The sequence below is a fragment of the Myodes glareolus genome, chromosome 22 (assembly GCF_982192425.1).
Source record: "Myodes glareolus chromosome 22, mMyoGla1.1, whole genome shotgun sequence".
NCBI classification, from domain to species: domain Eukaryota; kingdom Metazoa; phylum Chordata; class Mammalia; order Rodentia; family Cricetidae; genus Myodes; species Myodes glareolus.
In genome coordinates, this window is record NC_142047.1 from 48979913 (window position 1) to 49122342 (window position 142430).

Sequence of the window (142430 nt, forward strand, 5' to 3'; positions counted from 1 at the left end):
GAGTTCAAGGACAACTTGGATCCCCTGGGCTGGAGTTACAGGAAATTGTGAGCTGCCCAACGTGGGCGCTGGGAACCAAACTTGGGTCCTCTGCAAGAATGTGGGGAGGGTTAAAAGCTACTGAAATAGAGCGAGCTGATACACATCTGTAACTTTACCATTTCAGTGATGGCCAAATGCAAATTAGGAGTTCAAGACTGTCCTACACGAAAACATCTTGGAGAAAGAAACTTTCACGCCCAGGGCCCAGTGACTTCTTCCACAACTGCTCAGTCTGAATTTGGACAAGCACACACACACACACACACACACACACACACACACACACACATCACACAAAGCAGACAGCCCAACTCGTTTTTCTTGAAAAACACATTTATTTCTGTAAACTGTTGGAATGCCAGAGATGGTCCTCACAGCCCAGTCCAGTGCAGTCTTCTTCCCCAAAATTAAAAGAGCGAGGATAAGGAAAAGGGCCGTCCTCACGTGCTCACGAGGGGCCACGCCCGCCTCAGCTTTTCTTTAAAAGCAAACAAAGCCATCTTTTCAAATGTGTGGTGCAGACTAAGATTGCAACCGCCCCCGCCTTCCAGGTGCTGCCTCCCTGCTTGCAGGGGACGGGTCCACCCTGGTCACCCTGGGGGACCCTGAGGTTGACCCTAAATTCCCACCACTGCTGGACTCAGACCTCTCATATTCAGAAGGACTTTGCCCAAAGGTAGTTTAGACCACACAGCAGAGCCACCGCCAGGCAAGATTTAAGGCAAATTATCACTTCGGACTCAGTCCGCGTCAGACCTAAACCTGCCACTTCCAAGCAGCATCTACCAGATTTACATAGAGTTTAGGCCACTCTGAACAGGGTGGGGGTGCGGCCTGGAGCCATGTCTAGGGTTTCTGAGGAGCGCGTGTGAGCTCATGAAGGCTGTACGGTATGCACAGCTCCTGGCATGGTGGCCGGCAGAGGGCTAGCAGGAAACAGCCAAGGCAAGCTGGGATGGTACCCAGGCCAGGCCCCAGCAACTGGAGGCCAGGGTGGCTCAGCCCAGGCAGGCCACAGTGAGGGAAAGGGAAATGCCCGGCTAAGGGCCACTGACAGAGGCACCTGGGATCTGATGGTGTGCATGACCCTGGCACCAAGATGACTTTTCTTTAAAGCAAAAAGGGGGCAGGTACCGAATGTTGCTTGGTGAGCTTGAGAGGGTCACAGAGGGGCGGGGGGGGGGAACAAGAATGGAGGAGTGGGGTTTGCACACACTGGTGGCGCCGGCGCCTCTCATGGCTCCTCCTCCCTGGTGGGCTGGTGACTCTGAGGTGGCAGTCTCCACCAAGGTGGAGCAGGCAGATGGCTCTGAGGTGTGGGGCTGTGGCTACTCTGTCTGAGCATCGTAATTGGCCCCTCCAGCCTTCTTCAGCTCGCTCCTGATGAAGTCTTCCTCCAGCTCCTTCCGATCACTGATCACAAACTCCTTTGCAAAATTCTGCAAGGACAAAGAAGAGCTCAGAGTTTCTGGGAGGGAGGAGGGGGGCAGGTCCAGGGTTGCCCAGGCAACGCAGCAGGAAGCCCTGGCACCCCAGACACTCGCAGAGGAGTGTAGTAAAATCATGCCAACAGAGCCTGTGTCAGAAGCCCGATCGGATGGACAGGGATGCCATGTCCTCCGGGCCATGGCTGAACCCAAGCATGAAGCCTGGACTGTCTCATCCTGGCTGTGTTACCGTGGACAGGTCCCTCTCAATGGTCATCTACCTTCTTCAGCTGTAAAAACCCACCAGGGAGGTTGTGAGGTTGGAAAAGCAGGTCAGAAAAGGGAGGGGAAAGAGGAGCTAGACATGGTGGCACATACCTGCCATCCCAGCATGCAGGAGGCTAAGGGCAGGGGAACTACCATGATTCTAGGACCAACTTGAGCTACATAGTGAGACCCTATCTCTAAAACAAACAAACAAAAAAAGTCACAGGCAGGAGGAAACAGAAAAAAGGGGGGCTCTGACTTGTGGCTACTGCTCGCCAGCATGTGTTACTACTGCACCCGGGGTTGGGAAAAGCCAGGCTAACAGGCTCTCACACACCTGCTCAACCATTACCAGACCTGAGGGCACCAGGGGTATTCCAGCCTTTCCAACCACATTCAGTAGTGGGCAGGGCACGATTGGCATTCATTCTACAAACATGCAAGGCTATCGTTAAGAAACACACTGCCTCTGTCACTGCTTCGGGTGCAGGCTTTGCCCCATAGCCCAAGGGCCTGGCCCAGGAGGGAGCAAGTGAAGCAGGTGGTATCTTATCAGATAACACTGAGCCGTGAGGGTTACGTTACTTTATATGCAGATTATACACTATAATAAATCAAGAAAATCTCAAAGGGAGACAAAGAAAGCTTCCAGAAACACAGGTCCAAAGGTCGGGAAATTATCCACAGAAAGGAGTTGAAGGTGGCTCTGCAACCCTGTAAAATCAGCACTGGGGAGCAGCAGGCAGGAAGCAGGAGGCAGGAGGCATGGGAGTTCATGGCCAGACTCAGCTACACAGGAGTTCAAGGCCAACAAAAGTCTGTGCGGTAAGAGGAACATGCACATGTGGGTGTGTGCGTACACACACACACACACACACACACACACACACACAGAGACACACTGCACATCAGCACACATGCATGTACCTCAACACTACACATCATACCCCGACATTAGAACCAGCCCTGGGGGAGGAATCTAGGGCTTAGTCTCCTTAGGCACCGCTCTACCACTGAGCAACAACATCCCCAGGCCTGTGGACCATGATCAGGACTTCCGCCAGCATATACACACACAGTGCTGTGGTACTGAGACCAAGCCGCGGAATCAAATCTGAAACCCCCAACTATGACGCTGGGACTGGACACCTGAAGATCTACCTGAGAGAAATGAAATCACCTTGGCTCCTATGCGCACGCCCCATCTCACAGCAGCGTGATTCACCGACAGCCAAGCACCCCAGACAGCTAAACAGATGAGATGAGGCGGTACACAGAGCTCGGGCGTCCCACATGGTGAAACATTAATTAGTCAGCAACGAAAAGGAATGAAGTTCAGATGCCTGCTGCAACATGGATGAGCCCTTAACCACGAGCAGAAGCAGGCAGATGCGAAAGGCCACCCACTGTCTGGTTCCCCTGACAGGAAATGTCCAAAAAAGGCAAATCCACAGAGAAAGCAGATCAGAGGTGACCAGGGGTGGGAGAAGAACAGGAAATGACAGATACCACCTAAAATTGGACGTGGTAAAATCGGCAGAGCTCTTGGAGAGGACTGTAAACCAGGATGGGCCGGAAGCCAGCTCTCTCTATGCGTGAAGTACGGCTCTGCCCCAAATCCCCTCAAGAGCAACACTTAAGATCCCCGAAACAATCAAGATGTTTCCAGTTTCCATTTCATAGGCAAGACAGAGTTTGAAGACCCACCCAAGGTCCCAGAGCTGGGACTACCGCCTTGGACTGGGAGTGTGGCTCAGGAGGACAGCGCTTACCTCAGCAGGCACGAGGTCCTGGGTTCAATTCCCAGCACCTCTCGGTCCCCCGTACTACTATACAGATATAAAGAAAAGATGGCAAAAAAAAATCTTTGGAACTTGGGAGGAGTGGTTAAAATGCTTAATTTTACATTAAATGGCTTCCACATCAATAAAAGCAAAATAAGCAAAATTGCCATAGCACCAGGAAGATCAGCCTCTCAACTTTCTAGGTACCACGAGCAAGGCCACCAAGACATGGAGGGATATGGGGGAGGGGTTAGTATCAGTCAAGAGGAACTAGTATTAGTCAAGAGGGACAGCCTCACACACTCTCTGAATCCACTCTGATACAGCGGCCTTTTACATGGTTAAGATAAGACCCCTGTGCAGAGCCGAGACAGCTTTGTCCAGCCCCTTCCCACCAGCCCCACTGGCCAGCACTGCTAAGTAAAAGCATGTGATCCAGACGATGGAAGGCAGTGGGCCTCGGTCAGACAGAATTGAGAACTGACTTGTGTCTTAACTCCCAGCTCAACCCAACGGCACAGGGGAGGGGCAAGAGTGTCCCAGCAAGGAAGCCAACAGTCTTAGAAGCCTGCAGAGGAAGTTCAAAGTCCCCTGCTTGTTGACTGCCATATATGGCAATCTAAAGAAAAGAACCTGAAGTCTGTGTCAGGAACAGGCGGCGATAAGGGTTAAGAAATCTAAAGGGAAGTGTTAGAGGCTGGGTGCAGCTCCAGTTAAAACCACAAGAGTGTGAGCCGCAGCGTGACAATCAGGCAGCGTGGTGCTCACACCTATAATCCCAGATACCTTTAATCCCAGAACTCTGGAGACTGCCGTGACCTTGAAGCCAGTTTGGGTTCAGTAGCAAAACCTCAACAAAACAAAACAGGGGCTGGGGATGTGGCTCAGTGGGCAGAACGCTTGCCCGGCATGTAAAGAGCCCTGGGTTCAATCCCCAGCACTGCACAAACCAGGCATGATGGTACAGGTTTATAATCCCAGGTAGCAGCAAGAGGATCAGAAGTTCAAGACTGGGTGGGGAGATGGCTCAGCAGGTAAAGGCACTTGCGGCCTAGCCTGATGATCTGAGATCCCCATAGTGGAAAGAGAGACTAACCCCTGTGCATTGTGTCCTGGCTCCATATGCCACTGTGGTGTGCACAAGTCTACACACAAAGGTAATAGATGTGAAAAAAAATTAGGGCCAACCTCAGCTACATATGGAGTTCAAGACCTGCCCAGGCTACCTGACTGTCTGAAAAAGGAGATCAGACCAGCGAACCATACATAGCGATAAATGTGACTGGGCAAAATGACCTAAGTGCTCCCATATACCCCCATGTATATATAACACTCACATGCACACATATACACTGTCTCAAACTATAAAAAAATAAAGGCAGCCTCAAACTTTGAGGTGTGCTTAAAACCAGTCATGAAGCGAATGCTTCCAAGTTCACAAAGTTTACAGGGCAGCCAATGCTCCACCCACACGATGCCTTGCTGCATCAGTCACACAGAACATTCTCTCCTCTCTGTTGCCACAGAAGACAGGAAGGAGACTTGACTGAAGGTGTGTTGTACTGTGGCTGCCTGCAGAGCCCTGAGCCGGGACCTCCAGGGACGGTAATTGTGGAAAAGCAGTATGGGGCATGGGGCATGTGCTCAGCACCCTGTCAGGTCATTCCACGCCCACTGTTTTGGGGAAACTCCAGAGCTAGAGAGCAAAATGAAGAGTTCTACCTCTTAATTGAGTGGTTTTCTCTTCTAGTGACCAAGGCAGGCATTTAACATTTCTGAGGTCACTGAAGCTCAAGCGATGCCTAAGGTACCAAGGCAGACCATGGATTTGCTCTGATGCCTTGGGTTGATGGTCTCATCCACAGTCAGCCAGGCTGCGGCCTCATGGTGAGCCTGGCTGGAGGCTGGCTCTGCCCCCCTCACCCCACAAGAGCCCAGGAGGTGGATCTGCACCCATACTGCCCAGTGAAGCCAGAGATGTCTGCAGATGCTAGAGGAGACGCTTCCTCTGGGGCTCCCATCTCCCCAGCAGCAGACTGGAAGATGACAAAGGGCCTGAGAAGTCACTCACTTACCCCTCCATCCACAGTGAGGACAGCGGAGGCTTCACAGCCTTTAGCTCACCCCATGTCCACTCAACTGCCACGCCCCTCCCCACACCGGGGTCCTCCAGGAACCTTCCAGGTCTCAACACCTGCTATGATTCAACCCTTCCCTGTACATCCTCCTAAATGAAGTTTCCCTGTTTGCAGCCAAGCCCATTTATGGGGTCCTGTCACCCACGGACAGCTCTGATAAAAGCTGAGGGTACCTCTTCCCCACTATTCCAGGGGCAGTTCCTTTCTATCTGAGAAAGCGGGAGAAGCAGGCATATGTGATGGAAACCATGGTAGGCCAATAGGTCATTGCCCCCACAAAAGGCTTGGCACACATGGCACATTCTTCCCATTAAGGGTGTGAATTCTGCACAATGTCCCCAAATGTATGACTTGGGTACTGGGCTGGTTAGTTTTACATCAATTTGATACAAGCTAGAGTTATCTGAAAGGGGGGACTTGCAATTGAGAAAATGGCTCCGTAAGATCAGACTGTAGGCAAGACAGGAGAACATGTTCTTAGTGATTGATGCGGGAAGGCTCGGCCCATTGTGTGATACCAGTCCCTGGGTTCTATAAGAAAGCAGGTGGAGGAAGTCAAGAGGAACAAGTCAATAAGCAGCACCCCTACATGGCCTCCTAAGACAGGCTCTTGCCCTGCTTGGGTTCCTGCCCTGACTTCCTTCAGTGATGAACTCTGATATGGAATCCTATGGTCATGGTGTTTCATCACACAGGCACTAACCTCAAAACTTACTTGAAATGACCCCCTGCACTCTGTCTTCACTTCTACTAAGCAGTCAGCTTCAGATCTAAGAGGGCCAAGAGCACCACCAGGGAGTCCCCAGTGGCATAGGGGAGTCGCCTTCCTGGTATGTTTGTAAAAAGGACAGGAACCAAGCGACATCACTGGGTAGATGAAGCCTGATCTGGGAGCAACGCCAGGACCAGAAAGAGCAAAGAGTTGCTCACCTTCATCACTGGGTGCTAGCCACCAAGAAGTCACCTGTGCCAAAAGGTTACCTGCCACCACGCTCGACCCCTATATACACACGCAAGCCACCTAAGAGCCACAAGAAGAGAAGGTGGCAGAACCCGGGCCTGTGCTTATTGAGAAGTGTTTTGATGGTACACATGTGGCCTTATGTAAAGGTCACACGGCAAGTGACGTTGCAGCAGCCCTGAGATGCTGCCAGTTTACCCACAAGTAGCATTCACAGCCCCTGGCACAGCTTGGCCATCAGGTGTGTCACAGGTCAGCAGCAGCAGTGACCAGCACGCTGCAGCTGTTGGTGACTGAAAAGAATACCATCTGGTCTGCAAGCAGAGTGGCCCCACAGGTCGGTCTCCCATCACAGAGTCCTGCAGCTGACCTGCTCCGGGGCAGCAGGGCCTGGCAGGGGTGTGAGGGAACAAATGTCCCTCCCTTAAACCTGGTGGTGGCTTCATGGGTGCTCACAGGGGAAGCTTGCAATGTTCAAAAGTCACCCAGCTGTAGCTGTCCTGTGGTTCAAGACAAAGTGAGAGGATGGAACCAAAGGAACAAAACCCACTAAACCCTGCCAAGGCCAACCACCCCCATTTCTGATAGAGGACCGGAGAGGGGAAGTGACTCATTTCAGGTTACAAAGTAAAGAGCCCCATGTTAAGTCTGCCCTTCCTCCTCGCCCCTCCTCCAGGCTGTTCTACACTGTCTGTCTCCACCCCCACACCTCCATACCAGAAGCCCCAAGGCTGCCCAAGTTACCCGGAAGAGTCAAAAGCACAAAGTGCCAATCTGAGTAATGTCACCTGAGGCACCTGGTGCTGTGTCCAGGATTTGCGCATCCCTCCCAGGTCTCACCCAGTGGGACTCTTCAAAGGAAGAGGCTCGGGGCTGGAGAGATGGCTCAGTGGGTAAGAGCACTGGCAGTTCTTCCAGAGGACCTGGGTTCAATTCCCAGCACCCACATGACAGCTTACGACTGCCTGTTAACTCTACCTCCAGGGTATCTGAGACCCTTGCAAAGACATACATACACACACACACACACACACACACACCTCTGTTTGCAAGGTTAAATTAAGTATGCTAAATTAAGTATGTATGCAAGTGTTCTATCCTTGGTTTTAAATTGTCTGCCCACCTCCTTTTCACCCCTAGGCTGACCTTGAACTTGCTGGTAGCCAAGAATGACCCTGAACTTCAGACTTTCCACCTCTCTGGTTTATGTGGTGCTGAGGACCCAGTGAGCTATATCCCCAGTCCCCGACTCTTTTTTGAAGGGCTTCCAACTGCCTGGCTTAAACCCAGCTTTCTTGCTAAAGCAGGCTGGAAACAGGATTTAGTTTAAGCTGCTCCATGTTCTGCAGCAGCCTGGCCCTCCCGAGCCTCAGTTCCTCCTCCACAAACAGGAAGAGAAACAATGCCACATGCTGAGGCCGTAATGAGGGTCTTGGAGTCTGCACTGAGCCTGCATGTTTGCTGGGTGCGCCCAGCACTGGACAAGTGCTGACTGGCCCTCAGCTGACTTGTGAGCGATGTAGCTTTCCCTTCAGCCTCAAGGCTTCAGGGGAGCTTAGGGTTTAGTGGCTGGGCCCTTTCCTTGTTCTCCAGAGTTTATTTTCAATGAAGGGCAGCCCTGGGTAAACATGGAAGGTGCTGGTTATGTCCACCAAGTGGCAATCCCCAAAGCTGGGCTGGGGAGAGCTGCAGAGAAGTTGCAAGCCTGCTAGGGAAGAGAGGTGGCTTCCACTATACCAAAGGCCAAGCAGAACAATGAATACCACTCACTGCTCCCTGAAACCTATGCTGGCTTAATACTCACTATGGCCATCACTTGCCCATACCCTGGAAGGCCAAATTCCAGTGCTGTGTCTCTCTCTAACAGAAGAGGAGCAGGGGCTCCAGGAGGCCCCAAAAGCAGTATTCAGTAGCTCTGACCCTGTTCTCCATTCTGTGAAAGAGGAGAGGAAGAAAAAAAGGATCTCCCAGCCATATTCACCAGCCATCCAAGGGTCTGCCTAAGTCCCTAGAGCATGAAGATAAAGACAGTGACAATGTCCCACCATGGACACCAGAATTCATGGGGAACCAACATAGCATCTCAGCACTGTTGTAGGTTAAGGCTCTGTGATTGCTTTGGGACCATTTGGAACCCATAAAAAATCTCCCCGCTATACAGGGCGGGAGAGTCTCTGCCACACGCAGCAGGGCATGAACAAGTCACCTGCTGGCAACAATCAAGTGCCTTTCACCAACTGGAATTCCCTAAGAATTCTAAGCCAAAGACCTCTGAGTGCTGAATAAAGGCAATTAGTCCCCAGCAGCCCTTCTTGCTAGGAAAAAGACAACCTCGCAGGGAGCTGAGCAGAAAGAAATCGAAGCTCACAGTGCACTCCACTGTCAGCTCTCCCGCCCCCTCTGGGCCCTCCTACACCTATTCAGATGTCTGAAAGACCAAGTCCTTAAAACCTGACCAGCAAGGTATAATTTACTCAAAAAGAGCAGGTTCTTAAAGCAGGCATGACTCATCGGAGAAGGATGAAGGCAACAGATGGATCAGAAGGTCAAGTTTCTGACAGCTTTGGATACAAAGATCCCCCTCCTGCTCAGGGAGAGAACCAAGAGCACACCACAGGTGGGCACGTCTCGATCTCTAGCAAGACAGAATGTGAGCAGACAGATGTCCCCAGATCCTGCTGTGCGCTGGTGTGGACCAAACCAACTCAGGGCAGTTGATCCCATACTGGGAAAAGGTTGTGAAATATTCTTATAACTGGGCAGAGATGTGTTCCATTTGTTTATGCTGCATTTGTTTAATTATATAAAGCTATGCTGTATCTGTTTCACCTTGCCTGCCTAAGGAACCTGATTGGTCTAATAAAAAACTGAATGGCCAATAGCTAGGCAGGAGAAAGGATGGGGGGGGGACACTCTAGGCTCAAGAAGAAGGAAGAAGGAGAGAATGACAAACACACTGCAGGCAGCTGTTGGCCAGCCAGCCAGAAACAGCAGAAAAGTAAGAAAAGGTAAAAAGCCCTGAGGCAAAAAATAGACAAAAAGAAAATGGTTAATTTAAGTTAAAAGAGTTAGTCAGACATCTTGAAATTTGCAGACAAATGAATGGAGCTAGAAAACATCATTTTGAGTGAGGTAACCCAGACCCAGAAAGATAATTATCACATGTACTTACTCATAAGTGGTTTTTAAACATGAAGGAAAGGAAACCAGCCTACAAATCTCAATCCCAGAGAACCTAGACAACAATGAGGACTCTAAGAGAGACATGCATGGATCTAACCTACATGGGAAGTAGAAAAAGACAAGATCTCCTGAGTAAATTGGGAGCATGGGGGCCTTGGGAGAGGGTTGAAGGGGAGGGGAGAGGCAGGGAGGGGAGAAGAGAAAAATGTAGAGCTCAGTAAAAGTCAATTTTTTTAAAAAAAAAGGAATTAGAAAAGAGTTAAGCTAGGCTGATCATTGAAACTAGTAAGAAGTCTCTGTGTCATGATTTGGGGAGCTGGCTGGTGACCCCAAAGAAAAAGCCTGGAACCAGGCGGTGATGGCACACGCCTTTAATCCCAGCAGTTGGGAGACAGAGACAGGCAGATCTCTGTGAGTTTGAGGCCAACCTGGCCTACAGAGTGAGTTCCAGGACAGGATCCAAAGCTACACAGAGAAACCCTGTCTGGACAAACCAAAAGGAAAGAATGAGAAAGAAAGAAAGAAAAAGCCTGGTACAGGAAAACATCCCCCTTCATAGCCATCTCTCTTAGCATGTGAAAAACTGCCTCTGTCTCCCAGATGTTCACCAAAGCCCTGACCTCATCTGGTCTGACCTCTGACCCCATCTACTTCAGGAAAGGGAAAGGGGTAGCAAACATACTCCATTCTCTGCTACCATGTCTGTGGCAGACATCACAAATCAATCGTGGCACCTTTTCCGTCAACATTCAACTTCAGAACCCTTCTTCATCCAGAGCCCAAGCAGTCCCTACCTATTGGTCAGCTAATGGGGTAGAGGTCAAATCCAGGCTGGGTCTTCATCTTCTGACTAATCAAAACTGCCCATGGCTGAGGAACCAGCTATGCAGCAAAACACTCACCTAACATGTGTGAGACCCTGGGTCTCCAGAACCACAAAGAGAGAAAGAGAAAGCATACAATTTCTTGTTCCCAGCCACATGCATGCTTGGGAATTTCATCCAAAGAATCAGTAAACAGAATTGTTTTAAAATGACAACACTTAGCCTCAAAGATGTTCGCTGTCAGCAAATACCAGATGTGTTCATAATTCAACAGAAAATGAATACATAAGTAAACAGGGCTCGCTTAATTGGCAGAATGCTTGCCTGGCATGCGCAGACCCCTGGGTTCCATCTCAGCACCGTATAAACAGGGTGCAGCAGCACACACCTATAACCTCGCCACTTAGGGAGGTAGAGGCAGGAATTCCAGGGGTCCAAGGACATCTCAACTGCATAGTGAGTTCAAGACAAGTCTCAGCACTATATACCAGCACTCCCCATAGACTGACATCCCATTGCTCAGAAGAGGAAACAGGGAAACAGGGAGGCGAGAGGCCAGAAACATGATCTTCGGGAGCTTCTGGCCAAGGCTGGCTGAGGTCCACAAGAGAAAGAAGGCACATGACTAACATTAGACTCATGTCTGGGGTGGGCACTCACGGAGCAGGGCCTGGCTACTGAGCCTAGGGGCCACACAGGCACAACCGTGTGTGGTGCAGGCCTGTTGTAAAAGGGACTTTGTAGAGACAACCAGAAGACAGAAAATGGAGAGGCACCGAGAAGGGGACAGGCAAAGCCTGCAGGACACACACCCAGGGAGCTTGGCCTTGGAACACTATGAGCAGGCCTCCCACCTTCAGGGAGCTGGCAAGCAGGAGTTCCATGGTTCTGCGGTGGGCATGACTGCTAGGCAGCTGGCAAGGGTCACACACAGCCATGCTGACCATGGGCTAGGAGTAGGTCTAGAGTCTAGTGAGGGGCAGCAAGCCACGGCTGGCACAGCACAGTCTTTTGGTTGAAGCAGCTTCGTGTACATGCTGGACCTTGAGCAAAGCCAGTCCAGGCTCCCCACTGTTTCAGATGATGCCTCACCTTCAACATGGTTTCCCTTTGGTAAGTTAAGTAAGATGGCTCGGCAGGTAAAGAAGCCTGCTGCCAAACCTGTAACCTGAATTTGATCCCAATCCCCAAAACCTACATGGTAAAAGGAAAGAGATCCCATGACAGTGCCCCCTGACCTACACACACACACACACACACACACACACACACACACACACACACATCATGCACATATATAGAATATTTTTAAACTCAATAAATTAATACAAAGAAACAAAAGAGCGCACGAGAGCGTTTTGCAAGGCAGTCCTGATCCACTCTCTGATGCCAGGCCTCTCTGATGCCAGGCAGCCTGGCCTGGCACCGGGAAGTCTCCCCTGCCGGCCACCACATTGTCCCCACAAGCCTGCCGAGGCACCAGAACAATAGGCAGACAACAGTGCGGCAGGGCGATCTCAGCCAGTGAGCTGTCTGTCCGCTCAGCACATTCCCCAACTCAGGGCAGTCAACTCAGCCCAGCTTCCTGCAGTCTCTGCTGCCCTGCCGCTGGTGGAGAAGGGGACTTCTGTCTAGTTTTCCCAGGACCTTTCAGTGACCTTTCTGACTTCCAGTCCCAAGCGGGCCCCAGTCTCCAATCCTCCTGCCTCCACACTAGGGTGCCTAGGTTACAGGCATGCACCTCCATCTGGCCAGGAATCCTAGCTCCTCATCTGAGTGACACCAGCATACCTCAACTCCCATCATGCCTCTGGACTGGATGGAACCTCAGGGTAGCTCAAACCATAAAGCCCTAGTCCCACCCACAGATGGCAGTCAGGGTTCTCTGAAAGGACCCGACTATCACAGAGGTAGCGGGCATCTCTCTTCTGGGGTCCAGACCTTGAAGGGTCACCGAAGCCTGGATGTTCCTTCCGCTGGGCAGAGGATGGCCAAATCCAGAGAGAAAGAGAACAAACTGGAAAGCTCCCTGAGCCTGGATCCAGCCACGAGAGAAGCCAGGTCCCCAAGTCACCCCCACTTACAGCTCTACTTTGCCACTGTAACCATTCAGGGTTCGCAGAAACCCGGGGCTGGGACTGCAGCTCGGCCCCGGCTGGAACCTCTGCACCACGAAACAAGCATGCAATAAACAACTAAATGAACAACAGTCTAGTCATGTGTGGTGGCTCAATGTCACACTCAAACCCAGAGGCAGGAGTCTGAGGGCACACTGGGGTACAGAATGAGGCCCTATCTCAACAAAATTAAATTAAAATGAGATAATAATGGGGCCAGCAGATAGCTCAGTGGGTAAAGGTGCTTGAGGTGAATCCGATGAATTTGATCTCTGGAGGTCAAGAAAAGACAGAGAGAACGCACTCTGTAGTGCTGTGCACATACACTCGGTGTTGCACGTGCGCGTGTAAACAGAAGGAAAGCCAGAAGGAGAGAACGGACTCTGTAGTGCTGTCCACATACATTCAGTGTTACATATATATGTGTGTGTAAACAGAAGGAAAGCCAGAAGGAGAGAATGGACTCTGTAGTGCTGTCCACATACACTTGGTGTTCCACATGGGGCACACACACACACAAACGCAACAGAATTAATTAAAAACCCACTTTAAATGCAATAAAGCTGACCCTCATGCTTATAAGTCCTGGAATCCCTCCTAGGGTTCTACAGAGGCCATCCAGCAGGGGCTGAAAGCTGCTCAGACAGTAAGATGCTCACATAATGACCTCAGTTTAATCCTTAGGACTCATAGGGAAAGGAAAAAGCTGGGTATGGTCAGGCTCCACCTTGACTCCAGCACTCAGGAGGCAGAGACAGGGGAATCTTTGACTTCCAGGTCAGACTAGTCTTAGAGTAAGTTCCAGGACAGCCAGAGCTATATAGCAGAGAGAGCCTGTGTGCTGGCTAGATTTATGACACTTTTCACAAGCGATAGTCATCACAGAGGAGGAAGCCTCAATTGAGATTATGTCTCCATAAAATCTAGCTGTATGAAAATCTGTAGGACATTTTCTTAATTGGTCATTGATAGGGGATGCCCAGCCCATTGTAGGTGGCACCATCCCTGGGCTGGTAGTCCTGGATTCTATAAGAAAGCAGGCTGAGCAAGCCACAGGAGCAAGTTGGTAAGCAGCAGCCCTCCACGGCCTCTGCATCAGCTCCTGCTTCTAGGTTCCTGTACTGTCTGAGTTCCTGTCCTGACTTCCACCAGTGATAACAGTGATGTAGAAATGTAAGCCAAATAAATAAAGCTTTTTCTCTCAACGTGCTTCCCGTCATGGTGTTTCATCACAGCAATAGCAATCCTAAGACTCCCTGTCTCAAAAAAATACTTTTTAAAGGCAGCCAGTGTGTCAGTCAGGGAGCCAACGGAAGCCAAGGGAAAGTACCACATCTTTAGTTTGTTTTTGTTTCATTTTATGTGTACGGATATATTGCTTACATGGATGTCTGTGCATCACACACATGCAGTGCCCATGGAGGCCAGAAGAGGGTCAGATCCCCCGGGGCTCCAGGGGCAGAGGGTTTGTGAGCTCCCACATGAGTGCCAGGAACCAAACAGGCTCTCTGGAAATGCAGCCAACGCTCTTCGTCACTAGCCATCTCTTCAGTCCCATTGTCTGTCTGTCTGTCTGTCTGTCTGTCTGTCTGTCTTTCTTTCTTTCTTCCTTTCTTTCTTTCTTTCTTCCTTTTTTCCTTCCTTCCTTCCTTCCTTCCTTCCTTCCTTCCTTCCTTCCTTCCTTCCTTCCTTGAGACAGGGTTTCTCTGTGTAACAGCTCTGGCTGTCCTGGAACTCGCTCTATAGACCAGGCTGGCCTCAAACTCAGAGATCTGACTTCCTCTGCCTCCCAAGTGCTGGGATTAAAGGTGTGAGCCACCATCGCCCTGCTCCATCATTTTTCTTTGCACATGTCACTTGGTCATGAGCAACAGTCAGCCTGAAGGATTGAAGGGCTGGCTACATCTACTCTGGTCACTGAAACAGTAGTTCGGATAAACTAAAAGAAGGAAGGCCTCTGGCCTCTAGGTTTTGGGAAATCCTTCTGCATGCTCATCTTGCTTCACCAATACAAATTCAGATTTCCCTTTCTTCTGGTGGCTCCTTACCCAAACCCACAAACAACCTCACCATGTATGGTGTGCTGTGGACACAGCTACTGTCATGTTTTAGTTACCAAACTGTGACAACGTGCCCCACTGTCAATCATCAGGTGAACGTGCACCAAGCAAGCACGAGTAGTGTCCCCGTTACAGATGCTGTCCTGGGAAGGAGGATCCCATCTGCTCCCCTAGGTCCCCATGGCCACTGCCGGGGAGCCATCCATGCTGGGACAGGCAGTAGTCTCCATTCTGGTCATTTTGTCAGCTCCCTTCTCTGTGGACTGCCGGCTGTGAAGAGCTGGATGTTCAGCCGCCATGTTATTAGGTATGGCAGTCAAGGTGGCAGAGTCCACCCCATAGCCCCCCCATCCCAACTGGAAGGTGACCCTTGGGGACATGCAGCAGACCACATTACCTGGACCACCTCCTTCACCAGTGTCTTGTCAGTCCCTGTCTTGGCTCGCTGCAGCCCACTCACGTCCTCCCCTATCCACGTGATGAGGGCAAACTTGGACCTCTTGCTCATGGCATCGCCAGTGGTAAAGCGCACAAAGGCAAACAGCCGGACGTCATCTGTAGCCAAAACAAAGAGAACGTGGTACTCAGTAAGGACTTCCTGACACCGTCTCCCTGAGGAGAGGCCACAGGTGTGCCCAGTAAGAAGGCGGAAACAACTGTGTGCCCACAGACCTCGGCAGCATCCTCTCCGATGCCTGCTTCACAGAGGAGAAGTGGAGGCATAGCCTGGCCACGTGGCAGTTGATGGTGAGACACGGAGCTGGAGGAATGCTGGGATTTGTGCTCAGGCCTCCCTGGCTATCACCTCTACGACCTTCATGGGCCAAGACTCAAACCATGAATGTTATTTTGAGATAGACAGCCACCACTTCAGGCTGGGAATGTGGCTCGGTGGGTAGAGGGCTCGCCTAGTGCACCCGAGGCTCTGGGTTCAATCCCCCGGCACCTCCTAAACCTCTATGCCTGCAGCCCCAGCATTTGGGAGGTAGAGGCAGGAGGCTCAGAATTCAAGGTCAGCTTGGCCTACAGGAGGTACTGTCACAGAAAACCAAAGTTGCCAAATCACCTGTAAGGTTCTACCCAGAATGGGAACACCACTCTGGAGAGACAAGAGCCAATGCAAGCAAGGGCCTATGACGGGACAGTGAACTCCATGACATCGTCCAACTGGAAAGTCAGGTGATTTAGGCTGCTTACGCCATGCTTGTTCGTTTTCAAGGAAACTTCTTGGGCGGTTGCTGCACTGAGCTACGTTAGAGTTCTATGGTTACTCTGCAGTCTCTCCCAAAACCCATGCCAAGCACAACCTCACCAAGTTCCATCTTCCATTATCCGCTCCCCACACTTCATATGAGAGGCAGTGGTAGTGTACACCTTTAACCCCAGCACTCAGGAGGCAGCGGCAGGTGGATCTCTGTGAGTTTGAGCCCAGTCTCATCTACAGAGCAAGTTCTGGGACAGCAAGGGCTGCTTCACAAAAACCATCTCAAAAAACCAAGGGGGAAAACAAAAGAAAAGAAAAGAAAAGAAAAGAAAAGAAAAGAAAAGAAAAGAAAAGAAAAGAAAAGAAAAAGGGAGAAAAGGAGATGTAGGAGTGGATAAGTCACTGTGGTGCGGGTGTGCCATGATTTACAGGGTGTATACAATACCCCCGGCCTCCACCACTAAAGACCAGAGCATTCTCAGCACACTCTCAGCTGTCCCCCAGGGACAGAACCACCTGTCCACTTGCAGGGGCGCAGGGAGGCAATCCATGAAGGCAATATTCAATTCAATGTACAGAGGTCAGAGGACAGAGGTCAGAGGTCAGAGGACAATTTTGCACAGTCTGTTCTCTTCGTTCACCATGTTGGTCCCAGGGGTTGAACTCAGCCTGCCAGGCCTGGCGGCAAGCACCCACTTGAGCTATCTCGCCAGCCCAAGCAGTTTGTACTTGCATGACACTAATGGAGGGATAGTCTACATTTTTTATTTTTTCTTCAAAATCTAAATGTCTGACAGTTGGAAACTTACAAAAATGTCACTGGGAAAACAGTGCGCCCAAGCATGCGCATACACATCATTTTAAAGGACACAACTGTGCAGCCATTGCTGTAGCCTAATTTCAGAACGTTCTCATCAACCAAAAAGGACACTCAGACCCAGGAACAACTGCTCCCATGTTCACATGGGCCCCAGCAACCACTAAACCTGTCTGTCTCTGTATTTGCTGAGATCACTGATCTAGACAGTCACATGAGTGATATCATATCACACGTGGGGGACCAAGTTCTCTCACAAATAAAACACTGTGTTCTCCGGGTTCACCTGTGTGCTATGCACCTGTGTGTGTGTGTAAACATGTGCATGCGTGTGCATGGTGGTCAGAGTACAACCCCAGGTGCTGTGCTTCAGGTGCTGTCTGTCTGTCTGTCTACTTTGTTTTTTGAGACAGGGTCTCCCACTGGCCTGAAACTGAGCAAGTGTGCTAGGCTGGCCAGCCAGTGAACTCCAAGGATACACCTGTCTCTGCCTCCCCAGTGCTGGGATTACAAGTGCATAGCACCATGCTGGCTTGATGCGGGCTCTGGGAAAGGAACACAGAGCCTCAAGCCCTTCACTGAGCGAGCTAGCTCCGAAACACCCTTTATTTCTATGTCTCCCTCCGGATCCAAAACATTCCATGGTATGATTATCTACCCATCATCTGATGGACATCAGAGCTGCTTCCAAAATGGCAGCTCCACACTCTGCCCATCGTCTGGGGAGAGGGGACATTCGCACTATAGACCTAGGTGGCCCACCAGACAGAAGCTTCCATCTGAAGCTCCTGTCCTGGTGCAGGGCTGCCAGGGTGCTCCTGTGTGGCCTGGGGTTAACTTTGAACTCTTGAAGATGAAGGCTGCTAGGTTATAGGGGCATAGGCCTTGCGGCTGATGCAAAGGGGACATGAGCAGCTGAGTGCATTTCCCAGCATGAGACAAGCGGGGGTATGGACAGTGTTGTAGGCACTGTGTCCCAGTAACCAGCACTGAGAAGTTTGACTGAATTTCACCCTTGGCCTATAGGGGAGGCAGGCACCCATCCCAGTCACCTCCCTACCAGCCTTCACACAAAAGACCACCAGTGTCCGTTTCCACAGCAACGGCTTCCCAGTTCTACAGTGCCCGTGTGGACTCTGGGGCCCAGCGAATGTGGGTCGCTGCCAAAGGCTCTGTGTGGGGCAGTGGCTGGAGCCCCTGACCTCACTCTCCATTCATCCAAGCGCAGAGCCTTCCAGGGGCGTCAGCTCTCCCTGCCTGCCTCTTCTCATGTCACTCTCCTGTAGTGTGGGTCAGATTTCCCGCACCACAAGGGACTTTCACAAGGTGGCCCTCTCAAGTCTGTCTCTCACCCATTTCAGATACTCCAGTCACCCCCAGCCACCACAGTTCTTTTTTATTTATTTTTTTCTTTTTTGATTTTTGAGACAGAGCATCTCTGTGTAGCTTTGGAGCCTGTCCTGGCACTCGCTCTGTAGACCAAGCTGGCCTTGAACTCACGGAGATCCACCTGCCTCTGCCTCCCAAGTGCTGGGATTAAAGGCATGCACCACCACCATCTGGCTCTTTTTAAATTTTTATTTAATTGTATTTCTTATTATGAGTGTATGTAAGTAATGTGGGGTATGCATATAGAGGTCAGAGTCAGTTCACTCTCCTGCCACCTTTATGAAGTTCTGGGGATTGAACTCGGGTTGTCAGAATTTGTGTGGCAATCACCCATTGAGCCATCCTGCCTACTCCTTGATTTTCTTTGAAATTCCCTAGCAAACATCCAGTAAATCTTGTGTCCTAAGGACTAGCCTATGAACAGAAAGTAAGTCACACCCGTCCCCCAAAGGCACTGGGAACCTTCCAGAACCCCACACTGACTTCATTTAAACAACCACGGGGGAGGGAGGCAGCCACACATGGAGTGACTGGCTGAGTGCTTATCCAGCCGCAGTTTGCTCAGGAAGACTGCTGACAGGCACATTTTCGGAAATCCAAGTGACACTGCACTTACAAGTGCTGGACACTAGAGACCTGGCCAGACAGGATGTCAGCTGAGGCCGGACAGAAGGCCTGTGGGTCCCAACAGCATTTTTACCACTTCTTCAAAGCCCTGGACCGTCCCTGTCACTCTGACAGCTTGGGAGAGCAGGCGGCCCTTTGGGGAAGTCCACGTCCACTCCTTTCTCCAAACATGAGGGCTCAGAAGCTGTCAGAGCCCACACCCACTTCTCAAACAGAAGCACGGACAGCAGGCGGCTGAAAAGCAGGGGGAACTCCTCCATGTACGCACATGCGTGTACACACACACGATAAGATGGTAAACTAGCCAGAAGGCTGGCGCCCGGGCCTGCTGGCATCCCCTCAGTGATACTCTGTTCCCGGTGAGACTTGGTTGGTGAGGAACTAGAACTTGCTTCCCTGCTGTAGTCTAGAACCGTGGTTCTCAATCACGGTACAGTCCCGGCCTTTTGACACACAGAACCCCAAAGGATGTGTGCTTGGACAAACTGGGAACTCTGGGGGATGGCTCAGGAGTTGAGCTTGAACAAGCCCCTGGGGTGACTCTGATGGGCCAAAACTTGAGAGCCACTATGGAAAGAATAAGGCAAGGTGGGCATGGAGGGCTCCAGTATAGGGATGGCACACTGCAGCTGGTAGGAACAAGAGATGGGACGAGCGAACTCCAGGGTGGTAAAGCAGAAGTACTCAGAGCCCCACCCCTTCTCCTGCCCCACATCCCCCTCATTTTAAGGAAGTGATCAGGCCAAGTCTTCTGCAGGGCCTAGTCCCCCTTTTTCACACGACCCTCTGCAGGATCAGAGACATAACCATCAAAGGTGACAGGACTGTCCCTGAGACTCACCCTGCCCTTAAAGCTATAGCAGGAAAAGGGGCCACTGACCAGTGTCATAGGCAATCTAGACTGGCCTCAGAATACCTCACTGCTCACCTACTGTGTCAAGAAGCCTTCATCCTGATGACCAGGGCATGTATTACAAATCCACTTTAATCCCATCTCACGAGGGACATTGCTGAGAGCAAGATGAGACCAGGCCCATGCTGGAGGGTTGGCACAAGTTCTGTACCCTCCCCAAGTTCTGTACCCTCCCCAGGTATGCCAGGCCCAGGGTGACTGCACAGGACACTCCATCTCCAATTCAGGAACTGTGATACCCTCCTCATATCCAGAGAGCTTCCCTCAGGAAAGCCACAGGGTTAACTAGACCCTGCCCAGAGAACCTTGGCCTGCATCTCCTCACAGGCTGATCTCTAGGAAAGCTGTGCAACAGCCAGTACAGGCTCCTGCTTGCAAGGCTACTAAGCAGCCCAGAACAATAGTAGGGAGCCAGTGGACATGCTCAGTGCACTGTCTATCTGACCCAGGGCACTGCCTGACCCTGGGCACTGCCTGACCCAGGGTACTCACTTCCTGACCCAGGGTACTCACTTCCTGACCCAGGGCACTGCCTGACCCTGGGCACTGCCTGCCTGACCCAGGACACTGCCTGACCCTAGGCACTGACTGACCCAGGACACCATCTGACCCAGGTCACTGACTGATCCTGGGCACTCACTCCCTGACCCAGGGCACCGCCTGACCCAGGGCACCGCCTGACCCTGGGCACTGCCTGACCCAGGGCACTCACTTCCTGACCCAGAACACTGCCTGACCCAGGGCACTGTCTGACCCAGGGCACTAGCTGACCCAGGGCACTGTCTGACCCAGGGCACTGGCTGAACGAGGGCACTGTCTGACCCAGGGCACTGTCTGACCCAGGGCACTGGCTGAGTGGTGCTCCGTCGGGTTACTGCTGCCTCTGCCTGCTTTCTTCTCATGTCCCTTCTCTTCATGATAGCCTCTACCACCATTCTCCTGCCAATGTGTCCTCTCCCCACCTACGCTCCCTCCACAAATCTACCTTCTCCCCACCTGTGCCTGCCCTTCCAGGCTCCCTTCTAGTCTAGGAAGAGGGAAGGATTCAGGCAATGAGGCAAGCAAGGACGGAGTCCCTAGCAGGAGTAAAGAAGAGAGCCAGCTGGGGTTCAGGCAGGGGCTGCTGGGCAGGGACGGCACTAGGGATGTAGGAGGAACAGTGACAACAAAGGACGAAGGGACCATAAAGGGGGGATGGGAAAACGGATCACAGAGGGAAGTCAGAATTTCTGCAAGCTACAAAGACAGGTTGTGTCAACGATATCTCCGAGAGAACATAGCATACGTTGACCGCTGACCAGTGACCGTGCATACTGATCTCCCCTCCCACCAAATTCAAAGTCTCAGTGGACTCTTAGGTTGACTAATCCCATCCTCTCTCCCTCCACCTCTCACGGGAGTCCCCCCAAACTGACCAAGGCCCAGCCTTCTTGCAAAAGTCTCCTGCTATTCCCCAAAGCCTGGCCTAAAGCTTCAGGACCAAGGAGCTGCCATATACCACTCTATACCATTCAACGAGCTTTAAGGGACTCCCCTCATCATGTATGACACACACTACGTGTAGAACAAACAGAAGTATGAATGAGCGAAAATAAAGCTGCACACGGGAGGGGTTCTGAAAATGCCCTATCCTTTGATCAAGAGCCTTACTCTTCAGCCAGGGCTTCCCTGAAACTCATTATGTAGCCCAAACTAGCTGCAAACTTGCAGCAATGCTCCTGCCTCAGCCTCCCAAGTGCTGTCATTGTAGAAGTGACCCACCAAACCCGGCATCTTTTAAACATGAGAGCCATCTGTCCAGTTCTCATGTCCCTGTGCCAGGGAGGCAAAGGCAGTGCATAAATGAACCATGGGTCAACAGAAAGGAGAGAAAAAGAGAATGGCTTTTGCTATCTCTGCCCTGAGGCTGAACTTCAGAGCAAGAAGGAGAAAGCAGAAGGATGCAGCCCAGAGACCCAGCAGCTCACACAACTGGTGACCTTCCTCACAGCCTGAGAAGTTGTGCAAACAAAGCACAGAAAGGGGAAACCGCCCCCACACTAAAGAGCTGAGCAGTCATCTTCAGAAGGGGAGGAGCCTGCAGGCTGGAGAGAAGGCTGCAGACTGGAGGGGAGGAAACTGCAGTCGGGATGGGGGGGTATAGGCTGGTGGGAGAGCAGCAGTTGGGGTAGGGAAGTGAGGGGACTGTAGGCTGGAGAAGAGGAGGCTGCAGCTGGGGTGGAGGACTGAGGGAGATACAGGGTAGAGGGGAGGAGACTGCAGTTGGGGTGGGGAATGGAAGGTGCAGGGTGGAGGGGAAGAGGATGCAGCCCAGGTGAAAGGTGGGGGTAGAGTGCAGGCTGGAGGGGAGGAGGCAGCAGTTGTGGGGGATGGTGGGGGGGGGGTGAAGGGTGGAGGGGAGGAGACTGCAGGCAGATGGTGAGTGCTGCAACCCCAGGAAGCTGGGAGGAAGCGGAAAGAACTTTGACATCCTGCCAAAGCCCAGAGGCAGGCGCTGGACATTGGAATTGCATCCTGGCTCCTGTAGGGCCACGCAGAGGGCACAGCTCCAAAGGGGATGAGGATCTCTTTCCATCACAGGGGAAGGAGGCTGGCATAGCCCACATTCATATGACAGAAGCTGTACTACTGAAGGCACACCTCTCCTCCTCCTCTCAGCCCTCACCATACTCTGTGAGTACAGTGTAGGATAAATACATATTGTATATATACTTTACATATACTATATATACATATAGTATATATATATATATACTCTATCCTATACATATAGTATATATATATATACTCTATCCCTAGCACCAGAACATGAATGAAGGAAGGAAGAAATGGGTGGATGGGTGAGTGGATGGGTGGGTGGATGGATGGATGATGGATGGTCAGACAGATGGATGAGGCCAAAAGGTGGGAATCACAGGCTGACCTGAAATTGCTAGGTAACACATGGCCTCTCTGTTCATGAGCACACAGCAGCCCCTGGTTATCCAGGACAAAACAAATGCACTAGCACCCTCTGGTCCCAAACACACACACACAGAGAGAGAGAGAGAGAGAGAGAGACAGACAGACAGACAGACAGACACAGACAGACACAGACATATTTTTAAAGACAGGAACTCATACCACCTCAACCTCATTTGTAGCAAGAATGACCTTGAACTTCTGATCCTCCTGCCTCTACCTCCTGAATCCCAGGAGTAAGACATAAACCTAGTTTATATTGTGCTGGGAGTGAAACCCAAGGCTTTCTGCATACTTGGCAATTATTTTACCAACAGAGCTATATCCCTGGCTTCTCGGGAGGCTGAGGCAGGAAGATTGCAAGTTCAAAACTCATCTGGTCAACTTAATGAGATTTATTTGAAAATGAAAAGCAAAAACATGGCTTGGATATGGCTCAATAGGAGTCCAAATGGCCCCAGGGAACAAGCTGACCCAGAGATTAAACTGCAGATGGTCCCAGGCTTTCCCAGCACAAAGCACAGGTGTTGGCTCTCAACAGTCTTCTTCATCCTCCTTAAAAGAAGATCAAGCGCTGAGTGCACCTAAGCAAGGCACCCTAGGGCCGGTGTGACTGCTGAAGCACCAGCAGCCACTGCAAGCACTGGTTTGTATTCTTGGATTTGCTCTTTGTGGCTTTGCTAAGCAGTCACTGGACAAGCATGCAGCCAACCTGTGATTCGGAGACTACTGAATAAGACACAATCCCTACTCTCAAAAAATCGTCAAACTAAGAGTGCCACCCAGACAGCGGTTACTTGGTTGTTACTGGAACATCAAAGGAAGAAGGAAATTGGCTCTTTCTGGGGGCTGTGATCAAGGATGGCCTCATGGATGGGGTCATACTTAAAAGCTAAACTGGTCCAGAGAAGGTGTCCTGTAGCCCAGGCTGGTCTTGGAACTGTATAGTCAAGGATGACCTTGAACTCCTGATTGTCCTGCCTCTACCTCCCAAGCAACTGAATGACTGGATTACGACAGGCACCACTATATCCGGTTTGTGCAGCAGTGAGAACTGAACCCAGTGTCTCCTGTACCCTAGGCAAGCACTTTACCAGTAGAGCCGGAGCCTGGAAGGCTGCGTCATGTTCTTCTTAGTCCCAGGACCCAGCTGGTGTCTGGCACATGGCACACTCTCAGGAAGAGCCTTGAACAGTCACTTCTGTGGTCTCAAGAGCTTTCCGTTCTTATTGTCAACTGTTTAGTGCCGTGGGAGGTGCCATTCCCCACGGGTACTGTCAGTGTGACTTCTATCCCCAGGGAACAAGCAGGAGATGCAGAGAGATCTCAGGGGCCACCTAGCAGCTGCCAGCACTTGCACACTGGCCTGAAACCAAAGGGCATGGAGTGGTTGAAGCATCCATGCACAACTGCTGGCCTGAGTGAGGCTGTGAGGTGGGGGACATGCCCCCTTCGTCCATCACTGAGCAAGATCACACAGGAGGGCGTAGCCGCTCTAGCCAAGGGGATGTGAAGTCCCCTCTCAGTCTCCAGGCAGTAACACTGTCCTCGATGGACTCAGGTGACAGAAACAAGCCCTTGGACTGTTCTGACACATAGCAAGTTTTGCAAGGGGCCAGACAGCTCAGCATAAAGGTTCACACCTGTTATTACGATATTCTAATGGCTAAAGCAGGAGGATTGTGGCCCTAAGGCTAGCCTGTGCCACGTGGAGAGACTGGAGAGACCATGCTAAAAAATGGGAGGGAAGAAAGGAGCCAGTGAGATGGTAATGAAGATAAGAACACCAATGGTAACCATGGCAACCACAGGGTGCAACAGAGACTGTGGAGCTACAGGAAAGGCTGGGTGCTGGAGGATGCACCTAAAGCCACAGAGCCAGTCCCAGGGAATACAGGTCTCTGGACAGGCAGAACCCGCCCTGGGGACCAACGACAAGTAGGGCCACAGGGTGTGCAGCTGGAGGACCCCAGTTTCCCATTATGGCTTGGGCTGCTCCAGCTGGATCCGACCGCTCTCCATCACAGCCTCACTTTATCACTATCCTCTACCATCTTGGCGGGGGGGGGGGCTCCCCTCTTTCTTTGCAATTTAAACTTTATTTGATTTTATTTTTTAAAATTTCTTATCCATCAGAACCAGTGGCGGTGACCTCATATGGCAAAGGGAACACTACCAATGTAATTTGGTGGAGGATTGGATGAGGGATGACCCTGGAGTACTGGCTTGGCTAAATGCTATCACTAGGTCCTAAATGGAGAAAAGGGAGGTAGCAGGGTCAGGACCAGGAGCTGGCATGAGAAAGAAAAGGAGAGAGCCAAGGGCCCAGGAAGGTCACCATTAGCGACTGTTCTTACTAATACTATCGACTTGCTCATTATTGGCAAGGACGAGCAGAAATAATAGAAGACAAAAATCAAACAACAGTGAGTGCAAGAGAGATCGATGGGAGATCAGCAAAACTGGAAACACTATCAGAGCCTAGAAGTGGTGTGAGACCATGAGTCCCAGGCCAGCCAGAGCTGCCCAGACCCTGCCTCCATAGAAATAAACAATAAACAAGCCAGGTCCGCTAGGGCAGGCTGTCAACTCAGTTATCAGGAAGGCTGAAATGGGAGAAGTCTAACTTCAAAACCATCCTGGGTAACTTGACAAGACTCTATTTCAGAATGAAAAGAGGAAGAAACGGTCTGGGGCTGCAGCTCCGTGGTAGCACTTCCCTGCACGCACGAGCCCCTAGGTTCAACCCTCAGGACTGCCCCCCCACACCAGATCTATTGCAAGTTAATTCCGAAACGCAGCGATGATATAAATATTAAAAGGCAATATAAAATCCCACTCTCGGAAACAGGCCTCTGGGGACTGACGCTCTGGGGCCGCCAGCCGACTCTGAAAGTAAGTAGGAGAGGCACTCTGGGACACAGGGTTGCAGGAAGATGCCTGGCACTGGGCCAAAGCAGTCACGTGGTCAGGGACGCTGACAGGGGCCATTTGCTCTGCACTGGTTACTAGGCTATCACTTCAGAAAGGGACAGTGGGACCTCCTGTGCAGGCTCAGCCCCCAGACATGGCTGGGGACAACCTAGGCAATGGGGGCTGTGGTGCTGCCCCCACACTCCTGTGTGCTCCCAACACAACACATCAGACAGACCAGGCTCTGGTCCTAGGCTCAGATCCCAGCAGAGATAGGAAAGTGTATGTGGGCGTGGCCTTCGATATTGCCTCCTGCTCCAAGGAGTGCTGGCCTCCAGAACACTGGGCTACTCTGCTTATGGCCTGTCCACAAAACTGCTGACTGCTTGACTCCACAAAGATGCAGCCTCGGGCCATGCAGCCCTAAAGTTTGAAGACACCTCTCAGCCAATGAAGCGGGGGGGGGGGGGGGGTGTTAAAACAGTAGGAGTGTGCTCCAGCTTCCTAGCGGATCCTCAAGGGTCCCCGCAGAGTGCCATTTGGGGTACCTACACCTTCACCAGCTGACTTTACTGCTTCTCCTCCCTTCTGCCTCACCCAACCCACACCCTCATTCTTGCTTCCTGAGGGTCTCTATTCCTCCAACCCCGCCCTGGCCTGCACTCAGCTAATTTAAAACTGCCCAGGAGAAAACCAAGCAGGCTGGTTGGACAGAAAGTGGCTGAGGCTACAGGTTTAGACTGGCCTGAGCTGAGGCTAGCTCTTTTGAGGGACACACTGGGCACAGAGAAGCTAGATGACTTGCCAAGGTCACACAGCTCATGTGGAATAGAGATTGGAGGTCAGGCAGTATGGGGTTTCCTTCTTGAAGTGGAAACGGAAGGCTGGAGAGCCAGCTGTTACAGGAGAAGCCATGACTCAGGACACTCAAGGGAACAACACACTCATGAGGGGGGCGGGTGGGGGTAGTTCAGGCCATGGCTACCATGAACACCACCAAGATGAACCTCACTAAAACATGAAGTCTCTTCAGGACCTTGTCATGTCATGGGATAGTGCTCTCTCGCTCTCTCTCTCTCTCTCTCTCTCTCTCTCTCTCTCTCATTCACACACACACACACACACACACACACACACACACACACACACACGAGTGTATGCTATCTATATATGTGGTCAGTACCATTAGGACAAGGGTAACATTTACCCTGGGTCTTAACTAATGCATAGGAGCTTCCCTGGCAAGCAGAAAGAAGGATGACAGGGGAGGCAGGAAGACTGCCCACAAGGTCTAAGGAAGAGTGGGGTGGGACTGCGGTGGGCACTGCTTCAGCATGCCAACCGACCTTCGCTGGCCACCCCACATGGTGAAGGAAATGGGCAGGCTCTTTGCAGCAAAACGGAGGTAACGCTGCCTACAGGTTGTTTTGAGTCCCTTTTAGACAGGAGACATTTAGGAAAAGACCCCAAGTGTGCCAGGATCTAGGCACCAGTGAAGTCAGTGGTGTGTGTGATAGCTATCTTGCCGGTCCTGAAGTGCCTTCCAGGTCATTCTCAGTACAGGGGCCTTCCGGACAAAAGCCACAAGAGTGTCATGGGGGGGGGGGGGGTGCAGCACCAAAGTGAACTCAGAAAGTCACCCATGGCTGGAGGAGCAGGTCATGGGATCAAGGACAGGGCTCAAGTCAGTTTAAAGGCCTTATTCAGTAAAAGGAAGACTAGGCCACCAAGATGGGAGGAGCCCTGAGGGCTTTCAGACTGACTGGCAGGAAGGAGAAGGGACAGAAGGAAGAAAGGGTAGTGAAGACGCCCCAACCAGCTGGGCAGAGGGAGGGGGCAGGGTGGAGGGAGAGGGCAGGGCAGAGGGAAGGGGACAGAGTGGAGGGAGAGGGCAGGGCAGGAGGGGAACAGAGTGGAGGGAGGGGACAGGGCAGAGGGAAGGGGACAGAGTGGAGGGAGAGGCAGGGCAGGAGGGGGACAGAGTGGAGGGAGGGGACAGGGCAGAGGGAGGGGGACAGAGTGGAGGGAGGGGGCAGGGCAGATTAAGGGGCAGGGCGGAGAGAGGGAGCAGGGCTCTTTTCTGAAGACTAAGGTCTCTGGTGAGACCAGAAGAGGTAAGTAAATTGGGGTGGGGGAGACAAAGAGGCTGGGCATGGCAGCAGTTTGTGCCTTTAATCCCAGCAGACAAAAGCAGGTGGATTGCTATGACTTTGGGCTAGCCTGGTCTACATAACAAGTTCCAGGCCATCCAGGACTCCACAGTGAGAAAGTCATAAAATAAAATAAAATAAAATAAAATAAAATAAAATAAAATAAAATAAAATAAAATAGCAAGCAAGAAAATACAGCTGCGAAGGGGAGGCTGGGAGGTGTTTATAGAACCCAGGAAACCAGAAGGAAGGCTGCCGAGGTTGTACCAGCTCCTGAACGTGGAGATTAAAGGAGCTGCTCTCAAGAGAGGGGGCGTCAACTACTCATGACAAAGAAGACAGGGAGCTGCCAGCCTACACCAGCAAACATGGTCACAAACCCAAAGACATGAACAAACTTCACCAAGCCGTAAAGCCAAAGGGCTGACACAAAGCTCATGTACTCAGCAGCAGAATGTGGGGGGGCACCAGTGGAGACTGAACTGAACAGTATCCAAGCTACTCGCCACCCTTGAAGGTAACTGTCTACCAGAGTGGTGGCTTATATCTTAATCATGGTACTAAGGGGGATGATTTTAAGACTACCAGGCCAGCCTAAGCTATACAGTGAATTTGAGGCCAACCTTGGCTACAGTTTTAAGATCCTCTCTCAGAAGGAAAGAAAAAGAATTCAAATGGCTCAGGGCAGTGAACAGTCTGTAGAAATAGCTTCAAGCATGGCTGGATCAAGGGTGTAAGCAATGCCAACTTGTCTCCAACCCTGACCTTTGCCTGAGCTGTCCACGGGTTCTCTGTCAGAGGCAAATGGGTCCTGTGAGCTCCAAGCCTTCTTTATTCTTTCAAGGTTTAATCCCAGAGAAAGATTAAAGGACTCTTTCCCAAGAGCCCTGTCCAAAGTCCCAGTCCCAGTAGCAGGCCTGATCAGCTTGAGGAATCACGTGAGACCTCAATCTTGAGCTAATCAGTGTGGTGGGGATGGCTTGCTCTGATTGGCCAAGTTTAGGTCATGTGTCATCTGAGAGCTACTTTCCCTCCAACCCTCCCTGCTAAAGGACAAGACGCAGGACAGTGTCCTCAAAGAGGCTTCAGGTTATTCTGGGGGCTGACCAGAGGACCAAGGGAGTCTCGCCTGCCCTGGCATTAACCCAGCACCTCTGCCAATCCAGCTTCATTGTTGACACTCTACCTTCTCCAGGCACCATCCTCTAAGTCCAGTTTACTTCAACCTGCCTGGGCCAGGCACCTCCCAAGACTGCTATGTTAGAGCTTTAAATGTACTGAGCTTCTATTTTCTGCAGGCAGTGCTTCTGTATCCGGTCACTTAATCATCCACAGTCACTGTCATCTCATAGACGTAGAAACAGAGACTCTGGGAGACCCTGCCCAAGGTAGCCAGCCAGCACAGCCAGGCTTCGCCCAAGGTCACACAGCACAGCCAGGTTTCAGCTATCGGAAGACTGGATCCTTCAGCTGTGCTGTTCTCCACGGGCTCTAAAACCTACACCAGAACGCTGGATGCGTTCCCAGAAGCCTGGGTTCTTTCCAAAAGAAAACCAGCTTGCAGTGAAGCCTTTGGGTCTATCAGGAGGACTGGCTAGACAATGTTGCAATTGACAGAGAGAATATTATGCAGCCGTTTTAAAGGGGCCACAGGAAAAAGAGGTAAAAAAAGAAACAGAAACAAAAACCAGAAGGTAGTAAAAGATGGAGGAGGTAGCTCAGCCCCTGCAGGGATGATGGGTGGCCCAACAGCCACAGGCTGGTCCTGCTTTGAATCAGAAAATACATATAGAGAAATATTTCAAGAATATAGACAAAAACTAGGCCCCTGGTCACGTGGTCAGTCCTCTTGGGAGACCATGAAACATCTGCTGGGCGTAAGAATTTCTATGCTGTGACATGTTCCCTGGCTTCCCTAAGGAGACTCCAGAGTAGCCACCAGAGCATAGAATGAATGACTATGAAGACTGAGGACCACACAATGAAAGGGGACACATTCCTGACTGGTCTGCACCTCGTCTTTGCACTGAGTTTCTGAATACCCTATTCAGGTATTCAGAATCTTAGGTGGTGCAGTTTGGGGGGGGGGGTGTTCCTTGGTTGATAAAGGGTCTGGGCCTCCTGCACATGCATGAGAACCTGAGTCTGGATTCCCAGCACTCATACAAAAGCTGGGTGTGGTAGCCTTGGGGTGCACTGGTCATATACTGAACTTGGCGAGCTCCAGATTCAGGATAAAACCCCGTCTTAAAAAACAAGGAGAGGGGCTGGAGAGATGGCTCAGAGGTTAAGAGCATTGCCTGGTCTTCCAAAGGTCCTGAGTTCAATTCCCAGCAACCACATGGTGGCTCACAACTACCTGTTATAAAGTCTGGTGCCAACTTCTGGTCTGCAGGGACACATGCAAAATAAATAAAAGTCTTTTTTAAAAAGGAGGTAAAGTAGCAAAATGGCTCAGCAGATGACAGAGCCTATTCTCAAGCCTGACCGCCTGAGTTTGATCCCTGGAACCTAGGTGGCAGAAGGAGAAAACTGACTTCCACAAACTGTCCACTGACCCCCACATGTGCACCCTGGCACGTGCATACATGGAAGTGCACACACATACACAAATCTTAAAATAGAGTGACCAAGGAAACATTGACACTGACCTCTGGTCTGGGCACCCACATGTTCACATGTACCCACACATACGTGTGCATACATACAAAAACTCTTGAGCTGTCTATACGATACAAAACCGAAATGTGACTCTAGACAGCTGGAGTCTCTGCCCTGTCACCCATGCCAGACCTATGGGTCCCCTTCTACAGTTGTCATATGGGTGGTATACATCCTCTCTGGTTGGCAAGTGGTCCCTCCACCTCTGTGAGCGGAGCTGCAATGCTGCCTGACTCTATGTGGCTCTGGGGTCCCAGAAGCCCCTAACACAGTTCAACCTTTTCCCCATCTTCCCCTCCTCCCCTTTCTGCCACTTTCAGCAGGTACCCTGCTTCTGCATGACCTCTGTCCCCGAACAAAGCACCAATCCTATTCACTGGCATTTGAAGAACTTATTACGCCCTCAGCATACACTCCTGCTGATTCCACTGTGGCAGAAGGGTCACCAGATGGGCAGATTGCCTGATTCAGGAACATGAATCTGAATCCAGAACAGCCTGAACCCCTCAGCACCATGGCAACCACTTCTCCCCATAGACTGAGCAGCTTCTGCAAACAGACCCAGGCTAAGGCTAGTGCCACAGGAGGCCATCATAGGCAAGATATAGGTGGGCCTACTGTGTGCTGGGCTAGGCACCCACTGAGTCTCAGGACAAAAATTACAGGGGTGAAAGTAACTTTGCAAACTAATATTTATATAGTCATTCTGTTATTATTATGTAGTTATTAAGAAGAACAATTCCATAAGAAAGGCAGGATTGTACTCTGCGCACCTCTGAGGTGCTTGGAAACAAGAAAAAAGCCTTTCTTCTGGGGCCTGCCAGGACAGCTGATGGGGACTTAAGGCTCCCCCTACGTCACAGTTAAATAAACACGATCTTCTAATCTGCAAACCATTCCACACACAAGGAACAGGACCCGAAACCACTTCCTTAAGGCCAAGAGCAATGGGATTCAGAGTCCAGTCCCAGCTCTGCTCTTTCTAGCTGTGTGGTGGCAGGTAAGTCACTTAACCTCTCTGGGTCTTCCTTGGAAGGAAGCCATCAACCCACCGGAAGCACGGCTGACACACAGGTCAGGTATGGTGGAAGGTAAGAAAACAAACAGGAATGCGGAGGGTGAGGTCCCTGGCTCAGGAGGACTCAGCAGGAGAGGGACAGAGAGCAAACGTGGCAAGCAGAACCATCTGTCCACTGTCCACCAGATGGCTGGGAGGAGAAACAGACTGCAGCTGCGGCAGACCAGCCTCCGATCCCACAGCCCATTCACAAGGACCGACAAGCAGCCAGCAGAGCATTTTTAGCTCACCCGCCAGACGTTTGCCATCCCACCCCTGTGAGCACAGGGAGACCCGAGCAGAAAGCCACAGCCCACCAGAGGAAGGAAGTGTCCCCCCAAGCAGCATCCAGGCCGGATGTCCAACAGCCGGGAGCATCAGTTAGGAATCCATCAGCAGGATGCTTGGCCTTCCTCTGTCACCTTCTCCAGCCTGGAGGAGAAAATAGTCAGAGAGGCAGGATGGCTGCGGATGGGCTCTGGGTGAGGAGGGAAGTGGGCGCGGAGCACCTGGCCCCAGAGACTATGAGGCCAATCCGGCTGACGGTTGCACCAACTCTGGGGAAAGTTGAGCCTGCACTTGCCCCGCTGTGGAGGCACTTACTGCAGTCAGAACAGCGGAGATCCTGCTCTGGAGCCAGAAGCCTGTGCACAGCGCTGAGTTGCACTTTCCGCCGGTGATGTTTTCTTCAGTGAATTATTTACAAAAGCAATGAACCCAGGGTCTAGCAGCAACTCCCAGGAGACATTTTAGCCGGCAGAACACTTACACATGAACACACAACCGCACACAGATCTAAGTACCACCCAACACAAAGTAAATGCCCTTTGAGATGAACCGAGGACAAAAGATGACTCAATTAAGAAAGTTATGCAGCCGGGAATGGTGAAGCAAGCCTACAATCCCAGCCCTTAGAAAGCAGAGGCAGGAGGATCAGGAGTTCCAGGCCAGGCTCAGCTACCCTAGCGAGTTTGAGGCCAGAAAGTAATTAAAGAGCCAGGTGGGCCCACAGTGGTGAGCCTGTTCTACCTTGACTGGAGGTCAGAGAGTTTGAGCTTGGTTTTGCTCTCTCAAAGTTGTTGACAATAGATAATTAGTACTTTGAGGGTTGAAGTGGATCCGCTCCACCTGGACCAAGGGTCAGAGAATTCAAATCTATTCCTTGTGTCATGCTATGAAGTCTGTTGCCTCCCTCCTCCCATTTTGGCATGAAGTATCTAATAAGCGTGTGGAAGACTGAACAAGGCGAATTCAGTATTCGCTGAATGTCCCTCCCGATGCTGTTCTGTGTTTCTGTGTGTTTCTGTCTCCCATTTCTCCTATTCCTTTTGCTTAATAATTCTAATCGTCACACGCCTATCCTGGAACATACAAGTTTTCTCGAAGCTGGCTTTCAACACAAACCAGGAAGTAGAAGTAGGAAGATATCAAGTTCAAGGCCCGCCTGGACTATTGAGTGGGAACTTGTCTCAAAATAAAATACTTTAATTTTTAAGACTGAGATGTGCCTCAGTGGCAGAGTGCATGTGTGCCCGCCCTGCAAGTTCTATACCCAGTGCTAAAAAATGAAAATAAAAAAAAGAAGAATATAGAAAAAAAAGAAAGCTGTTAAAGAAAGAAGTCATGTGACCTTGGCTTGGTTTTTGTTTGTATGCCGCCAATGACTCTGACAAGCACTGTACTGAACACTTAACACACTTGGGATCATTCAATCCCACAGCAGCACTCAGAGATGACAGATGAGGAACAATGGCCCCCACAGGGACTTGTCCCAACCCACCCAGCTGGGAAGCAGCCCCAGTGGGATTCAAACCCACAGCCATTGGCCAGGAGTCCACACCCTAGCTTCCAGGTGGCCTGCCTTTGTCTGAAGTTAGTTCCCAAGCTAGAGACAACAGGGGTCACAAGGACCCAGGGTCTCCTATTCAAAAGCTCTTTTTTTTTTTTTTTACTGGGGGGGGGAGGCAGGAGTGCACAGCCCAGGATGGCCTCCAACTCTCCATCCTCCTGCCTCTGCAGAACACCAAACTGCACGGCACACCAGCTCCTTAAAAGATCACATTATCAGCTGTGTCCTGAAGGTCTGTTTCTGCAAGGGACTGTGGCCACTTAGGCCATGTGTTCTTTCAGGGCCACACACCACTCTGGGGGAAGTTTGGAACACACACGAACCTTAAGTTTCCCATGTGATGATGCTTTTAGTAAGTCACACACCTGCATGAATCCTTCACACCAAACCAGGGGGCACTTCAGCTCTCAGGTCTTCCCCCATTCCCCACCCCAGTCAGTGGCCATTCACTCCCTATGAAACCGGCCACTCGGACCTCCCAAGTCAGCTTCACTTTCTCCAGACCTCACAGAGCAACATCAGGCATCCGCCTTTAGCATGTGGCTCTGGACTCTTCAAATTAAAGGCTTGTATGGAAGCAGATACGGACAAAGATGGAAGGAGAAAGGAGGGTGGGGCCCTGGGTTCTGCCTTCAGCTTGCAGCCCCCAGGGGCTTCGTTGTTATTGTTCACTGGCCAATCAGAGAGGGTTAGTGGATAGGGCTGGACACTGGAGTTGGAACTGGCCGAGCTGACCTGGAAACCCAGTGAACCACAGGGGGCGGAAGAAGCCATCTGATCTGACACTGCCAGGGGAGGAATTTGCACTGGTCACTTCGGCCTCTGCTGATGGACAAAGGGGGTAGAGGGTGAGGGACACACACTGGACTTTAGGAAGCTCAGATCAGAGCCTGGCATGGCTGTGCATGCCTACAATCCCGGAACTAGATGCTTGTGGCAGGAGAATAGCCAGTTGGAGGTCACCCTGGATACATAATAAGACCCTGTCTCAAATTGGAAAAAAAAAGAAAATGGCAGAAACACCAAACCAAACCGAGAGTCGGAGGAACAGACCAAATATGTTGCTGCTTGGATGTCCAACCACCTTGGTGCCCAGGGTGCCCACCGTCTCCCAAAAGGTCTCAGGTCCCTACCTGTGCACTGCTGGATGAAGTGCTGGTAATCCGTTCCCTGATCGCCTGGGACAATGGTGGCGCCATCGTATCTGAAAGTCACCCTTTGGGTTGGAAGAAGAAAAGAAACAGAGGTGAGGCAGCGGCGGGCGGCACGAAGCAAGTCACTACCGGCATCCCCGGGCCCGCAGCGTTGCTCACCAGATGACTTCCGAGCCGTCGTCCCGCACTAGATTGTACGCCGCGCGACACGCCTCCTTGTCGATCTTCGTGGCCATGGCCGCCGCGAGGACACTGCTGGAGCCAGTGAGCGCGCCCCTGACAGGCTGCGAGGTTCGAGCGAGCGCAGAGAGCGAGCTGGGTGGGGGGAAACAAGGGCGGCAACTCGGTCCTGGAAATTCGGATACCGAGAGAGGCGCCCGCGGCTAATGCGGAGCCAGATCGCGCGCCCGGACTCTAGTCCCAGGAAGGCCACGCCCCTCAGTCACTATTGGTCACGAGGGCCGGGGGCGGGGTGTCTCGCACATCCAGAGGCCAATCTCAGCCTGGGTGGATTGCGCAACTCCGCGGAAGATTGGAGGAGGGGCTCTTCCTCTTAGTTCCCCCCCCCTTCCTTCTCTTCCTTCCCCAGCCCCTCTCTTCTTCCACCACCTTCTGGGTTCTCCAATCTCGTTCTCTTCCTTACCTCTCTTCTCCCATCATCTCCTTCCCTCACTCCGTTGTCCTCCTTCTCTTCTCTCTCCCTCTTCCTTGTTCTCCCCTCCTCTCATCGATCCCTTTTATCCCACCCCAGTCCCTTCTCCCTCCTCCCAGGGCCTCTTTCCTCCTCCACCACCCTTTCTACCCTTCTTCCTCTTCCTCTCCATCTTCTCTTAAATCTTATTCTCTTCTCCTTCGCCTCTACCAGTGAGCTGGACTGCAGAGCTCCCCACGCCCCCTCACCTCCAAGAGGATAAGTTAACTCAGCAAGTCTGATGAGCCAGGTTGGCAAGACCGGCCACAACCCCGGTGTTTGTTCTGTGGGTTTGGGATGAGAGGAACTGGAAAGAAGGAAACCTTTCATTTGGAAAGGGGCAGGCTGGGAATCACTGTTGACTTTGTAGCCTAGCTGTCTGCAGTCACGTTAGGCTCTTAAGCAAAAGCTGACTGGGGTGGGAAGGATCCTTAATTCCCTCATTGGGTATCACTCCTCATCCACTGTCTGTCCTACAGGCAGGTGAAAGGCGGGTCCTGGAGGCCCAGCTCTGGAATTACACCCAGTGCCATTCAGGAGTCCTGAAACTCCTCCAAGAATACTGCTCTCGTCCCATGGTAAGAATAACATGGCCAGCCTCCCTGGGCACCTTCAGCTTTCATTGAAATGGTGTGTGTAAGCAAAGGCAGACATCAAAAGAGGTCAATGTTGGTTTGCAATTAACTAAACAGAGTCCTAGACAGAAACTGAAAAGGTCCAGAACAATATACAGCAGATAGGAGAACCCTTGAGACTGAGGGTGTGGCCCAGTGGTCCAGGATCTGTGAGGCCCCAGGTTCTCTGGGCACAGTAGCTCACCCCAGTCATCTCAGAAGTCAGGAGGTTGGGGAAAGGTTGTACATGGACACCCAGCCTGGGCTACACACTGAGTTCCAAGCCTGCCTGGGCTACACAATCATCTCCAGGCAGATTTTATACTGAAGTTACAATTCATCTATACCCAGCAAACAGCCCTCATCTATTCAGAGATCTGGGGAATATGGCATTTAAATGCTTAATTATTAAAAAAACTTTTATAACAAAAAGAGACAGGTAAGAGACAAAAAGGTCTCAGGTTGACAGAGGTGGTTCGTTCTCTTTCTGAGGACTGTAGTTTCTTTCCCAGCACCCTTGTCTGTAATTACAGCTCCAGGAGAATCTGATGCCCTCTTCTGACATCTGTAGGCTTCTTCACATGCATGTGCACACACACACACACAAAATGAAAATAGAGAAGTCCAAAAAAAGGGGAAGGGAGGGAGGGGGATTAGAATCTTTGACAAGGAAAACAAAAAGAAACTAATGGCCTGTCAATCAGTGGTGGGTTAATAATTGTGGGTGGGCAGCTCAGGAGCTGCAGACCAGAGGGAGCAGATGCTGCCGTGAATGAAAAGTAAAAACAGGAGGTGCAACTGGTGACCTGAGTTTGATCCCTGGGACCCGCCTGAAGAAAGGAGAAAACCAAGTCTCTCAAATCACACCACAAGCACACTATGGCATGTGTGTACACATGCATGTGCCCACATATATACATATATACAGAGAGAAAGAGAAGATAAAATTCCTAACTGATGGAGCTCACAGTGGTCCTTGGCAAAGGGAAGGGAAGATGGCCCTTAGAAAGGATGGGTGTTGTCCACAGCAGGCATCAGTGTCAAAACATGAATAAAAGAAACCCCGCAGGGGCCAGAAGAAAACATGAGGTGCTTCTTTCTTGCCTGGAATAGGAAAGGTCTTTCTAACCAAAGCTTAAAACTCAAAACACTCACACTCACACACACACACACACACACACACACACACACACACACCACATACACTTTCACATACACACATACATGCATACACATATACATACATACATACATACATACATTTGAATAAATAAAAAGTATAGAGACACGCACCGGTTGTCCTAGTACTTAGGAGGTGAATGCAAGAGAATCAGTTCAGGTTGGTCCTTAGATACCAGCCAATTGAAGTCCAGTCTGGGCTACATGAGATTGTCTCAATACAAACTACATACACTACAGAGTGAGTTCCAGCACAGCCAGAGCTGTTACACAGAGACACCCTGTCTCGCAAACAAAATGAAACAACAATAAGAAAAGCCCTGCATACATACATACACACATATGGAGGGGGCTGCTAAGGAAAAATATTACTACACCCTACAAAATGAAAAAAAAATAGCATGAAAGCTAATGCAACCACTCAGTTCCAGTGACTGCTGGCTCTCTCCTCTCTCTCTCTCTCTCTCTCTCTCTCTCTCTCTCTCTCTCTCTCTCTCTGTGTGTGTGTGTGTGTGTGTGTGTGTAGCAGAGGCTATCAGATGCCTTCCACCTTGTGTTTTCAGTCAGGCTCCCTAGCTGGCATGGAGCTCGCCCACTAGGCTAGTCTGGCTGGCCATTCAACCCCAAGGGTCCATTGTCTCCACCTCCCTGCCTCCCCAGCACTGGGATTACAAACTCAGCCACCATGTGGCTTTATATTTTTTGTATGTGAGTTCAGGGGGTCAAATCAGGTCCTCATGCTGCCACAGGAAGTACTTCACTGATTAAGATAGTTCCCCTTCTGTTCTTTGTGTGCGTGTGTTTGAGATAGGGTCTCATGTAGCCCGTGCTGGCCTCTAATTCACCATATAGCCGAGGGTAACTCTGAATTCCTGATACTCCTACCTCCCTGTCTCAAATGCAGGGATTACAGGTGTGGGCCCCCGGGTCAGATGAGCCTATAGACATGAAAAATTCCGGAAGAGGAAATCAGATCCCCTAGAGCTGTAGTTACAGGAAGTTGTGAGCTGCCTGACCTGGGTGCTGGGACTGAACTTGAGTCCTTTTGAAAGCAACAAGCGCTCTTAACCATTGAGCCATCCCTCCATGCCCTGTTTTTCGTTTGTTTGTTTGGTTGATTAGTTGGTTGGTTGGTTTGGTTTGGTTTTTCAAAATAGTATTTCTCTGTGTAGTCCTGGCTGTCCTGGTACTCACTCTGTAGACCAAAGATCCATCTCCCTCTGCCTCCCAAATACTGAGTACTGGAACTAAAGGTTTGTGCCATTATGTCCAGCCTACATTTGTTTTTAAATCATGTGAATATATTATTTACTTATATGAAATTACTACCGAGGAGCTTGATGGTGCATGGTGGAGCATGGTGGGACATAGTGACATGGCAGTGCATGGTGACATATGGTGGCACACAGTCTTTAATCCCAACATGGAAGAGAGTTGTAGACCAGCCAGGACTGCATAGTGAGTTCCAGGCTAACCAGGCCTACATAGTAAAACCCTGCCTCAAAAACAAAAGAAAGGAAGTATTAATTATTACCCCCCCCCAAAAAAAAAGTGAACTTAACCTTGCATCTTCTGGCTCTACATTCCGAGCACCACGCTGACAATGGGAATGGGGAAACCGGAATTAATTCCCTAGGGCCCTCAACAGTTCTTTCTGCTCCTTGCTGAGAGCGCCCTCTACTGGACTGCACATGTGACAGGGTTGCTTTGCCATGGACCTTGATTCTGTCAATCTACTCAGCTGTGCTGTGAATACTGACCTCAACTGGGCTCCGTAGAATATCACAATACAGAAAGTAACCTGGCTGGGTGTGGTGGCCTGCACCTGTAACCACAGGAACCCAGAGGAAGAGACAAGAGAAGTGACATAAGTTTCAGGTCACCTGAATCTACAGTTCCAGGACAGCCAACAGCTACAGAGTAAGATCTTGTGGCAAACTCAAAATAAAACAAAACAAAAAAATGGGCCACTGATATGGCTCAGTAAATAAAGGAGCTTGCTACCAAATCTGACAACCTGAGTTCGAACCTGGGATGTACATGGAGGACAGAACACAGGGGCACACTTTACCCCCAAGTGAGCACAGCTACCACCCCACCATGGCTTTCACCAGCCATGAAAGAAGGTCCTCTGTAACACCCCGCCAGTCACTGTCACCAAAGCTTCTGCCTCTCAGCACCCATTGATCACTCTGACATCGTCTTTCTTTCATCTTATATTTTGTCTGTCCACCCCTAGAAGAATGCCAGGTCTACAAGCAGGGATTTGTCTATCTAGAACACCATGGGTGCCTGCCTGTAAGAGCCACAGGAATCCCAGACAGACATAGACATCCTGTCCCACTGACGCACACACACCTCCAATTTCAAAGGCCTTAGCAGCACCCGTTACTGTCCCAAGAGATAGACAGTGGCCACAGCCTGGAGACACTGGTTTCTGGGAGCTCCTTCACAGCCTCCTTCCAGGCCCATGCCCACCCAGATAAGCAATATATATGATAATGTATGAAATGCCATTGCAGTTCTATTTATGCTAGGCCTCTACAGCATTCTATAACACTAACAGTAATGACATCATAATTCTATATGTTAATTATCTAACATTAACAAATATGATGTCCTGTGACCCTGCATGGAGTGCCAGACATCGTGTTAAGTTCTGTGGGTCTGTTTTCCATCAGCTGACTGGCTTCTTACGTAATTTTTCTTAGAGAATATAATAGGTGTGTACAGTGTGTTTTGATCATATCTACCCTTTCACGTCTTGATTTTTGGAGGCGGGTCTCCTGGAGCCCAGGCTGGCCTCATCTCCTGGTCCTGCTGCCTCCACTCCCAGGTGCTAGGATTACAAGTGTGCTCCACCATGCTCGGCTGCGCACAGCTCCTTCTCTGTTAATTCTCTGTCCCTGTGTCAGCCTAGATGAGACTTGAAGCCATCCTCTAGGGCTGGTTTTGTTTCGGTACAGCCTCTCGTTAAATAACCGAGACTGGCCTTGAACTTGAAATCCTTCTGCTTCAGCTTCCTGAGTACTGGGGCTACAGCTGTGCACACACTGGGCCCACGCCCAGGGTTGGACGTGGTAGTGGTGCCATTTAAACCAAGGCCGTCTGACCTCAGGGGCTTTACATCTCCATCAGAAAGCAGAGTTTGGAAATCACAAGATGGAGTCAGGCTGCTGGGCTACCCAGGCTTTAAGAGAACTCTGTGCTGAGTTTTTAAGAATATCTTATTTAGCTGGGCAGTGGTGGCATATTCTTTTAATCCCAGCACTTGGAAAACAAACACAGGTGGATCTCTGTGAGCTCAAGGCCAGCTTGGTCTACAAAGAGAGTTCCAGAACAGCCAGAGCTACACAGAGAGAAACCCTGTCTTGAAAAATTTAAAAAGGCGGGGGGGGGGGGGGGGCTGGAGAGATGGCTCAGAGGTTAAGAGCACTGACTGTTCTTCCAGAGGTCCTGAATTCAATTCCCTGCAACCACATGGTGGCTCACAACCATCTGTAATGGGGTCTGGTGCCCTTTTCTAGCATGCAAGCATACATGGAAGGAATGTTGTATACATACTAAATAAATAAATCTAAAAAAAAAACCAACCAACCAAACAAAAAACCTTATTTACACAGATAGAAAGGTAGGTCTAGCATCCGAGAAGCAAAGAAAGAGGGGTCAGGAGCCTACTCAGCCAGTAGAGACAAGCCTGAACTATGAGACCCTGTCTCCAAACAAAAATAAAAACAAAAACCAAGGGCTGGAGAGACAGGTCAATGGTTAAAAGCACTTGTTGCTCTTTCAAAGGATCCCATGTTCACTTTCCAGCACCCACACATGGCATACAACCATCTGTAACTTCAGTTCTAGGGGATCTGGCACCCTCTGACCTCCACAAACACCTGCACACACATAATATTTAGGAAGTCAGGCACACACATACACACACACACACACACACAGAGAGAGAGAGAGAGAGAGAGAGAGAGAGAGAGAGAGAGAGATAGAGAGATTTTTTTTTAAAAAAGTCTTTAAAAACAAAACAGCAAAACCCATCATATTTGACTGCTGTATTTCTGTCCTTGCAGAACCCCAACAGACTCTTTGAGGTCAGAGCCGTGGTTTCCACATTTTCCTTGGGGCTAAAAGCTGAAGGAAAAAAGATCCTCCTCAGCTGACCTGCCAGGTGGAACAGCACACACCCGACTCTTGCTTCCTCAGCAAGTGGCTGCACCTTGAAACAGGTGCCTCCCTGGGAAGGAATATTTATAGACAGGACTATTAATGGAATGAGCTGATCTCACCAATGTGAGGGCTTTAAAAAGAGGTCCTCAGGGGTGTCGGAAAGATTAAGTTGCCTAAGTGAGGGCTGAAGGTGCAGTCTCGGGGCTCCTGGCTGCTGGCTGCTCAGGCAATATGCCCTGAGTTTCAACTACTTAGGAGTCCAGAGGTTCTGCACAGAGGTCAAGGTCTCTTTTGGTAGGAGCTCGGCAGGTGGCAGGCACCGGCCCCAAGCCTGCATGCTACAGAATGCAGATACAGAGGTCAGAGGTCAACTTGTGTCTGTTCTCTTCTTCCACCTTGTGGGTCCCAGGGACCAAACTCAGGTTCTTCAACTTGGCAGCAAGTACCTTCCCTGGCTGGACCATCTGGCAGGCCCTGGAGTGCATCCCTCTCCCATGCACACATAGATAAATAAATATGATTTTTTTTTTGAGAGTGAAGCATATGTCAATTTATTGGCATCATCAACTATGAACAAGACAGGTGGATTGTTTTGTTTTGGTTTGTTTTGCTTGTAAAGTGAGGTTGGTTTCAGTCACCATAACAGGTGCCCACACATCTTCACTTTGAGGATGCAGAGCTTCGCACAGCAGGCAGGGACCACATTCCTTTCTCTCTCACACAATTTTTATGCAGCTGCCAGTGTTTGCTTTGAATCCTGTCTTCAGGGTACCCTTCACTGCCTTTGCACAGATCTAGTAGAATCTGATGTGACTGAGTCCTGCCTGTCACCAGTACATCGCCATATTATCTACAGAGGGACGTGATGGACCAATCCCTAGGGTACTAGAATGCTGAAGGTCCAGCCTGGCTGCAAGATGATCAGGCCTGAGCATCTTCCTTTTTAAAGAAAATACTGGCGGGGGAGGAGGCTGGAGGGATAGTGAGGGCTGGTTAAGAGCACTGGCTACTGTTCCAGAGGTCCTGAGTTCAATTCCCAGCACTCATGTGGTGGCTCATAACTATCTATATCTGTAGTCCCTATGGGATCCAGTGCCCTCTTCTGGTGTGCATACAGGCAAAACACACATATACATAAAGTACATAAATAAATAAATAAACTTAAAAAATACTAGGAACTTTGAAAACAACATGAACATTTGGCTGCACCAAGAACAAAAGGAGTAAGATAAGATTAGAAAATTGTGCTGCTGGGAGATGATGGTGCACACCTTTAATCCCAGCACTCAGGAGGCAGGCAGATCTCTGTAAATTCGAGCTTGGTCCGCAGAGTGAGTTCCAGGACAGCCAGGGCTACACAGAGAAACCGTGTCTCAAAAAACAAACAAACAAACAAACAACTGAAGGAAGGAAGGAAGGAAGGAAGGAAGGAAGGAAGGAAGGAAGGAAGAAAGGAAGGAAGGAAAGAGATTTGTGATTTATTTTAGAGGAACATGGTTGAAACATCACATTTTAGAGGGCTAGAGAGGTGGTTTGGTGGTTAAGAGCACTGGCTGTTCTTCCAGAGGACCTGGGTTCAATTCCCAGCACCTACATGGCAGTTCACAACTGTCTATAATCCCAGTTCTAGGAAATCTGACTCCCTCGCACAGACAAAGATGCTAGCTAAACACCAATGTGTGTGAAATACAAAACAAAACCAAACAAGTCAAAGTTTACACTTTTCTCTGTTAAACAAAACAAGTCAAATGCTCCACAGAGCTGGGATTTGTCTTCTGACAAACTGTGTTTTGTTCTGACTGCCCTAACCTTTTAATTTAAAAATAACTAAGGACTAGAGAGATGGCCCGATGATTAAGATATAGCTCTTCCAGAGGACCCGATTTCAGTTCCCAGCCCAATGTTGAGCAGTTCATAACAGCCTATAACGAACCCCAGCTCCCAGAGATCTAATGCCTTCTCCTGGCATCTATGGGCACACACAATTTAAAATAAAATCTTTAAAATACAACAACAAGGGCTGGAGAGATGGCTCAGAGGTTAAGAGCACTGACTGCTCTTCCAGAGGTCCTGAGTTCAATTCCCAGCAACCACATGGTGGCTCACAGCCATCTGTAATGAGATCTGGTGCCTTCTTCTGGTGTGCAGGCATACGTGCAGACAGAACACTGTATATGTAATAAATAAATAAATAAATAAATAAATAAATCTTTTTAAAAAAAATGACAACAACAAAAAGTAGTTTTAAAATAAACTAGAGGAAAGGCAGCCATTCAATTCCTGTATAAAACAATAGGCTAAAATGATAGTGTAAACAGTTGCTATTTCAAAAAGTGAGCTTTTTCATAAACGCAGATCCTGACAGCACACAGTATTGGACAGGTAAGAGCCCATGTCACACTCGTCTCTTGCTAAATACAAGGAAATAAAACAGGCCATGGGAAACGAGTTGTAGTCAAAACCTCCTGAACAGTAGCATCTTCAAAAAGCCAAGGACAGGTTTGTCCGGGACCTTGTGTTCCATGAGCACATGGCCAATTAATCTGTCCTGGTTTCCTACTCTCCCTTCCTAAGTACCAGTCTACAACAGCGTTCCCCAAGGGGGTGGCCCTAGAGGAAGCCACAGGCAGAGAACCTTGGGGGAAAGGCCCTTCTCTAAGTCCCACAGTAACCCCGCTTCCCCAGTGTCACATGTAGACATGAGTATACCCTGCTACAAAGAACATTCTTTAGCATTTGGAGAGAGTTTGTGGTGGAGGTAGCAACCTCTCACCTGCCAGGTAATCACTCGACCCCTGAGCTACACCTCCAGCTCTTTTATTTTTTTTCATTTTGAGATAAAGGCTCATTAAGTGGCACTGAATTCACAATCCTCCTGCCTTGGCCTCCTCACTCCCAGTAGCTAAGATGACAGGCCTACACCACCAGCCTCTGCTGCAGTGTTCTTTCACTGATGCGGCTGACAGAGTGGATCCCACGGGCCCTTCACCCAGACAGGCACGGCTTCCCTCCGCCCGTCCACCTGGTTTCCCGTGCTTTCTCTTCGTCCTTTGCCTCTTCTGGCCTCTGATCTTCGCCTGTCTTCCTAGAGATGTGTGCCAAGGCTTTTCCTCTTCTGCCTCAGCATCTGCGTATCATTTAATTAGGTAATGAATAACAGTCATAGGCACAGCTGCTACCCCAGGCCTGATGGCCAGCACTGACTCTGGGTCTACATACAGCTGATGTCAGAGGAAGGGGAGGAAGGCTTGGCACATCATTGGCAGCTGCAGTATCTCACAGGAGACGACACTGCTGTGGACCTAGGGGACCAGGCATGAGAAATCATCTGGGAGGCATCCTTACAAATAAGTGGTCCAGGAGCGGGAGAGATGGCTCGGTGGTTAAGCATGTGTTAAATCCCAAAGATTCAATGAGAAAGACTGCTGACCCTAATCATGACCAAATTAAGTAATGCAAGCTTTTTTTATTCATGTACGCAGGCTGTGTTCTCCTTAAAGGTGGGGCGCAGCAAAGAGGTGCCGCCACTGGAGCCCAGCCTCCATAAGAAAGGACAGCCTCCTGTCCGTAAGAGAAGGAGTCATCACAGGAAAGGAGCAGCAGGAATGGAGGCCCCAGATTGCCTGGAGACTATTCCCTGCCAGTGTCCAGCCATGGGTGCAGGCTGTTTTAAAGAGCCAAGGCCACTTAGGCTGTAGGGCAGGAAGCCATTCTCCTTTATTCTAGCCAAACCAGAGACTCGTGAGAAAGAGGAGGTAGGTGTGTGGCTGGAACCCAGGATCTGAGAGGCTTGGACAGCGTGCGCTAGCAGGGATTGCAACTTACTGGAAATGAGCCTGGAAACTTCAAAGTGGACACATTTATGTACTTGTTTGTTTGTTTGTTTGGAGACCATGACTGAGTAACACCATTGTTGAGTGATAGCCCTGGATCATGAGGAATTGAGACCAGCAATAGCCCCCTAGCCATAAAGAATGGCTTAGCCGCAGCCTGAGCATTCCTGTTCCATCTGCAGAAACAATAAACCATCCTCCCTGCTCCCAGTGCATTCAACCATCCTCACAGAGAAAGGCTGGGGCCCCTCACTGTTTCCAATAAAGCAGTCTTAGCCTGTTGAGCACTCGTTTTGTCTGCTTCTTTGGTTGTTTGAGACAGGAGTTTCTCTGTGTAGCCTTGACTGTCCTGGAACTCTGTAGACCAGGCTGACCTTGAACTCAAAGAGCTGATTGCTTCTGCCTCCTGAGTGCTGGGATTAAAGGCTTGAGCCACCACCGTCTGGCCCCCAGCCTGCTTTTTTACTGGTCACTTCAAGACAGCATCTCACTGAGTTACCCAGCCCAGTCTTGGACTTACTATGTAATCCAGGCAGATCTCCAAACTTCCATCCTCCTGTAGGATGGTTAAACAGTGAGATAGAGGGCCCTTACCATCACACCTGGCTTCCAAACACCCTTAAGGCCGATAAGGAATGTATGCTGGGGGTGGCAAGAGTGTGGAGACATGGGCTTTGTCGCCACAAAAATTCACGATTAACTTATGAAATTCAAATACAGTCTATGCCTGAGACCCACCTCAGTGCTAAGGAGGATTTGCCCCATGGGGTCACCCTATTGCTTACTGCTTCCTGCGGGCATCCCATGTCAGTCAAACTCTGCTCTGCCTGGGATTACAAGGCCATTCCCCCCTCCCTTTGGGGTCTCTTCTCCCCTGTAGTCTGTCTATTGGTCCCCCACTTACCTTGCATGCATAGTGCAAATGCCTCTCCTGGCGTTCATGCATATTTTGAGCCAATATGCTTTCCTCCCAGGAGCCCTGGGAGAGTTTATCGTTCAATTTTACCTAATTATTTATTATGAGGGGTACATGCCACGGCACAAATGTGGAGGGTCAGAAGACAACTTTGTGGAGTTGGTTCTTGTAGCTGGAAGTCTTTTCTCTGTCCCATCTGGTCCTATTTGAGTGATTTCTCTCCTGCCTGCCAGTGTAAACAAAGATACAGGGAAAAAGTGGGTGGAGTCTGGCAGCTGACAAAGATGTGAGGTAATGAGCCACAAGCCTTGTAGTGAAATATAGAATAATTGAAATGAGTTAATGTAAGTTTGTAGGAGCTAGTTAATAGTAAGCTTGAGCTAATGGGCCAAACAGTTCTTGCAAAGAAACTGTCACTAGGAAGGTGGGGAGCCATATGTACCTGGAAGCAAAGTTCAGCTTGAATCAGTTTGGTGCAGCAAGCTAGGCTGCAGAGTGGTGGAAATGGGTCCTTGGTCTGGATCAATAAGAAGCTTCACCTGCAGGTGCACCAGATTGCGTTGCCAGGCTCTGAGTTGCTGCTGTGCCTACAGCCTCCCTCAAAGAACCTAAGTGTCATGCACCCCAAGCTAGAGGAAGAAACAGCTATAGTGGTGGTGGCAGAAGAGGAGTCTGCTACACGGGAAGAAGTGGTCTCCCCACGCCTCCAGAAGATGCAGCAGAGTCCTGCACAGATCCTGGCCATGAGTCACCCCATAGTATCCAAGGAGGAAATAGGGTAGGTTCCAGACCTGTGGCCCAAATCCGGGATCAATCTCTCAAGGACAGCCAACCCCTTAGCCTGCTGCTACAAGGCATGGATAAGGAGTGCCTGCCACAGACATCACCAGAACCTCAGGGCAACTCAGCTGCCCAGAAGAACCCAGAGAGCAATGAAACCGGTTTATTGACTCCCAGAGGGACCCAGGTGCAAACCTGCCCAGTCAAGAAGTTCCATGTCGCTGGGCGGTGGTGGCGCACACCTTTAATCCCAGCGCTCAGGAGGCAGAGACAGGCAGATCTCTGTGAGTTCAAGATCAGCCTGATCTACAGGAGCTAGTTCCAGGACAGGCTCTAAAGCTACAGAGAAAACCTGTCTTGAAAAACCTATTAAAAAAACAAAGAAAAGAAAAAAGAAGTTCCACGTCCCCAGCCATGAATGCCTGTCTACAGTACAGATCTCAAAGCCCAGAACCCAGCTCCCTAGCTTCCCTGTTCTGCTGTGTAGCCTTCCTGACCCAGAAGGAAGCTCCTCAAAGCAGGGGGTGACAGTACTGGTGTGGGGAACGTGGCAAGGCATTCCTGCAGCTGTGCCACTTCAAGGAGCAGGCATTTGTGTACCCAGGTCACAAGTCCTTCCTGGGCACTGAGTGTGGCAAGAGTTGCAGCTCCAAGGAAAGCTTCAAATCCTATGTGCTAGGCCATTGAGGGGTGAGGACCTTCCCTTACTCACAGTGGGAGGCGGCTTATGGTACCCACAGGGGCCTCAGAGAGCATCAGTTGGTCCATTCAGGTGCCCGGCCCTTTGTGTGTGAGCAATGTGGCAAAGTCTCTGCTCGCTGATCTTCCCTGCGTTGACGCCGGCAGACCCACCTGATGCCAGATGCCCCTTCCCCATGCCCATGCCCAGTGTGTGGGCAGCTCCTGATCACCCAGGGTTCACTATGGAAACCACATGAAGCTCCACACTGGGAAAAAGTCCTTCTTGTGCCCACACTGGAACCTGGTATTCTGCCAATGGGGCAACCTCTGAGGACACTTGAGGCTGCACACAGGGGAGCACCCTTATCTATGCCCACACTGTGCCAATACTTTCCCTCAGCTTCCCAAACTGCAGAACCATCTCATCTCCCACACTGGTGAGGCTTACCTGCGCCTTGTGTGTGGGAAGGCCTGTGGAGGCCCACATACACTTCTTGCTCAAGTGCCTACATTCGGGGGAGAGGCCCTTTCAATGCCCCCAGTGTGGCCCAGTTTACTGGCTACCAAGCTGCACTGTCACCGCAGGTCCCACACAACAGACAAGCCAGATCAATGCCCTGTCTGTGGCGTGGGCTATGCCCTCCCTCAAAGCCTCAAGCGATACCAGCTCAGTCACCAGCATGGGGTTTCCTCCAGCCCTTCTCTGCCTTCCGCTGCCTCTGAGTCCATTGTGGTGTTCCTACAAAGTGAGCCAGAGCTGCTGGACACGTGCAGCCAACAGGAAGTGCTCCCAAGTAGGGGTATGGTGGAGGTCACCATCTCTGAAAGCCAGAAAAAGTGCTCTGTAGTTCTGGAGGAGTCATCCCCTAGCCCCAGCCCGGTGCTGATCCACAAGGAAATGGGCTTTATGGCTAGGTCGAGGTGGTAGAGGTAGAAACAGGCACCTGACACCTTCACCATGTCCACCCCCACCCCTACAAGAACTCTGCATAAAGACTGTTCTAGAATAAAAAAGTTCTGCCAGGCAGTGGTGGTGTGCACCTTTAGTCCCAGCACTTGGGAGGTAGAGGCAGGCGGATCTCTGTGAGTTTGAGGCCAGTCTGGTCTACAGAGCAAGTTCCAGGACAGTTAGGGCTGTTACACAGAGAAACCCTGTCTCAAAAAACTAAAAAGAAAAAAGAAAAAAGAAAAAAGAAAAAGAAAGTTCATTCAACTTCTACAGAGTGAAAGAGAAAAGGCCTTAGATGCAGAAATAAGTGTGCATTTTTGTGTGTGGATGTGGATGTGTGTAAATGCGCCTGTGCATGCATGCACATGCTTGTGCATGTATGTGTGACTGAAGCAGTGACCCTGTTCCCAGCATACAGTTACAGCACCCCAGCCACCATGAAAGTCATCTCTATGCAATAACACACTTTCGACCCTCCCCCAAACCTCAGGGACAGTGACATTCAAGAGGCCACAAAAGTATCTGTAAAGGACCAGAGCTGTAGAATACTTGCCTAACATACATGAAGCCCAGGGTTACATGCCCACTACCAAAAAACCAGATGTAGTGGCACATCTGAATCCCCAGAACTGAGGCTGTGAAACCGTGAGGATCAGAAATTCAAGGTCATCTTGGTGCAAATAGCAAGGTGGAGGCAGCCTGAGCCTCAGTTTGTTTGTTTGTTTGTTTGTTTGTTTGTTTGAGTGTAACTGACCCAGTGTCACACAGTTGCTTAGTGGCAGAAGCAAAGCTAGTCTATCTTTATATCATGGGTCATTAAGGCTCATGTACTGAATAAGTGATTGAACAAGCACAATCAACAAGACCGGATGCTGGGAGATTCATCCAGGACAGCCTGCTGAATCTGTCTAGTACAGGCATTTCAAAGGGTCAGGCTGCAGGGGCTGGGCACAATGACTAGGCATGGGCACCTCCTCGAGTGTGAAGCATACTCCCCAGAACCCTGTGTTCCTGCCTCCCTTGGTTCCCAGAGGCAAGGCCAGTCTCTGCCCTCCCTTATCTAGCCCTCTGACAACTGTGCTCAGTATCTGTCTTCTCCTACTGCAGATCCAAGGCTGGCTTTGCTCAGCCCCGTTTGGCCAATACTGATTGCCCAGCAAGACACGGCCCATTCTTTCCTGAATAAAAGAGAAGACCACCACAAACGCTCCACAACACCTGAAGAGAGCCAGACAAGCCAGAGGCTACACCCAACAGGCAAGCAAGGAATCAGCGACTGTCACCCAGCTCAGGAGCAACCGTGCAGCTGACAAGGTGCCGGCCATAGGCTTGTTTCTTCTAAAGAGGGACAAGGGACAAAGCCTCAACTCTGCAGTCAGGACCTGAGGGATCTCAGCACCCGGGATTGTGCAGGTCAGGGAGTTTGGGGTGTGGGGAGCAGAGTTCGTGAAGTTCACAGGGACAATTGAGAGGCCTGGCGATATGTGTTAGTACAGCCTGGTGATCAGTTCCCAAAAAAATCCCATTGTTACCTCAGAGGTTGGGGAAGTTAACAATGTCTGCTGTGGAGTCAGAATAGAAAAACGGATACCTGTGTGCTACGTGCTTACTGTTCTGAGCAGCGGAACTGCGGGAAATTACTAGCAATAACAGCAGCTCTGCTAAACAGACTAGCAAATGTTGTAATCTCAGCACTCGAGAGATTGAGGCAGAAGGACTGAGTTCCAGGCCGGCTTGGGCCTCCAGTGAGAACTTATCTCAAAATAATAATAGCAGGTAACATGTCTTAAGCATGTCAATTGGGTTGGCACGTTCATTTCTTCCCTTTCTGTCCTCAGATTAACCCTCAGAGACGGATGTCATTGTCCTTCCTCTGAAAGGTCTGCCCCATGGGGCTTTTTTATATTTGTGTCATTTGATGTTACATCCTAGGCTCCTAAAAAATACTTCCTGACCATGCAGGCATTCAGTTACATGTTTGCTGAGGAACAGGTGAATTTCCATTTTGCAGACGAGGAAACCAAGGACCCGAGCAGTAAGTGGCTTGCTCTGGGTAGGCAGCCTAGGGCATCATGCCCTACTTTAGGGCATCATGCCCTATAGAACTTTCTGGAAGGATGGACATGCTCTGCAACCTGTCCCTTATGACAGCTATTAGCCACATGTGGTTGCTGAGGACTTAAAACATGGCGAGTGTGTGGAAATCTGAATTTATAATCTCATATAAATCTTGACTAGTTAAAAGCTGACATTAGAAATAGCGGCATGTGGCTGATGGTGGCTTCTCCGAATAGCACAGCCGGGAGCTTAAGGGTTTGAGCACCAGAGACTGATGCCAGATTCCAGGATGTAAAGTGCACACAGGGTCAAGGTTTTCCTGTGGCACTGCAGAAATCCCCGGCTTTAGGTTCCACGGAGCGGGGGAGGGGAGGTTGCCAGCCAGCAGAGGTCCCAGCGCATGCTTTTGCTGTCCTTCTGCCACAGCAGTCTGGGAGGGTCTTTTACCCAGGTCGAGAATGATGTGATGGCTCCAGAGGGGACCTGGATGACTGAGGACCACCTGCTGAGCTGGGGCAGAGCTCAAGGCCTGCGATCTTGAAGTCCTGAGTCCTTGAGCCTTTTACGGCTCAGCAGAAAGAGAAGCAAGGTGCCATGCCTCTCCCACACACACCATGGGTGAATCAGGCTGTGGGCATTACTAGTGGGTGAGGGGCTTCAGTGTTCACACGCTAGAGCAGGGGTATGCACTCATTACACGCATAGTGGCTTCCAGATGGCAGCTCCTTCCTCCTCCAGGCCTCTGTCCAGGTTGGCTGGTGTCTTCCTTCCCATCCCATCCAAGGGTGATGTTGAGAAATGCCTAAAGCAGATGATGGCCTGAGTGTGTGACTCCTAGAGAGAGCCCACTCCAGACTTTGTCAGTTTTATCGAGGATCAGGGTTTAAACAGGAGAGTACCTGTGTGGGTGGTTGAGCATCGTGTATCATCAGCTAAGGTTAACAGTTACGTCACAGATGGTTTGGAGAAACCATGGATTAATTCACTAAGCTTTGATGACATCACCAGAGGGGGGCGCGGGTTGGAGGTGGGGAAACGGAGGCACAACAAAGTAGCTGGTACAGTTCACTCATCAAGGGTGCAGCCATGCCAGGACTCATCCCGGGCAAAACCAGGAGGGAAATATGGAGGATGATGGGGGAAGGGGTGATAAGCAACTCAAAAGGGAGGTCTGTTTTCTCTACTCAGAGATGAGGCACCCCCCACCCAGGCTGGCCTATATTCCCACTGTGGCCCTCTCCATGTGCCAGCCTCACCCTCCAAAGGCATTCTGACCTTCCCAGCCCCAGTGCAGTTCCAAATCTACAGGATGTGCCGGCCAAGGATTCCCAGCAAAGACATAACTGGGGCTGGCCAGCAAGCCTGTTCTTTTGTACAGAACTATCTAGATTATTCAGCCCTTGGGAGGAAGGCCAGGGCCACGGACAAACCTTTGGCAAGCAGAACCGAGTGTTTAGAGAGCTGGCCCCACCTTCGTGGCCCAGCCAACCTCCTCCAGGAGCCCAGCCAACCTCAAGAGTCTTTCGGAGCTCTGCATTCTCTCCCTAATAGTCTCTCTCTCTTTCTCCTGTTCTTTCTTTCCTTCCTTTTCTTTTTCTTTTTCTTTTTTTTTCCTTCATGTTTTTATGCTGTCCTGGAGACAGAACCCAAGCCTTCATACATGCTAGATAAGCACGTCTACCCCTGAGGCACATCGCCAACCCTAACATCCACTTCTGAACAGAAGGTTGGGCAGAGAAATAACACAGACCTCATTAGAGTGGGCTCTTTGGTGACAATCCAAACTATTTTCTAGGGCCAACTGTATGGGTCTGTGGTCTCTGGGATTACACAGGCTCTGTATTCACAAAGGCCTTAAGCTGAGGTTTAAATTGTCTTGTTCTTTGGAGTCACCTAACCTTGCACTTGTTCTGTGTATGCAAAGCATGATGAGATGGTAGAACTGGTAATAGATCTGGGCCCTGGAAGTTCCTCATTCCTACCTCTTAATCAGTGTCCCTGATGGGGACCTGTGAGTGCTGCCTACCAGATGACTTAGTGTGGCTCAGGGTGGCCTATGACAGTCTGCAAGTGTTCCTGAGTCTCCCTTCTTATGTCCCAAGGAATTAAAAATGAAATAGTGACTTTAACACTTGTGATTGGAGCCAGGTATAGCAGCCTAAGCCTTTTAATCCCAGCCATTGGGAAGCAGAGGCAGGCAGATCTCTGTTAGTTCGAGGCCAGTCTGGACTACAGAGTGAGTTCCAGGACAGACAGAGTTACACAGAGCAACCCTGTCTCAAAAAAACAACACACACACACACACACACAGAGAGAGAGAGAGAGAGAGAGAGAGAGAGAGAGAGAGAGAGAGAGAGAGAGAGAGAGAGAGAGAGACTCACACAAAACAAAACTATGATTGGTCTGGAGTAGACCACAGAAACAACGGAACATTTTGTCCTGTTTTGTGCCTCAGCTTCATGCTGAATCTCCGAGGTGACAATATGGAGTCCCTGTCAGAGGTATCCACTAAGACCCTCCTTCTGGGGTCTTAAACACAAGAACAGGCAAGCAGCATTCACCTCCATGCCATTTATGACAGGGATGCTAGCTGAGCATTCACCAATGGGGGAGACCCAGTGCATAATCTGCGCTGCAGGACCAGACACTTCCATTAGGGCCATGCAACAGGAGAGTCTGCTGTCATGAGATGAATTCATGTTGGCAAAGAGTGGAAAAGCTACCAAAGAGTCCAAATCATGCATTTGTTTGCATAGGTGCACAGGGAATACACAATGGGAAAGACTTTGGGCTGTGTATCTTTTTTTTTTTTTTTTTTGAGACAAGGTCTTTAGGTAGTCCTGACTCTCCTAGAACTTACTATGTAGACACCAGGCTGACCTTGAACTCATAGCAATGACCCCACTTCTTCCTCCCCCAAAGTGCTAGGATTAAAAGGCGGGCGCCTCCACACCTGGTGGGCCAGATTGTCTTAAATGCCCACAGCTGTTCTTTTTGGTGGCTGATGTTTTCCCCTTTCTTGCTCTCCTCTGTTTTCTGAGCTCTCTGTGGGGAGGCACATGTATCACTATGAGGCACTGGGTAGCAGGGGCCAGGCTAGGATGCAAGCTGTGGAGGCTGATTGCCAGGCATCAGAGCTCTGCTTCTGGAAGGCGGGCAATCTCAGGAAAGGGGTTTTTCTTCTCCAGGTCTTACCTTCTGCATCTGTGCCTTCCCCCAGGGTCGAGACCAAATGAATTCCTGTGCATGCAGAGTTTAGAGCCATGTCAAGGGCATAGTAAACTGCAAGGGCTTGCTGACATTATTATTGTTTAGAAATCATAGAGTCTCAGCATTTAGGAGACTGAGGCAGAAGGACCAAGAGTTCCAGCTATCCCTGGTCACATAACAAGGCCCTACCTCAGGTTTATGATGGTCCTCTTGCCTCTGCTTCCCGAGTGCTGGGATTACAAGCATGATGCACCATGGTTGGTTGGCATTCACTACTTTTGTAAGTGAGGCAGAAAGTTTTTGAAAGGCAGAAAATGGAAGTTAGTTCACTCCATGCTCTTAGGGAGATATGAAGAGGCCTAGGCTAGATTTACAGACCCAGGTCCATAGCACGAATAATAAAAACTGAGAGACAGATATTAGGGTTCAACCTGAAGGTCAGAAAAGCAAAACAGTCAGTCACTGGCTCTTACCTCTCTCTACCTGAGCCTGAAATGGAGATCCTGCATCAAGGAATCTCAGAATGAGACTATGTTTGAGGACTGTCTCCTCCTGTCTTATATTCCTCTCTAGGGCTGAGATTAAAGGCGTGCACCACCACTGCCCAGTTTCTATGGCAAACTAGTGTGGCTACTGGGATTAAAGGTGTGTGTCACCACTGCCTGGTCTGTAATGCTGACCAGGGTGGTCATTTTACTCTCTGATCTTCAGGCCAGCTTTATTTATTAAAATACAAATGAAATATCACTACCCAGGTCACCTGCAGATTTCCAGGTTTGTCCAAGGCCTGACCACAGCCCCTCACCTCAGGGCTGTGCATCTTCTTCTTTGTCTTTCCAAACCCAACACCTCGGGTACGAACGTGAAGTTACAGGTTTACTAAAATAGCTCTAGTTAGGTTGTCTATGGCAACGAGTTGAAGAAGCGGTATGAGTTCAAAGTCAGTTTGCTCTACCTTAAGAAAAAAAAATCTCTTTAGTTAAATCTTGATAATAATAGGTGGACATAAATTTATGCTCACACGGGTATGCAAACTAACAATGCTCTCATTTCAAAACTTTTTTGTCACCCCCTGAAAGTCCCTTATTTTCCTCTGTTAACTGTCCCGGCTCTCCGACCCTTGGCGTCCTCTGCTGTGCTTCCTGGCTTTCCCATCTTCCTGTTTGAACATTTTACTTACGTCTTTTGTTCTCAAGTGGTTTGCTTTTTTTAAGACAAAAACCTCACTATGTAGCCCAATCTGTCCTTGGACTCTTCATCTTCCTGCTTCAGCCTCCCAAGGACGGCAGCTGTGTGCCACCAAATGCAGCTGGGAGCGTCCTTTCGACTCGTCTCTAGCTTCTTTCGCATATGGGAACCGCTTCAAGGATCTTCCAGGCTATAGCGTGAGTGAAGTTGGATCATTGATAGATGAATTAATGATGATCTCAGCTCAACAAATATTTACTGAGAGGCCGAGTACCTGCCACAGGAACCCAGCAAGGATTATAACGTTCACTGGAGGGCTTCAAGTGGAAAAGAAACAGAAAGAAAAGGGAGAAAGGGAGGGAAGAAAAAGAAGAAACGAATTATGTAAAATATGATGAGCCAACAAGGGCAAAGTTGAGGGCCATGGTAATTGAGGTCCTGGGCCTCAAAATAAATAAATAGATAGATAGATAGATAGATAGATAGATAGATAGATAGATAGAAAAAGAAGAAAGAAAAACGTAATAGTAATAGATTGGGATAAACAGTAAGGAGAAGCAGAAAGCAGGACACAGGGTGCAGGGATGCTCTCAGGGATGCTGCCCCTGAGAGAAGGTGAGGAGAGCACAGCCATCCCGGAACCCCTGACATGCCCTGAGGTCTGTCCCACGGAGCCACCTCGTGTCCTGGAGCCCGGGACGTGGGGGCCAGAAAGTTTCTGTGGAGCATGCCTGGCCTGCCTAGGGGACAGCTGGGGTGCGGCTAAGAGAGATCAATAGTAAGGAACCCTGGGTACCTCTTCCAGACCCTTGCGGGCTAAGCACCTTCCCGCCCACAGACCCCGCCCCTAAAACTGAGCTCCGCCCTCCTGCCTGTTAGTCTCCAACAGACCCGCCACTCAAACGACGCTCCGCCTTCCACCCTGCAGACCCCGCCTCTCGTCCCGCCTTCAGGCCCCGCCCCTCAGCCGCCATTGACAGTGCAGGCTTGCACTTCCTAGTGGAGGGATGGTTGCGTTTCGAGCGGGCACCGTAGCCCCGCAGCGCGCGCTGCTCTGGTAGCCGCTTGCAAGCGGGCGCGATTCGGGTTCGTGGGTGCAAAGGTGCGGCCCACGCCTCCCTCAGCGCCTCAGCGCCTAAGCGCCTGCCGGGCGGGACCCGGGACGGTGAGTGCAGCTTGGGCTGCGTGCTGGATCCCGGGGACCCCGGGCGGGGGCTCTGCACCTTCACCTCACCTACTTGCACGTAGCCCAGGACGCATCTAGCGGCCACAGACACGATCCCTGAGACTAAGGCGAGCCCGGTACTGGAGCGCTCTCTCTCTCTCTGGATCCCTTGGCCTAGAAAAGAACGCTCTCAGACTGTGAGGAATCAGAGACCTGGCTGGTCGCCCTAAGTAGTAGATGGGCAGAGAAGGTGTCTGTGTTTTCCTCTCTGTGACCTTGGGCGGGCCCCTCAGCCACCTGCCCAGCCAGGGTGTGATTTTCTCACTGTGGGAACAATGGTACTCAGTCTCTGTCGGCCAAGGTGAACCGAGGGAGCCAGGGGTATGCAGTAAATAGGTGCTTTTTGATGACTGGTTTGCTTCCCTTCTCTCTGGGCCTCCTGCAGCCCGGGGACAGTCAGAGTCCCTGCATGGGCAGAGCTTCGACACAAAGTTACTAGTTTTCTCCGAAAGATCCACTCCTCTCTTCGTTCCCAGGGAGAGTCGAACAGAATGGAATGTCCCCGGATTTCTTCCTCCATGGGGAACACTGGAGCCCCCTCTCTCCCTGTTTATCTCCTAACCGCCCAGACTTCGTAGCACATTGTTCTGCTTTAGCAAAGACTCTTTCTTCAATAGATAACAAAATGATTCTTCTTGTGGACTCAGCAGAACCGGGGAAAATTTCTCCAAACCCCAATCTCGGTCTATGTGTTATGCCCAAGATGGGTTCGTAAGGAAAATGAGGTGGAGAACTGAGACTGATTCATCGTTACGGGCTGTTAATTAGACCAGCGAGAGTCTGCACCTTTCCAATCTTCCCAAAGGATGGATGGAGGTCGGGTTCTCTGTGGGCGCTGTTGGGGCAAGCTTATTTCAGGGGGTTGAGAGTAGGGAAGTAGCAACTTTAGGTTGTTTGCAGTGGTCCCGTGTCAGTGTGTCCCCCTTCCTCCCCCTCATCATCCCCTATCCCTTAACATATCGGGGCAGGGCCATAGACTCCAAACACGAACATAATGTTTCTGACCACAGCTAGAGAACCAAGTTGAGCAGAATTTCTCCAAGTCAAATTAAGCTTAACTCAACAGATTTATTCCTTACTGGGTGTCCCCTGCCAGTGCCCTCCTAGTCTTCAAAGTCCCCCAAAGCCTAGTTCCAAGATGGTTCCGTGGACAAAGGTGTTTGCCCAAGGCTGACAACTTGAGTTCAATCCCTGGGTCCCATATGATGGAAAAAAGAGCTTAACTCTCCCAGGCTTTCACAAAATAAATAAAATTAAAGTTAAGGGGGGGGAAATGTGAGCACGAGACACAGACTAAGTGCTGTGAGATGCCACACTGTAGACGATACAGGGTCATGAATTAAGGGTTAGTAAAGGAAGTTGTCTCCTTGCTCCCAGCTGACTCCATAAAAATGGGCTCAGAGTTCCTGAACTCTGATATCCATACAGATACCCAATGTCCTGAAAAGAGCAACTGGCCTAGCTTCTACCCCACAGTTCCCAAATAAATCAACTTTTTTTTTAAAAAAAAATGAGCTCATTCCCCCACATACACACACAGACTTTGCACTGTGTGCTGTCCTGTGTACCAGGTCGTGAGATACCCTTCAAGTTAATAGAGTCTCCTCTTGTGGTTGAGGGATCTCTGTTTCCGTTCCTTCAATTCTCCTTGCCAACTCAGATCTCACACTAAGCAGCAACAGCAACCTGACGTTTTACACACAGTGTCTCGTTCTCTCTCACTCTCCATCCTTCACGGGATGGTTTCTTCATTTGCTGACAGTGGTGTCTGCCTGCAGGGCCCACAGCTAACAGAAACACTATTCTCATTGTAGGTCGGGAATCACTCACAATGGAGGCAAGCAAGCAGATGCGAGTGTCTCGGCCTTACAAAATCAGCGAATCTTCAAAGGTAACGTGGGCAGTGCCTCTCCACCCGTGGTATCAATTCCAGTTGCCTCCGTCTTATGTCTCCTTAACTGTGTCCACATGTGGGTTTGCAGAGGAGCTGCTGGGTGTAGCTCCCTCTGTTCTCCATATCACCATGACGGGTGGGACAAAAGAATCAAGGAACTTCTGCCTTCATGTGGACCTTACCAACGATGTGAGTCTCATGGAGCCTCTGACCTTAAAGTAGGACTCATCTTCCTGATGTTAGGATACCAGCGATCACTTCCCTGTTTGTGTCCAACTCCCTGGGACCCCAAGAATGAACAAGTATGGACTCCCTGGGTTCTGGCCACCAGCCTACATCAAGTTGGTTCCATTAGAATCAGCCTCAGCAAGTCAGGAAAGAGTCCAGGGAGAATGGCCATTGCCCACGTGGGCAGGGTGCACATTTGTAATCTCAGCACTTGAAGGCTGAGACAAGAAGACAACCAAGAGTTTAAGGTCAGTCCTGCCTATATAATTAGTACAGGCTGGTTGGCCAGTCAGAGTTACTTAGCAAAATCCTCTCTCAAAAACCAGCCTGTGTATATGTGTGTATGGAGGTGTCACATACCTTTAACTCCAGGAGAAACTGATGGATCTCTGAGTTTACAGGGTGAGTTCTAGGACAGCCAGGGCTACAGAGAGCCCTGTCTTAGAAGAAAACAAACAAACAAACAAAAATCAATAAAAACAAACAGGACTGGTGAGAAGGCTCAGTGGGTAAAGGCATTTGCAACTAAACTAATCCTGAGTTCAAACCCCGGGATTCACGTGGTGAAAGGAGAGAGCTAACTCATGTGAGTTATCCTCTGAGCTTTACATGTAAACAGTGGCACACATCACTACCCACCCCAAGAAACTAAGTCAATAAATGTAATAACAATAACATTTTAAAAAGAAAAAGAAGAAAAGAAAAAGAAATAAGGAATACAAGATACAAGGGTTGGGAGAATGCTTGACTAGCCTGGCACGCATGAAACCCTGGGTTCAGTCCCCAACACTGTATATACAGGGTACAGTGGAACATACCTGTAATCCTAGCACTCAGGAGGTAGAGGATCAGAAATTAAAGATCACCCTCCACGACATAACAAGAGGACAGGAGGGCTGGGCGTGGCGATTGTCCACAAGACAAGGGGAGAAGGAGGAGATGAAGAGAAAGGGAGAGGAGGAGAAGAAAACAACACAAGGAAAATACAAACAGCTGGTACGGTCAACAAACACCAACTAAGAATGGGCAGCCCGAGGACAGCATTCCTACAGGTGTGCCCGTCCCTGGGTTCTCAGCCCAGAATCTGAGATGAGAACGGGCATCAGGTGGGTGGTGATGGTGGACTCCTTGAAACTGAGCAGAGGACACGGGGAGGGGAGGGTTTAGCACAACAGTGAACCCAGCACTTTGTAAGACAGGAGACTGTTTCCCCTTGGAGCTTTAAGCACAGCAGCCCACGTTTCTCAAACGCCCTCTGGGCCGTCTCATTGATTCCCTACATCTGAATGATAAATGTGTTCGTTTTGGTCAGGCGAGGAAGTGGGTCTGTGTCTAACCTGAGACCACACAGCTGGCAGGACACAGAGATGGAGTTCTAACTTCAATCCATCGGACTTTTAGCAGTGGGGGCGGGGGTGGTACAGCAGCACTCTCCTGTTGGGAAAATGTTTACAAAGTATCTATCAGGACTTAGAAGAAGGAAAAAAAAGGAAAGAAAGAGAAGACAGAAGAGAGGAAGCCTTAGGCTCCTGGTGGTAAAAGAGGAAGACAGAGAAAGCACACAGGCAGTTCCTTTTGTTGTTTCTGGGTTTTCTTTGTTTGTTTTTGTCTTTGCTTTTTCGAGACAAGGTTTTTCTGTGTAGTCTTGGCTGTCCTAAACTATCATTCTGCAGATCAGGCTGGCCTGGAACTCACAGAGATCTGCCAAGTAGACAGTTTCTAGGGATTATATATAGTGGGCTGGCTAGACGACTCAACACGCAAAATCACTTGCTGCTCAAGTCTGACAGACAACCCGAGCTCCCTGCCTTGAATGTCTGAGCTGAAAGGAGAACGGACCTCTCACCTCCACATTCACATTGTGCTGTGTGCTTATGTGCTAATAAATATTTTATTCTCTTGTTTCATTTTATTTGAGGCAGTGTCTCTTTATGTAGTCCTGGCTGGTCTGGAACTTTCTAGGTAGACCAAGACTGGCCTTGGCCTCACAGAGGCCCAACTGCCTCTGCCTCTCGATACTAAGATTATAGGCTTGTGCCAGCACACCCAGCCAAATTTATAAAACATTACAGGAGGGAGGACAAGAAAGGAGAAGCATGCTCTCCGATGCCCCTGTGATGCTCCGGGGTTTACTTCTGTGGCTCTTATTCCATCTTATAACAATTGTCGTTACCTCTGGGCTGACTGTGGTCCCTGCAGGCCATGGACAGCAGGCCTGTGCTTTCTCTCCTGACGCACATTCTCTTCTCGCGCAGGTGTACCACCGGGCTGACCACTCCACCACCGTGCTGCAGCGGCTGAATGAGCAGCGGCTGCATGGCCTCTTCTGTGATGTGGTCCTCGTGGTGGAAGAGCAGCAAGTGCCCGCCCACCGCAACCTGCTGGCTGTCTGTAGCGACTACTTCAACTCCATGTTCACACTGGGCATGCGTGAGGCTTTCCAGAAGGAGGTGGAACTGGTCGGTGCCTCCTACGTGGGGCTCAAGGCCGTGGTGGACTTCCTCTACAGCAGTGAGCTGGAGCTGGACGGCAACAACATTGACTACATCCTGGAAACGGCGCACCTGCTGCAGATCTGGACAGTGGTGGACTTCTGCTGTGAGTACCTGGAGCAGGAGGTGAGTGAGGACAATTACCTCTACCTCCAGGAGCTGGCCTCCATCTACAGCCTCAAGCGGCTGGATGCCTTCATCGACAGCTTTGTCCTGAGCCGCTTCAGCACCCTGTCCTTCACGCCTGACTTCCTGCAGACCGTCTCTGTGCAGAAGCTGTGTGTCTACCTGAGCAGTGGCCAGGTCCAGCACACGTGGGAGTATGACCTGCTGCAGGCCGCTCTGCAGTGGCTCACCCAGCAGCCGGAGCGCGAGGCGCACACCTGCCGGGTGCTCGAGAACATCCGCTTCCCCCTCTTCCCTGAGGACATCCTGCTCCAGCGTGTGAAGCTGGCCATGGGCTCGCTGTTGCCCAGTGTGGCCGACGGCGAGGGCTTCGTGGAGGAGGCCCTGCGCTACCACAGCAACCTGGTGGCGCAGCCTGTCCTGCAGACAAAGCGGACGGCGTTGCGTTCTGAGGAGTGCTTGCTCTTCGTGGGTGGCGAGGTCTCCGAGCGGTGTTTGGAACTGAGCGATGACACCTGCTTCCTAGACACCAAGAACGAACAGTGGGTGAAGGAGACATCCCTGCCAGCCCGCCGGAGCCACCACTGCGTTGCCGTGCTCGGGGGCTTCATCTTCATTGCTGGTGGCAGTTTCTCGAGAGACAACGGAGGGGATGCAGCCTCTAACCTTCTTTATAGGTATGACCCCCGCCGTAAACAGTGGATCAAGGTGAGATTAAAGCAAATTAATTCGTTACTCTTGAGGCCTCCCTCTTTGCAGCTCCCTAACCTCACCCTGGCTTCCTGTTCGGACGCCTTGATGGCTGCCCTGCTTCTGAAAGAACTGGGATGATATAGTGATGGTCTGCATCCTTGCTGCCTTCCTCATGACCCGGGGTCGGGGTCAGGGGAGGCCACGCAACCACCATCTGAAGGGCTCGCTGCTGCCCAAAGTGGTGTTCTTCACTGGGATTTTCTACCCTGATGGGGCTACTCTGTGTCCTGTTTCCAGCACAGTGGCCATTAACAGCTTACATCTAATTACAACTAACAGCTATTACGTGTCAATGGCTGCTCCAGGCTCCATGACGGGCCTCAGCCAAGCAAGGGTCCCCATGCTTCAGAGCCTCTGCTGGGCTTCTGTAGGAGAAGGCCGCTTGTTCCTCCCAGCTGCCTGGCTAGCTTAGACCCAAAATAATCACACAGAAACTGTATTAATTAAATCACTGCTTGGCCCCTTAGCTCTAACTTCTTATTGGCTAACTCTTACATATGAATCTAACCCATTTCTATTAATCTGTGTGTCACCACGAGGTCGTGGCCTACCAGCAAAGTTTCAGCAGGTCTGTCTCCAGCGGCTCCGTGGCTTCTCCCTCACTCCGCCCTTCTTTCTCCCAGCATACAGTTCTGTCTTTCCACCTACCTAAGCTCTGCCCTGCTATAGGTCCAAAGCAGTTTCTTTATTCATTAATGGTATTCAAGCATACAGAGGGAAATCCCACATCAGGCTTCTCTTGTGGAGATATTTGAGGAGTAATGTTCCGGAAGCCACAAAGGCTTACTTAGTTCCATGCAACTTAGGGTCATTGTGGAGCCCAGACATCGGGCCCCATCAGCACACCTTAGCTGAATGTCTTAGTTACCGTTCTGTTGAAAGGAAGAGACACTGTAACCAAGGCAACTCTTAAAAAACGGGGGGGGGGGGAGTGCTGGAGAAATGGCTTGGTTGGTTAGGAGTACTTGTTTCTTTTTTTTTTTTCGGTTTTTTGAGATAGGGTTTCTCTGTGGCTTTGGATACTGTCCTGGAACTAGCTCTTGTAGACCAGGCTGTCCTCGAACTCACAGAGATCCGCCTGCCTCTGCCTCCCAAGTGCTGGGATTAAAGGTGTGCACTACCACCGCCCGGCTGAGGAGTACTTGTTTCTCTTGCAAAGGACCAGAGTTCAGTTCCCAGCACTCACATGGTTGCTCACAAACATCTGTGACTCCAGTTTCAGGGGATCTGAGGTCTTCTAACCTCCATGAGCAAACGGGAATCACATGCATATATGCAGGCAAAACACCTATACAAGTAATATAAAATAAGTACATTTTTAAAGAAAGCATTTAATTGGGAGCTTGCTTCCAGCTTCAAAGGATTAGTCCATTATCATCACAGCCAAAAGCAGATAGGCCTGAGGTAGAGCTATAACTGAGAGCTTTACATGTTGATCCTCGGGCAGCAGATAGAGAGACTGGGCTTGGCATGGGCTTTTAAAAACCCCAAAGCTCACTCCCAGTGAAACACTTCTTCCACAAGGCCACACCTCCTAATCTTTCCCAAACAGTTTACTAACCGGGGATTTTGCATGCGAGTTTATGAGCCTACGGGGGCTGTTCTCGTTCAAACCACCATACTGAGCTAGTGAGCGCTCAGGAGTTTCAAGATGCCACCTTGTCCTTCCCAAGTTTCACATTCTACCTCTGGATATGCTTGTGGCCTTGTAGGGCTAAGAGGGTGGTAGCGTGAGTTGATTGGCATCTGTATGGATGCAGTGGAGTGTCCCCTTCTACAGTCACCTCTCTAGACTGACACCTACTGAAATGTCTTTATGCTTACACCTCTGTGTGGCGAATTGCCTCATGGTCTGCTGAATTTAACGCCTCCCAGGCATGGGAGTTCACACCTGTAATCCCAGGATTTAAGAGGCTGAAGCAGGAGAATTGCCACAAGCCTGAAGCCAATTAGGGCTATGTAGTGATTCCAGGTGAGCTTGGGCAATAGTTTGGAACCTTGTTGCAAACTAAATAAATAAAGAAAAAAAAAAAGAAAAAAAACAAAAATAAATAAATAAATAAATAAAAGAGCAAAAGAGCTCACACAAAGGTGATCCCAGCACTTGGGATCACACACCTTTAGTCCCAGCACTAGGGAGATGGAGACAGGAGTGATATGATTGGGTAGAGAGAAGAATATAGGGCAGGAGGAGACAGGAGCTCAGGGCATTCTGAGGTTTGGTGGAGACAGATGCAGTCAGAGGAAGACTGCATTTATTTATTATTTATTTATTATTAGTTATTTATTTATTTTTGGTTTTTTTCTCTTTTTCTTTCTTTCTTTTTTTCTTTCTTTCTTTCTTTCTTTCTTTTTTTTGAGACAGGGTTTCTCTGTGTAACAGTCCTAGCTGTCCTGGAACTAGCTCTGTAGACCAGGCTGGCCTCACACTCACAGAGATCCGCCTGCCTCTGCCTCCCAAGTGCTGGGATTCAAGGCATGCACCACTACTGTCTGACTGACCATGGCAACTCTTATAAGGAAAACATTTAATTGGGGTGGCAGCTCATAGTTTCAGAGGTTCAGTCTATTATCATGATGGGGAGCATGGCGGCATGCAGGCAGTCATGGTGCTGGAGTAGTATCTGAAAGTATTGCAGGCAATAGGAAGTGAACTGAGGCACTGGGTAGTATCTTGAACATACATGAGACCTCAAAGCCCCCGCCTCCACAGTGGCACACTTCCTCCAACAAGACCATACCTACTCCAATAAGTCACATCCTCCTCATAGTGCCACTCCCTTTGGGGGCCATTTTCCTTTAAATCATCACTTTCCACTCCCTGTCCCCCAAAAACCTGTAGCCATATCATAGTGCAAAAATGCATCCAGTCCAACTTTAAAAGTTCCCACAGTCTATAGCAGTCTTGTTTCAAAGACTTGTTTCAAAGTCTCTTCTGAGACTTATGGCAATCTCTTAACTGTAATCCCCTTCAAAATTAAAACCAAAAAGCACATCACATACTTCCAACACATAATGGCCCAGGTTATACACTACTGTTCCAAAACTGGGGAAGGACGCACAGTGAGGAAATACTGCATCAAAACAAGACCAAAAACCAGCTGGGCAAATTCCAAAGTCTGCATCTCTTCAGGCGATCTTCAGATCTCCAGCTCCATTCAGCTTTGTTGACTGCAACACACTTCTTTCTTTTGGGCTGGTTCCACTCCCTGTTAGCAGCTGTCCTCAACAGGTGTCCGTGGCTTTAGCATCTTCAACATCTCTGAGACAATCCAGGCTTCAACTTCATAGATTCACACAATGGCCTCTGTAGGCCTCCACTCAGGGATACCCTAATACATGCCTGGCTTCAGCAGCTTTTTTTCATAATTCCTTTCTTCTCTCCTTAACTCTAAATCCAGAACCATGTGACTGAAGCTGCCAAGTTCTGCTGCTTGCTGAGGCTGGAACACGGATCTCTTGTTCAGTTACATCTTCATCAGCTTTCTCTCCTTCGCTCCATAAGCTTGGGTGTCTGGAAACTTGTTCTGTAGACCAGACTGGGCTCAGACTCAGAGGTCTGTCAGCCTCAGCCTTCCAAGTGAGGGGATTAAAGTTGGGCGAGCTTTTCTTTAGTTCTTTTCCCAAGTTGGAAAGTTTGCCGGGTGGGATCTTGCCCTGAGGTCACCACTCCCTTTATTTAATTTCTTAACCTTGTTTATCTCCTTGAACACAGGGTTTAGCTCCATCCCACTTCCAGGTGCTCTTTTTCTCCTCAAAATTTACTTTTTATAATTTACCCTGCTCAGCCTGCTCCTTTTCATTATAAATCTTTTTTTGTTTCGTTTTGGTTTTTGGTTTTTTGAAACAGGGTTTCTTTGTGTAACAGCCTTGGCTGTCCTGGAACTCACTTTGTAGACCAGGCTGGCCTTGAACTCACAGAGATCCTCTGCCTCCTGAGTGCTGAGATTAAAGGCACTGCCTGGCTTCATTATAAAACTTCATTAGAGTTACCACTAATACCTACACAACAGAGTCTATACTAGGCTGTTTTGAGATTTCCTCTACCAACTGAATTAATCCAAAACTCTTACTTTAGCCTCAGGCAAACTCTTCAGACAAGGGTAAAAAGCAGTCACTTTCTTCCCCAGAATACCACAAGAATGATCTCTAAGCAACATACTAAAATTCTTTTCCTCTGAAACTTCTTGAGTGGGTACCCCATAGTTCATCAAATCACACGCAGCACCACTGTCTTCCATGCTCCTACTAGTATGGCCCATCAAACAGCAGTTAAAACATTCAACTGCTTTTTAAATCCATAGTCCCAAGTCCATATTACTCCAAACTAAAACCTAGTCAAGCCTATAACAGCAATACTGTCTGTAGTCCTTGGTACCAACTTCTGTCTTATCTAGGGTTTCTATTGCTGTGAAGAGACACCATGACCATGGCAATTCTTAAAAAGAAAACATTTAATTGGGGTGGCTTGAATATAGTTTCAGAGGTTCAGTTCATTATCTCATGATGGGGAGCCTGGTGGCTCACAGGCAGATGTGGTGCTGGGGTAGTAGCTGAGAGTCCTACATCTTGCAGGCAATGAGGAAGAGACTGTGATACTGAGCAAAAGACCTCAAAGACCACCTCCACAGAGGCACACTTCTTCCAACAAAGCCACACCTCCCAATAGTGCCACTCCCTTTGGGGACCCTTTTCTTTCAAACCACCATAGTCACTTTCTATTCTGTTAACATGGATGGTGACAATGGATCAGTATTGATTTAAAAAAAAAATCTCAACCAAATTGTGCTTCAGTGGTAAGGCATTGCTCAATCTGCTGAAATCCCTGATGGGGAAGAGTGGAAAACTGGTTTTTGTTTAAAATTTTAAGTCTTGTATAGATTTATTTGTTTTATTTTATATGCATTAGTGTTATGCTTACATGTATGTCTGAGCACCATATGCATGTATGTCTGAGCACCATATGCATGTCTGGTGTCTGAGGAGATCAGAAGAACATAAGAGACTGAATTGTTTTTAATTTTATAAAGTCATTAATTTCTTGCATAATGTCAGTCCACGAGGTTGACCGTGCAGCCAAACCAATTTCAGGAGGTGTGCCCCATGCACCTCTTGAGGATTTGAGGTCTGATGAAAGCATCAGGGTTCTCAGAATCTCTACCAGTGTCACCCCATTTTCCTCAAGTCCAGGCCCTTCTCCCCAGCTCATCTGGCCACTGTCTGGCCCACTTGGGCCATTGACTCTGTGGACTCAGTTGAGAAACACGCTGCCAGGGCTTGGGGAAAGGAAGCTTCAGGTGTCTCGCCCTCACCACAGGTGGCCTCCATGAACCAGCGCCGTGTGGATTTCTATCTGGCCTCCCTTGAAGACATGCTGGTGGCTGTTGGTGGTCGGAACGAGAATGGAGCGCTGTCTTCTGTAGAGACCTACAGCCCCAAGACCAACTCCTGGACTTACGTGGCTGGCTTACCAAGGTGATGAGGGCTTGGGACAACTGCTGGAAGGTGATATTGTCACAGGAGAAAGTTTAGTCTTTGCCTTCTGTTTTCATAATGTCCTGGCTTCTGCAAAATGGAGTAGGCCATGAGGGGCTGAAGGCAGCTGCAGCTCAAGACAAGCATTTCCAGTTTTCAAGTTGGCTGGGCCCTGGGCTTCAGAGAATGAGTGTTGTGTTGGGATGGTCAGTCCCTTCCTAGAAGGCCTGACTGGGTGTAATCAGGAGGTCAGAGGGGCATGGGCCTTATCCTACCTGTGTTTTATTTGCTTACCTGCAGAATGAGTCCTACAGGGTAGCCTGGGGAAAGTTAGACACCATCTCTCTGACATTCTCCTTTTTTTTTTTAAGATTTTATTTATTTATTATGTATAGTGTTCTGCCTGCATGTATGTCTGAGGACCAGAAGAGGACGCCAGATCTCATTACAGATGGTTGTGAGCCACCATGTGGTTGCTGGGAAGTGAGCGCAGGACCTCTCGAAGAGGAGCCAGCGCTCTTAACCACTGAGCCATCTCTCCAGCCCTCTCTGACATTCTCATGTGGCCTCCAGCAAGCAGGGAGTACCCCAGAGATAGATAGCGGTGCACCCCACCACTGAACCTGCACACATCTGTCTACCCTGCCTAGGCTATACCTAAACCCAGACTCTGAACCTTCCTGGCTGTAAGATGCACAGAGTTAGCAGGGTGTGTGGGGTTGGAATGAATCTGTGTTTAAAGTCACAATTAAGCCTGTCCTGAGGGCTTATGCCTATCATCCCAACACCCAGGAAACTGAGGCAGAGGATTGAATTTGAGGCCATGCTAGGCTACATAGTGAGACTTTGTCTCAAATAAATAAATATGGAGTCCAGACACTAGGGGGCAATTCCTGGCTGCTATTGGTGAGCAGGTGACACTCTGTATCACTATGACGAGGCCCTGGGCATCCTTAGCAACCTGGTGAGTGGAGAGGTAGCCCGGGAGTGACAGTGGGCAGGTGGGCAGTGTTGATGGGCTCTCTGGGTAAACACCATTTGTCGGGCAGAATTAAGCTGGTGGTCATGCTGAGATGGGGTGCCACTACCACCACTGTCTTGGGACAATGGTGTGGGGGTGGGATTATTTCTACGGAGACACCCTGTGCTCCTAGTTGATGTGAACACAATCCATGATGTCATCATCAGCAATGTGTGCACAGCCCACATTGATGAGTTTCCCATCCAGCCTTCCTCAGTCATTGCCCTGTTGGCATAGCAGGCTTACACAAGCCCCACGTGAGCCAGGAGCTAGGCCTGATCCATCTCTTCTGCCTGCCCTGGGCGCTCCCTATGAACACCATCCCTGGCCCTTTCTAGCCCTGATTGTCGACCAAACCATGACACAAGGTTTCATATCTTTGGCCCTGTGCTATTTTGGGGGGGGGGTTGTGGGTTTTTCTCTTTTTATATTCACTTTGTGTGTGTGTGTGTGTGTGTGTGTGTGTGTGTGTGTGTATGTGTGTGTGTGCGCATGTGCACATACAGGTCCTACAGCACACACAGGGTAGTCAGAAGACAACTTACAGGAGTTGACCTCTTCCACCATGTAGGCTCTAGGGATCAGACTAAGGGTGTCAGGCACCTGTATCCACAGAACCTTTTTTCCGGTCCTCTCTGACATTGTTTTGAACCCATATTTATCGGTCTCACTTTGTTGCCCTGGCTGGCCCAGAGCTCACGGAGACCTCCCTGCCAAATGCTAAGATTAAAGGCATGCATCACAGGCCCAGTTAAACATCCTTTTTTGTCTTTTTCCCCCCACTTTGATAGCGTTTAGAGGAGTTAGGTTTACAGAGAACTGCACAGGAGGTGGAGTGCCCCCATGCATCCTCCCTGAGGCAGGGGACTCTTGTTCACCTGCCTTCTGTACCCCTTGTCCACTGACAGCTAAGGTCCGCGAGCTGTCTGTGGTTTACCGGCTCTGTGTTTTCTCCTCCGGCTCTCATGACGTCCTGAGAAGCAGGCTGTACCCCATTGGCAAAGAGCCCAAGTCCCCTACTCACAAAGATGGGACTGGGCTCTGCCCTGAGCTCCTCTGTCCCCTGGCCTCTCTGCAGGTTCACCTATGGCCACGCAGGCACCATCTACAAAGACTTCGTGTACATCTCAGGGGGCCACGACTACCAGATTGGCCCATACCGCAAGAACCTGCTGTGCTATGACCACCGGACGGACGTATGGGAGGAGAGGCGGCCCATGACAACAGCTCGAGGCTGGCACAGCATGTGCAGCCTGGGTGACAGCATCTATTCCATTGGAGGCAGTGATGACCACGTGGAGTCCATGGAACGCTTTGACGTGCTAGGCGTGGAGGCCTACAGCCCACAGTGCAACCAGTGGACCCGTGTGGCGCCGCTGCTGCAGGCCAACAGCGAATCGGGTGTGGCCGTGTGGCAGGGCCGTATCTATATCCTGGGCGGCTACAGCTGGGAGAACACGGCCTTCTCCAGGGCTGTGCAGGTGTATGACCGTGAAGCCGACAGGTGGAGCAGGGGTCCGGACCTCCCCAACGCCATCGCAGGTGTGTCGGCCTGTGTGTGTGCCCTCAACCCGAGGCTGGAGGAAAAGAAGAAGAGGAGCAAGGACAAGCGCCAGGACCGAGGTCAGTGACACCAAGGCTCTGGCAGAGCGGCCACATCCACGGCTGTCACACCCTGGGAGCTTTTTTGTACTTTTTTCATTCCTGGTATTTCTATGCTATCACAGTAAATAATAATTAAATATTCTTCACAACTTTACATAGTATCTTGTTTGAATACTTGCAATTGGGTCATCATGTCTGCATGGGCCTTCTTCCCAGGCCACACACCCCTGAAGGTCCCTGTGACTGTTCCCACCCACAGTTACTGGCTCACAGGTTATATGAAAAATTGGTAGTGAAAATCAGTGTCCCCAAGTTTTGGGCTTCCCCAAACCTAGTTGCAACTTTCGTACAGACACCCAAGCTGTGCTGAGGCACTAGAGGAGGCCTGTCCAGAGACTTGAGTTCTGAGCGTCAGCTGCATTCTGCATTCAGTTACCTCAGGCAAGGGCATGCATGTTTGTTGTGCATTTAAAGACATAGGAATCCCAAGCTCCCTGGACAGGCAGTTGAGACCCAGGGACTCTTGATTTTCCTGCTGAAGGTTCCATAGCAGCAGATTCTTTTCATGAATAATGTCATTTTCCTGGCTGGAAATCTTTGTGAATTCTCTGTCATTAAGAAGGAAGGGTAGGGAAAGGCGCAAACGTGTTTATGTGCGGTATTCCGTAGTGTGAGCTGCCTACCTAATGTCACTGTCGTAGCGAGCTCCCCAAATCTGCCTTCATTTTTTAAAAAATATTTATTTATTTATTATGTATACAATATTCTGTCTGTGTGTATGCCTGCAGTACAGAAGAGGGCACCAGACCTCATTACAGATGTTTGCGAGCCACCATGTAGTTGTTGGGAATTGAACTCAGGACCTTTGGAAGAGCAGGCTTAACCGCTGAGCCATCTCTCCAGCCCCTTGCCTTGATTTTCTCAGAAACAAAAACGCAGCCCTGTAGTGCTTTCAGTGACTTCTCTGGGCTGGTCCAGTCATTGGGAGCATTGCACAAATGAGTACACCGGTCCCCAAGAAGCCTAACTAGGGGCTGGAGAGATGACTCAGTGGTTAAGAGCATTGCCTGCTCTTCCTGAGTTCAATTCCCAGCAACCATATAGTGGCTCACAACCACCAGTAATAAGATCTGGTGCCAACTTCTGTCTGCAGGAACACATGCAGGCAGACCATTGTATACATAATAAATAACACAGCCGGCCATTCTTGCACTTTATAGTCTCTGACCTCTGAACTTTCAGGTAGATGGTGTGTGTGCATGCGTGTGCATGTGTGTGTGTGTGTGTTTAATGTGAGTAGAATTGGTGGTTTCTAAGGGGAGCTGAGTGCTTTAATAAGCTGTGTCTCAGTTAACAGCATGGAATGAATGGGGCTGGGACTAGCGCTCAGTTGGTAAGGTGTTTGACTAGCAAGAAGCCAGTCCGTGACTTCCATCCCGAGCACCACACATACTGAGCGTGATGACCCAAACCTGTAATCTCAGCACTTGGGAGGTGGGTGCAGGAGGATCAGAAGTTTAAGGTCATCCTTCACTATACAGCAAGTTTGAGCCTTGGCTACAGGAGATCATGTCTCAAATTAATGAATGAAATAGTAATAAATTAATAAGTAAAAATAAAAGCATTGGATGGACAGAAAAATATGAATCTGTGTTGACCCAAGAAGAAAGGTACTTAGGTTTGATACTGAGTAGCCACCAACAGGGGGCCCCAGTCAAACTCAGTTAAGGTTTCTGGTGATGGATGCTTTTGGTACCTTCTGGTGCCCAATGTCACAGAAATCTGTAACTTGATATGTTTTTTTTTTATTTAACTTTATTTTATGTGCATTGGTATAATGATGTCAGATTCTCTGGAACTGGAGTTACAGACAGCTGCGAGCTGCCATGTGGGTGCTGGGAATTGAACCCGGGTCCTCTTGAAAAGCAGTCAGTGCTCTCAACCACTGAGCTATTTCGCCAGCCCTGGATATGTTTTTTAATTTGCAGCATTTGTGTCTGAGTTTTGTGGCCTTCCAAGGTTTCCTGCCTTGCCTCCTTAGTTACCTTTCTGCTTGTTGCATTTGTTTTGAATTCCATACGGAGTTCTCAGTTCCTGAAATACATTAAAACCGTTTGCCTGCCAGCACGTGCTTTGTGGTTATTACGCGGTTGTTTCTGTCTTCTCTGCTCTGTGAAGATGAGCCCCGTGGATGTGGAGCGGGTAGAATTTGGAAATGAACTAGGCTTCCTTTGAACATTGTGGGAGACCGAGGCGTTTCACGGCCACTTCACGTGTGCTTCTAATGACTGTACTTACCCTGGAGTACGATTCAGACCCTTGATTGCCACACTGAATCCCTGTGACCTGAAGTGTGTGTCAAGTGGGTTATTTGGTTAGCAAAGAAAAGAGTTCAAATGAGGAGGCCCTAGGGCTCATGTCAAGACTCCGAAAGCATGCTAGCACATGCCCTTAGTCCCAGCTCTCTCTTCAGGAGACAGGAAGGCAGATCTGTGTGAGGTCAAGGCCAGCCTGGTCTACATAGTAAGTTCTAGGACAGCCAGAGCTACATAGAGAGGCCCTGTCTCAAAACAACAAAAAATGAAGCCCTCAGAGGAGAAAGGCATAAGCAGGAAGAGAGGGGAAGGATGGAAGACCATGTGGAATAGATCAGGCCTGTGCCCAACCCAGTCTGCACTGGAAAGAACTGGATGCTGGTGGATTTACAAAGGGGCTTGGGTCAGGCAGGTGGCTCATGCCTGTGATGTCAGCACTTAGAATGCTGAGGCAGGAGGATGGCAAGTTCCAGGCCAACCCAGGCTGTGAGCAGATCTGTGGAGACAGGAAGCACCTTGGTGACTTCCTGGAATGGGGATGGGGAGAGGGAAGTGGGAACAGCTGAGGGGCACAGCTGTGCAGCCCCTCGACTGTAGGAGGAATCGTTAGATTGCACACTTAGGGGTTGGAAAGATAGCTCAGCGGTTATCAGCTCTGGCGGAAGACCCAAGTTGGGTTCCCAGCACCCATATCAGGTGAGTCGATTGCCTCTGACTCCAGCTCTAGGAGATCAGCTGACGTCCTCTCTTGGCCTCTGGGGGCACTGCATCATTGTCCACAAACGCGCACACGCACATCCACATAACTAAAAGTAAATAAATCTTTAAAAATGTTATGCTCTTAAAGAGTCCATTAGATAGCATATGAATTATATCTCAATAAAGCTATTTACAGAATTAAGCTAATTAAAGCAAAGTTACACCTTGTCCTGTTGGCTCCAAAGAGTTACAAATTGCAAGCTAGGACTTCATTCATTCATTCATTCATTTATGTATGTATTTATTTTTGAGATGGGATTTCTCTGTGTAGCCCTGTCTGTCTTGAAACTCTCTCTGTAGACCAGGCTGGGAGCCTTGAACTCAAGAGATTCACCGGCCTCTGCTTCCCGAGTGCTGGGATTAAAGGTGTGCACCACCACTGTCCGGCCAGAACTTAATTTTTAAAGATTTATATCTAACATGCGGTTAAAATGATAAGGTTGGAGACCAAAGAGATGACTCAGGGTAAGGACTTTTGCAACCAAGCCTAATGACCTAAATTTGATCCCTCGAACCTTCGCGGTGAAACAAGAACTAACTCATGGAAGTTGTCCCCGGAACTCCACCTGGAGGCATCTGCCCCTTTTGTCACAATAAATAAATAAAAATTTAAGCGGAAGCTTGTGTGGTTGCCTCAGGGTGCCCTCCAGATGGCGCTGTGGAGCGGCAGTGCTCCGTTCTGGACCAACTTGTGCGGCGAGATCCTCTCAGGCCCTTCAGGACAGAGTCGTCAGACACTCCTAGAGCAGCTAGAAGAGGCGTGTCTCTGCCAGCGCAGTTTCCTGAAGCCTTTCTGTACCCACAGTCCGTTCTGGCTGCCCAGCCAACAGCTGTGTCTGGTTTGTTCTAGTCAAGACCAGGCCACATGCCTTCTCCCAGGTAAGCATAGGCTGCTGTGCTAGCCTGTGTGTGCGGGCTTGAGGCTGGAGTGACCTCAGCGGGAGCTCACACCTGCTGCCCACAAGGAGGATGACTCTCTGCCGCCCTTCCTGTTGACGCAGCAGGAAGCCCTGGGGTCTGGCTGGGGCCCTTTGAGCTGACCTCCAGCATCCTGGCTGAGTTCCATAGATGGGTTTACCAGGCTGGCTCTGACAGTGATTCATCCCCCCAGGGCCTTTGGAGAAGCTGTTCAGTCATCCAAAAGGGCTAAAAATACAGTTCTGACTTCTGAATCTTTTGCGCTCCCTGCTAACATTCAGGAGACCTGACCCCGTTTCTGTTCATCACTTCGGCCCACAGCTCAAAGCCTCCCTGGCATCTCCTCTTTTAGAGTGGAGACTGGTCACATCTTTCTGATGTGCACAGAGCCCAGGACTCTGAATTACTCTCTGTAGCAGTTGGGCTAATTCCGCAGACTTGACGAGAAAGACTACCGACCCTAACCATGGCCAAATTAATTAAGGTGAACAATTATTTAAAGCAAGCTTTTTACATTTGTGTACACAGGCTGTCTCTCCCTACAGGTGGGGTTCAGGAGATCAGCCTTGGACATGGGAAAGGTAAGGGCTGTTAGAGTTCAGGAGGAGGGGGCTTCCAAATGGGGGATATGGAGGGAAACAGGTGGGGTTATAGAGGCTGAAGATAGCATAACAAGTTGGTCATAACAACGTGAAACAGAGACATGGCTGCAGGTGGTCATAACAACCTTTTTGAAGCTAAGCCAAGGTTGCTGTTCCCTGGACAGGCAGTTAACTACAGACCCATTTGTAGTTAAGGTTACAGATGGGGCATAGCCCACTCCTTGAGAAGCAGGCTTAATCATAAAAAAGAATAAGTCTAGTTTGTCTTTACTGTAAGATGGCTGTCCAGCCTACGATGGAGGCAGACTGCTCCATCACTGGCTCTGTAAATGCCTCCTGGGCAGAAGCCCTCATCTTGAATCTCAGTCCTTGCATATGGGGTTTGACGACTGGAGATGAGTGGTACCCAGGGCGTGGCCTGCAAAGTCCTGTCCACCAGGCAGCTGCTTAGGAGGGAGAGAGTATTCCATGCCATCCGTAAAATGGAGAGCCAGGGAACTCCTGCCTCTTCAGCTCTGAGAAGACCCAAGTTGGGTTCCCATTACCCATATCAGGTGACTCATCTGCCTCTAACTCTCGTTCTAGGGGATCATCTGATGTCCTCTTCTGGACACATATAGACAGACACCTTCATAACTGCCTGGAACGTCTGTGTGTGTTTGCGTGTGTGTGTCTGTGTGTGTTCCCAAGACTCAGCAGTTGTCACCGACCTAGAAAGCTGCCACAAAGAGACTGAAGAGGACGGTCTGCTCAGATTCAATCCCTGGAGCACATTAGCTTCAGACTGCTTCAGTTTCAAGATCCAGCTTTTGATCTTGCAGACTCAGCTTCCTGGACCGCTCGATGCAGCTGTGATGGTTAATTTTATGGGTCCGCTTGGTGGGGGTCCACAGTTCCAAACTCACGCTCATCTTTGCAAGTTTCAAATAACATTTCCTATAGTGTATGTTATAATTGTTTTACTTTACTATTAGTGCCTTCATGAAAACTTCCTATGGCTGTGAAGAGACACCATAACCACAGCAACTCTTAAAAAGAAAACGTTTAATTGGTATGGCTCACTTACAGTTTCAGAGGTTCAGTCCATTATCATCATGGTGGGGAGCAGGGCAGCATGCAGGCAGACATGGTACTGGCTACATATTGGCATGCAGGCAGCAGGAAGTTGACTGACTCACTGAGCTATATCCTGGCAGAGGAAAACCTCAAAGCCCGCCCCACAGTAAAACACTTCCTCCAACAAGGCCACACCCACTCCAGCAAAGCCACATCTCCTAATAGTGCCATTCCCTATGAGATGATGTGAGCCAATTACATTAAAACTATCAAAATTAGTTATTGTTGTTGATCTCTTCCCATGCCTAATTTATCAATTAGACCTTTTCATAGGTCTCTAGTGTAAGCAAAAATCAAAACATACGTAGAGTTTGGTGCCTCTGGAGGGGTAAGCTGGTCACAGTTGTCTCGAATTGTGTCCTCACGGGTGATGGGTACGGTTTGTGTGACCCTGCACATACATGCCCATAGATTCAAGTGGCTTGACTGGCTGGTTAGGCCCAGAGGAAGTTAAACTAGGTCTCAGAAGGAGAAGAGATGAGGCCTGGGATGGGCTTTCACCTAAGGGCAGGGAGTAGTGTCCCCGGGTCCCTTGGTAACTTGTGCTTGTTGCTGGCTATCCGATATACAGAAATGCTTTGCTCACGGATGCTAGCCTCTGTCATCACTGCTCCAGAGGCAACTTTTGTTTGTCTGCAGGCCCACAGAGTTGCTATGCAACAGGAAAGGAGGGGGCTCAGCACCATGCTCCATCCCCCCACCCCGCTGCTGCCGCTGCTATTAACACATAGCGAAGCCCACATGGCTCCATCCATCCCTGGAGGAGGCCTGCAGCAGGAAGATACTCCTTAACTTCATGAGCACCCAGCAGTGAAAAAGCCCAGTTTATTGGTGACTGGAATCCCAGCACTCAGGAGGCAGAGGCAGGTGGATCTCTGTGAGTCCAAGGCCAGCCTGGTCTACAGAGTGAGTTCCAGGTTAGTCTGGGCTACCTTGTCTCTAAATAACAAGAGCAACAACAAAAATAAATGTAACTGGATGTTTTAGGTAAGATGGAGCCCCAGTGCCCTTACCTTGACCCTCACCTAAGTCGGTCAAGGTCATGATAATGATAGAGGTAGCTAGTGGCAGGTAGTATAAATCCCCGGTCTCAGGCCTCCTTCTTTGGAGGTCCCGCCCCTGTGCCCGCCAAACCTTGACCCCCTCCCCTGAGGAGGGGCAAGGCAACCCGCCAAACCCCTCCAGTCTCTCCGGGAAAGTCTCAGAGAGCTCGTGGTAGAAAAAAATTCTAACAGGTAGCAGGTGCCCCCATCTCCTACAAAGGAAAAATCTGCCTGGAATACATGCAGACAGAACACTGTATAAATAACAAATAAACAAATAAATCTTAAAAAAAAAGAGTGATTGAAAACCCAAGAGACAGGAATTTACAAGGTTTTACTTGCTGTTTGGGTCAAAAATGGGGAAGAGAAGTAGTCTCAGCCTCCTACCACCCTGAGTATGGTAGTGTTGACATTAATGGATGCCAGATGTAATGACATGCCTGCCACCCAGCACTTGGGAGGCAGGAGGATCAGAAGTTCAAGGTCATACTCAACTACATAGAGCTTGGGGGGGCCAACCTGGGTTATTCTGCCCCAAACAATGACAACTAACATTCTGACACTGAGGACACAGAGCAGAGACTCCCTCCAGTGGCGTTTCAAAGCCCCACCTTTGCCTCAGCAAAACCCAGCTTTAAAAACCGTTAAGACAGGAATGGTGGAGCGTCCCTTTGGTCACAGCACTCAGAAGGCAGAGGCAGAAGAATCTCTGTGAATTGGAGGCCAGCCTGGTCTACATAACATGCTCCAGGACTAACGGTCAGGACTACATAGACCCTGTCTCAAAAACAAACAAAACAAGACAAAACAAACATCTTGTTAAGGCTCTTAGCTTGGAAGAGGTAAAGCCTGGTGTTCTGAGACACTCCTATAGTCCCGACATTCTGGAAGTTGAGGCAGGAGGATGCTAATATCTGTCCGGGCAATTTAGTAAGTCCTGTCTCAAATAAAAGGTAAAGGGACAGCTGGGGATGTAGCTGCGAGTCGTACTTGGCATTCTGGAAGCTTGGATTACAACTCCCAGCATTGTGTTCACTCACAATTAACTAGGAAAAAATGCTTGCCTGCCTGCCTTGCTTCCTTCCTCCCTCCCTTCCTCCCTCCCTTCCTCATACCTTCTTTCTTTCTTTCTTTCTTTCTTCCTTCCTTCCTTCCTTCCTTTCTTCCTTCCTTCTTTCCTTCCTTCCTTCCTGCCTTCCTACCTTTCTTCTTCTGGGGCTGGGGGAAGAAGCTTGGTTCTGTTTTGTTTTGTTTACTCTCAGCCCTTGGGAGATCCAGGCAGAAGGATGGCATTGGTGGCCAGCCTGTGTTACATGGCAAGATCCCATCTGAGAGAAAAAAAAAAAAAAAAAGAAACAAGTTTTGCCTGAGTCATGGGTTCTTGTTGTTTGGTTGCTGTTTTTCTTTGAAATTCATGGTCTTCCTAATAAACCATCTTGCTTTTGTAAAAGAAAAAATGTTTCTGTTTTCACTGGCTAGAGCAGATTGAGAGAGTATCCCCCACCCCCTCCACTCGGAGGCTGGCTGTCTGGCAGAAAGGAAATCTTATTTTAGATTAAAATTGATGAACAGTAAAGACTTTTTTGATGTGGGATTTCCCTCTGTATGCTGTGATTACCATTAATGAGTAAAGAAACTGCTTTGGACCTATAGCAGGGCAGAATTTAGGTAGGCAGAGAAAACAGAAATGAATGCTGGGAGAAGAAAGGGTGGAGTCAGGGAGAAGCCATGGAGCCGCTGCCAGAGACAGGGTGCTGAAACTTTGCTGGTAGGCCACGACCTCATGGTGATACACAGATAAATAGAAATGGGTTAAATTAATATGTAAGAGTTAGCCAATAAGAAGCTAGAGCTAATGGGCCAAGCAGTGGTTTAATTAATACAGTTTCTGTGTGATGATTTCAAGGCTGGGCAGCCAGGAACCAACAAGCGTCTCTTCTCCAACACTTTTTTGTTTTGTTTTGTTTTTCAAAACAGTATTTCTCTATGTAAAAATGTAGTGGCTGTCTTAGAGCTCACTCTGTAGACCAAGCTGGCCTTGAACTCAGAGATCTGCCTGCCTCTGCCTCCTGAGTGCTTTTATTAAAGGTGTGCTTGCCCACCACTGCCCCGCTTCAACATGTATTTGCTCTGAGTGAACTTTTAAGGGAAAAAAAGCCCTATTTAAAATCCATCTTATACTTATGCATAGTTGGGCATCGCAGGCAGGGACTTGTCCAGCAAGAAAAAGCTTATGTAACCCAAGTTTGTCAGTCTAAACCGAGAACTTCCCTTCAACACCCCTTTGTAACCACCTCTTCCGCCCTGAGCCCCATGAAATGAACCAAGACCCCCCACCCATAATTAAAAAATCAAGAGATTCCAAGTAACAAAACTGAGGCAGTCGATTTTACCATCTTGCAATGTTGGATGCCAACCCAAACAAATGGCAGTACGCTGACTGACTGCTGAGAACAGGTTTTGGTGATTATTTGCTTTTAATTCTTTTAGATTTACTTATTTGATGTGTTTGAGTGACTTGCCCGCAAGTACATTCATGCACCACATGCATGCAGTACCCACAGAGGCCAGAAGAGGGCATCAGATCCCCTGGAACTGCAGTTCCAGGTGGTTGTGAGCCACCTGTGACGTGGGTGTGGAAAACCAAACCTGGACCCTTTGGGAGAACAGCTGGAGCTCCCAACCACTGAGCAGTCTCTCCATCCTCCTCAGAAGAGTTTTCATGGCTCTGAGTGTGAGTCCCCTCCTCCTTTCCTTCATTGGCTGGGTGATCAGGGATGCAGTCATGTCATCACCGCTTAAGTATGTCTGTTTCTCAACAGAACCCCAGTGTGTTCGTCTCTGTCTTTTAACCCTGTGTATTTTGAAGCTTCCCAGGCTTGTGACCTTGTCATGACTGCATTAGGCAAGCCTGACTGTTAATGATTCTCTACTCTAAACTTCCAATCTGGATGGGAGTAGACGGGCATGTACCATCAGGGCCCGGTGCTTCCCATCCACTTGTGACGGGGTCTCAGCTGACTTAAGCCACTTCTGTTTTGGAAATAGACCCTTATATGCTTCTTAGGAAGAAGGAACTGGAGGGATAGCTCAGCGGTTAAGAACACTGCAAGCTCTTGCAAAGGACCTAGGTTCAATATCCAGTACCGACAAGGTGGCTTGTATCCATCCATAACTCCAGGGTCCAGGGATCTGATGCCCTCTCTGGTTCTGTGTGGGCACTGGGTACATATATGGTACACATACCAAATGTAGGCAAAATATCCTTATGCATAAATAAAGAAATAAACAAAACAAAGTTTGTTTGTTTGTTTGTTTTTACACTTCCCCATGCCTCTCAAAAAAGAAACCCCAAGGGTTGGGAAGATGGCTCAGCAAATAAAGGTGTTTGTTGCCAAGCTTGATGATCTGAGTTCAATCCCTCAGAGGCACAGGGTGAAAAGAGCGCGCCTACTCACGTAAACTGCCCTTTGTCTTTCATGTATGCTTTTCACACATACACACACACAAATACACACACTACAATAATTTAAAATGGCTTTTTATGTAACCAGAGACTGTGCTTTCATTTCCCAGCACCCAGACCTGAATAATCAGACAGAAACTCTATTAATTACAACACTGTTTGGCCAATGGCTTAGGCATATTCCTACCTAACTCTTACATCTTAAATTAACCCATTTCTTTTAATCTATATATTGCCACGAGGCTGTGACTTACCAGCAATGTTCGGCATTTTTTTCCTTCAGCGACTACATGGCATCTTCTCAACTCCACCTACTCTCTCTCTGCATCTTTATCTGGACTTCCTGCCTAGCTCTACTCTGCTAAGCTATTGGTCACAACAGCTTTATTTATCAACCAATAGGAGCAACACATATACAGAAGGACATCTCATCATTTTTAGAATTATTTTATTATTATTATTTTGGTGTTTTTTATTTTGTTTTGTTTTGTTTTGTTTTGTTTTTTTCAATACAGGGTTTCTCTATGTAACAGCCCTGGTTGTCCTGAAACACATTCTGTAGACCAGGCTGGCCTCGATCTCACAGAGATCTGCCTGCCTCAAACTCCCGAGTGCTAGGATGAAAGACGTGTGCCACCGCCACCCAGCGAATTATTTTATTTTATGTGTAAAGTGTTTTGCCTGAATTTATGTCTGTGCACCACATACATGCCTGGTGCCTGCAGAAGTCAGAAAGGGCATCAGATCCCCTAAAACTGGAGTTGTAGGCGGTTGTGAGCCGCCATGTGGGTGCCGGGATTTGATTCCTCTGTAAGAACAAGTGCTTTTCACCCATGCGCCGTCTCTTTAGCCCTTTCCCACTCCCATTTTAGTTTTCATATTATAGAAGTATGATAGTGGTATTGCAGTGTTTAGAGGAAGTCCCAAGCAATGACCACCACCCTGAAGTGAGTGCTCTTCCTCTGGGGTCTTGCAGCATCTGTTCGCCACACACCTTTGCCTTTGGAGAAAGTTTTCTTGACAGTCTGCGATCTGTGGGCTTTTTTAATCCTTTGAGTAAGATGCCAAGAAACACCGAGTCCAGACACTGGCCACAAGATAACGCCTTCACCCGTCCCCTCTACACCTTCTGGATCAGGTTACTGAGCTGACCTCAACATCCATGTTTAAAGGTAAAATATTTTAGGAAACTGAAGCAAGAGGATCAAGTGACCCTGTCTCAGTCACAGCAAATAGAAGCTGGCTCACATTTCCAACAGCATGTGTGAGCAGAGGGAACGGCAGCCGGAGTCTCCGCTCAGCTCTGGAGAGAAAATGCTTGGTGTTCCTCTCAGTGACACAGACTCGGAGCCAAACAGGAAAAGGTCGTGGGGCAGCAGGCCCAGAGGCTGAAGTGACAATGTGACAGGATGAGGAGCACCAAGGCCTGCCTGCGATCTGGGAAAGGTTGCCCATGACCCTGGAAACTGAAAGAAAGGTGAGGGCTGGGGCTTCCCGCTGCTATGATCTGAATGGGACTCCTGTTCTTGGGATGAAAATCAGTCCCAATCCCTTTGCCGAGGGTATTTGGAGGTGGGTCTGGGAGCTGGTCACTTTATAAGAAGCAGAAGAGAGACCCAAGCTGGCATGCTCCCCCTTCGTGCTGTGCCAGGAGGCCTCAGGGGACAAAGTGCCGTCTCCTGGATCTCAGCCTCTAGACCTGTAAGCTACAGGAACTGCGCTTCTGTACAGATTGCCTGTCTCAGCTATGTTTTTAGGAACCCCAGACAGTGGACAGGATATCCCTCAAATCCTCCAGGGGGAGCACAGACCTGGATTTTGTACTTCTGGTCTCCAGAACTATGACAGACTGAATTCTTATTGCATACCACTGTAAGAAGCAGGCTGCTTGGTCTGTTTTCAGTATGAGATGCATTTAGAGTTCACTAGAGTTACCGATAAGCTAGAGAGGTGAGGCTCCTCTCTCCTAGTGCCTGCTTGTCTCAGAACTCTGAGAGTTGGACTATTAGAAGCTTCCAATGTGTGACTGAGCCATGCTAAGAAAAGGGGGGCAGTCTCAAGCCCCAAACTACTCATAGATAAGACTGTTGTAAACCAATGAGGTAAAAAATTTGCCAAGGGAACAAGTGCTAGCCTGTGGGAGAAGAGCACAGAAATTTATCATGGTCCGTGCCCTTTATTATTTTTTTAAATATTTTTATTTTATGTGTATAAGCGTTTCGCATGTTGTCTGTACACCACATGCCTGCAGTGCTCACAGAGGCCTGAAGAGGGCGGCAGATCTGGAACCAGAGTTACAGGTGGTTGTGAGTCACCAGTTGGGTGCTGAGAACTAAGCTTGGGTCCCCTACAGCCAGTGATTCCAACTGATTGGGGGAATTTTAAATACCTATTGTCTTGTGCCAAGTCACCAGGTAGGCTTTTTCCCTTTTCTGTATGCTGATAGCCCGCGCTACTGAACCATATACTGAAACTGCCTCTTCATTGGTCTCTTGAATTTGCTATTATCTTATTTCCAACGTCCCTGGCTAGCTTGCCCTCAAGATTCTGGGGGCTTCTCCTTTCTTTGCCTCCCATCTTGCCATAAAAGGGCTAGCATTAGAGACCTGAGCCACTGAATTTGACTTCTATGTGAGTTCTGAGGATCCAAATTTAGGTCATCGGGCTTGGACAGCATGCGCTTTCACACACTGAACTTGCTCTCCGGTCCAGCAAATGTTTTTCCAAATTGGAATCTGAGAAGCATGCAGCATGCCCTTGAGTAAGGGAAACAGTAGCGTCCACTTCACTGGGTTTTGTGAGAGCTCAATAAGGTCATTCGTTCATTCAACAAATGTTCACTGAGAAGCTGCCAAGTGCCTGGAGCTGGTCTAGGCACTGGGGACATCTGGGAAGCAAGATTATGTCGCTGGCTTCTGGGAGCCTGACTCCAGCGCGGGAGCAGAAAACTCACATGTGAAATACACACAGACCAGGGTGCCAGCTCAGGACAGGCGTGACCCAGCAAGATCCAGCAGAAGAATAGGAAGGACCACAGAGGAACCACCACTACTGGGGAGTGGCCAGGTCCTTAGGAGGAGAAACCTGGTTAGGATAAGTGAATTGACTGTGTAAACCAGGCTGGACTCGAACTCACAGAGATTCCTTTGCCTCTGCTTTTGGGATGTTGAGATTAAAGGTTCTTCCTATGCTCAGAACTAGAATGGAAGGGCTAGACGTGGAGCTGACAGCAGAAAGTTTGCCTGGCACTGTGGGAGCCCCTGAGCTTAAATCTCATCTCTAGTGTGACAAAACCACGCACATACAGAGACGTGCTCATTTGCAAACTCCAAAATGCTTTGGTTTTGTAAGTTATATCCATTTCTATTTTCTGTGTTAAACCTGAAAACAATCACAGGGCTGGAAAGTTGGCTCAGGTAAGAGCAGCTGCTGCTCTTTCAGAGGACCTGAGTTCAGTTCCCAGGAGCCAATAAAGAGACTTATAACCCTGGGTAACTCCAACTTCCAGGAACTCAATACCCTTTCACCTTCTTCTGGACTTGGTGCACACACACACACACACACACACACACACACACACACACCCAACACAAATAAATAAAATGTGATGTTTGTTTGTTTGTTTGTTTTTCTAGATGGTTTCTCCATGTAGCCCTGGCTGTCCTGTAGACGAGGCTGTGCTTGAACTCCCAGAGTTCTGCCTGCCTCTGCCTCTTGAGTGCTGGAATTAAAGGCATGGGCCACCACCATCCAATTTGTGATTATTATTAATTTTGGAGGCGTTTTGCCTTTGCTTGTAAGCAAGGTTTCAACTCTAGGCTGGCTTCGGACTCACTAGGCTTTGAATGCCCCCGATTCTCCTGCCTCAACCTAAGTGCTAGGATTCCCAGTGTGTGATAGATAGAACTGAAAAGTTTTTGCGGCCTGATAAACCTCCCCACCAACGCAATAATCTGAATCAGACCAAATCAAACCAAATTAGAAAAAGCCCAGGTTTAATGGCTTCTAGTTCTCCCGGGCAACCTTCCAGGCCCTCAGAAAAAAGACGAGGAAGGAAGGCCCGAAACCACATGCTTATTCTCTGGGGGGCAGTTTAAATACCCTGCAAGAGTGGTCTTGAGCATCTCTGAGGAGGGGTCATCGTTTGGTGGGTTTTCTCGAAGGTGGAGTCTGGACTGAGGAAACTCCCAGGGGAGAGGACTTGGGATGGGACTTTCCACCCAAACATTCCAGACTTTCTGAATACATGGATGCCAGAGACTGAAGTGAATGAAGCCTTAACCTAAACAATAACTATTGTTTGTTTATTTGTTGCTGTTTATGTTTTGAGACAAGAATTCACTACTTAACTCTTGACTGGCCTTGAACTCACAGACACCCTTCTGCCTCTGCCTCCCTAATGCTGGGATTTAAGGCCTGTGCCATCATGCCCACACTACATGCATGATTTAAAAAAAAAACATACACTTATTTATTATTTATTGAGAGTTATGCATGAGTGTGGAGGTCAGAGGACAACTGGTTAGCTTGTCACTTGTCTTCTTCCACTATATGGTTCTAGAGACTGGACTCTGGTCACCTTCGCCTGCTGAGCCCTCTCAGAGGCTGTGGTTTCTCACGTAGAGCACACTGGCTTGTGGTGACTCCCAACTGGTCCATCAGTCTTCTTACTATTTATTATGCTTTCATTTCGTCACATCTGTTTCCTTTGCCACTGTCACCAGAAAGTCTTCAAGAACTGGGAAGCTGGCGGGGCAGCGGTGGTACACACCTTTAATCCCAGCACTTGGGAGCAGGTGGATCTCTGTGAGTTCAAGGTCAGCCTGGTTTACAGGAGCTAGTTCCAGGACAGGCTCCAAAATTACAGCAACACCCATCTTGAATGCCTCGTAGATACCTATTTCCCATAATTCCAATTTTTGTTTGAAAGTTTGGATTTTATCATTGACAATAAATGTCAAGGCATGAAGCTTTTTCTGGGAAAATGTTACCCCCCCCCCCGTCTGAGGACTCTGGGAACAATGATGATAATTTTCAGCAATTTCTAAGCTCCTAGTGTATGCAGGCTAAGTCTTTCACGTATATTAATCTTGATATTCACTTATGTCGCGTGTAACACTGCGCTGCTGTGTGGGTTCACGCGGGTTCGTAAAATGAAGACAGACACATTGATAATGAACTTAGCCTCTATGGCTGCAGGGGCTCAGCCTCGGTGAACTGAAGCACTTTCCCTTTGTCTCTTGGCATCTTTATATTTTCCTGCATTTACACTTTAGCTAGTAGATTTCCAGATCTCAAAAAACTGAATGAACTTTCTAAAAATACAATGCTAGGTGCAAATGCCTGATTCATGAGGTACCACGGTTTTCCTGGTTTCCTCTAAACCAAGTTTTGCCTAGGTTTTGTATCCATGGGAAACTCTCAGACAAGATGCACATAGGGCAACAAAAGGTATCAGTAATGTAAAGGATGGATTAGGGGCTGAGTGAAGAATCCGGAGCCAGGCTAGGTACAGCCCAATGGGAGTTCATGGCTAGCAAGGGTTACTTGCTAACCCTCTGGCACCAGGTCAGCATGAATTTCTATGACACATTTGAAACATTTTTGGGGGCAGGGGTAGAGCAGACCTTTAACCCCAGCACTCAGGAGGCAGAGGCAGGCAGATCTCTAAGTTTAAGTCCAATGTAGTCCAGTGTGAGTTTCAGGACAGCCAGGGCTATGCAGAGAAACCCTGTCTCAAAAAAACCCAAAATAGTGTTGGAGAGATGGCTTGGTAGTTAAGAGGACTGGCTGCTCTTCCAGAGGTCCTGGGTTTAATTCCCAGCAACCGTATTGTGGCTCGAAACCAACTGTAGTGGGATCTGATGTGATCTGATTCTTTTGGCATAAAGTCATACATGCAGATAGAACACTCATACATAAAATAAATAAATCTTTAAAAGAACCTAAATAAGTAAATATTACATGTTTTGTTTGAGCTTTATTTAAATTTTATGTATGTGAGTATTTTGCCTGCCTGTCCATTTGCACCATGTACTTCCTAGCACCCTTGGAAGTCAGACGAGGGCCTCAGATCCCCTGGAACTGGAGTTACAGATGGTTGTGAAGCCCACGTGGGTGCTAGGACTCAAACCTGAATCTCCCTGCAAAAGTAGTCAGTGCTTTTTTTGTTTGTATTTTGGAGACAGAGTTTCTCTACATAGCTTAGGAGCTTGTCCTGGAACTGACTCTGTAGACCAGGCTGGCCTTGAGCTCCTAGAGACCTACCTGCTTCCACCTCCCATGTGCTGCGACTAAAGGCGTGCACCACCACCACCACCACCACCACCACCACCACCACCCAGCTAGGTTTTTGGTCTTTCAAGTCAGGGTTTCTCTGTGTAGCCCTAGATTCCGGGCACTTGCTCTGTAAACCAGGGTGACCTCAAACCTCAGAGATCCGCCTTCCACTGCCTCCCGGGTGCTGGGATTTAAAGCATGTGCCACAACCCCAGGACATAAGTAGTGCTTTTAACCACTAAGCCATCTCTCCAGACAGATTTTGTCATTCACCTTTCCTACAGCCCTGGGAGGTGTTACTGTACCTGTAAGATTTTAGACAATTCTGAAGCCATTTCTGACTATTCCAGACCCTCTCAGCCTCTGTGCCTCAGTGCTTCCCCTCCTCCCCTGGGAACCAAGGACCTAGCAGCTACACATGCACGTACTCAGTTCCTGAACATTTACCCATATACATATGTTTTGACTCAGTCCCCTGGGAAACGAGGTCAAAATGACCTCTTACCTCTTCTGATCTGACAATAGTTCTCCAGTCAATTATTGGTATTAGCCCTTTTCGATAAGCCAATCATAATGGCCAAGGAACAACCCCTCTTGTTTCTATGGGGCCTTCTCCTTTAAAAGTAGACTGTACCAGCTAGTCGGGGTCTCTCGGCTTCCCAAATGCTGAGGGACCCTGTCATGACAGAATTAATAAAATCCTCATGCTTTTGCATCGGTTGTGGTATATGAGGTGGTCTCTGGGGGTGACTCCATCTCGGCTTGGACACTAGAGTCCAACATACCCATTCTACTGAAGGAGGGAACTGAAGTCCAGAGAGCTTCCAAACCCACCCAAGGTCACACCTCTGTGCTGCGCCTGTGTGTGTGTGTGTGTGTGTGTGTGTGTGTGTGTGTGTGTGTGTATAACCAGATTCCAAAACTGACTTCCTCAGATTTGACAGGTCTGGAGAAATGCTCTGTCCCCAGGCATAGAATTAAGTATCACGTGCTAGGCTGTGTGACCTTGTCTAAATAGGAAGCATGTTTTCTTGAGGCCCTCTGGAAAACACCTGCTTAAGGGGGACCCAGCTCTCCAGAAAGTCTCATGCTCTCTCCTGTACAACAATGAAAAGCGCCTGGTCATATTGAATGGCAGGAGGTGGGGGTGGGGTTAAAAGGCCCCAGAGGCCACACCCCACCGGGATGGCTACTATCTCCTAGAAAGGCCTATTGCCCTGAGTTAGTTTATCACAGCTGTAATGGATTACACTTCATTGACTAGCTGAGAAACACACAAATCATCCCCTCTACAGCTCTTCAAATTAAAAGATGGACAAAGCGCAAAACAAAAAGATGGTGGCGCTGAGTGCTTTCCACACGGGTGGTGGCCTAACTGGCTTCAAGAGGCCAGCTGCGTGCGTCTGCTTCTGGCTTTTATCCACGTTTCTCAGACAGGGCCTCATATAGCCCAGGTTGACCTCTATTCAATATGTGGTTAACTTTTAACTCCCGATCCTCCTGCTTCTACCTCTGGAGTATCAGGATGACTGAATGGACACCACAACGCCTGGTGTAAGCGATGCTTCATATATCCTGGGCAAGTGCTCTACCAGTGGAACTCCAGCTCTTCCCCCTCCTCCTCCCCCGCTCCCCGTTCTCTCTCCTTTCCCCTCCCTCTGTTTTCACACCGACACCCCCTTCCACTATGCTCCCTTATAGGGACCCAGGTGATACCATGGGACCAAGATGGATGACACCAGTTTACGTCTGGTCTTGATGTCCTCAGCATCATTCCATCTGCAAAAGTTTCACTGCCTAAGCCACACCGCCACCTGTGCAGGCCCTAGGCTGGGCTGTCTTCAGATCTTAACCGCATCTGATAGGAGAGAGCCCCAGAAAAGTTAGGAAACCTGCCCAACTTCACACAGCCACAAGGAGGGTTTGAAACTCTGTTGGGTTGCTAGGCACTGCAGGTCCACTGTGGGCTCCTATTGAGGCAGGATGAAAGGGAAGTTTGAGGTGCTTGGGAAGGGATGAATCCCAACACCTGGGGATCTCCTTTATACTTCCTGTTCCCTGAGAGCCTTGAAACTGGGACTGATAAAGCCAAGGTTACCTACAGAGATAACATTGGCTTTTCTTAGGACTTCACAAATAAATAAATGATAAATGCAATGAACCACTCCTACTTTGAGCCAGGAAGTTTGTGGCCCTGAATCTAACCCTATTAGCAGCCCCACCCATCTCTCTCTCTCTCTCTCTCTCTCTCTCTCTCTCTCTCTCTCTATTTTTCCAGGCACGGTTTCTCTGTGTAGCCCTGGCCATCTGGAACTCACTCAGGCTTGCCTCTAACTCAGAGATACACCTGCATCTGCCTCCTGAGCGCTGGGACTAAAAGTGCGTGCCACCAGGGCTGGACAGATGGCCCAGTGGTTAAGAGGACCTGGGTTCAATTCCCAGCACTCACATGGCAGCTCACAACTGTCTGTAGCTCCATTTCTAGAGGCCGAGACACCCTCACACAGTCATACATGCAGGCAAAACACCAAATGCACATAAAAATAAAATAAAAAGTAAAATAAAAAAGAAAAAAGGGAGAAAAAATGCATGCCACCAAGCCTGGCCCAATGTCTCTTATTCTAATAAACAATCTTATAAAAACCACCTGACTTAGTTTCATTTACAAAAGAAAATATTGTTCTTTTTTTCCCTTACTTTTTACTCTTTTTGCTCTTTGATCTTTTGGGGGCCTGTCACCCAGCTTCCAAATAAACACATGGATGCTTATTGTTACTGATAAATGCCAGGCTTTAGCTTGCCTTATTTCTTGCTGGCTTTTCTTTTCTTTTTTCCTTTTCTTTCCTTTTTCTTGCTTTCTTTCTTTCTTCCTTCCTTCCTTCCTTTCTTTCTTTTTTGTTTGTTTTTTTGAGACAGGGTTTCTCTGTTGCTTTGGAGCCTGTCCTGGAACTAGCTCTTGTAAACCAGGCTGGCCTCAAACTCACAGAGATCCACCTGCTTCTGCCTCCCGAGTGCTGGGATTAAAGGCATGTGCCACCACCACCCGTAACACATCTTAAAATAGTCTACAACAAGAAAATTATCCTCTTTTGAGACAAAATCTGTCTATGTAGGCCATTCTGGCTAGGAATTCACAAGAGAATCATTTGCCTGCTTCTACCTCCCTAGTGCTGGGATCAAAGGTGTGTGCAACCAAGTAGGGCCAAAGGAAAACTCTTAGGGGAAATCATTGAACCAACTCATATAGTTTTGTTTTACTTGGTTTTGGTGAGTCAAAGGTTGTAGTAAGAACTGTAGTCTTCATAAGAACAGACAGGAGAACCAATGGGACCAAATAGAAGACCCGGATATCAATCCACACATCTTCAAACACCTGATCTTTGATAAAGAAGCAAAAAAATTTCAAATGGAAAAAAGAAAGTATATTTAACAAGTGGTGCTGGCATAACTGGATATCAACATGTAGAAAAATGAAAATAGACCCATATCTATCACCATGCACAAAACTCAAATCCAAATGGATCAAAGACCTCAACATAAAGCCAGCCACACTGAACCTTATAGAAGAGAAAGTGGCGGGCTGGAAAGGTGGCTCAGAGGTTAAGAGCACTGACTGCTCTTCCAGAGGTCCTGAGTTCAATTCCCAGCAACCACATGGTGGCTCACAACCATCTGTAATGAGATCTGGTGCCCCCCTACTGGCCTATAGGATATATGTAGGCAGAATACTGTATATATAATAAAATCTTTAAAAAAAAAAAGAAGAAGAAGAAGAAGTGGGAAGTACACTTGAACCATTGGCACAGGGAACCACTTCCTAAATATAACCCCAGCAGCACAGACACTGAGAGAAACAATTAATAAATGGTACCTCCTGAAACTGAAAAGCTTCTGTAAAGCAAAGGACATGGTCAACAAGACAAAACAACAGCCTACAGAATGGGAAAAGATCTTCACCAACCCCACATCAAAGGTCTGATCTCCAAAATATACAAAGAACTCAAAAAATTGGACACCAAAAGATCACATAATCCAATAAAAAAAGAAGTACAGACCTAAACAGAGAACTCTCAACAGAGGAATCTAAAATGGCTGAAAGACACTTAAGGAAATGTTCAACATCCTTAGTCATCAGAGAAATGCAAATCAAAACAACTCTGAGATTCCATCTTATACCTGTAAGAATGGCCAAGGTCAAAAATACTGATGACAACTTATGCTGGAGAGGTTATGGGGAAAGGGGAACACTTCTGCATTGCTGGTGGGAATGCAAGCTGGTATAGCCCCTTTGGATGCCAGTGTGGTGATTTCTCAGAAAATTAGGAAACAACCTTCCTTAAGACCCAGTAATACCACTTTTGAGTATATATCCAAAGTATGCTCAATCATGCCACAAGGACATGTGCTCAACTATGTTCACAGCAGCTTTGTCATAGCCAGAACCTGGAAACAATCTAAATGCCCCTCGATCAAAGAATGGATAAGAAAAATGTGGTACATTTACACAATGGAGTACCACACAACAGAAAAAAATGACAGCTTGAATTTTGCAGGAAAATGGATGGAGCAAGAAAACATTATCTTGAATGAGGTAACCCAGACACCGAAAAACAATTATCACATGTACTCACTCATATGTGATGGTTTTAAAACATAAAGCAAAGAAAGCCAGCGTACAAACCACAATCCCAGAGAACTTAGACAACAATACGGACACTAAGAGAGACTTACATAGACCTAATCTACATGGGAAGTAGAAAGTAGAAAAAGACAAGATCTCCTGAGTAAATTGGGAGCATGGGAACCTTGGGGGAGGATTATAGGGGGTAGGGAAGAGGCAGGGAGGGGAGCAGAGGAAAATGTAGAGCTCAATAAATATCAATAAAATAAAAAAATGTAAAAAAAAAAAGAAAACAACTGTAGTTTTGTCCTAAGGAGACAGAGGCCTGGAGATCAGGAGTTCAAGGTCATCCTTGTTTCTATAGAGATTTTGTGGTCAACTTGGGCTACAGGAGAGTTTATGCCAAAGCAAAGGAAAATAAAACCCAAGACACCTAAGAAAAACTCACTGGTGCAGCTGTGTCCGTACCATACCACCCTTTCCCTTCTTGTCTCTCTCTAAATTCTAAACTCAGTCTGACCTATATGTTATCCTTGACCTAACTCAGTCTGACCTATACAGCTTCCCTGTCCTAACTCAGTTTGACCTATGTGTTATCCCTGTCCTAACTCAGTCTGATCTATGCACCATCCCTGTCCTAACTCAGTCTGACCTATGTACCATCCAGTGTAATCTTCTTGGGAGGTTTTACCCAACTGCAGCAGGTTAGGGGAGACTCCTCGGGCTCCTATGACAAAGTTGGGGCATAACTGCTGTCTCTCCCAAAAAAATTTCTTATGCTGGGAGGTAGTACACAGCTTTAATCCCAGCACTTGGGAGGCAAAGCAGGGGGATCTCTAAATTCGAGCCCAGCCTAGTCTACAGAGTGAGTTCCAGGACAGCCAGGGCTACTTAGAGAAAACCTGTCTCTGTCCTGAAAAAACAAACAAACAAACAAAAAACAACAATGAGATAGGGCCTCTCTGTAGCCCTAGAGGTATTGGAACTCACTATGTAGAACAGGCTGGCCTTGAACTCAGCGAGATCCATTTACCTCTGCCTTTAAAGTACTGGAATTGAAGGCTTGTGCCCCCCCTTCTCTTTTTTGTTTGTTTGTTTTTGTTTGTTTGTTTTGAGGCTGCTATTGCCTCCCAAATGCTAGGGTTAAAGGTGTGCAGCACTATCCCTGGATAATTTTATAATTTCTTTCAATGTAAGAGAAGGCTGGGGGACGGGGCAGTGGTGGTGCCTGCCTTTAATCCCAGTACTTGGGAGGCAGAAGCAGAACTCTGTGAGTTCAAGGCCAGCCTGGTCTACAAGAGCTAGTTCCAGGATAGGCTCCAAAGCTACAGAGAAACCCTGTCTCAAAAAAAAAAAATGTTAAATCTGACCAGTTGTGATGGCTCGCTCATGCCTTTTTGGAAAATTTATGTATTTGTCATGTTTACTTCTGTTTTTCCTACATGTCTGCCTATGTACATGTGTACCTGGTGCCCACAGAGATCAGAAGAGGACATCAGATTCCTGGAACTGAAGTTACAGACAGTTGTAAGCAGCCATAGGAATGCTGGGAATCAAACCTAAGTCCTCTGGAAGAGCAAGTAGTGCTCTTAACCACTGAACTATATCCTCAGCTCCCTGACTCACACCTTTGATCCCAGTAAATCACTCAGGCAGAGGTAGGAGGATCTCTGTGAGTTCAAGGTCAGCCTGGCCTACATAATAACACAGTGAGTTCTAGGGCAGCCAGGGCTATGAAGACAGACCCTGTCAAAAAAGAAAATAAAAGGGCTGGATGTTGTTTACAATAATTTCCATTTTTTGTTCATGAAATGTTGATTAGAAATCCAACAGACATTACTGTGCGAATTCATATGAATTAATAGTTTTTCTAAGACTATTTTTACTTATGTGTATGTATGTCTTTGAGGGTGCCTGCATGTACGTGCAGGCGCACTCAAGACCAGAAAAGGGTGTCAGATCCCCTGAAACAGGAATTACAGATAGTTGTGTGCAACTTGGTGGGTACTGTGAACAAACTCACTCAGCCATGTTTCCAGCACCTGTCTATGGGGTTTTCTGTATATATAAAAGTATCTATCCACCTGTGGACTTAGTTTCCCTGTCATCATCCAAGCATACAATGACACACATTAATAACAATATCATAGCAATTGTAACATGTTTTTTGTTATTGTTGTTGCAAAATGTTTCACAGAGGAAAATTCAAATATAGCATCACTTAGATCCCGTAAGTGTTAACATTTTGCAACAATGTAGTTCCTTATTTGCCTGGGAACTTACTTTTTGCTTTTTTGATGAACCACTGAAAACTTCTGGCAGACACTGCTAAGTTACTCTGAAATTTTTCATAATGTGTCTTTCAAAAACATAGTAATGAGCACAATCTTCTCTTTACGTTTGTTTATTTATTTTGAGACAGGGTCTCACCAAGCATCAGAGAGTCTGGAACTCCCTTAGTAAACTCAGGCTGGCTTCAAAATCAGAGAAATCTACTTTCCCCTCTCTCTGGTGTGCTGGGATAAAAGGTGTGCACGACCACGCCTCTACCTCCTCCTCCTTCCTCTTACTTTTTTCTTTTGTGACAGGACCTGGTTCTTCCGACAAGGGTGCCGTTGAACTCATGATCTTCCTGCCTCAGTCTCGGGAGGTGGTCTGATAGCACAGCACCAATCCTGCATTCTAACATTAGCGAGGCACCAGGTGCCCATAGGGATCCACATCTGGACGTCTTTAGTTGTCTGAACAGAAACAGTAAAGCAAACCTGGCTTGGTGTGCACCCTCCCCCTCCCGCTTCTACCTCATCAGTTCTGGGACCACAAAAGTGTGCCAAAACATCCAGATTACTTGGTGCTTGGGATAGAACCCAGGGCTTCATGTATGTGTGTGAGGCAAGTACTCTGTCAACTAAGTTACATTCCCAACCTCAAAGGGTCTTACTTTTACCCTAGATTGGCCTGAGACTTGTTACTCTGTATCCTCCTGCCTCAGCGGGGAGGACTAAGGGAAAGGGCAGTAACTTATCTGAAGGCATATAGAATGGGCATGGTTGGTAGACTGCAGTCAGGTAGGGGGCTCAGCAAGGGTTTCTTGGAGCATGTGGTGGGTTAACAATCGTCCTCCTTCCTGTATGTACCCGCACATGCGTGCTTAGGGAACATCTGCTGCTTAGTGTGTTAAGACCTGAGTATGAGTTTGTTTTGTTTTGAGACAGAGTCACCTTATGTAGCTCAGCGTGACCTGGAACTTCGTCTACAATTCATGGATGATCCTCCTGCTTCTTGCCATCTATGTACTGAGATCATAGGAGAACAATCCCGGATCAACGAGATTTTTTTTTAAAGCGAATCAATTAGTTTATTTTTGTGTGTGCCCCTGTGTATATCAGAGGACAATTCTGTGGAGTCAGTTTTTCCTTTCTGTCATGTGGATCCCAAGGATGGAAGTCAGGTCGTCAAGGGTAAAGGAGGCAGGCTCCATTACCCGCTGAGTCATCTCTCTGGCTCTCTCAACGTTTATTCCTGTGCTTTACAAACAGATTTTTTCCCCTAATGCCAGGCAAAGCTAGTGGAGAGAATGAAGAGTGAAAAAAATGAATGAACAGTCAGAAGAGAGCGCTCCATACGGTAAAGGATCCCTGGGGATCGCCAGTGGAGATGCTCAGGGCCGACCTCATGCGGCCGCGGAGCAGACGCCTGGAATCCACGTAGCAGTTTAGGGGTGCGTGGCCACCTCCATTCGCACGCCGCCGCCCGCAGCGGCCGCCTTCCACGCACCGCTGGCGGAAGGGTCGCCGGCCGGGGCACACGCCCACCTGTCGCGCGCAGGCGCAAAACGCCGCCTGCTCTCCCGCGGCGCGTTCAGTGCGCAGGCGCGGCGGCTGATGCGAGTGTGCCTGTGCGGCGAGAAGATGGCGGCCACGGGGGACGCGGCGTGAGGAGGCAGAGCACCGCCGAGCCTCATTGAGACGGGCCGCCATGGCCCTCCACAATCCGCAGGTAGCGCGGGCCGCGTCCAGGGCGGGAGGTCTGGGCCACGGGAAGGCTTCGGGGCGGCGAGCGCGAGGTGCGCGGCGGCCGGGCGGTGGGGGAGGCGCCGGCACGCTGCCGGCCTAGGCCCGCGCCGCGCCCCTTAGCGCCGCGCGCCCCAGCGCCCGAGGCCGCCCGAACTGCCCCGAGAGCGCCCGAGCCGCCCCGAGAGCGCCCGAGCCGCCCCGAGAGCGCCCGAGGTCGCAGGGAAGGCCTCCGCGTGCCCAGCCGACAGCCGCACAGTCCCAGGCGACGCTCTGGCCCAGCGACTCGGGTGGTTGGTGCGCTACGGCACCGTGGGGACCCGGCCCTCGCCTCCGGGATACTGTTGCATAGAAAATTGGGAACCCCATGGGGTGGCACACTGTGTCTGGCCCGGCACTGACACCTTTTGCACGGAGGCCGGGCTGGGTTAGGGCCCCGGAGGCCGGAGCGCCTGCTGCGCCTTGCTCTCGGTGCGGGAGCTGCTCGCTCAGACCCCCTGATAAGACGCACTTCGGAGAAATGAGAAGTCAGCACGTGGTGCTGCTTCTCAGGGCTGCTTTGGGCCCGGCGTTCGTTGAGGTCTCAAATCTAGACTAGAAATTGTCTCCTTTTATTATAGTCATCTTTGAGTGATTACTGAGAAATAAAGTGAGCCGTGGGAAGCTGGTGGAGAGCCAAATCGCAACCTTTGGTGACTGGGTCTTTACTGGCAGACGAGATAGATCTGGTTAGACCACCTTTGAAAAACGTTTGTGTCTTTTTATTTTGGGGCAGGGTCTCCCTCTGTAGTCCAGGCTGGTCTCTAATTTGGGATTCTTCTGCCTCAGCCTGGTGGGGTTGCATCCACGAGGCACCATGTGCTTTTGAAAGGTTATTTTAATTTTTAATAACGGTTTAAATGAAGGTATGATGTGGGATTTAAACCTCAAAATCTTTTTAAATAAAAGGCTAGATTCTAGGAGAAACTGCCGTTCTATTAAATATGTGATGTTTCTTAGATCAAATCAGAACTTTGCCTGTTTGACCTTTTCCCTCCTTTTGTAAATTTACCTTTGTATTTGGTGTAGTTCTTTGCAATAGAAAGGGAATTCGCAATTGTTGAAAAACTTTTTTTGACAAATGTATCATTCAGAATTTTTATTAGTTTTTAAGTGGTAGACAGATCTTTACAACACAGCCCTGACTGGCTTGGCATTCAGACAACTGCCTGCCTCTGCCTCCAAGGTGCTTGGAGTTACAGGCATTCACGGCCACTGGGCTCTATTCTGACCTTTTTTGCTTGTTTGTCCCCCCCTCATCCCCCCAGACAGGGTTTCACTGTAGGTTTGGAGCCTGTCCTGGAACTAGCTTCTCCCTCCCCCACCCCCCAGTATTTTTGAGACAAGGTTTTTCTGTAGTTTGGTGCCTGTCCTGGAACTAGTTCTTGTAGACCAGGTTGGCATCGAACTCTCAGAGGCCAGCTTGCCTCTGCCTCCTGAGTGCTGGGATTAAAGGTGTGTGCCACTACCACCTGGACTTTTTTTTTTCTTAAATTTTATGTGAATGAATGCTTTGTGTGTATGTGTTTTTCTGGTGCCTATCGAAGTGAGATGAGGGCTTTGGCTTTCTTGGAGCTGGAATTAGAATGGCTATCATCCTCTGTATGAGTGCTGGGAATGGAGCCTGAGTTCTCTGCTAGAGCAAATTCTTTAAACCTTGGAGTAATCTGTTCAGCCCTTCCTCAGAGGTTTTGGGGAGATTTCAGCCTCTTGCTCAACTCAAATATGACTTTAGTCTCAGCACTAGGGAGGCAGAGGCAGGCAGAGCCCTGTGAGTTCGAGTCCATCCTGGTCTACATAGTTCCAGGATGGCCAGAGCTATATAGTGAGACCTTGTCTCAAAACAAACAAATTCTAGTTGACTGCCTTGTTTTATTTTGGAGTTAGTCTGTAGGGTTCATTCTGAACTGAGCTGTAATGTAATGCTTTTCTTTGTGGGTTCTTTTTTTTTTTTGAGATGAGCAGAGCATGTTTAAGCTTAATTGGCTTTCTCAATCACCAGGAACAATGTCAAGTTGATGGAAATGCTAGTGATGCTTTGGAAGCTTGCAATTAGACTCTTTAGGAGTCAGACTGGTAGGTCTAGCTAAACATAAGTGTTAGTAGTGCCTTGGATTGTCTAGTGGCAGAAAGGGGGAAAGGTGATAGTTTGAGTCCTATTGTAATTTTAAAAGAATAGTAGTAGAAAAGCTGTGTAAGATTAAACACCTGTAAGTAACCTCAGGCTGGGAGAGGTGGAGACAGCAGGTTCAGGAGTCTAAGGTCAACCTCGATTACTTAGCAAGTTTCAGGCCACCTGGGTTATAAGAGTACCCCCCCCCACACACATATACACACACATATACACACACACACACACAAAAGAAAAAACAAACAAGACAAGATTTCACTGCTGGATCTGTCTTGTTCTGAGTATTTTAATAATTAGTTCATTCATTCATTCATTCATTCATTCATGAACTACTGGCAGTGTACCATGTGTTAGCCTCCATGATATGTAAACTGGTTTTTCTTTTTTTGGCTTATTCACTTTTTATTTATTTATTTATTTTTCAAGACATGGTTTCTCTGTGTAATAGCTTTAGCTGTCCTGGAACTTGCTCTTGTAGACAAGGCTAACCTCAAACTCGTGGAGATCCGCCTGCCTCTGCCTCCCCGGTGCTGGGTGCTGGGATTAAAGGCATGTGCTAGGTTTTCTTTGAAGTAGTTTCCACGGGTTCAGATAAGGGTCAGTTTTCAGTGTGCAGAGGTTATGGGTTAACGCTTTCATATTTTGTAGCCATTTTCATGTTTTGAACTATGTGTTTGAACCCTGTTCTGTGGATTAAAGAGCAACAGTGTAGAATTTAGAAACACCGTGTAGGGTGCGTTCCTGTCCCTCAGCCGAACCAGTTTGGGGGAGGAGCTGTCACCTGAGCTGGAAGTGAATCTGGGATGCCTGCTGTCAGAACTGGCTCAGTGAGTTGAGGAGATTAATTTGAAGCTACCAACATGCTTTGTACTTGAAGGAAAGTACATGTTGAGTCCGTAGTGTTGTTTCTCTACCCAGACTGGAGAGATGTTGGTTTCTGTTCTCCTTTACACAGACCCCGAAATCTTTCATGCTGGAATTTCTTCTATGTAGTTGATAGCATATGGCCAAGTGTTAAACTATCATGGAAGTAATTTGTAACTGATGGCTAAATTAGGGTAATTCTTAAAAGTATATTTTTGACACAGTGTTTTACTATGTAGCCCATAGTCCCAGGGCCGTGGTCTGCTCAGACTTGAGACTTCTACAGCTCCTACTTCAGTTTCCTGAGTTACCTTACTCTGCTGTGCCATCAGAATCACAATCCTACAGGGGTGGGTGCAACTGAAATAAATAGCAGTTTTGAAGTGGTAACGGGGTATATAAAGATTTTTTGGGGAAACATAAAAGTAAAACATTTCAGTCAGTTTTGAGACTGTATGTGCAATAAGAAGTGCAGGAGCGAGGAGTCTCCTGAATGCCTGTTGCTGTGTTTAGGGCCTCACCCTCTTGTCCTTTCAGCTCACCCTGTTGGGAACTCAGAACGGCAGTGGGCGGGCAGTAAGTGGACAGACTGGATTTTGGATTCTTCTCTAGGGCTAACATTTATGTTATGTGGAAGTAGAATGGTTTGAACAGTGGCACACATAGGAACTTGAAAGGAGAAAGAGATGCCATAATTTGGTGATTGCCTCATGCAGGCTAGATTGTCAAGAATGGGGAACAGCTGTCATTTCCACTTGGATAAGGTACATCTAGTCATTTTTAGTTTTGAAAGTTATAGGTGTGTAAGTACTTCTGAGCAGTGAATCAAGTTTTAGGGTACATTTGATGTCACTGGGGGACACTTCTTACTGATAATTTACCAAAGTATGGGAAGTGGTTAGCAGCACTTGTTTGAATTTGTCATTAGGCTAGGGCATTGCAGTCGACTGTTGCGCATGAAGAGTCACTGTCACAGTAGACACATGCATCTGCAGTGGAATTTGCTGGCCGTGGGATGTCGGATTAGTGTCATTTGTCTTTTAGTGCCACTTCAGCAGGGCACTATTCATTTCTAAGATTTGCTTGTGCTTGGACTGCAGTTTTTCTGTCTGTGGAAGTGATCTCCTAAAAGGCCTTGTGTGACCATCCTGTTGGGACAGGTTGGATTAAGAACTAGTGTTGGGAGCTGGAGAGATGGTTCTGTGGAGGTGATGGTTCTTGCAGAGGACCTGGATTTGATCCCATGTGGTGGCTTAGAATGTTGCCTGTAACGCCAGTCCTGGGATATTTGTCACTTTTTTCTGGCATTCTCAAGCACTGAATGCACACAATACCCAGACATACATACATGTAAGCAAAAACACTCGTATTCGTAAAATTAGAAAAATCAAAACAAGTATTGGATAAAGTTTGTTGGTGCACATGTTTACCTCAGCATGTGGGAGACTGAGCATGGTTGGGAATTTGAGGCCAGTATGGGCAAAATTCTGTCTGAAAAAGGCAGAATGAACATAAATTGGAACACAAAAGTTGCCCACATGCATGTTTATTTGTTTCAAAGATCAGAAAATGTATGATTTGTAGCCGGGCGGTGGTGGCGCACACCTTTAATCCCAGTACTCCGGAGGCAGAAGCAGGCGGATCTCTGAGCTCTAGGCCAGCCTGGTCTACAAGAGCTAGTTGCGGGACTGGCTTCAAAGCTGCAGAGAAACCCTGTCTTGAAAGACCAAAAAGAAAAAAAAAAAAGGAAATTGTGATTTGTAGTAAACCTGAGTGTGACTCTTCAGATTACAGATGTTCATCAACTGGTTCTTTTCTTTCTTTTCTTTTTTTTTTAAAGATTTATTTATTTATTATGCATACAACATTCTGCCTCCATGTATGCCAGCAGGCCAGAAGAGGGCACCAGATCTCATTACAGATGACTGTGAGCCACCATGTGGTTGCTGGGAATTGAACTCAGGACCTCTGGAAGAGCAGCCAGTTCTCTTAACCTCTGAGCCATCTCTCCAGCCCCTGGTTATTTTCTTAGTATTGAGAAATTCTTTGGCAGTGATCCAGTTTTCATTGGAAGACCTAGAAAATTAGAAGCGCCCCGCTCCGGTTCTCTGCCCATCTCAACACCTGTTGTTATTTCAATTATTCTCCTGGGAACAGGGCAGGTGAGCTGTTGGGATGGAAGAGGGATTTGGGACTGGTATCAGAAGACTCAAGGACCTCTTCCTGGAACTTTCATACTCATAGGAGAGTTGAGAGGCTGTACAGGACACATGGGAACGGGGCTGCTTCCTGTGTGTAGGTGCGTGCCCATGTGCATGCTGAGACCAAAGAGCTACACTTAGTTGCTTCCCTCCCTTAGTGCCCTGAGGCAGGGTCTCTTACTGAAGCCAAAGCTTTAGTTCCAGACTGGCTGAAAAACCAGTTAGCTAGCAGGCTCTGGGGTCTGTTTGTCTTGACCTCCCCAATGCTGGGGTTGACCTGGCTGACTTTTTAGAGTACTTAGGACCCTATTTTAGTGGGCTGTGCCTGTATGCATCTTTGGCAGTCATCTTGAGGATCATCTCCTAGTGTACTCTGATCTAAGAGTCTCACAAGTAGTGGCTTAAACAAAAGCCTATCCTTCAGTCATTTGGTGTCTAGTTAACAGCAGCCACACCATCTCTCTTTATGCTTTTTTTCAAAGTTTTTCAGGCAGTGGTGGTATACTTCTTTAATTCCAGCTCTCAGGAGGCAGAGGCAGGTGGATCTCTTTGAGTATGAGGCCAGCCTGTTCTGCAGAGCAAGTTCAGGACAGCTAGGGCTACACAGAGAAACTCCACCTCAAACAAAAATATTTAAGGTGTGCAAACATGTTGGTAGACCCTTGCTTCTTTTTTTCTGGTCTAGTGGTGTGTGGTGTGTGTGTGTGTGTGTGTGTGTGTGAGAGAGAGAGAGAGAGAGAGAGAGAGAGAGATCTGAGAGAGAGTCAGAGACCTTTAAATGTAGCAAGGCTTCCTTCAAACTTGCTATTTAGCCACATAGTCAAGGACAGCTTTTGAGCGTCCTGTTTCTACCTTTCCAGTGCTGGGGGCTACCAGTGCTGGTTTATAAGATGCTGGGGATTGGGGATCCAAAAGATTTACTGTGCCATATCTACTGCGAAGAAATACAGATGTCAGGTGACATATAAGTGCTCCTTAAGAACTAAACTCAGAGCTGGACAGTGGTGGTGCATGGTTTTAATCCCAGCATTTGGGAGGCAGAGGTAGGTAGATCTCTGGGGGTTGGAGGTTAGCTAGCTACAGAACAAGTTCCAGGGGAGCCAAAACTACTCAGAGAAACCCTGTCCCGAAATAACAACAAAATGCCAAACAACTTAATTTAGTAGAAAAGTACTAAGCCTGTAACAGAGCTCTCCTATAGGTCAATTTCAGTGGGTACCCTGGCTGGATGGAAAGAAGCTGCCTGGTGAAGAGTGTACCCTGAATCCTTAATTGGGTATTTTGACTGTGTGGGACATGGTTGATACAACTCTGCATTCACAAAGACAGAATTTGGAAGACTGAGGTCTTTCAGTCACAGCTGCTGACTGGGAACATGTAGCAATCATGTCTTGGTCTCCTGAGTGTAGTGATTAGAGGTGTACACGATGTCCTGCAAAATTCATTTTTATGTCTTAAAATATCAGAGTAAGGCTGAAGTAATACATGGATTGCGTTTTGCAAATCGTGGACCTTGTCACCTAGACAGCCGAAGAGTATTTAATGGAATCCATTAGCAAACCTGCAATCCCCTTTCATAAAGAATCCAAGGCTACACCCCTGGGGCTCTCACTAATACACTGGTGCCCTTGCTGGGACAGAAACCGTCACCTTGACTACATTGCTTTTATCTAAGTGTTGTCAGGAACACCCATTAACTTATGGGTTTATTGGTATTCTAGCAACTGCCAAGTGGTTTTCTAGCATTTCTTTCTGTCTTCTGCATTTCACCTGTATTAGGCTTGGCTCAGAGAAGTAAAGCTAGGGTATCTCTGATGTGTGGGGTGTGTGTGTGTGTGAGTGTGATAGGGGAGTGCATGTGTGGAAGCCAGATGACAACTCTGTAGGTTCAGTTCTTTCCTTTCACTTTTATGTGGGTTCTAGAGATGAATCCCAAGTCCTGGTTATACAGGCTGCCTTTACCTGTTGAGCCAAAATGCTGGCCTAGGACTTAACATTAAAATACATGCTTCTGCATTCTTTACTTTCCACTAATTGTAGCCACAAGGTCAAAGCTGTAGGGAGTCAGGTGGGACCCCAGAAATCAGAATAGGGGTCTTTCCCGAGAGAGATTGAGATTGAGACATAATTCCAGGTTCTGTGATTTCTGTCCATTCTGTTTTTCTCCCCATGTGTATGAGCATTTGCCTGCATTTGTTTGTGGCCCTATGAAGGCCAGAAAACTATATTGGATCCCCTGGAACTGGAATTGGATAGATATGGTTGTGAGCACCATATGGGTCCTGGAAACCTGGCCCTTTGCTAGAGCAGCTAGTGCCTTTAACTACTGAGCCATACCCCCCTTCCCTTTTAAAAATAATTTAATTTTTGTGCATTGGTGTTTTGTCTGCATGTATGTCTGAGGGTGCTGGGATCCTCTGGAACTGGAGTTATAGACAGTTGTGAGCTGCCATGTAAGAGCTGAGAACTGAACCCGGGTCCTCTGGAAGAGCAGCTAGTGCTCTTAACCACTAAGCAATCTCCAGCCTTCCAACCCCTGTTTTAAAATTTAGCTGTTATACAAAGAAACCCTGTATCAACCCTTATTAAAATTAAATTTTTTTTTCTGTGATGGAGCAAAAGCTGTACCCCTGAGCTAAGCTACTACCATACCATCTTTATATATGTAAATGGTTTTTGTTTTTCCAGTCAGGATAGCTCTGGCTGTTCTGGAACTCTGTAGATCAGGCTGGCCTTACACTTAGGTCTGACTGCCTCTGCCTCCAGAGTGCTGGGATTAAAGGCATGTGCTACCATCTCCCGACTTTTTTTTTTTTTTAAAGACTTGTTTTAGGTTCACAACAAAATTGAGAAGATAAATTGGGTGGTGGAGGTGCACGCCTTTAATCCCAGCACTTGGGTGGCAGAGACAGGCAGATCTTTGTGAGTTCAAGGCTAACCTGGTCTATTGGGCGAAGTCCAAGACAGGATCCAAAACAAAAACAAAAACCAAAAAAAAAACAACCCCAAACCAAAACAAAAAAAGAAGGTGGTTGTGGCACACGCCTTTAAGCCCAGCACTTGGGAGGCAGAGGTGGGCCGATCTCTGTGAGTTTGAGGCCAACCTTGTCTACAAGAGCTAGTTCGGGGACAGGCTCCAAAGCTACAGAGAAACGCTGTCTCGACGAAACTAAAAAAGAAAGAAAAGAGAGAGAGAAATTGAATTGAGAAGATGACGACGTCTCTCACTTGTAATCTTGTAAGTAGTATTTTCCTTTTCCTTTAGGTGGTTGCCAAGACCATCTCTACTTAAGACCCAAATTAGGTTTCCTGGGTAGGTGTGATCATTTGGTAGAAAGGGGCATGCAGTACAACCCTGGGCTTTGAAGGAACATTGCGGTTTGTGTGGTCCTGCGTGGGTCTATATGGCCTGTGTCAGCTCTCACACACTGTTATCACCATTCCACACACACCACAGAAGAGAGGCAGGGCTCTAGATCAGGAGGTTGATCAGCCACTGGTTCTAGAGACTTATTTACGTGGGTCTTTGATCTTCTAGAGGACACGAGGCCAGGACCTGCTGTCCACACAGGGACTCTTCTAGCGATTCTCAAATGAAAGGTAGAGTGAAGGATGGATGAAATAAACCTGGGCGTGCTTGCGGTGCTACCGTGTTGGCTAATGTGTGGGTTACACTTTGATAACAGTCCTTTCAGATTTTAATTTATTTTGGGAAAAAAAAGACATGTCATTTGTGAGCAACTTACTCCCGCAAAGGATATGGGAAAGGAAAAGATGAAAGTGCCCAAGTGAGCCTTCATCTTCAGTTTGTCATCTGTATGTTTTTGGTTAGGCCTCGGTCTCTCTGAGTTGGTAGTCTGGGCAAGTCACTGGATTTGGAATGCTCTTTGCCCAAGCACTCTGTCAGGGACTGAGCTGCCACACTCTATCTGTGTCTCTGTAGTCTGTCCTCCAACCCCACCACTCCATTCTGGGATCCCATCTTCAGGTTGTAGTGTGCCATATACTGGAACAAACAGTTTAGAAACTATTCTGTAAACATTTCAGTAAATTTTTTATTATTTTATGTATATAAATGTTATACAACGCATGTGCCTAGTGCCTACAGAGGCAAGAGAGGGCATTATATCCCTCTCTAGCCCTACATTCCACTCTTCACTGTAGTCTTGTGCTCTAGCTTGATACTGTAAAAAGAGGTGATCCCAGATAGTAGGTTCTTGTTGGTCCATTACCTCTACTAGAGGGCCTAAAGGGCAGGCCATTCTTTGGAGAGAGTGGTTGGTCATCCATCTGAGTGACTAGAGAGGAATCTGCTAATTAACCTGAAATGTTTCTTTTCCTTTTCCTTTTGAAACATTTTTACTTTATATATATGGGTCTTTTTGCTTGCATGTATGTCTGCAACGCATTTATACAGTGCTGGTAGAGGCCAGAGGAGGGTGATACCATGGGACTGAGTTACAGGCAGTGGTGAGCCACCTTGTGCATCCCAGTACTTAGGAAGAGCAGTTAAGAACTGCTGACCCAGATGGGCGGTGGTGGCACTCGTCTTTAATCCCAGCACTTATGGGAGACAGGCAGGTGAATCTCTGTGAGTTCGAGGCCAGCCTGGTCTACAAGAGCTAGTTCCCGGACAGGCTTCAAAACCAGAGAAACCCTGTCTCGGAAAAAGAAAAGAAAACAAAACAAAACAAAAAAACAAAGGAACCGCTGACCCATCTTTCCAGGCCCTTAACCTAAAGTGTTTTCTGTCTTCTCCACAGTCATCTTTCCCTCTCTTTATCAGTGTCCCGCAGAGGCCCGCACACTGATAAAAACATTCCTTCCCTCTAACTCCTGACTTTTTTCCATACTAGCACAATAAAATGCAAAACTAGGGCTTTTGTGTTAGTTTGTGAGTCTCCCCTCCCTTCCACTCTACCTCACTCTATGGCATTCGTTGTCCTAGAACTCACAATGTAGACCAGGCTGGCCTCAAACTCAGATGCAAAGCTGGCAGTGGTAGAGCATGCATTTAATCCCAGCAGGCCAGCCTGTACTACAGAGTGAGTTCTAGGACAGCCACGGATACACAGAAACCCTGTCTTGGAAGAGGAAAAAAACACAAAACTAAAATGAAACAAAAACCCTCACACCTCACAGAGATTCACCTGCCTCTGCCTGGTACTAGGATCAAAGACTTGTACCACCGTAACCTTTCATAAAAGATGTTTTAATGCCTCCAGTCTAGGGCGAGTGTAAATGCCAAGAAAAACACAGGCTTGCCCATCTGTGATGGTGCATGCCTTTAATACCAGCAGAGGCAGTTGAATCTCTGAGTTCAAGGCCAGCCTGATCTACAAGAGCTAGTTCTCTGTTACACAGAGAATCCCTGTGTCAAAAAACCAAACCAAACCAAAAAAACCGCTGATTTTTTTGAGACAGGGACTCTTGTAGCCCAGGTATCTTTGAACTGTGCCTGAAAATGATCTTGAGCTTTTGATCCTTCCTCCACTTCTGTAATGCTGGGCTCCCAAGAATGAACAGCTCTACCCTGTTCTATAGTACTGAGGAATGGAACCCAGGGCTTCCTGCATCTTATGCAAGCACTCCTCAGCCCTATTATTTTGTTAAGATAGGTCATAGCTCAGGCTGACCTTGAACCTGTTTCCCATACACTTCCCAAATGTGCCACCAAACCATATCAACCATATTTGCCTTTTCTTTTCTCTTCCTTCCTTCCTTCCTTCCTTCCTTCCTTCCTTCCTTCCTTCCTTCCTTCCTTCCTTCCTTCCTTTCTTTCTTTCTGTCCTTTTCTTCTTTCCCTCCCCTCCCCTCCCCTCCCTCCCTTCCCTCCCTTCCTTCCTTTCTTGGCATCTGTAGTCCTGGCTGTACTGGAACTCTGCTGGTCTCTATGTAATCCTGGTTACACACGGATTAGGCTAGCCTTGAACTCAGAGATCCTCCTATCTCTGTTGAGTGTGCACCACCACTCACAGTTCTTTGTGTTTTTAAGATGCTTTTTCTCTTGTTTCTTCAGGCTAGGTGATGTGCATCAGCGTGTCATACTGCAATTACTGTGTCATATCCTTCTGTACTCCTGACAAGCGCAGTCCTGAGAGCTGAGTGAGAGACAGCACTCTGTAGTACTAGCAAGTGCGGGAGTGCCAGTTAGTGAGCATGCCCATTCCTTTGCTGGCATGGCTGGAGTTAGGGCAAGTTGTTCCCGAGACCTTAGGAGACCATGGGCTTTGTTCTTCCCAGTTAGAGCTCTTTACCTGCTCAGTTTCCCACGTCCCTGTTTCCCCACTCCATCTTCTGTTTGTGCCCGTCTCTGTTCTCCTTCCTGACATTTTTAATTCACATGCCCCCATGCTGGAACATACCAACTCACTGTGGCTGGACTGTGGCAGAAGTCATCCCAAAATGTGGCTTATGACAGCCCACCCCCCCAGCTGTGGCGTGGCTTTGTACCCAGCATTTATGATCTTTGAACACCCATAGATGTGATATTGGTGCTTTGTGCTCATCTTCTGCTCTGTAAGCCTAGGGCGAAGACTTTTGCTTGCTCATCATTATGTCCCGGAGTCTACAGCATGGAAAATGCTCAATTAGTATGGATAGATTAATTAATGGAAGATATACTGTAGTTTATGCTTGAAGCCCAGAGTCAAGTGTGGGAAAGGTTATTCAGGTCACTATTCAGATCTAGAGTGAGGAATGCTGTTCCAAAAGGACACGGCGATATTCAGAAAGGGTTACTGGGGGAACAGTTCACAGAGTGCCCAAGAGAAGGTCTAGCCTGTGTAGCTTGTGTATCAGGAGACTGGAGTGTGGAGAGGATGTGGGGCAGGGGCCTGGGTGCACAGTGAGTTTGGTAGACAGTTCTTGAGGGCTACATTCACTGACCATCCCGGGAAGAGCTTTTCCAGGGAACCACATATACACTGTTGGGAGAAAGCACTGTGGTAGGCGTGAGAAGTTTGAGGAAAGTTATTTTGTTTTTGTTTGTTTGTTTGTTTTGTTTGTTTGTTTTTTTGAGACAGTTTCTCTGTAGCTTTGGAGCCATTCCTGGAACTAGCTCTAGTAGACCAGGCTGGCCTTGAACTCAAAGAGATCTGCCTGCCTCTGCCTCCCAAGTGCTGGAATTAAAGGTGTGTGCCACCACCCTTCGGCTTCCTTGCTGTTCTTTTAGAAAGGACTGGGAAGCCGCTAATGGTGGGCTTTTGTTATATGAATCATGGTTTCTAATTTTGAGATTGTGTCTGTAGCCACTGCTTAGCTTGAATTTTCAGTGGAAGTACCAAGAATATGCAGCTAGCCAATTTAAAGCCTGAAAAGATTTTAATAGTTGGAATAAAATATGTAAATGAAGTAAAGTAGACACCATACCGAAACACAAGGCTCCAAAGCTGTGGATTGCTGTCTATGAGAGTGGCTTTGTAATGCTAATGGCTCTGTTTCCTTCTGCCCAGGACTTCCCCTCCTGCAGCTCAGTCAGGGGGAGAAAAAAGCATTTCCCCTGCTTTTTGTAACACTCATCAGCCTGCACTTGCATTGTGACAGCCTGTGAATATTATGTCCTGAGTTCTCAGCATCTGCTCAGATTATCCTCAGTCTCAAACAATTTGCCTGGAGTAGGTGATGCATAGTAAATATTGTCATGTTAGTGAGACTCCTGGTTCGCATGGGCTGAGCAGTGTCACCTTCAGGTGTCTCCCATCCTTGCAACCACACCACTCTAGAGCCTTTTGTTTGTTTGTTTTTGTTTTTAAAGATAAGGTTTCTCTGTGTAGCTCTGGAGCTAACTCTGTAGACCTGGCCTTGAACCAAGGGATCTGCCTGCCTCTGCCTACTGAGCTTTGGGATTAAAAGTGTGCACCACTTCACCTGTCTCACTTCCCTTTTTCAGTTAAGGTCTAGAGTGCTGAGCAGGTAGGTATTGGTGTGCTGTTTCCAGGTACATGTTTCCCTTTCTTTCCTGCTTTTGCTTCTTTTGTTTTGCCATGCTTGACACAGGTCAGAGCCTCACAAATGCCAGGCGTACTCCACCCCAGTCCTATCCATTGCTTCTTAATCCTTGTCAGGCCCAGGAGCTCTTCTATTTGATGAGAAATCTTGGAGCTATCTGACCTAGCTCATTTTCTGCAGAGAATTAAGGCTTTGCTTCCTCATAGCATCTGTTGCTTTGAAGAATGGTCTAAACCTCCCAGATAGCAGAAAGGCTGACCAGAACCCCCCCTTTCTTTAGCTGTGGTAGGGCACAACCTTCCTTCATAGTTGTGCACCGCATTGGGAGACTGTCCTAAGTAAGAGTTTGGTAGCTGCCTATCTCCCTTAGAAATTGAAAAGGACTGAACAGAGCCAAGGTCCAGCCGGTTACTTGTCTCACAGCTGCCTCTTGAATCACCAGGAACCTGTTCAAAAGGCAAAGAACATTAATTTGGGGGCAGTAGACACATTCAATTCAGTTTCTAGAGGTGAAGCCTTTAGAAGCTTAGGGGCCAAGAATGTTTTCCAGTGCCCCCCAGTGCCACACAATAACGGCAGACCTTAAGTTTCCCTTGCAGCAGACACTAGTTTCCTGTGATTCTCATCTATGCTTCTGCTGGTGAACCTGAGAAGAGACTACTCTGAGCAGGATGCCTTTTCTTTATCTTCTTTCCAGTTCCTTTCTTACGTTTGTGTGCCCCTGGAGCTTGGCCTCTGATTTTTGCTGTTTTATCAGCATATTGTATTTTTTCCTCCTTCCTATAAATGGAAACTGTTTTAAAAGTTACCATTGATGTATGTGAACCAGTGAGAAGGGAGTCAGGATGGAGTTGCAAACAGTCCTGGCTATCCATTTGTCATTCACTAAATGGTATTTGGTGTCACATAGCTGCTAGTTAACAGTTCTCCTGGTGTCCTTAGATGGATTAAGTGTTCTCAGCAGGGTGTCACCTGATGGGTGAGGTAGGTGCCTTGTGCAGGGGTAGATTTAAGCATGTCTAAAATTCTGTACTTTATACCAACTTTTCTTTTTGTTTGTTTGTTTTTCTTTTTCCTTCCGAGACAGGGTTTCTCTGTAGCTTTGAAGCCTGTCCTGGAACTAGCTCTTGTAGACCATCCTCAAACTCACAGAGATCCGCCTGCATCTGCCTCCCTGAGTGCTGGGATTAAAGGTGTGCGCCACCACTGCCCAACTCATATTTTGTTTTTTGAGATAGGTTCTCTACACAGACCTGGCTGTCATAGAACTCACCCTGTAGACCAGGCTGACCTCAGACTCATAGAGATCCACCTGCCTCTGCCTCCTGAGTGCTATACTGACATTTTAATTAGTTTCTGTTTTGCCTGAACATATGTTTGTGCATCATGTGCATACCTGGTGCCCACGGAGGCCAGAAGAATGTATTGAATTCCCTAGAAATTGGGATACAATTATGTGCCATCATTAGAATGTTGGGAAATGAACCAAGTTCTCTATAGGAGCAGCCAGTGCTGTTAACTCATCCATCTCTAGCCCATAATTAGTTTTTTGAATAAAACGTGATTTAAAAACAAATATTGTAAAATAACACACACTAATGCCCGTCTCCTCGCATGTGTAACTGTACACCTCCATAGATCTCTGTCAGACTGGGCTATAGATCTAGAGCCTCTGCAAACAAAAACGTGCATTTTTATTTCTCATCACGTGGTGGGAGTGGTGAGGGCTTATTTGTTCATTCATTTATTGAAGGTTTCCTATCTGTACCATGCTCCCTTGGTTGGTTCCGCCTTCCTCTGCCTCCCGATGCTTGTATTAAAGGTGTGTGCAGCCACCACCACCTGGCCAGTGACTAGAATTCTTACTGCCTTCCTTGGTTCAGCTCTCAGCAGCCACTCAGAACTCCTAGCCTCCAGAAGATCTAACATGTCTGATTTAATTTTCATCCAAACATATCTTTTCCTACATTATGAATCTGCAGTCTTTTAATTCCCAAGAGGAGATGTATTCCAAAAGGGGATGACTTTCTGAGCATTGCTCTCCCTGAGACGGAAATGTGGTTCTCCCTAGTGGCTCTGAGTTCCCTGGATCCTACTTCTGTATCCATCCTTGTTTGTCATCATAGTTCAGCAGCAGTTCAAACTGCACACAGGTGTTTGGATGATAGCATGATGATGTGAATCCAGTGTTTTATCACTGAGCCACCACATCCCTGGTCTCTGAGAATGTTTTGTACACCTGAGTAAAAATATTTATTGGATGGAATTGTTTTCAGTGTTATGGTTTTGGTAGACACAGCCAAATACCTCAGGAAATGGTCTTCCCAACAGTGACTTTATGTAGAATAATGAGTATTATTTTCTGTAATACTTAGTTACAGAATATAAGTTTATAAACTTCCCCATAAGTCATTTCTAGACTTGAAGATGCAATGGAGCTGAAGGCACACAGCTCTGCTTGTACTTTGAACCTCAGTTCTGAGTTTTTCATGTTGCAGCTTACTGGCTGAATGAATGAATGAATGAGTGTTGTGGAAATCGCATGATACTTGTTAGTGGCATTTTTTTAAATATTTATTTATTATGTATACAATATTCTGTGTGTGTGTGTGTGTGTGTGTGTATCCCCGCAGGCCAGAAGAGGGCACCAGACCCCATTACGGATGGTTGTGAGCCACCATGTGGTTGCTGGGAATTGAACTCAGGACCTTTGGAAGAGCAGACAATGCTTTTAACCTGAGCCATCTCTCCAGCCCTAGTGGCATATTTCTTAAAGCAACTAGGAGCTGGTGGCCACTTGGCAGACTCACAGCCATACCAGATCCTGTCAGTGAAAGTCACGCCAGCATTCTATGAAGCTAGGGAGTTATATCTGCCACGTGTTTCTCTGAGTCTTGTTCTAGTTCATGTTTAGAATAAATGACACGTCTTTAAAGATTGTTACTCAGGGTCACTGACACTTTTCCATGAGTTTTCCTGTCTTTTGACAGGGAAAATGAAATGGAGGTAGGTAATGATGTCACTCAGTAAAGAGCTAAATGGGTGAAAAGGTCAACCAGGAATTTCTCACAGGCAGGAGCCTACATGCTGTGACCATTCTTGACTCGCTTTCAAAATAAGCTCTTTCAACCTTGTTCTTTAAGAGTTTACAGGAAAGGTTAGGTGGCCTTTTCTTGCATGTCATGAGAAAACACTACCCCTAGGAACCCCAGCTTTCAGCTTGAGGCCCCTCATTGCTTTTTTGAAAAGGATTTGGGGGGATTCTAGTTTCATATGACAAACTGTAAAATATTGGCTTTTAAAAAATAAGTAATGTGTTTATTGTATGTAATCAAATGTTCTTATTGTTTTCAGTATATTTTTGGCGATTTCAGCCCTGATGAATTCAACCAGTTTTTTGTGACTCCCCGCTCTTCAGTTGAGGTAAGAAAAAATTGTTTTCATGCTCATATGTGAATGATTGACAGTTTATTTTCTCTTTAATTGAGAGTCCTAATGCATAGATGAGCAGAGACTACACCATGAGTGTGCTGGACCTATTTGTTGCTCTTGTATTTGCTTTAAACTTAGAAGGTGCCAGTATAGTTGCACACACAGCTAGACCCCTATTTCTTCTTCCTGGCTCCTTTCCCACAGGTAGTGACTGCTGGGGTGGGCAGCACATGCTGTGTCCATAGCAACTGTCAAGTGTTGCGTGCTTTAAGATCATCCCTCTGCAGTTCACGTTAAGCCAGTGCTGTATTCCCAAGTTTATGCTTATACATTTGTTTTTTTTTTGTTGTTGTTATTGTATTGTTTTGTTGTTACCACTTGTTAGTTTAAAGATTGTTTTAATGTTTTGCCTGTATGTATATGTACCACTTGCTTTCTTGGGACCCATGGAGATCAGAATATCAGATGCCTGGGAAGTGGAGTTATGGATGATTGTGAGCTCCATTGTTGGTACTGAGACTGAACTCAGGTTCTCTACAAGAGCAGTAAGTGCTGAGCCACCTCTCCAGCACCTGATTTTAATTGCTCAGTAGGTTCGTCACAGACATTGTAATTTATTTACTACACTATATTAGTGTGTGTTCACCTAGTGTTGTAGGAGCTGCCAGGTTGGGTTAGTGGGTTTCTGAGGGAGTACATGATGAATTCTCATTTCTACGACCTATCCCGTAGATCCACTCCTCCCGCCCCCAACTTACTCTCTCTGTATCTCTCTCTGTGTGGCCTTGAATTTACAGAGATCAACTTGTGTCTTTCCCCCAGTGATGGGATTGAGGCATAGGCCCCTACACACTCTTCCAAGTAATATGGTCACATTCATATTCCTGCCCATAGCTGTGGTATATATAACTTGATCTGGCTTTATTTTCTATGTGCTGTGGGCTTTAAAATTTTAGTGAAGTACTTTCTTCTGTTTCTGAGATCAAGAACTGGGGGTAAACGGGGAGCGTGTTAAAGTGTAAAGCATCACAACTGAGAGCTTTTGTGCCTATCTTAGGTGCTTGTTTAAAAACTTGCCCCAGTAAGATGGGGAGCCAGAGAGAAGCAAACAGATGATTCTGTGTGATCTTAAATATTGGTGTTGTTTATAAGGATTACTAGTATTTCTAGAGCTGTGCTCTGGTTTATGAGCAGTGACTTGAAAGTGGAGAATAGTCAGGGAATTTAGTTGGTGTGTTTGAGCCCTCTCATTGTCTTATTACTGGGGCTGGAAAGTGTTTATTTTCCAGGAGATACTCAGATCTTAGTATTGGAAGCAACATAGACATCAAGTGTTACTGAACATATCACCCCTAGTACTATAGCTCAGACTGTAGGGGCAGGTGGGAGTGTGTTTGTGTGTGTGTGTGTGTGAGAGAGAGAGAGAGAGAGAGAGAGAGAGAGAGAGAGAGAGAGAGAGAGAGAGTGAATGGGGGCACAGATAAGGCTCTTGGTTGTCATTTAAAGGATTTTTGTTTGCTTTTGGCATAGGGTCTCCCTACGTACCTCTGGCTGTCCTGGAACTCAATCTTTTAGAGCAGGCTGACCTTGGAACTCACAAAGATCTGTCTGCCTCTGCCTCCCAAATGCTATATCTCCAAATGGAGATTAAAGGCATGCTCCACTATGTCCCACCTTAGATTAATTTTTTAAAATTGTGTATGTGTATGTATGTGCATGTGGTTTGTGCACTTGTGTGAACAATGCATAAGGAAACCATAGGTGTTAGATTTCCCTGGAGCTAGAGATATAGGCTATTGTAAATTGACTGACAGTGGGTCCTCTTCAAGAGTAGGAAGCACCCTTAACTGCTGAGCCATGTCTTCAGCCCCCTGAATTGGTGTCTCAGGGGCTTGCTTTCAGATTATTAGGTTGTGTTTCCGGAATGTTTGAGGAAGCTGGAGATACTACGCTGTGCAGGGCCCCAGGCTTACACACTTCTCAGAGTAAACTGGACCTACCTTGTCTCCAGTGTCTCACATTGTATGGGGAGTTACATTTTTGATTTGATATATAAGAGACAGAATTTTACTTCATAGTCCAGACTGGCATGAAGCTTGCTATGTTTCTCAAATTGTCTTGAACTCATGGTGAGTTCAGGAGGCTGCCTCAGCCTTTTGAATGCTGAGATTCCAGGTGTGAATCACCAAATCTGGCACTTTTTGTATTATAACCTGCTGTAGAATAGGACAGCTTTGATCCATTTAGATAGTTCTGTCTCATTGTGCTTACTGCATCTTCTGTCACGAGGGAAGGTCAACTTGGTGGCAGTTTATCGGATGAAAGGTGACACATACCTGGACAGCAAAAGTAATTATCATTTTGCAGTGCTGGTGCGTCCTGTCTGCAACCATTCCGCGGTTACGATTCCTCAGGCCAACAGTCAAAGTAAATGCATATATGATTTTCTTTTTTAAAGTCTCACGTTGTAGTGTAAGCCAGCCTCAAACTCATAAAAATCCTTTTGCTTTAACTTCTTGAGTACTGGGTTTATAGATGTGCATCATCATGTACCTACTACATGATGTGCCTACTAATGTGTCTTGAGTGTTTGTGCCATAGTGCTTGGCTGACATAGAGGATAACTTATAGAAGCTGGTTTTCTCCTTACCATGTGGGTCCCCTGGATGGCAGCAGTCTGGCCAGCATAAAGTAAATAAGGGAGGCAGAGGCATCTCAGTGAGTTTGCCACCCTGGTTTGCAAAGTGAGTTCCAGGACAGCCAGGACTGTTTGTTAGAGAAAGCCTGTCTTGAAAAACAAAACAAAACAAAAAAGTAAACAACCCCCACCTTTTTTTTTTTGCTGGAAGTGGTGGCACACACTTTTAATCCCAGCAATCAGGAAGCAGAGGCAGGTGGGTCTCTATGATTGTGTATGGGGAGTCAAACAGAGGGCTACTTTGGTACTTTGTGGGGTCAGTTACAGGGATTAAACTCAGGTTGCTAGACTTGTTCAGCAAACCTTTTTGCCTGTTGAGCCATCTCACCACCCCCTAAATGCATTAATACACTAACTGAAAATGACAGGAGTGGAGAGATAGATCAGTGGGTAAAAGGTCTGTGCTGCCAAGCTTGATGACTCGAGTTTAATCCCTGGGACTCGAATGGTGTCATGACAGAACTGAGAACACCACTACCCCTGTAAATAATAAGTGGAATTTTAAAAGAAGCTTAAATGAAATTGTAAGATTGCTTCAGATTTTAGTGGTAATCTGTTAATTGGTTAGAACAGTTAGCCTGGCTTCCCTATCTGTCTGCTGTCCCAGAAATTCCTCCTGAGGCCTTTAAGAATAGGAGTGTTAGGAACCCTTGGTGAGTGTTTTCACCCCCACTGTCCTTCTCAGCCCTATTCATGATATATATCATGTCTTGATATATAGTCATGATATATAATGTGTCTTGCTGTATGTGAGGTGGCTGTTTTGAGAAGAACTAGCTAGAGTTCTGACCCTACAAGGTCTGGGGTGCAGGACTTGGTGGCTTGTGTTGTACTGACCTGCTGAATTGTCCCCGGGGTAGTTTGCTGTCTCTGCTTCTCTTATAAAAAGGTTCAGTAACAGAGAGTCTACCCTGCAGACTTATCTGCTCTTACTACTTCACAGAGACCCCCATTTCTGCACACTGCAATTTAAGTTGCTATATGGACTCTTGGGGTGTTCCACCTTCCCAATAGGCACATACAATGTCACTGGTCCTCCCTCCCAGAGTTGGATTCCAAAGATTTCCCAGTGTCACAGGGATTTTAGTGGGAATGGATTGATTGATAAGACCTTTCTGTGCCTCATAGATTTCTGTCTCTGGGGGCACCCTAGTCACTGACAGAGCAGACATTCTGTGTTACATACAGTGTCTCATCTTTCTTCTCTGATTGTAGAAAGACAGGGCTTTGCTTAGAAGCTTCCTCGAGATTGCTGCACCACCTGTGTGCTGTCAGTGATGACACATGGACGGAGGGGTTTGCCCGTGTGTCAGGGTGCTAAGTCCTGGGTTGCCTCTTGGTGCCAGATCCTGAGTGAGCAGTTGGACTCCTTTCCAGTTCCTGTTTTCTTGGTATTTGTCATTAACATCTGGGGAGAGAACCTAGCACTTTTACTTTAGTTGGGGTTGAGGGGAGTAAATTTACTTCTTTAACCGCAGTGACATTGGCTATCCACTGGAGACATGAGCCTAGGAGACCATTAAACAGCAGACACTGATTGGTATGAGCACCAGCTAGAGACTGCTGAAGCTGCACACCCCAGGCTCTGCAGACTGTTAGACTGTGTTCTGGGCCTTAGTGACCAGACAGAAATGCTGCAGCAGGTGCTTTGTTCTATCAGCCTTACTTCTCAGACATTCCCAGCTCTTAAACGTAGAATTGGGAGGAAGTATTTGAGAAGTTCTTAAATTTCCCCTGGTTTTCACAAAGTAGCCATGCATATATTTTCTTTTGAAAGGTGATTTCAAATCATTAATTCAGTTGCATGGGACAGAGCCACGGCTTCCAGGCCATTTCTTCCTCACGGGTTTTTTTCTGTCTCTGCCCAGAGCCCTGGCTCTACACCTGCCAGCTGTATTCTTCTCAAAAAGAGTGACTTCCAGCAGATGGACTGGGTCTGGACTCTCCACTGACTGACATCCTGTGGCAGGCAGGCAGGATGTGATGGGAGAGTTTACTGTAACCTGTACACATGCCATTAGGAGTGCATATTCAGGGTCCCACCCTCGCTTTCAGTGTATTCAGTAATGGTAAATAATTGAAAGCATTCCTAAACTGTTCGATGATTCAGATTTTATCAGATTTTGGTGTGTGTCTTTCTGGAACATGGGAACATGTTGTCATGAGATGGAACTTGAAGTGTTGAGTTAATGTAGTGATTTATGTTGAGTTTTAATATTCTGTTAAGATTTGTTTTTTGATTTCTTGCGCAGCTCCCTCCATACAGTGGGACTCTGTGTGGCATACAGGCTGAAGATGTACTACCAGATGGTAAGCTGGGTCATGTGTGCTAGGTGGGCAAGAAACCTGCAAACATGTCCTCCATTTTCTTATCTTTTTTTCCCATTTAAGGGTTTATTCATTTATTTGGGGTTGGGCCATGTGTGTTTATTGGAGTGTGCTTAGTGTGTGTGGTGTTCAGAGGTTAACTTCACGGAGTAGGTCCTCTCCTACTTTGACCTGGGTTCTGGGGATCGGACAGAGATCGAGGTTTGTGCAGTAAGTACTACTTACTGAGCTGGGTTCCTAGTCTGCTCATGTCTTGGAGTCCCACCTGTAGCCCTGCAGGCTTATACTGATGCTCTTAACTCAGCCTTGAAGCTGGGGAAGCAGGCCTGCGGTACTAGGCCAGCTTGAGTCAACATTTCCTTAGCGCTTGAAGCTTCCTCTGTGAACTACAGCTCACTCAAGTACCAGGTCACTCTGATTGACAGATGTGCTTTCAAGTTTGTGCTGTGCCCCAGAACACTGGGCATCATAAGTTCTGGTCAGGAGAGAGGTGTTCCTGTCTGTTACCTCAACAAGCCCTGGTGTCGTGGGTGTGCCGCTCCACATGGCTGTGTTCAAGTCTCCTTGGGTCCTCTGTGCAGTGAGCCTTTATGCTGTCAGTTGAGGGCCGTGTGGAGCTGTAATAGCAGTTAGTGTCCTGTCTGCCCCAGATTCCTGGGCGTTTAGGTACCGTTCTCACGTCCTGCTCTGTTCCTCTTCTCTCCAGCCTGAGCCCTGGCTGGTGGCTAAGAGTGGTGTTTATCAGGTGCAGTAGTGTTTGCTGCTGAGCACGGATATTTAACACATCTTGACTGTGCAGTCATCACAGACCCAAACTCGACCAGACAGACCATTTCTAGTCAGGATTGTTGTAAGGTTTTTGGTGGCTTCCAAGAATCTAAAGGAAAGTCTTATTTTAAGAGCCAGGGATTGGATTCCATGTTCCATTAGCATGTCATACTTGTTACCGGTGCTAATTAGGTTTACATAAAAGTTTGAAAAACTAAGCCAGCCTTATTTACAGTAACATCTCAGAAAGTGACTAAGGTTAGCAGTTCTGCAGTGAGCTGTAATAGATCTGAAGGGAACGAACAGGTTTAGTAATAGCTTTACAATTAGCAAAATGAGTTGCCCTTTAATCTGCTGGTATCCACCTCCAGGAGTCTGGGTCCCTTGGGGCATCCGTCTCTGCTTTGTATGTTTGCACCTGTGATGGTGTGTTCTAATGTGTTACTTCTTGCTTGTCAGGGCCTTGTCTCCTGCTCACACCTGCATTGGTGTTGGGTTGCACTCAATCTCAACCCATTTATTGTTCCTTGGCTCCTTTTCTCCATTCTCTGCTCTCTCTTCCAAAGTCTGACTTTAATTTTGTTGGAAATGCTTCCAGAGTCTTGCTGCATGCTTACAGCCAGTTCAAGGACCACTTAAAGGTTCTTTCCTCTAAAGCCTGTTCTCTTGTGTTTTTTCTCCATAGAGCAGTGGTTCTCAACCTGTGGTTCATGACCCCTCTGTGGTCACATATCAGATGTTTATATTGTGATTCATAACAATAGCAAGATTACAGTTATGAAGTAGCAATGAATATAATTATGGTTGGGGGTCACCACAACATGAGGAACTATATTAAATGGTCACAGCAGTAGAAGAAGGTTGAGAACCAATACCATAGAGCCTTTAACACTATGGTAATACTCCTCCCTTTAAGACTGCCCAGCAGTGGACCACAGGGACCACATTCATTTCTGAGTGTCTGTGATTGCCTAGTGTAAAATGCTGTGACCCTTCAGCATGTGTGAGAATGTGTGATGAAAGTGCTTTCTTTTCCTCTCCCAGCATAGGCAATCACAGCAGGTGACCTCAGGGCACCTTGTTGTGCCTTGCACTTTATCTGCTACCCTTTCTAGGCAGTTGCTGAACTTTGAATCAGTGTGTCCTTGTGTCCATTAAATTAACTGTTGAAGTTCTACTGTTCTCTTCATACCTTCCATGGGAATCAAGCACAAATCTGGGATTAAAGGGTGTCACCATACCCCACTGGAACAGTATGTTCATAAGCTTTTCATAGTTTTTTCTTGTGCTGACCAGCCTGCCTCCCACTTAGGCAGAGGGATCTGCAATCCCTCTTACCTTTGTTGTGCACTGTTAATCTTTGTGAACTCAGGTTGATCTTGTCAATAAATGTAAACTCCTGGAGCAGGAGCCTTGTCTTCCCTGCTTGGGAAAACCTCTCACACACCGCGGAGGCATATGTACTTGATGAAAAATACTTTGAGAAATATTGCCTCAAAGTACGCACCCCCCTTTTAAAAAAATTATGTGTGTGGCATGCCTTTTTTTAAGTGTGTGCCTAGCACCCACAGAAGCCAGAAGCAGGCCATGGGATCTCTTAGAACTAGAGTTCCAGACAGTTGTGAGCTGCCGTGTGGTTACTGTGCATTGAACCTGGGTCCTCTGGGAAGAGCAGCTAGTGCTCTTAGCCACCAAACTTACGTGCGGCGGCGCATTGTCTTTCTTATGCTGTTTGGCTATTGTTTGCAAGCCTATCATTTCTTCACCTGATAGATGGGACTCAGTCTGAACTTTCTGCTGTCAGTGTGCCCCTCATGAGAAGAAGAGAAACTGTCTGAAGTACCGTGTTGGGTAGATGTTGAAGTGTTTCTCTAATACCCAGTCACATCCTAGAATATTGTTCTCTGATAAAATTGAGAATGGATGTGGAAGACATTTTCTGTTGGGAACAGTCAATCTTCTGTAAGCTTCACAGTACAGAGCACAGTAATTCTGAGTGTGACTTTACAGTATATATATCTCAAAGGGTAGTCTTACTCCAAGCACACACACCTCAGTGTCTGTGACGGGTAGCTCCAAGTATTGTGGATTAGATGGTACCTGGAGCATCGTGGGAGAGCTGCAGCCCCCAGGTATAATATAAGCCATTGTTCTTTGGTAATCCATTTTAAAGTGAGGAGAAGAACTGCTCATTGGCCAGTTGCATACAGATGAAAACTGCTGTGGTTTATAGTCACTGGGGGTAGGATTGCCTTTCTTCCCACTTCAGCTGTGGGCATCCTCCTTTATCTAGTTAGCACACTTTTGGCTTCTCTCTGAACCTGTGTTTTTTCCTCCTTCCTATGAAGTCTTTCAAGTCGTTCAGAATAAAACATACTTAGAACACAATTTTGGAGTTATAGTTTCATCCTTGAAATGCAGGACTTGAAAACTACTGCTGCCTTGTACCAGAATTGAAGGCATGTTTCCTTTATTTCACATGCATGACCATTCACCAAATATGCAGCAGCAGTGGTTTTCCATGATAAAGGACACAGTTGATTCTAGATTCTAGTGGTCTTTCAGGGACATGGACTACTGTCCACCTTGATATGTATGGGAGGTGCAGACTGAGGTTAACTGGAAAGAACACATAATTGTTCACAGGTAATAGTCACGTAATTGTGAGCCTTGGTTCTGGAGCAGTCTGGGCTACACAGTGATTCTTGCCTCAGACACCTCCAAAGTTTAGTCCTAACTTTGTTTTTGTAGGCTTGAAAGTATCTTCAGTATATCTGGGGTCAATCCAGTGTGAATTGAGTTACTAGCAAGCTGCTATTGAGGCAAGGGCCACATCCAGACCTCAGTTTAGGTGTTCAGTGGAAGAATCCAAGAGAGCCAAGAGAAAGAAGGGTACTGGGAGGGCCTGTCTCATGTGACTTTGCACATAGACCACCTCAGGGCTCATGGTTCTACAGCTTCTCATATTGTGCCATAAGAAAGCTTAGGCATAAAGCAAGCCTGAGTAAGCCTGTTTACTGAGAGGGGCAAAGTTCTCATTGGGCAGTCTAGCCTGGACTTTTCATGCCTCGTTTCTGCCTTCTGGGAATACAGGTGTGAGCCAGCATGTTTTGTTTTGTTTCTTTAAGCAAGATGCGGTTAAAGCCAAGTAAGCACGCTGTCTACCGCGGAACTGTATGTCAGAGGAATATATATCTGACTTTTGTTTTGTTTTGTTTCAAGACAGGGTTTCTCTGTGTAGCTTTGGAGCCTGTCCTAGAACTCACTCTGTAGACCAGGCTGGCCTTGAATTCACAGTGAACTGCCTGCCTCTGCCTCCTGAGTTCTGGGATTAAAGGTGTGGACTATCACCGCCTGGCTCAAGGAACATTTTTAAACAATGTTACAAATTACTTGTTTATTTATATAGTGTGACTGCCACGTAATAGAGGGTGGCCTTGGATTCCTAATCATGCATCTGTCTAGTATTGGAATCACATGCCCCACTAATTTTTTAATCACAGATTTAATTTAGTTTCTACCCTCTGTCTTTTGAAAGTTTTTCTTAGTTACGCAGATAACCAGAGGCAAGGACAGGCTCCTTTTTTCATACTCCCAATTTGCTTTTGTTTTATAGATACCATTTTCAACAGATTATTAAGATAGGCATAAAGCCTGTCGTAACTGTTTCAGAAGAGAGTACATGTGTCACTTCTCACAGAGGGCAAATGGTCTGGATACTGCAGAGCTTGCTCCCTGTGCTTGCAATGGATGGGCACTAACTGCTTGTTTCTTCCCAGCAGGACAAGAACAACAGAGGATTGAATTTGGGGTTGATGAAGTCATCAAACCAAGTGATGGTTTGCCGAGAGCCCCCAGCTACAGTATTTCAAGCACTCTGAACCCCCAGGCACCTGAGTTTATTCTTGGTTGCACAACTTCCAAAAAGACGCCCGATGGCATAGATAAAGATGAAAACTACGGCTCTGTTGACCATTACCCAGATTCGGCCCTGACTCTGGAAAACAGCTCTAACGTGGAGGGAGAAGTCTTGGAGAACGATGGTAGCACTGGTGGTCTTGGTCAAAGGGAGCGGAAAAAGAAGAAGAAGCGCCCACCTGGATACTACAGTTATCTGAAAGATGGTAGTGATGAGGTTGTTTCCCCAGCTGCGCTGGTCAACGGCCATGCCAGTTCAGCAGTTACGAACAGTGTGGGTATGGAGGATGCTGAGTTCATGGTCGATATGCTTCCTTCAGTTATGCCCAGGACTTGTGACAGCCCTCATAATCCCATGGACTTCATCAGTGACCCTGTGCCTGACAGTCCTTTCCCCAGAACACTAGGTAGTGATAGCAGGACTGCAGGACTGCTTGAGGGCTGCCATGGAACTGACTTTGAGCAACCCTGCCTCCCTGCAGACAGCCTTCTAAGGACAGCTGTGACGCAGCCCTACGTTGGCACCGATACTACTGAGACTCTTGCAGTTGCTAATGGAAAAATACTTGAATCCTTGAGCGAGGACACTGCTGCCAATGGGGTAGAGTTACACACTGAGGAGAGCACAGACTTGGACCCTGCAAAGCCCGAGAGCCAGTCTCCTCCTGCCGACAATGTGCTCTCTGCATCTGGGGCCATTCCCATTAGCCAGCCCACAAAGTCCTGGGCTAGCCTCTTTCATGATTCTAAGCCCTCTTCCTCCTCGCCTATGGCATATGTGGAAACTAAGTGTTCCCCCCCTGTCCCATCACCCCTGGCCTCTGAAAAGCAGGTGGAAGTCAAAGAAGGGCTTGTTCCAGTTTCAGAGGATCCTGTAGCCATAAAGATTGCAGGTACATTTAAACAGACAGACTGAGTGGCGATGGGATCTGTCTTAGGGACACACTGTGTGGTGTATTATTATGCACAGTGGTGGTAAAGGTCATGTTTGCATTAGCAATATCCAGTTGTAAAACAATGTATATAAGAAGAAAGATGGAAGGAGAGGGTGCCATGCCTTTATGTAAGTGGGAAAAAACTTCATGTTTTTTGCAAGTCCTTATTGACAAACTCCATTTCCATTTTCTTGATGATATAGTGTTGGAATATGTGACACATGTCCTGTGCTGTAACTAGGGTGTACTTTCGGTGTGATGATCCTCCGCAGTTGGTACTCAGTTCGTACTCATTTTCTATATCAGTACAGAAATAGACAATTTAAAAAAATAATGCAACTCTCTTCCCTTCCCTGGTGACTTTGGGTTAAATGATGAATTTTATTCAGAATTGAAGCACCAAGCTGAAGGTAGGGAGTGGAGAGACCCAGAGGCTGGGTGGTTAGGTGCAAAAGCAGGACTTCAGGTCCCCAGCTCCGGAGACTGCTGCAGTGGGCCCTTGGAGTGCTCAGAGTCCCAACAGACATTAAGGCGGATCCTCTTGATAGTTGAGGTAGCAACAAGTCTTGGCTTTTAACTGTCACAATTGTGGCTCTGTGTGGAAACAGACCTGCTATTCCAGCTCTCAGGAGACTGAGGCAGGGGGAATGGCAATTTAAGTCAGGCTGGCTTCAGAAGCAAGACCCTATCTCAAAAATGAAACCAAAACAAAATGAGAACATTTTATTCCCTATGTGAGATATATTATTCTGAGTGTTCTTAGTGTTCTGAAGTCTCTTCAAATGAAAAAATTGATAGTTTTTTTGTTTTTATTGTTTTGGGCTTCATATTGTAGTCCAGGATGGTTTGAACTTGCTATTTAGCGCAGTCTATCTCCAAAGTGACTTCTCTTCTGCTTCTACCTCCCAAATGCTGGGATCACAAGGTGTGTCACTGTACTCCACTAGGATAATCCATTATTTTTTTTTTAATTTTTAAGTTTTATGTGTATGGGTGTTTTGCCTTCACGTGTGTCTAGGCACCACTTGTGTATTTGTGCCAGCCGATGCTAGAAGACAGAATCAAATTCCCTGGAACTACAGTTTCAGTTGGTTGTGAACCCTTACGTAAGTGCTGGGAATCAAACCCAGGTCCTTTGGACTAGTAGCCTGTGCTGTTCACTGCTAAGCCACCTCTCCAGCCCTTTGGGATAATGGTTTTAAAGAAAAGTAGTTTCCTTCTTTGCATCCCCTAGTACTTATTTTTTTTTTTAATTGAAAAAATTTAGAGAAGGTTTACTCATTTTATTTTATGTGTGTTTTGCCTGCATGCACACCATCTGTGGGTGCTGGGAATTGAACCCATATTTTCTACAAGAACAACAAGGGCTCTTAATCTCCCAGCCATCTCTCCAGTTCATTTTTCTTTTCAGTTTTACTTTGTAGCACAAAGCTTTTCACATATTCCAGTCTTCCAAGTGCTGGGATTCTAGTTGCACACCTGTATGCTCTTCCTGGTTTCAGATAGGTTTCTCCTAAAATGTATCCATTACAGGATTGAGCAGGTTCCTCAGGTCAGAACATTTTTTGTGCATGCATGAAGATCTGAGTTTGAATCTCCAGCATTCATGTTGGAAAGCCAGATATGGCCTGAATACCTATAGCTTCATCATTGCTAGTCAAAGACAGGTAGGTCTGGGACGTTTTGGCGAGTAAAAGTTTAGCAGGTGGATCTTTTTGACTTCTAGGCCAGCCAGGGCAGATCTTTACACCAAAACCCTCCCAGTTCCTAACCAGACAGGTCTGAGGGGTGGACAGACAGTCATGTTTCTGTTTCTGTCACTCTAAATGCATACCCTCCCCCTTTTTCTTTCGAGGAGGTGGTGGTTGTTGGTTTTTTGAGACAGGATTTCTCAGTGTAGCCCTAGCTGTCCTGGAACTTGCTCTGTAGACCAGGCAGGCCTTGAACTCAGAGGTCCACCTGCCTCTGCCTCCTGAGTGCTGAGTCCCACCACCACCCCTATTGATTATTTTTAGTAGTAATTATTTTCATTACTGAATAATGAAAGCAGTGGGAAAAAAAAAACTTGAATCTGTGCGACTGGTGTTTGCTGGCTGTAGAGCAATGTCTGTATACAACTGTCAGGAGTAAATAAGGCAGCTAGGTGATGAGGGCCAATTGCTGTGACTATCTTGTAAGCACAGGCTTCAGGAGGCTGCATGTGCTGTTTGTCACTGCACCCTTTTAATGCAATTGGTCTTTCTGGGGTTTTAGAGGAGCATATTTTAGATCCCAGCTATGAAAAACTTCCAAAACTCAAGGTTGTATTTCACATTTGATCTTTAAAACTATGCTTCAGCTTTCAAGAAATATAAATAACTCCAGGCAAAAAGAGAAACCTGCCAAGTGCCCACATTAAATCTCAGGGGAAGAACTTGATGAGCTGAGGTTTTTAAGTCTATCCAGCCATGTGGGGTGGGTACTAAGGTGCTTCATTCATGGATGCTGGACAGCCATTGTCAGCTGGGGCTTCCCAGAGGAATAAATGTGTTTTCGTGTATTCTAAGTGTGAATGACAATAGAGTCTAAGACCCCCTCCCCCTTTTTTTTTTGATGGCTTAAAACCTACCAGAAACCTTATAATTTAGGTCACTTTGCTATTGTACCTAGGAACAAACCAAGATAGCTCAATTTCTTTCCAAGTGACAAGAGTGAGGACAGTCTAAAAGTGTGAGAGTAACTAGGCATTAATGGTTAAATTAGGTGCTGGAGTATGGTTAGACACCGGCTGGTTAGGCATTGGTGTGTGGCAGCTGCTGTGCTTCTAGAACCAGTGCAAGTTCCACTTATGACTTTCCTCAGATCATGTGGAAACAAACCATGTAGGAGAAAACCTTTAGGACTTAAGCTTGAGCTGCTGTGGAAACTCAGTGCTCGCTGCTAACTGTCCATTTGTAGGTGGTCTGTGTTGAGTCATTTACCGAATGTGAGGTCTGTATTTCTTGAGATTTAAAAAGGATATTCAGTGATTGAAGTTTTCTGGTGCCAACAGATTGCATAAGAAAGCTGGACTCTGCTCAGCCTTTTAATGTCTGCAGTTTTACCAAAGTGGAGACACTGATTTCAGTTTATTTTATGAAACAGTTGGCATTTCCATTCCATAAGTATTGTTTCTGTTAACTTCTATGAGAAAGATGCATTGGGATCATCTTCCCTAAATTGCCTTGAATGAGAAGTTGTTTCAGGAGAATGTGATTCTGCAGCCAGTGTCTGGTGTTTGGCTCTAAGGGAAGAGGGAGCTTTAGAAGCCAGCAGTAATGTCCTGAGCACAAGTCAGCAGTGCTCAACCCTCTCTCTTTTTGATTATAGGTTGGTGGATCAGGCTAGAACGAGCGCAAGCCTCATTAAAGTAACTGAGCTGACCCCAGGGAGGAGGGAGTCAAGGACTTCAACAGTCTTCACTGTGATTTGAGAAGGGTGGGGGTTCACCTTTTGACTGTGTGGTATGGTAGTCACCAAAGGAGCAGGTTGCCGTGCAGGGCATGAGAGAGAGCAGGAGCAGTGGGTGTGGAGGCTTTGATCTTAACCTAAAGATATTCAACTTTAGTCAGTTTTACAGCTGCTCATTTCTTTTGAAATGGAACTTATTGGGATAAAGTCACAAAATGTTCCAAAGTTTCTTATCTTTTTGGAATGATAAAAAAATGTGTTTTCAAACCCTTGTCTATATTTTACCTTTCCCTTCCCACTTAGATTGCCTTTTAAAATAAGTTTTTGGTTTTGTTTTTTTGAGGAAAAGGCTGGTTGTCCTGAAACTCATTATATAAACCAAACTGGCATTGAACTCAGATCCACCTGCCTCTGCCGTGTGAGTTGGCATTAGTAGTGTGTACTAGATTGATTTGTTTTTATTTTATGTGTATGGGTGTTTTGCCTCCATGTGTGTCTGTGTGCCACATGTGTGCAGTGACCATGGAGGCCAGAAGAGGGTGTGGTATCCCGGAACTGGAGTTGTAGACATTTTTAGGTGTGTGTGTGTATTTGGGAACTGAACCTTGGTCCTCTGCAGCAGCAAGTGCTCTTAACTACGGAACCATCTCTCTAGCCCGCAGACTGCCTTTTCAAAAAAAGTTATGTTTCATTATTTGTGCGTGTGTACGCGCGTGTGCACACCTCCAAGTTTATGAGCACCCACATACAAGTGTCATAGTCAGAGGACAGCTTGGGAGTTGGTTTTCTGCTCTACTGTGTGGGTCCTAGGGTTGAACTAAAACTTGATGGCAGGTGAATATGTTCTCCTTTTTTCTTTCTTTTGTATTTCAATCCAGTGTTTCCCTTTGTGGCCCTGACTGTCTTGGAACTTGCTCTGTAGACCAGGCTGGCCTTGAACTCAGACCCACCTGCCTCTGCCTCCCTAATGCTGGAACAAAAGGTGTGCACCACCAACTGGCTTCTGCTCTGCCTCTTTCTCAGGAGGCTTATGGGATGTCTGTAATGGGCTGACCATGTCAGGGGTTACCCATGTGTTTTTCTGCATTGTCACTGCCCTCGCTCCAGGGGTGAATTATTTTGCTCATTGCATCTGTTCAAGAAGTTAAATTACTTCGTATTACTAAATGAATGACGTGGCAGTGCCAGAGTGTGAGCCCAACCCCTTGGTTTGTATGTCCAGGCTGTGTGTTTGTTGGAGGATCTGTGTACCCATGGTCACATGTGGCACATGTAGAGGTCAGAGGACAACTTTTGGGGAGTCAGCTCTCCTTCCACCATATGGGTTCCAGATATCCATCTTAGATAATTAGGTCTAGTGGCAACAGCATTTACCAAGCCATCTCAGCAGCCTGAACTTTGTTAACTATGAGATAAATGAGTTTTGTTTAAGATCTATTGGGCCATTTCTGATGAACTGGGAGGATTTGTGTGGTCTTACCAAATCTTTGTGACATACTGTGTGAGGCAGGGAGGGCAGATTGCCTGTCCCTTGTTTAAGGCATGAGATAAGAAAGGAGCTGGAGGCAACTCATATTAGCAGGAGGGAAGACTTCAGGCAGCCAGCAGGGTAGGGGCAGCAGTCTGGGGACAAAGGGCATGGAGAGTTCTGTTGAGAATTATCAGTGGTAGGGTATTGTTTTCAAAGGACTTTGAGTCCAGGAAGAAATTTGCCAGTAGTGATAAAAGGCAGTGAGTGGTACCTGCTGTGGCATTTTTCAGTCAGTCTCAGAGAGCAAGACTTAGGGTGGTTTGAAGGTTGCTTTTACTTTATGATTGATGCTGCTTTTTACTTTATGAAATGCCATTAGAGAAGGATTGTCTGGAATAATTATGTATACAGTGTTGCCTGCATGCATGCTTGCATGCCAGAAGATGGCATCTGATCTCATTATACACAGTTGTGAGCTGCCATGTGGTTGCTGGGTTGTGGACCTCTGGAAGAGCAGTCAGTGCTCTTAACCTTTGAGCCATCTCTCCAGCCTCAAGAGAACAATAGAATAATCTTTAAGAAAAGGTCTAGATATTTCTTCTATATCTATCTGTAAAGAGCACCTGATGATTGTATCAGAGGGCAAAGAAGATTTGAACATTGCCCGAATCAATTATGTTGTCTCATCTGTCTGCTCCACATTTTCCTTGTACTTTATGCCTGTATACTTGCAGTTATTGAACAAGCCACTGGGTGGTGCTAAGAGATAAGCTTACTATCTTGGAAGGGAACTGGAAACTGCTTTTTGATCTGCTGACTGTTCAGGGGAGGGCAGTGTAGAAACCACCCTGAGCATGTGGGTTCCCAGTAAATGTTTGAAGGGAGCCATTATAGTTGGCTTCAGATAGGATGTGTTCTTATGTCCACAGAGCTCCACAGTATTCTTTCTTGGGAAAGTGAAAGAAGCTTGTTCCTCAGACTTAGTGCAACCAGCTTGCCTCATTTCATTTTGAAAAGGAATTAGCTTTGTCATAGATGCTGGGTTATTTTAAACTCGGAGCAATGTCTCTAATCACAGTGTGTTTTCATGTATGGTATGTGAGTGTGCATGACTGCTAAAAGCATCTTGTGGGTCAGAGGTTACCTTTTAGGAACTTCTTACCTTCACCTGTTTCGTTTTTAGAGCAATCTTGTCCCTGTCCCTTCACTGCCTATAATATCCAGGTTAGGTGGCCCATGGCTCTGGGGTAATTCTCATCTCAGCCTGTAGTCTCTCCATAAGAATGCTAGGATTTGTTTTGTTTTTGTTTGTTTGAGGCAGGGTCTCTCCATGTAGCTATCCGGAACTCTCAGATGCCCACCAACCTCTTCCTCCAAAGTGCTTAGATTAAGGGAAAGCATCCCCATAGCCATCTACTTTTTAAAATGTGGTTCTCGGCGATCTGAACTCAGGCCATTGAGCTTGCATCCTCTCCCTGCCCCTGCAGGTCATAGTTGAGGCTGCTCAGAACAGTGAATAGGAGAGGGGCGAAGGTTCTTGTGGGTCTCTGTGCCCATCCCTTGTTTTCCTACTTCCTCCAGTGTCTCTGCCCAAACAGGTGTAAATGTCGAAGTACACTATCCCTCTCCCTCCTTCAAACTGAGAAGAATTTGTCGCTCACACCACCAGGAAAACAATTTTCTCCCTTCAAAAACCTGAGTATGTTTGGCCAGTTCCTATTTTAGTTTCTCCTTTTGTGTGGCTGTCAAATTTTTTGGCCAGGCATTCCTTTGAGCAGTTTACACTGGTTCTCTACTCTTCCTCAGACCTCCGGCTCTTCCCTGTTAATGCCATTTTAGTATATGCTTTGCACTCTGAATTTGAGGTGTGTGTTATTGTGGGAGTATTGGGAATATGGCACGTTGATTCTCCAGTGTAAGTAGCCATTCTCAGTGTTAGCTCCTGCTGAGCTAAGGCTAGTCATTATTGCATCACCACACAAACAGTATGACAGTGTCCTTTCTGTTCCTCCTGGTAGACGCCCCTCCCTCACTCTCACGTCTGCTTCCTCAGGCTCTAGATGCTTCCTCCGTGTGTCTGCAGACGAAGCACACCTCCCAGACCTGTCCAGCTAAGCCTGCAGTGTGTGATGCTTCAGCTGGGACAGTGAGTCAGTCCCGCTCATTACTGGTTCGTGAACTGACCTAAAGCGGGGTTAATTGTAGTCTTGGGGTGCCATATAGGATGAATCAGCGGCCAACTATGGCAGAGGGACCAAACCTTCTAATTGTGTAAAAACTTGCCATTGATTACTGCTTTGAAGCCCTGTGACATTATGTTGGGGAGTGCTTGGTTGAGCATGCACAGGTTTGGGGGTTACTGTGATCATCCCTGTGCTGTGGTACATAGTGGAAGGTGTGGATTTTTGTGGTACAGCCCAGGGTCAAGTGGGAACATGGTGGGAAGGGGACAGCGAGTGATGCCATACAATACAGATATTGAAAAACTCATTTGTGTGTATATATACAAGTGTGTTTGTGAAGTCAGACTGTGGGAGTCAGTCTTCTTTACACAACATGGGTCCTGGGGCTATGACCCAGATCATTAGGTCTGGCAGCAAGTACCTGTAACTGTTGAACCACCTCAGTAGTCCATAAAGAGTTTTCAGTAGACCTCACCTTAGAGGAAAGAGCCAGGTGGGTAGATCCATAGTCAGCATCTGGTTCAATCCTGTGACTCAGTTTTCTCATCTGTAAGATGGGGTGTCACATACTTCTTTGGCAAAGTTCTGTGAATTTGAATGTCAGTGGGCAGCTCCAGGCACTGGTTGGAGGTGTCCGCGTGTGTCTTCAAGTCCTAGCTCTATATCTTTTATTAAGATGGTGAACTTTACACTCTTGGTCTCATCGGATTTATTCTACTGTTTTTCTGAAGCCTGTAATAGTTTACTCATCTCAAAAAGATGAGCCAAATAGAGTCACTCACTGAGCTTCCTCTACTGGAGGAAAGGAGAAAGAAGTTGTACGTGTGTGTGTCTTTGTATATTCGTGTTTTACGTGTGTGTACATATGTATACTTTTAAACAATGAAATTAATTTTCTCATTTGACTTAGGGACATCAGCTTCGACCAGCCAGTACAACAGTTTGGTTTGTTGCCATGCATGGTATCACGTGTGCCCATTAGTGGTTCATTCCTGTGAAACAGCTTAGAAGTAAAGGCGGCATCGTGCTGTGGCCCTGAATTGGAGCCTCAATTGTGTGTTGATCATAGGCAGAAAGCAGACAGGGTGCTCCTAGATGGCTGAGTACTAGGTCCTGCCAGTTAACAGTTATGAGTTATAAAGACAGACTGAGTATGAGGGAGTATGTTCACTCTAGCCATTACTGTTACACAATTCATTATGGCATGTGGGAAGAGCCTTGCTGTATCGACCAGGCTAGCCTCAGACTCACAGGGGTCGGCCTGTGCAATGCCATGTAAGGTTAGGTTTGTTTTTGTTCTTGTCTTTGAAACAGTCACATGAAGTCCATGCTGGTCTAGAACCCACTGCATAGGCTGAGGCTGACTTTGAACTCGTGATCCTTCTGTATCTGTCTCACAAATGCTACAACTACAGTGATGTGCCACCACTCATAACTTCCTTGTCTTTGCTTTAAAAATGCATTTCTAGGTGGGCCTAACGGCGTGTACTTGTAATCCCAGTGCTGAGGCATAAGGATTGCTGTGAGTTTGAGGTTAGTCTAGGTTGCATAATATCAGCCAAAGCCACAGAGCAAGACTTTGCCTCAAAATCCAGTGGTGGTGAAGATGCTTAGTTGTAGAAAATGACATTCGTAATTTCTTTTTCCTTTTCTTTTTAGATAGGGTCTTACCATGTAGCTTTGGCTGGGTTCACGGAGAGATCTGCCAGTCTCTAGATGTGCACTACCATGCCTGACTTCATAGTTTCCTTAAGAAAACTGGAAAAATCTGAATAGAGAAACCTGCTTCTGAACTGAGTGAGGAGCTAAGAGTGCAGAGTAAATGGATTGCTGGTGTGACTGCTGATGGAAACTGTGACTACCAGGAGCAGTTATCCCTTAATGTGTGGCCATCAAGCCCCCACTGTGATATGCCAGGTCTCATGCGAATTCAGGCGACACATTTTTGCTCCCTAAGTCCCTTTGAAGTATCTAGGACACCTTGCTGCTAGTGAGGCACACTGCCAGCCTTGGTGGGAAAGCCAGCATCTTCCGGATCTACTGTCTGCTGCTAATGATTGTGTGCGTTTCTTTTGATTGTGCTTCCTAGTCTATTTTCACAGGAGCATAAGTAAATGTTGATGTTTGGAGGAATATATTAATTGGAAGAAACAATTCCTCGTTCAGTGACAAAGCTGATTTTGAGCTAAGTGAGACTTTAATAATGAGGGCTTTCTGAGGACATTTTCCTGAAGAGCTCTCAGCACTTCAGAATGCTTTTGCATGGATGCTGATGCTGCTAGCTAGAATGTTGTTAATGTCTTCATTTGCTTCTTCACTCTTACAGAGTTACTGGAGACTGTAACCCTGATACATAAGCCAGTGTCATTGCAACCCCGCGGGCTGATCAATAAAGGAAACTGGTGCTACATTAATGCCGTATCCTTCCTGGATGCCATCCCCAGACCTGGCTACCATGGTGTTCTTCTCTCTGGGTGCATTTGACTTAGTGAAACTTCCTCAGGGCAGCTGGGCAGAGGCTGGGCCATCACTTGGTTTGCCTACCTCATAGTTGATGATACTTTGAGCCCCACTTCTGCACCCTCTGTTGACCTGTGAAGGACAGAATTAGGCATGCTTTATTCTCATTGAGTGGTTGTAGATAGTAGGATAGAGTGACCACTCAGAATAGCTTTGCTCTAACTAGTGGTAGTATCTTGCTCAGCTAGGTTCTTGAATGTCACCCTGGCCCATAGCAGATCCTTACACGGCCATTACAGGGCAGCTATCTTTTTTATTTGGTTTATGCTTTTTCGAGTGTCCTTGGCTTAATCTCGTTTTTATATGCCTTTAGAAAGTTTGCTGTTGTCTGTTTCATTTCCTTTACACTTCCTTACTGCGACATTTAGACCCTGCAGGCATTGGTGGCTTGCCCTCCGATGTATCACCTGATGAAGTTCATTCCTCTGTATTCAAAAGTGCAAAGGCCTTGCACATCAACGCCCATGATAGATAGCTTGTAAGTAAAGTGCTCACACATATGCCAGTGGTGGGAGGGGCTTTCCCCTGGTGATGGGAACTTGAATGGTTGGCAAAGGAGGTGCTCCCTGAGTTGAGTCCAGCCCTCCACTCTTGATTTCCTACATATAAGTGCTGGGATATTCTCCTGCTCCCATTTAGTTTATGTGTATAAGTGTTTACCTGCATATCTGTAAGTGTACCACATGTGTGCAATGCTCATGGAGGTCAGAAGAAAAGTTTGGATCCCCTGGAACTGGAGTTGCAACCCATTGTAAGCTGCCACGTGGGTGCTGAGAACTGAGCCTGGGTTTCCTGCAAAAGCGCAAGTGCTCTGGACTGCCCAGCCACCTCTCCAGGAAGATGTTGGGATTTTATACTGAAGTATAACTGAACCTCGTGCTTCTCTATCCTTCAGATCCAGTAGAAAACCTTGTATTGTTTGCCAGCTTAAAATAGCATTTAAAAATGATCCCTAAATGTGTATAGATTTAATGTAAGAACACACTGGGTACTGTCACGTCACCTGACGTGGACCGCACAACTGTTGGTTGTCATGTATTGTGTCAAGACCTGCTCGCTCCTAACATGCTTTGCTTCACTTTCTTTTCTCTACTTAGTGTTCGGCTAATGAACGAGTTTACTAACATGCCAGTGCCTCCTAAACCCCGCCAAGGTGAGTGGTAGCTGTGAGACCCGTTATGGGAACATGGCGCCGGGGAACCAGAATGTGGTAAATGTGGTCTTATTGAAAAGAAAATGTCCTTTTAAATCTGGGTGTTTGCCCTGTGCCAGTCTCGGCTTCCTGCCTGGGAGGTGGTCGGAGTTTGGGTGGCTTTGCTTTCTGTCCTAAATTATACTGTGCTTTTAGTTACCAAAATGTCTGTTTCTCTTGTAGCTCTCGGGGATAAAATCGTGAGAGATATTCGCCCAGGAGCCGCCTTTGAACCTACGTACATTTACAGACTCCTGACAGTTAACAAGTCAAGCCTGTCTGAAAAGGTCTGGGGAGGGGGTAGCTGGGAGGGGGCACATGCCTATAGTTCTAGTGAGTAGAGGCCAAGGCAAGAGGACCTTTGGGAATTCAAGCCTTGCCTGAGCTACAGAGCAAGTTGCAAATGAGCCTGAACCACCGTCGGTGGTTGTTGGCTCCTGTTTGTGTATGTCACATGCCCTGTGCCATAGGTGAGGTTATAATGGAGTCGTTTGATGAGTGTGCCAGTTACATACACTTAATGGCACTAAGCAAGGACTGAGTCTCATTGATTCCACTTACCCCTTTGAAATCAAGCTGGTAAATGGGCAGAACCTGGCTTTTGAGTCTTCCTTTATTGCTGCATTGTACTTGGATAGAGTGGAGATTGCTGGTCCTGGAGGGCCCAGCCTTGTATTCATGCTCAGGCTACAGCAGCCATTCCATCAACTTGCTTCTTGCCTCTTGCTTTTTCCTAAGTATTGCATATTGTGTTACTAAAGGCAAGTGAGCAGAGAAGCTAGGAAGTCTTACAGATGGCCCTGAGAATGGGAGAGTGATGAAGGTATTTGTCTAGAATAGTCAGCTGGTCCTTTCATTCTCAAGTCTGCAATGACGTTGGCATTCACATTTGAAATGCTGTTAAAGGAAACTTATTCAGACAGGTAAAATAGTTAAGAAAATGCCATTTAAATGAAGTGGTACGGAAGCTACAGTGGTTGAAATAGAGTGAGCTCCAGATACACAGGAGAGACCCCAGCCGCACAGCTTTAACCTTTTAATGCCTATGTTACAGCTTTTCTTGTTGACTTGGGCTTACATTTCCTCCTACTTTGGATTCAGGGTATTATGGATGCCTTACCAAGGGTAGGGATCAGAAACAGTGTGAGGATGACAACGTGCCGATGTTGTAGAGCCTGAAGCAGGCCCAGGGGCCAGTGGAGCAGAGATAGAGGGGTGCTCAGTGATGGCTCCATGAAACTGAGCCCCTCTAAGTTGTGTTCCAAAAGAGTGCTTATGAAAAAAGCACTTTGGAAGTTACATCGGAGCTTAATAGAGCTGGTTCTTTAAGACCAATATCAAGCTGGATGATTTCCTAGCAGGAGCTGGAGCAGCTGGTGTTGTGGGTCTGGTACTGCAGCAGACAAATCCAGAGAAAGGTTCTCAGACGCCCCCATTTGTGCCGCCCCCCAATGCCCAGCCATGATGCTGCTCATGGAGTCCTACAATATTGTATAGTAATCCACGTGGTTGGTAGAGACTCTGGGGGCACATCTCAGGAACTGTGTCACAGGCTCAGGAAATTCCAGATGTCTAGGGGAAAATAGCACTTCATTACAGAACTACTTTGCTTGTATAGAGTTAGATGCAGTCCCTATCCATTCTTGGAGTGGTGGAAGCCCAGGTTCTCAGATACCAGCCAAGGGCCAGCCTGGCAAGCAGGCCCTTCCTGGGAATGCAGCCTCATGCCTGCTCTGCCTGCCTGCATGTGTGTATGTGCACTTTTTATTAGTTTTGGTACCAGCTGTACTTGGAATGAGTCCCTGTTAAATAAGCAAACAGTAGCACCTGAGTCCCACCCCCCAGTCCCAATCTCAAGAAGTTGCCCCAGGTTGGCCTTGACCTCATGATCCTTTGTTTCAGCCTCCTGAGTAGCTTGTTGCCCCCCCCCCCCCTTTACCTTTTGTGTGCTACAGCAGTGCTGACAAGGATCCATTTGGAAAGTGTATATTAAACCTGTATGTTCTTATGTTTCATCTAGAAACCCTAGGCACTGACTGGCTATGCGAGTCCTAGTCAGTGATCACCAGAGCTGTGTGGTGTGTGGCTGGTGGCTGTGCTGTCTCTGACTGGTTTTGGCACTGGAGAATGTCCGTAACAGTCAGCTGATTACTTACGACTTGAGTCCTCTCAGAGGTTCCTGTCCAGAGAGTGTAGTTGGAGATGAGGTAGCCAGTCACTGCTGAGTGACTGTGACTCAGGGCTTATGTTGTGGCCCTCAATGTCTTCTTCATGGGCAGGGTTTTTTGTTGTGTTTTTTAAGACAGGATTTCTCTTTTTATCCCTGGCTGACATGAAACTTGCTCTGTTGACCAGCCTAGCCTCGAACTTAGATCCGTTTGCCTTTGCCTCTTGAGTGCTGGGATTAAAGGTGTGCACCACCAAGCTTGACTATTTTTATTTTTCTAGCATAATATGTATGTGTAGGAATTTAGTTACAAAAGCAAAAACAGCATGAAACAAGCCTTGTGACAGATCTTGGGATTTGCATATGCCAATCTGGAATGTTTTGTTGGGGTGGTTTGATCCAGGTGATGAGTCCTATAGACCTCGCTACAGTCAGTCAGAATTAATGTGGGCATGTCTGTCCTCCAGGGCCGACAGGAAGATGCCGAGGAGTACTTAGGTTTCATTCTCAATGGACTTCATGAGGAAATGCTGAGCCTGAAGAAGCTCCTCTCTCCCACTCACGAAAGTAAGTTCGTCTATGTGAGACTGTTTGCCCGACAGCTACTCATAAAGGACGGTGCATGCCCATGTTCTCTCTCACACACCCGTCTGAAGTCGCATGTCCATTACAGTGACTAGGGTACATTAATAAATAACTAGTTTGTTCCATTACCTTTAGCACAGCAATGAGAAAGTTAGGTATGGATAACTGGAATTTATCCAGATCCATAAAGGTGTTTTGCTTTCCAGAGTATCTTCAAATTTCCAATTGTCCAAAGACTGCCTCTGGTTTTTGTTTTGTTTTACGCCACCTCCTTCCCCACCCCTGACAATTTTTCTCCTGTGTAACAGTCCTGGCACTCACCATGTAGACCAGGCTGGCCCCAAACTCACAGAGATCTACCTCTGCCTCCTGCTGGGATCAAAGGCGTGTACCACCACTGCTAGGCTTTTTTTTTAAAAGTAGTTGACAGACCTGCTGTTGTTTTGGTTCTTTATATTTATTTAATGTGTATGTGTATGGAGGGTGGGTGTGGGTTTGTGCCTGTGCAGTGCTGTGTACAAACTGGAGGTCAGGATAATGTGCAGGAGTTAGTCTCCGTCATGTGATGTCAGACCGAGGGCATGTGCTGGCACCTCGTGAGCCCTTTCACCCAGCCAGACAAATCATTACACCAGTGGTTCTCAACCTGAGGATTGTGACCCCTTTGGTGTTCGCCTAAGACCATTAGAAGACACAGATATTTACAGTTTAGAACAGTAGCATTATAGTTATGAAGTAGCTATGAAAATTATTTTATGGGGTCCCATAACATGCACTGTACTCAAGGGTTGCACATTAGGAAGATTGACAACCACTGATTTAGACAGTTCTTTCAGAATGTGTATTTCCTTGGATTTTTTTGTTCTTGAGAATAGTAGCCTAAGCAGACCTTTTTCTTTTCAGAACTTACCGTTTCCAATGGGCCCAGAAGCCACTTGATCGAGGACGAAGAGCAGGAAGACACAGGCGAAGGGAGTGAGGATGAGTGGGAGCAAGTGGGTCCCAGGAATAAGACGTCCGTCACCCGGCAGGCTGATTTTGTTCAGACTCCTATCACCGGCATTTTCGGTGGACACATCAGGTTCATGCTTTTTCATGTTGCCACAGGGAAGGGGCTGTGAGGTATCTGGAAGCTTCCTGCCATCTGCTTTTGCCTGCTTTTTTCAGTTTTTTTCTAAAGCCCTGCTACTAGGGCCGTGTGCTTCCGTGCTCCTGTGAGCTCTCCTGTCACTCCCTATTGATAGTAGAAAGCCAACTGACTTGTGTGTTCTGGTGAAAGAAACTCAACTCATGTGTCTGATTAGAGGCATTGAATTGCTATATTTTAACAAATGGGTTGTTTGTATGTAAAGTCTTTATCATGATGTTATGAGCACAGAGAACGGCCACAGAGAACCGAGCAGCACCTCTGCCACCTTCCTTGGTTTCCCTCCCTTTGTAGTCAAGAGCAGCTGTGCTCTCCTCATTCAGTGTAAGTGCATGACACAGACTGACAGCAGTGCCGTCACCTACCACTCACTGCTCCTCAACCTGTGCACCCTACAGGTCAGCGCTTTGTGTCCTCTCCCCTGTACCTCCTCCTGTTTTCTTGCACCACTTTGTCATAGTGACAGGTCTTTGAGTGACTTCCTTTTTTAGATCTCCAGCAGTGTGAGCACATACGGTTTTCCTTCAGTGTCCAGCTCAGTTCATTTAGTATGTTTTCCAAGTCCATCCATGTCCTGGCAGGTATCACAGTCTCCTTTCCCAAGACTGAGTAATATTCCTTTGAGTATAGCCACCATGGTGATTATATCCATTTGCTTTAGGGTGGCCACATAGGTTGTTTATCCAGGAGCTAATTATGAATGGACTGAACGAATATACATACCAGAACCTCATGAGCTAGAGAGTGAAGTGAATGGAGGGAGACAGTGGTACGCTGGAGAACGTGACCCTGGTCTGCAACAGTCCTTCTGTCAGTTTTCTGCTCCTTCACCTCATCCCTCTAAAAGACTTCTTTAAAAATTTACATTAGAGCATTTCATTATAGAGTTTCTCCAAAAGCTCCAAACACAACTGTCAAGGATTATTTAGTGGGCTTCAGTTTGTGGTGTCTCCTTGGTGTGCTGTATTTGAAAGGCAGCTCTCTTCTCAGGCATTAAGAGCCAGCTCTGTCTGCTCGGCAGCAGATTGCCCAACTTTAAGCAGAAAGTTTACCATCCATTCCTCAGAAGCTGTCTTCTCCTCTGTGGCCCCCGTGAGGAGAGCTAAGGAACCAGTCGAGCTGCTCTGACATTTTACAGGTCCCCTTCTCTAGGGTTCTGGAATCTTTGTGTAACCTGCCATCAGGTGTGGTCTGGGAAGTGTCACACCCTGCCTGTTGTGATGTATCTTGGATGTGCATAGACACATCCTGCCTCTGAGATGAGCTGTGGTGGCAGGGGTAGCAAAAGACGACTGTGTTCTTTGCTGCAGCCTGGAGTTAGGACTATTGAACATGCTTGGGGGGGATGAGGGGAAAGTGAGAATACAGGCAGCCAGAGTGTTTCCTTTGCACTAAGGGCAATATGAGTTGTAGTGCCACAGCCAGCATGACAGATCTTAGATGTGCCTTAGAGTGACAGTGGGGGAAACCAGGTTCCCCTCGAAGAGATTGCTGTCATGGTTGCTCGCCCCAGTCTCTGTAGGGTTCCCTAGCCTCAGTGGGTGTGGGGAGTTTTATGTTGAAGTTCACTGTTTCTTTAAAAACAATAAAGTGGAGATAAGGAATTATTGTTATTGTTATATTAGTCAGGGTCTGGTCTTGAACTCACTGTGTAGGTGTAGCCATGACCAAGAATGATGACTGATGATCCTTGCTCTCCCACCTTCCAAGTGCTGGGATTATAGGGATGTGCATCTAACCTGACCTGTGAGGTGCTGAGGATAGAGCCCAGGACACCATGTACCCCAGCAAGCACTCTCCATCCCTTGCTACAGCCCTAGGCCTAGACAAGGAACTATTTCTGTTTTTGTTTTGTGTTTGTTTAATACAGCGCCTATGTAGTTGCCCATGTTGGCCTCCAGTTACTCTTTCTTGTGGGTTGTCAGTTTCTTTAACTCAGACCTGCCTGCCTCGGCCTCCCAAGTGCTGGGATTAAAGGCGTGAACACCACTGCCCAGTTTTACTTTCATTAATGTTTTTCAGCTTCCTGTGGGAACACAAGGAGCATCAGTCATGGCTTTCACACTCAGGAGGAAGGTTGGAGTATTAGACCTTGACAGAAAAGTTTTCCGCTTGTTCTCAGGGTTTCTGGCCCATGCAATCCAGTCTTCCTTCCACCAGCTTTACTCTGCTCATAAGCTAGACACCAGGCTGCACAAACAAGAGTCTTTGTTGAATCTTAGAATTTTTCCTGGATGAGGTTGAGTGAGAGATGAGATGAGCTTACAGTTATTACTCTAAAGAAAAAAGAAAAATAAAAAACCTAAGAAAACATGGTTGAGTTGGCATCCTACCCAAAAGGCTGGTTGCCTCTCTTCCTGGATTGCTAACATGTTTTTTATTATCCTTAGCTTGCTTCCTTTCCTCCTCATGTTGTTTTTATAGAACAAAAGCAGCATTAAAAGCCCTGTATTCCTGGGAATTTCCTTCCTTTCATTAGTATAGGCTGTGGCGCTTTGTGGAAGCCCTTTGGGGGTCACATTTGTTAACTGGTGCCACATGGTCCTCAGGTGTGCAACGTAAGAGTTTGGAAGTTGAAAACATCTGAGCAAGTGGGAACATGTGCTGATCAGTTGCTAATAACAGGAGGTAGTCCTCAGTTATTTTTATGAAATTCTGGGTCTGTTTTGCTTTCCTATTTTTTCTGGACTTCTGGGAGTGATGTTAAATAAACTTATTTGAATGTTTATTCCTTATCTGTTGGTTAATCTTAAAAAGTGACAAAGAGTGGCCTCTTACATCTTTTTTGTTTTCAATTGCCATCCTAGGTCTGTGGTTTACCAGCAGAGTTCCAAAGAATCCGCCACTCTGCAGCCGTTTTTCACATTGCAGTTGGATATCCAGTCTGACAAGATACGCACAGTCCAGGATGCCTTGGAAAGCTTGGTGGCAAGAGAGTCTGTCCAAGGTTACACCACCAAAACCAAACAGGAGGTATGTTCAACTGGCCAGGAACCTGTGTGGAGGCCCTCTAGATGCATGAAGAGGACAGAATTAGAAAGGCGAGAAGGTGACTGGAACCTGCCTCTTACACCAGTTAGTTAGCTTTACTGAGTAGTTCCAGAATTTCAGGATGGAGTAGTGGACAGACGGTCCCAAAGTTGCTTCTCTTTTCACTCTTGTGACGTGAGGAAAGAGTCTCTGCCCTGCTTTGGGTTTCACTTTCTGGTAGTCCTAGTCCTGGCATCCTGAAGTCAGCCTACCTCCGACAGAGGCTGAGTTAAGATGTAGAGCAGCTCTGGACACGTATGTGTGTTGCATTTTAGCACAGATCACTCCAGACACCGACAGTCAGACAATATGCTGTTTGGATGCATGCTGTTCTTTGATGTGACTAGACAAAGATAAAGCCTTGAGTCTGTCCATCCTCATAGTGATGAGCTGGGCTTGTACCTTGATCAGGAGAGGCTGTTATCTGGCTCTCCGCAGTGGAGACCGCCTTCTCTTCTCTATCAGGTGTAGTCTGTGGGTGTCTGTGCTGGTACCTTTGTTTTGTGTTACAGTTGTTGCCTTGGTATTTGGGGTGGCTTTGGGCCACCAACCAACTCCCAAATAAAAACACAAGACTTATTTTAATTACGAATGCTCAACCTTAGCTTAGGCTTCTCTAATTTAACCTGTTTCTGTTATATTTGTTTACACTTTGCCTTGGGACTCTATCTATCATTCTTTTTGTTCTGCCTTCCCACTTACTCCGTGACTGTCTGGCCCCTGGCGTCTCCATGGTGGCCGCCTTCCTCCAAACTCCCCAAATTCCTCCTCCTACTTACCCTGCCCAGAAGTTACACCTATATATACCTCCTCCATCATAATTGGCTCTTCAGCTTTTTTTATTAGAACAATCAGCTGCCTTAAGCAGGCAAGGTAAAAACAGCAACACATCTTTACATAAACAAATATTCTGCAACATTGACACATGCAATACATTTTTTTACATAGTTAAACAAATGCAACACACCTTTGCGTAGTTAAGCAAATAATCTGTAACACCTGACAGTGAGAGTGGGCATCCCTGATTCTTGCCTGCTTTTGTAAACCCATTCTGCTGGGCTGCCTCGCCTAGCCTTGATGCAGGTGTGTGTGCACCTGTACTTAACTTTATCTTGTACTATGTTCGGTTCATGTCCCTGGGAAGCTTGCTCTTTCTGGGGGGAGGCATGGTAGGAAGTGGATCTGGGGAATTGGGGAACTGGTGGCAGGGAGTGGAAGGAGGGGAGGCTATGGTTGGGGTGTGTTGTATGAGAGAAAAAAAAGTTTGTTTTTTTGTTGTTTTTGTTTTTTATTGTTTTGTTTTTTAATGAAACTCTAGAACTGAGTTTTAGTAACCATGTAAGTTTTTCTTTTGTTTGTTTGTTGAGACAGTTTTTCTGTGTTGCCCTGGCTGTCCTGGAACTTGCTCTGTAGACCAGGTCAGAGATCCACCTGCCTCTGCCTCCTAAATGCTGGGATTAAAGGCATGTGCCCCCACCACCTGGCTGATGGGCCAGAAGTTAAAAAGTCCAAACTATGACATCAAGTACCTGGAATGAGTCTATAACTTGTGATCTGGAGAATAAACTGTTGGTTGGTGCCCCTCTCAGGTTCCCACCCCTTTGTTAGCTCACAGGTTTCTGTGAGGTGTTTATTAGATTTCTCACCTAAGGGGACACGAATAGATGATCTGGGAGGCCCAGGTCCTACCAGATGTAGCCTCTAGTGGACTGCTCGCCTCAATGTCTTGCAGTCTTTTACATTGTTACTTACTATTCTCTGTCTTCAAATAAATAGCGGAGCTTCAAGGAAAAGAATGACCAACTAAGGTGCATTTAATGGAGAAAACCAGTAAACCCCAGCATCAGGCACACCCTGGGAACAGTACTGGTTGGGCAGAATAGTGCAGCATCCATCAGGGCAGTACCTGCCATGCTCACCTGGGAATTACACTCTGTCAAGTCTTATGTATAGTTATTGCTCCTTAAGGATTCAGGAGGCCCATGAAAGCACAGAAGTAATGAGTCAGTGACAGGAACAGATGTCTTCAGGATTACTCAGTGTTTGTCTGAAGAAAGATATTCGATTGGTTTATGAATGAAAGTGGAAAAGACAGGCCAGTGCCTGCCAGTTCCCTCTTCTCAGTGCTTGTGCTCTCAGCTGAGGATGGGCTTCAAGCCTCAGGGCTCCTTTGCAGGTGTGTCTGTGGGGGTGCAGATGTGACTAGGGCTGGGAAGCAGCTGTGGAGCCCTACAGAGGGTGCTGCTGCAGCCAGGCAGGCCTGTGAGCCTCGGCACATTGTGTCACAGGTTGAAGTCAGTCGGAGAGTGACTCTGGAGAAGCTCCCTCCTGTCCTCGTGCTGCACCTGAAGCGCTTTGTCTATGAGAAGACGGGTGGGTGTCAGAAGCTGGTCAAGAATATCGACTACCCCGTGGACTTGGAGATCAGCAAAGGTAATGCCTAGCCCTGCACTCGCTGCAGTGCCCCCTGCAGGCTCAGGACTCATCACTACCCACTCAGTGAATGTGACACCAAGTCAAAGTTCTTTTTGCTTTAAATTTATTGAATTTGTGGATTTTTATACTAAAATTCTCATTAGAGTAGCTTTCTTAGTTTTTAATTTGATTTATGGGTATTTTGCGTGCATGTATGATTGTGTACCAAGCACATGCTTGGTGCTGGTGGAAGACAGAAAATCCCCTGGGGTTGGTGTTATCTGCTGCCATGTTGTTGCTGGGAAT

The 142430-nt window shown here is 47.6% G+C and overlaps 3 protein-coding genes and 1 pseudogene across 5 annotated transcripts in view; 3 read left to right on the top strand and 1 right to left on the bottom strand.

Moving 5' to 3' along the window:
• Positions 1-357: 357 nt before the first annotated feature.
• On the bottom strand, positions 358-34899 carry Cotl1 (coactosin like F-actin binding protein 1). The gene is made up of 4 exons (XM_048437393.3): positions 34658-34899; positions 34478-34560; positions 15201-15358; positions 358-1481 (listed from the first exon to the last, which is right to left on the bottom strand). Exons 1-4 carry the CDS (start codon positions 34732-34734, stop codon positions 1371-1373), a joined length of 429 nt encoding a protein of 142 aa, XP_048293350.1. The 5' UTR covers positions 34735-34899; the 3' UTR covers positions 358-1370.
• Positions 34900-46521: 11622 nt separating this feature from the next.
• LOC146890179 (zinc finger protein 408 pseudogene) lies at positions 46522-48313 on the top strand (annotated as a pseudogene).
• Positions 48314-49368: 1055 nt separating this feature from the next.
• Positions 49369-69743, top strand: Klhl36 (kelch like family member 36). 2 transcript variants are annotated; one of them, XM_048437395.3, is made up of 5 exons: positions 49369-49628; positions 57810-57886; positions 60373-61443; positions 66806-66963; positions 69063-69743. In XM_048437395.3, the coding sequence occupies exons 2-5, from the start codon at positions 57827-57829 to the stop codon at positions 69613-69615; spliced, it is 1842 nt and encodes a 613-aa protein (XP_048293352.1). In that variant the 5' UTR covers positions 49369-49628; positions 57810-57826; the 3' UTR covers positions 69616-69743. The 2 variants fall into 2 exon arrangements, with proteins under 2 accessions (XP_048293352.1, XP_048293351.1); XM_048437394.3 differs by lacking the exon at positions 49369-49628 and adding an exon at positions 55740-55935.
• Positions 69744-94572: 24829 nt separating this feature from the next.
• Usp10 (ubiquitin specific peptidase 10) overlaps positions 94573-142430 on the top strand; it is a 50663-nt gene continuing 2805 nt past the window's right edge. The window contains exons 1-12 of one of the 2 annotated variants that reach the window (XM_085681796.2): positions 94573-94707; positions 111261-111329; positions 116289-116346; positions 120912-121943; positions 131395-131486; positions 131957-132066; positions 132686-132741; positions 132964-133067; positions 135415-135514; positions 136436-136613; positions 139487-139652; positions 141998-142142. In XM_085681796.2, coding sequence (XP_085537922.1) covers positions 94687-94707; positions 111261-111329; positions 116289-116346; positions 120912-121943; positions 131395-131486; positions 131957-132066; positions 132686-132741; positions 132964-133067; positions 135415-135514; positions 136436-136613; positions 139487-139652; positions 141998-142142 — 2131 coding nt within the window. In that variant the 5' untranslated portion in view covers positions 94573-94686. The remainder of the gene's footprint in view (positions 94708-111260; positions 111330-116288; positions 116347-120911; positions 121944-131394; positions 131487-131956; positions 132067-132685; positions 132742-132963; positions 133068-135414; positions 135515-136435; positions 136614-139486; positions 139653-141997; positions 142143-142430) is intronic. The other variant, XM_085681797.2, reaches the window with a different exon arrangement.

Coding starts and splice junctions, on each gene's coding strand:
- Cotl1 (XM_048437393.3), bottom strand. CDS start 34,734: ATGGCCACGAAGATCGACAAGGAGGCGTGTCGCGCGGCGTACAATCTA. Junction 15,359..34,477: donor CTTCATCCAGCAGTGCACAG/GTAGGGACCTGA, acceptor TTTTGGCTACAG/ATGACGTCCGGCTGTTTGCC. Junction 1,482..15,200: donor TGGTGAAGGAGGTGGTCCAG/GTAATGTGGTCT, acceptor TTGTCCTTGCAG/AATTTTGCAAAGGAGTTTGT.
- Klhl36 (XM_048437395.3), top strand. CDS start 57,827: ATGGAGGCAAGCAAGCAGATGCGAGTGTCTCGGCCTTACAAAATCAGC. Junction 57,887..60,372: donor AAATCAGCGAATCTTCAAAG/GTAACGTGGGCA, acceptor CTTCTCGCGCAG/GTGTACCACCGGGCTGACCA. Junction 61,444..66,805: donor GCCGTAAACAGTGGATCAAG/GTGAGATTAAAG, acceptor CCCTCACCACAG/GTGGCCTCCATGAACCAGCG.